General features: G+C 43.0%; 2 protein-coding genes across 7 annotated transcripts; one reads left to right on the top strand and one right to left on the bottom strand.

The window, feature by feature from the left end:
• Positions 1 to 26745: 26745 nt before the first annotated feature.
• Positions 26746 to 98830, top strand: secisbp2l (SECIS binding protein 2-like). 6 transcript variants are annotated; one of them, XM_070858383.1, is made up of 20 exons: positions 26746 to 26891; positions 51194 to 51287; positions 53488 to 53588; positions 62001 to 62173; positions 65560 to 65878; positions 69094 to 69211; positions 71724 to 71953; positions 74006 to 74030; positions 75827 to 75942; positions 77412 to 77570; positions 78148 to 78270; positions 78531 to 78698; positions 79274 to 79415; positions 80621 to 80790; positions 81517 to 81655; positions 87558 to 87720; positions 90184 to 90404; positions 90494 to 90648; positions 93563 to 93779; positions 94634 to 98830. In XM_070858383.1, exons 4-20 carry the CDS (start codon positions 62070 to 62072, stop codon positions 95260 to 95262), a joined length of 3198 nt encoding a protein of 1065 aa, XP_070714484.1. In that variant the 5' UTR covers positions 26746 to 26891; positions 51194 to 51287; positions 53488 to 53588; positions 62001 to 62069; the 3' UTR covers positions 95263 to 98830. The 6 variants fall into 6 exon arrangements, with proteins under 6 accessions (XP_070714484.1, XP_070714483.1, XP_070714482.1 ...); XM_070858382.1 differs by lacking the exon at positions 53488 to 53588; XM_070858381.1 differs by lacking the exons at positions 51194 to 51287; positions 53488 to 53588 and having other exon boundaries at positions 79277 to 79415.
• A 4706-nt stretch (positions 98831 to 103536) lies between these two features.
• LOC139228123 (regulator of G-protein signaling 7-binding protein-like) lies at positions 103537 to 128263 on the bottom strand. The gene is made up of 6 exons (XM_070859313.1): positions 128079 to 128263; positions 127632 to 127798; positions 121522 to 121652; positions 111085 to 111244; positions 109038 to 109108; positions 103537 to 103634 (listed from the first exon to the last, which is right to left on the bottom strand). The coding sequence occupies exons 1-6, from the start codon at positions 128109 to 128111 to the stop codon at positions 103549 to 103551; spliced, it is 648 nt and encodes a 215-aa protein (XP_070715414.1). The 5' UTR covers positions 128112 to 128263; the 3' UTR covers positions 103537 to 103548.
• Between the last annotated feature and the right edge of the window lie 15916 nt (positions 128264 to 144179).

Below are 144179 nucleotides of genomic sequence, written 5' to 3'. Positions count from 1 at the left end.
CACACTGATCTACATTGGCTCCCGGTTAAGCAATGCCTTGATTTCATAATTCTCGTCCTTGTTTTCAAATCCCTCCATGGCCTCACCCCTCCCTATCTCTGTGATCACCTCCAGCCCCACAACCCCCCCCCCCCCCCCAAGATATCTGTGTTCCTCTAATTTTGCCCTCTTGAGCATTCCTGATTATAATTGGTGGCCGTGCCTTCTGTTGCCTGTGCCCTAAGCTCTGGAATTCCCTGCCTAAACCTCTCCACCTCTCTACCTCTCTTTCATTCTTTAAGATGCTCCTTAAAACCTACCTCTTTGACCAAGCTTTTGGTCATCTGCTCTAATTTCTTCTTATGTGGCTCGGTGTCAAATTTATTTGTCTTATAATATTCCTGTGAAGTGCCTTGGCACGTTTTACTACGTTAAAGGCACTATATAAATATATATATATATCTATATACACACAAGTTGTTGCTGTTGAAATCGGAACTAACAGGAAAAGCATTAATTGCACAGTTCATCTGTCAGCAGCTGAAAACAGGGTATAAGGTTAACATTTTGATGTATAATAACATTTGCACAACAAAAAATATAGTTTGTTTTTAGTTCTTACACTATTAATGATTGAAAGGAGATTGGGAGTGCTACTCAGATATTTACAGTTGAGTATTCTCTTGCGGGTATCCAAAAAACACTGCAGCTATTTTTGAAGTACCATTCATTTTGTAAATGCATCTATTGTGAACAATTGTATGTGTGCTCCCATTTAAATGCATCTTCGGTGAACAATTGGGCGTGTGCTCTCATTTGCAACAAAGCTTCTTATGTCTTCTAGAATAAAGCATTCGCACAGGCTCTGCTATGGTTTAATCTGATGTTTGGACAAATATGCCTATTGTATTTTAGTTTTGCTTCTTTGGAAGCAGCGCTATTAATATTTAAGGGAAAAAACACTGTTGCCAAAGTTCTCTTCTGTCCCCTTCATTCCCACTGAAGTACAGATCCACAGGCATCAGAATACTCAACTGTAAATATCTGAGTAGCACTCCCAATCTCCTTTCAATCATTAATAGTGTAAGAACTAAAAACAAACTGTATTTCTTGTTGTGCAAATGTTATTATACATCAAAATGTTAACCTTATACCCTGTTTTCAGCTGCTGCCAGATGAACTGTGCAATTAATGCTTTTCCTGTTAGTTCCGATTTCAACAGCAACAACTTGTTTGTATATATATATATATATATATATTTATATAGTGCCTTTAACGTAGTTCTTACCCAAGAAAGAAAGACTTGGATTTATATCATCATCATAGGCAGTCCCTCGAAATTGAGTGAGACTTGCTTCCACTCTAAAAGTGAGTTCTCAGGTGACTCTTCAGTCCAATATGGGAATTACAGTTTCTGTCACAGGTGGGACAAACAATCATTGATGGAAAGGGTGGGTGGGACTGGTTTGCCGCACGCTTGATTTCTGCATGCTCTCGGTGACGAGACTCGAGGTGCTCAGCGCCCTTCTGGATGCTCTTCCTCCACTTAGAGCGGTCTTTGGCCAGGGGCTCCCAGGTGTCGGTGGGGATGTTGTACTTTATCGAGGAGGCTTTGAGAGTGTCCCTGTAACGTTTCCTCTGCCCACCTGGGGATCGCCTGCCGTGTAGAAGTTCCGAGTAGAGTATTTGCTTTGAGAGTCTTGTGTCGGGCATGCGGACAACCCTTTCACAACCACTGGATGTTTAAAGTACTTTACAGCCAATGAAGTACTTTTGGAGCATTATCACTGTTGTAATTTGGGAAACACGGCAGCCAATTTGCTCACAAGCCCACAAACAGTAATGCGATAATGACCAGATAATCTGTTTTTTTTTAAAGGTTGATTGAGGGATAAATATTGCCCAAGACACCAGGAATAACTCCCCTGCTCTTCTTCGAAATAGTGCCATGGGATCTTTTACGTCCACTTGAGAGAGCAGCCGGGGCCTCAGTTTAACATCTTATCTGAAAGACGGCACCTCCAACAATGCAGCACTCCCTCAGCACTGCAGTGTCAGTCTAGATTTTTGTGCTCAACTCCCTGGCGTGGGATTTGAACCCACAACCTCTGACTCAGAAGTGAGCGTGCTAACTACTGAGCCACAGCTGACAAGTGGATATTCTTCCAATGTGAGTCTGGATGTTTATGGCTGGCAATCCCAGTTGAGTAAGGGCAAGGGAGGTATCACCGTCAAACTCGATCGTGACCTCACCTGGCATCCATGGCATTTAGCAGTGATAACCACGGCTGATAATCACGAAAATATAGCACCCTGACTGCCACTCCGGTCGAGATCAGTTTACACAGCACAGAATCAAGTGCAGGCTAGGATTCATGCAGTGGACTTGTGAATTTTATGTAGGGTGGGGCTCCGAAGGCCAGCAAGAAGGTTATTGGAGAAATTGAGCATGATGGTCACAAAGGTATGGATGAGAGTTTCAGCAGTAATGGGGATGAGATAAGGCCAGAGGCAGACATATTATAGTGTTGGAAATAGGCAGTAATTAATATTTTGTCTATTAACTAAAAGGTAGTGGAAGCAGATTCAATAATAACATTCAAAAGAGAATTGGATAAATACTTGAAGGGAAAAAAATGACAGGGCTATGGAGAAAGAGCAGTGAATGGGATTAATTGATAGCTCTACCAAAGAGCTGGCACAGGCAAGATGGGCCGATTGGCCTCCTTCGGTACTAAGTCATTCTATGATTCTATGAAATATCTTCAAAAGAGATGAACGAATCAAAAAGTTATGGTTGCTCCTAATTTCTAATTGCAGAAGGCTGGAATTGCCTGAGATGAAGCCATGGGATGTGTAATAGCATTCTCTAAATGTCTTAATATCTCTAGAGCAGAGTATCTCCCAAACTGAGGGTCAAAAGAGGGCCACTGATGCAACCTCGCATAACCAGAGAAGGCGCATCAAAAGTCTGATTTTCTGTACATTTTAAAGAAACTTGAGCAGATTTAAGTTTACATTCAAAGAAAAAGTATACACCAATGCAGTCCCGCATCGTGCGATCTGTTTGAATTATCGCAGATTTCTACAAGCGGAAGTTAGACCAATCAAAGCTGATTCTGGTGCACAGTTAATGGATTATTCTGCTGAGATTTATTTTTGTTAATTGTTCACGGGATGTGGGAGTTGCTAGCAAGGTCAACGTTTATTGGCCATCCCTAATTACCCTTGCTCAGCCATTTCAGAGGGCAGTTAAGAATCAACAACATTGCTGTAGGTCTGGAGTCACATATCGGCCAAACTATCAGATTTCCTTCACCTAAAAGACATTAGTGAACCAGTTGGGTTTTTATGACTAAATGGTGGTAGTATCATGATCACCATTATGGATACTATCTTTTCACTCCAGATTTATTTAATTCACTGAACTTAAATTCCACAGCTGCCATGGTGGGATTATGATGATGATGATGAATAGCCTGGACCTCTGCTTTACTAGTCCAGTAACACAACCACTACACTACCTTTCCCAGTAGATTGCTGTATGTGAGGCTACATAGGTGGATATACTTTTTCAATCATAGTCTACCATAGTAAAGCAGGAAGGTGGAGCGAGCTTGCAGGTAGCCACCAGGCAAGCAGCATCTTTTCACAATATTATAGGTTGCTCCCTGTCCAGACAATCCTTGCCTGAATTGATATCTGCACTGATCTGCCTTTTCAAATTAAAATGTCCTGAAAACCCCAACGTCCCTTAGCTCCCACAAGCTATATAGCTGATGTGACTGTAATGTTTGATGTTGGCTAATTGTGAAGGAATGGAACATTTTTTGAAGTGTAAAGTTGAGCATGTTGACCCTGTGTAAGAAACAAGTAGAGGCAGGCAAAAGAAAACTAGGAAATACGATCCCCGATACTTGGACTTGGGGTTCACATTTACTGGTTCTGGCAAAACTCGTCGACCATAAAGTGTTTGTGCAGAAATTCTTGCTCAGGGTAGCATGAAACCAAACAAACTAAAACGCCACTTGAAGATCAAACATTCTGCCCTCAAAGATAAACCACAAGATTTTTTTCAAACAAGAGCTCTTTCAACTGAAAGGACAGGTGAAGTTAATCAAAGAAGTTCGACGGCTGTCTTGTGATAAGGTTTCGGCAATAATCTGCAGACTCAGGGAGCACTGTAGTGCAATAAAAACAGAAAATGCTGGAAATCTCAGCGGGTCGGGCAGCATCTGCGGAGAGAGAAACAGAGTTAACGTTTCGGGTCGATGACCCTTCGTCAGAACTGAACGAATTCTTAAGGAGCACTGAAAGGGGGCGGGGAGGAAAGAACAAAAGGGAAGGTCTGTGATAGGGTGGAAGACAGGAGAGATTTGGGACAAAAGGGATGATGGGCCGAATTGAGATGGTAATGGCAGAAGTTAGAAAAAGATCAGTCTAGATTGGGTGTGAATGGTGGAATAATTACCAGCTGCCATGGGAACAGAGAGAAAAAATACATAAGATCAGGGGGTTTAAAAAAAGAGGAAAGGGATCAAAATATGGGCAGAAGTTATGGTCTGAAATTGTTGAACTCGATGTTGAGTCCAGAAGGCTGTAAAGTGTCTAAATGAAAGATGAGGTGCTGTAGTATGTTTTTGATTGATTTTCAATCACCACTTCAGTATAATTTCCTCAAACTTCAGGTTCGACCGCGCTATTTGACCGGCATATTTGGCTGGCTCAACGTTTTAACCTTTCTTTGCAAGTTAAGAGATGTAACATTTTTATCATGCACAAAATACAGAGCTTTGCCAAAAGTCTCTGCTGTAGAGTAGCTATGTGCTGCAAGACAATGGTAACTGCATTCCTGACTTTATTCGTGAACTGTGGCATGTCGGTCCTCGAAGTTAGAGATGCAATTCTGAAGCATTTGTTTTAGACTTGCACAACATTCAGTGAATATTTTCCTGAAACAGAGGCAAATGAATTGCAAGATTTTGCCTGGGTTTGAAATCCGTTTTCAGAGGCTGTCGTAGCAAAGGCTAACATTACCATCAGTCTAAAGGAAAATTTGATCAACGGAGCTGGTGAATCTATTTTGAGAGACAATTTTAACGTTGTGCCTTTTGTTCAGTTGTGACTCTCAATCCAAAACTGTCCCAAAAAGCTGCTGAAATACTTGGCCACTTTGCCTCAACATATCTGTGTGAAGTGGGATTTTCTTCACTTATTTACACCAGAAACAAATATAGAAGCAGCTTGAATGCAGAGCCTGATTTGCATTTGAAGCTCTTCTAAACCAAACCGAGATTCTACAAATTGTGCGGTTGCAAGCAGGCTCATCCTACTCACTGAGATTAGGGTTATCGAGTGTTTTCTTATGTTCAAGTTTGTTCAGTTCTTTAGTACTGGCACTGTGCTATTAATGTTGCTTTCTGTCTTAAGCAATATGTTACGTTAGCCAAGAAAATGAAATCGTCTTTTTCTATGCAAAAATCCAGAGGATTAAATTATCTTCACCAGTAGTGTGCAATGTGCTCATAGTGAATTGTCAGCCCAATTTACACCACACTCAATTTTCTTTTCCATTGACTTCAATGGACAAGAAAATTATACACAGTGTAAAACTTATATTAAAAATTATACACACTGAATATGGAATTCATCCTAGAAGTTCACTTATTTGTGGTTCGCTTCATGTGTTAGACAGGGTGGGGCCTTGGGTGCTTGGGTCATAGGTGGACTTAACTGCGGTGAAGAATCCTCGCATGTCATGCTGGATCTCCTGTGTTTTCTCCACCCATCATCTATTCTTTAGGTCATGGGTTTTTTGTTGGACCTTGGCCTTCAGCCGTCTGTAGAGCTGCTCCCGACTTGGGTTGCTGCTTTAAGTTCAGAAATGCCCTGCGCTTGCGGTTTATTAGCTCCTGGATCTCCTAGTCATTCTCGTCAAACCAGTCTTGCTGTTTCCTGGTTGAGTGACCGAGCGTCTCTTCGCAAGCGCTGGTTACGGTGGCCTTGAGAGCAGACCAGACGCTGTGTGCACCTTGCGTCTCAGGATCATCGAGGGTCACCAGGTTGTCAGCAAGGAGTTGGCTGTATAGGGCTCTCTTAACTGGGTCTTTGAGTGCCGCGACGTTGATTTTTCTGCAGCATTGTTTCTGTTGCTGTCGCCGCTTTGGGGCTATGTTAATGTTGATGACGGAACGGATTAGGCCGTGGTCCGTCCAGCAGTCGTCGGCCCGGGTGATGCGCACGTCCTTGCGGTCCTTCGCTCGGACGATGACGTAGACGAGCAGGTGCCAGTGCTTGCAGCGAGGGTGTTGCCACGATGCCTTGTACTTGTCCCTCTGGCGCAACAAGGTGTTGGTGATGACAAGGTTGTGTTCTAGGCATTATGTCAGCAGCAGGGTACCGCTGGTTTTCCCTACCCCCTCTCTGCCAATCACGCCTCCCTAGAGGTCCGTGTCCTTACCGACTCTGGTGTTGAAATCGCCGAGGAGGATCAGTTTGTCGTCCGTAGGGACTCAGGACAGAGATGGTTCGAGGCTGGAGTAGAATTCCTCTTTGACTTCATCTGTTGCGTCAAGTGTTGGGGCATACGTGCTGATAACTGTGGTGCACTGGTTCCGGGATAGGGTGAGTCGGAGAGTCATGAGGCGTTCGCTAATCCTGCAGGGGGAGTCTCTGAGGCGGCCAACCAGCTTGTTATTGATAGCGAAGTCAACTCCATGGAAGCGGCGTTCTTCTGGTTTGATTTTCCAGAAGAAGGTGTAACCACCACTTTGTTCTTTGAGCTGGCCTTCCCCTGCCCGCCGGGTCTCGCTTAGGGCGGCGATGTCGTCGTCGAAGCATCTGAGTTCCCGGGCAACGATGGCGGTGTGGCATCCCATTGTGTCGTTGTTGGGGGTTGTCCATGAGGGTCCTGAAGCTCCAGGCCCCGAACTTCATTTTGAAGGGGTGGAAGATGCCTGTGCGTGAGTTCTTTTAACGTGGGGTAGTCGTTGCACACCGGCTACCAGATGGCTTAGTAGAGTGAAGTCTTGGTCCAGTGGCAAGGGAGTCCAAGACAACTGGCGACCAGACTCTACTGTATGGGCCTCGTTGCCTACAGTGGGATGCAAGCCATAAGCTCGGCACTGAGCAGCGCCCTTCGGTGAGATGGTGAGAGTTCCGAGGCGTGGAAGGTGAGGTGAGGGATTTGAGGTGATGCTTCCCTCTCCCAAGCATTGGGATGGCCAGAGGTCCACTTCGTGGAAGGAGGAGAGGTCAAAGTGGCCGCAACCATTGTGCACATCACGTGCTCACCAGGGGCTCTGCAGTTGAGTGAGACCAGCAGCCGGAGGAAGGCCCGAACATCGGCGGAGGGATGGAGGTCTGAACGTCGCTGGAGGGATGGAGGCCTGAACGTCGCTGGAGGAGTGGAGGCCCGAACGTGAGGGTGAAGAGAAAAGCTAGGGCCCAAACCTGTGGTCGGAGGCTCACCGCCGTCGGGGATTGAGTGCAGCAGCTCAGTCGGCCACGTCCAGTGGGGAGCGAAAAGCGAAGGTCTAGTTGGAAGGTTGGGCAGCAGGGAGGTCGATCTGGAAGGTAAGTCTTGATTGGGGCATGGGCAGTGGGCCCAGGTCGCTGACCTTGCAGCACAGGTTTTAGGGGTAAGGGATATACTTTAGGGGTGGGAAATGCACCCACTATTATGGTCAGGGTGGGGTTAAACAATGAGGGAGGAGATTGGGGGAGAGAAGAGTGAAGGATGGCAGCAGATGGCCTGGGGGAAGTTTGGTCGGGGAGAGCTCCCGAGGGAACTGCCATCCCATCCGCCATCTTGTCATGTTACAATCTACATCATCTCATTCAATATCCTTTTATATACATATACTTGTGTGGCTCTCCTGTAACATTGCTCGTGGTTAGTCTGGTGTTTGGAGCTTGACTATAATTTGCTGTCAACAGAAAAGTGAAGGCATTCGCAGCTGGCCCCAAAATACATAAGAACATAAGAATTAGGAGCAGAGTAGGCCATACAGCCCCTCGAGCCTGCTCCGCAATTCAATAAGACCATGGCTGATCATCGACCTCAACTCCACTTTCCTGCCCATTCTCTATATCCCTTGATTCCCCTAGACTCCAAAATTCTATCTATCTCAGTCTTGAATATATTCAGATACTCAGCATCCACAGCCCTCTGGGGCAGAGAATTCCAAAGATTCACAACTCTCTGAGTGAAGAAATTCCTCCTCAACTCTGTCTTAAATAGCCTTCCCCATATCCTGAGACTGCACCCCCCAGTTCGAGACACTCCAGCCAGGGGAAACAACCTCTCAGTATCTACCCTGTCAACCTCCTTCAGATTCTTATAAGTTTCAATGAGATCACCTCTCATTCTTCTAAACCCCAGAGAGTATAGGCCCATTCTACACAATTTCTCATCATAAGACAGCCCTCTCATCCCAGGAATCAATCTAGTGAACCTCCGTTGCACTGCCTCCAAGGCAAGTACAGGACGCTCTGGTCCGGAAACATCCGTGGTTTGGAATTAGTTTGCAGAACTGCCGCTTTCCTGGGCCTGGGCGTAGAGCTCACTGTTAAGCGCTCCCGTGACGCTCAACATCTCACTCTGCTTCCTCATTGTGAAGTTGTGGGACTTGACGGTGCAGTGAAGGGGCGTCAGACCCGAGACAGACAGAGAAATGACCAATTGCCAACATTCCCTGCCTCTCCTCCCTCACCCTGCTATCACCAGCACTGACCTCCCATGGTTCTGAAAATTCTCTGTTTCGGCAAAGGTCAGGTCCCGAGGGTGGCGGACCAGAGAGGTTCAACCTGTGTATCCTTCCTTAGATAAGGAGACCAAAACTGTGCACAGTACTCCAAGTGTGGTTTCACCAAGGCCCTGTACACTTGTAGCAAGACTTCCTTACTCTTATACTCCAACCCCCTTGCAATAAAGGACAACATGCCATTTGCCTTCTTTATTGCTTGCTGTACCTGCATGTTAGCTTTCTGTGTTTCTTGCACAATGATCTCGTGATCCCTCTGTCGAGAACTGTGGGTTTTCCGATCTACAATTCAATTTAATGGAATTTAATGCGGATCCCCTTGTTCGAACTGCTGTGGCGTTAACAGGCTATCTAAGTAGCCAATCAAAAGGCAGAATTCTCACAAACAGTGAACAATAAAGTGAGTAAGCCTTTAAAATTCTAACTTTTTAAAATAATTAGAGAGAGGTAAAGAAAGATTGAGGCTCTCACATGGGAAAAATGCAAACCTGAAATAAAGATGCACAAACTTAAAAAATATATTTTTTGAAAACTTTCTCAAAATTAAAATTACTTTTTCAAACCCTTAACATTTGTTTATCAGTCAATACGCTGTTAAACACCAGTTACACCTAATCACCTTTGGGTCTAACTTTTAGTGGGAACTGTTGTGGAATATTTCAAAATACTCTACACAAGTTTGACATCGAGAGTTCAAACAGTCTTTAATCGCACGCGTGGGGAGGCAACTTGCTTTCTGTCCTCAGCCAGGTCTCTCCAAATTGATGCAGAAATTTACAGATATTTATACTCATAAATGACACATTGTACAATGTCCCCGCTTACTTTCTAGATTACATCATTTGTCTTAATTCCTGTTTACTACCAGATGTTCACCTTAGTTTCGATAACAGTTAGACAGTAGGCAGTTGCAGTCAGCATTATGTAACGCTTACAGTCACTTTATAAACAGTTGTGGTCAGCGGTTAGTCTGACCTATGACATGCATTGTTGCAACTGATTTGCTACTGGCAGTTGCGGTCAGCAGATTTAGCTTAATTACATTTCGCTTTATCTTGTTTAGCCTCGTCTATTGTTTTACCACTCAAGCTGTTGTCCAATATACCCTTGGTTTTCCTGCCACACAAGCTATTCCCAGGTTCCCCTTTTAGTCCCCCCTTTTGGCCCTTGGCTATTATCGGCCCAAGGTAGCCACTAAGGGTCGCATCACTAATAAGTCTTGATAGTCTGGGCCATTGTGCATCTGTCTGTAAATGTTCTCGTACATGGGTGTCTGTAGGTCAGGCTTTGCAGCCTCTGCCAACCCTTTGGTTCTTAGTCGCCTGCATTTATGATAGCAGCTTGCTATCAGGTATAGAGTGATTAATACCTGTAGGGACACCAAGGTGTGGGACACTATTCTTATCCAGGGATGTATCTGGACATTCATGCCCCAGTCCCATATCATGGAGTATCACAGGAGAATGCCCAACGTTTCAATTTCTTCACCAGTTTTCCTGATTTCTTCTTGTAACTGGAGCTATTGCTTCACCATTTTCTCCAGTTTTTCTGCTAACTGGGTTAGGTGTTCAGGGAGTTTTGGGATTTCTAGTGCCTTGGAAATTAGATATTCCCACGGGTCCCCTTGTATCCTCCCCGTGGCATTGAGAACCACCTGTTGTATTTTATATATTGCTATCAGATGTTGATGTCCGATACTTGTTGGTGTTTATGAGTGGAAACAGGTGGTCAGGCCAGTGATATATGTCTAATAGTTCTTTCTGGATGCAGTCAGGGGCTACTATTTGGGTATTATTTCTCCATATCCCGTCTGCTTCTTGTTTCGCCTCCTTTCTCTCCCATCCTTCTTTTTCGTTAATGCCTGTGTCCTCCTGTAGTTTCTTTATATTAATTTATTTTGGCCCAAAGGCTGCTGCAGCTATTTGAGTCACAGCTTCCGTTTCTTCAGCCTTACGGGCGGCTTTGTCGGCTACCTCGTTCCCCCTTTGGGACGCATTTCTCACCTTTGCTCTTCTTTTACGTTCATTACCGCTGCCTCTGTGGGACCCTTTGGGGTTTCTATAAGATTCTTAATGTCTGATGTGCCCTCTCCCGGAGGTAACGTATCCTCTCCGATTCCATGCAGTCATGTAATCATGTACCACGCTGAAAGCGTATCTATTGTCCGTATAGATATTTACTCGTTTTTCTTTTGCTAATTTTGGGGCTCGAGTTAGGGCGACTAGTTCGGCTATTTGCGCTGACATAGATCCTTCTAGCCTCCCTTTTGCTATTACCTTTATTGTGTCTGTAAGCACTCTAGTAATGACTCCACGAGGCAAGATATTGTACTTGAACTGTGGTGACCTTAGTCCATTTATTACAGCTCCTGAGTGAGGGCACAGTATGGTGAGCTCCCTTTTATATCTGGTCACCTGTTGTGTACAGGTGACCCCTAGGTCTCCACCAGTTGCACCCTCTGGTGGTACAAGCATACAGTGTGAAGATACATTCAGTAGCCTTAGGTAACTGTACATTGAGTGTACAGGGAGTATACTTATATTATACATACACAACATCACTCTCCCCTAAGTCTTGTGCCACTGGCCTTTGCACTGTGTGCTCTGGCCCCAAACTTGAGTGCACCGTGGCATCCCAGAGACATGGCTCCAGGGTGACCAAGTCTGGGAACTCAACATCCAAGGGTATTCAACATTTAGGAAGGATAGACAGAAAGGAAAAGGAGGTGGGGTGGCGTTACTAGTTAAAGAGGAAATTAATGCAATAGTAAGGAAGGACATTAACTTGGATGATGTGGAATCAGTATGGGTGGAGCTACGGAATACCAAAGGGCAGAAAACGCTAGTGGGAGTTGTGTACAGACCACCAAACAGTAGTAGTGAGGTCGGGGACAGCATCAAACAAGAAATTAGGGATGCGTGCAATAAAGGTACAGCAGTTATCATGGGCGACTTTAGATCACATATTGATTGGGCTAACCAAACTGTTCGCGATGCAGTGGAGGAGGATTTCCTGGAGTGTATTAGGGATGATTTTCTCGACAAATATGTCGAGGAGCCAACTAGAGGACTAGCCATCCTAGACTGGGTGATGTATAATGAGAAAGGACTAATTCGCAATCTTGTTCTGCGAGACCCCTTGGGGAAGAGTGACCATAATATGGTCGATTTCTTTATTAAGATGGAGAGTGACACAGTTAATTCAGAGACTAGGGTCCTGAACTTAAGGAAAGGTAACTTCGATGGTATGAGATGTGAATTGGCTAGAATAGATTGGCGAGTAACACTTAAAGGGTTGACGGTGGATAGGCAATGCAAATATTTAAAGATCACATAGATGAACTTCAACAATTGTACATCCCTGTCTGGAGTAAAAATAAAACGGGGAAGGTGGCTCAACCGTGGCTAACAAGGGAAATTAAGGATAGTGTTAAATCCAAGGAAAATGCATATTAAATTGGCCAGAAAAAACAGCAAACCTGAGGACTGGGAGAATTTTATAACACAGCAGAGGAGGACAAAGGGTTTAATTAGGAGGGAGAAAATAGAGTATGAGAGGAAGCTTGCAGGGAACATAAAAACTGACTGCAAAAGCTTCTATAGATATGTGAAGAGAAATAGATTAGTGAAGACAAATGTAGGTCCCTTGCAGTCAGATTCAGGTGAATTTATAATGGGGAACAAAGAAATGGCGGACCAGTTAAATACTTTGGTTCTGTCTTCTTGAAGGAAGACACAAATAACCTTCCGGAAATACTAAGGGACCGAGAGTCTAGTGAGAAGGAAGAACTGAAGGAAATCCTTATTAGGCAGGAAATTGTGTTAGGGAAATTGATGGGATTGAAGGCCGATAAATCCCTGGGGCTTGATAGTCTGCATCCCAGAGTACTTAAGGAAGTAGCCCTAGAAATAGTGGATGCACTGGTGATCATTTTCCAACTGTCTATCGATTCTGGATCAGTTCCTATGGACTGGAGGGTAGCTAATGTATACACCACTTTTTAAGAAGGGAGGGAGAGAGAAGGCAGGTAATTATATACCAGTTAGCCTGACATCAGTAGTGGGGAAAATGTTGAAATCAATTATTAAAGATGAAATAGCAGCACATTTGGAAAGCAGTGACAGGAATGGTCTAAGTCAGCATGGATTTATGAAAGGGAAATCCTGCTTGACAAATCTTCTATAATTTTTTGAGGATGTAACTGGTGGAGTGGACAAGGGAGAACCAGAGGACGTGGTGTATTTGGACTTTCAAAAGGCTTTTGACAAGGTCCCACACAAGAGATTGGTGTGCAAAATTAAAGCACATGGTATTGGGGGTAATGTACTGATGTGGATAGAGAACTGGTTGGCAGACAGGAAGCAGAGAGTCGGGATAAACGAGTCCTTTTCAGAATGGCAGGCAGTGACTAGTGGGGTGCCGCAGGGCTCAGTGCTGGGACCCCAGCTATTTACAATATACATTAATGATTTGGATGAGGGAATTGAGTGTAATATCTCCAAGTTTGCGGATGACACTAAGCTGGGTGGCGATGTGAGCTGTGAGGAGGACGCTAAAAGACTGCAGGGTGACTTGGACAGATTAGGTGAGTGGGCAAATGCATGGCAGATGCAGTATAATGTGGATAAATGTGAGGTTACCCACTTTGGGGGTAAAAATGCGAAGGCAGAATATTATCTGAATGGCGGCAGATTAGGAAAAGGGGAGGTGCAACGAGACCTGGGTGTCATGGTATATCAGTCATTGAAAGTTGGCATGCAGGTACTGCAGGCGGTGAAGAAGGCAAATGGTATGTTGGCCTTCATAGCTAGGGGATTTGAGTATAGGAGCAGGGAGGTCTTACTGCAGTTGTACAGGGCCTTAGTGAGGCCTCACCTGGAATATTATGTTCAGTTTTGGTCTCCTAATCTGAGGAAGGTTCTTGCTATTGAGGGAGTGCAGCGAAGGTTCACCAGACTGATTCCCGGGATGGCAGGACTGACATATGAGGAGAGACTGGATCGACTGGGTCTGTATTCACTGGAGTTTATAAGGATGAGAGGGGGTCTCATAGAAACATATAAAATTCTGACGGGACTGGACAGGTTAGATGCAGGAAGAATGTTCCCGATGTTGGGGAAGTCCAGAACCAGGAGTCACAGTCTAAGGATAAGGGGTAAGCCATTGAGGACTGAGATGAGGAGAAACTTCTTCACTCAGGGAGTTGTTAACCTGTGGAATTCCCTACCGCAGAAAGTTGTTAATGCCAGTTCATTGGATATATTCAAGAGGGAATTAGATATGGCCCTTATGGCTAAAGGGATCAAGGGGTATGGAGAGAAAGCAGGAAAGGGGTACTGAGGTGAATGATCAGCCATGATCTTATTGAATGGTGGTGCAGGCTCGAAGGGTTGAATGGCCTATTGCTGCACCTATTTTCTATGTTTCTATGTCTATGCTTTGGCTTGGCTTTCTCCCTGTTGACCCCCAAGTCCTTATTGCCACAACATTGGGAAGTGGTCAACTGTGGACGGTTGGAGGTTGCAGTGGGCGTTGAGTGGGTTCTGGGTGTGATCCATGTGTGTCCATGGCTACATACATCCTTTTTTCCCCTCTATACACCTGGGTGCTTCCGACGGGAGGTTGCCCTTGGTTTTGGCGGCATACATGTAAAACCCGGCATTGCACATCATCACTTCATTTACTGTCATAATACATTGGCTCTGACCACAATCGCCCAAATCAACATGGTTGGTTACATGTACATACTGGCATTTTTAATTGCATCGCTTACATGTGTATTACCGGCATCACTGTGCAAAGAGTGGAACTGTCCCTTTAATTGCCGGTCTCCTTTAAGAGGGCCTTGCAATCTTTACCCCAATCCGGTTCGCTGCTCGGCATCACGTGTTGCTCCATCAAAACTGCCCGTCATGGTCTGGCCGCCGCCATCTTTACTTCAGGCGCTTCACCTCGTGGTGCAGGCGCCATCTTCTTTCTCTGCACGAGGTAGGCTGCAGTGATCCTTTTTTCCCCAGGTTCTGCCAAGGAAGCAGGGAAGTTGCCTTCTGTGCTGATTTTCTTCCTCCGGAGTCCTGCCACTGGAGCCTGGAAGATGAGGTCGGGTCGTTTCAGCTGGATCATCTCGCCATTGGGTTGAGCGGTCTGTGTCACCTCCACGTAATCAAGTTGAGTGGCTGGTTTCTCAGGCGTGGTGCTGGATCCAAATTCGGGGCCGCATAGGACGTCAATCGCCGGAGGTTGGAGATTTTCCCAGCTCATACAGATCTGCTTCATCCATCTTCCTCCTAGCAGCGTTGGAGCATCACCAGCAACGATTCACAAAGATAACTTGTGCATCGCGCCGCCATGGGACACCTGGATATCCACGCTGCCAACGACTGGGATGGTGTCGTTTGTGTAGATAAGCAGCTTCACTTGGATCGGGATCATTTTTGGTCATTCGACTGGATTGTCCCACGGTTTCCCAAAGGCCACCTGATTCATCAGTGACTGGCTCGCCCCTGTGTCCACCTCCATTGTGACTGGAACACCGTTGATTTCAACTTCCATTTTCAACGGAGAACTCTCGGTGGAGCAGGTAAACACTCTGTACACCTCTTCGTGGGGCTGAGCTGCCTCATGGACTCTCTCTTCATCGTCGCTGGAGTCCGGATGATTGGCCAACTCTTCATCGACTCAGTGAGTACAATAGATGGTGGGCCCACAACTGCTGAGCAGGATCGCTCTGCGCTTATCAGCCAGCGAGGTCGGGGTGTCTCCCACCAGGTTGTTCGCAATAAAGAAGTGCTCAAGCCTTTCCACATAGGCCTCCCAATTTTCCCCATAGGCGAATTGTTGAAAGGTGCCAAGGTTAGCCATTTTCGCGTGGAAATTCGTAATCTCGTCGCCAGTTATTATATCTGTAAGCACTCTAGTAATGACTCCACGAGGCAAGGTATTGTACTTGAACTGTGGTGACCTTAGTCCATTTATTACAGCTCCTGAGTGAGGGTACGGCATGGTGAGTTCCCTTTTATACCTGGTTACCTGTCGTGTACAGGTGACTCCTAGGTCTCCACCAGTCGCATTCTCTGGTGGTACAAGCATAATGTATACAGTGTGAAGATACATTCAGTAATTTTATGTAACTGTACATTGAGTGTACAGGGAGTATACTTATATTATACATACACAACAGCCTTCTCATCCTGATCAACCACTGCCCACCCTGTAAGTGGTTCCCCATCTATATATTTCCTAGATCCGTCCACATACAGTGTGGTCTGGATTTTCAATGGCTTCGTCCAATATCCCACTGAGATTTTCCAACTCTATTGCTATCTTACAGAGGTGTTCTTCTCCCTCGGACAGTATTCCGTCAGCGGGGTTAGGACGGGAATCCTTAATTATCTGTGCCGATCGGTCCTTGGAGATCAGGACTGCCTCCCAAGCGGCCCTCCCTCCGCGGGCCGCTGCTACCTATTTCTTAGTCAACGACTGTACTAACAGCAGCAGTTGCTCCTTATTCAAGGTTTCTATGGCTGCATACCTGCCCTGTGGCCCTCGCCCTTCACTGCCTCCTCACCGTGCCCAGCAGTCCTTTGCCTCATGTCCCATTTTATTGCAGTTTCTGCACCACACTCTTCTATCTTTCCGTGGTGCTCCACAGTCTTGGCGGCGGTGTCCTGGCTTATTGCAGTTAAAACATAACGCTGGTCTGTTTACAGCTCCCACATATTCTTTTCCTTCCATGATGGCCACCTTTACATAGAACCATCGAAAATAGGTGCAAGAGTAGGCCATTCGGCCCGTCGAACCTGCACCACCATTCAATATGATCATGGCTGATCATGCAACTTCAGTGCCTCATTCCTGCTTTCTCTCCATACCCCTTGATTCCTTTAGCCATAAGGGCCACATCTAACTCCCTTTGCCCTCTGTTGGTTGTCTACTTCAGAGGCATTAGTTTGTCATAACCTTGCAGGGCGACTAACCCGGTTTTAAGAATAACTTGGTGCGTGCTGCTAAGCCCAGCTTTAAACATTTTTAGAAAGGCTGCATTATCTCAGGTGGGCCCGCCACTGTACCCGAGTGTGCCTGAAAGCTGCTGTATTTCCTTTCACCATAGTCGTGTGCGGATTCACCTCTATTTTGGATAACTCCCATTATCAGTCCCCAATTTATAGGGACTACTCCCATTACATGTGTTACTTCAGCTCTGAATAGCGTGTATTCGGCCTCGCATTTTGCTGCCATGGGTGCTATATCCACACTCCAGGTTCTGACCCGGAACCATTGGCCCAACTGTTCCCACGTACTCTGCTGCATTTTTGCCCGTACCAGCCCCTCCACATCTTGGTTATGTCGAGAGTGGCAAATACACATTTCTCTTATCTTTTGCCAAAATTTGGCGTTACTCTGTCTAGCTTTTATTTCTGAGAGTAATTGCAGCAACTTCAACTTGTTGCCGGGGGAGAATGGTACATATGTAGTCCGGATTACGTGCCACTGGTGCGACAGCATTTGATTAGACAGGTGCACTTGGGATGAATTCCGATTTAATAGGAGCTAGTGAGAATGGTTTGCCATAGAGGGGGTGGTACATCCCACCCATGATCCCTGTTATAATCTGCTGCCTCTTTTCCTAAATCTCCCCAGTCTATGGATCCGTCATCGTCATTGTCATTGTCTGTCTGGTGCTGTCGGCACTGTTGGTGACTGTGATACAGCCACGCTTGCACATTGTTTCTTAACATTTGCTTGCGTTCTTTTTGCGACCGCCTCGATAACTTTTTTGCTTAATTCATAATATGCTCGAGTTACTATTAAGCATGTCTTTTCTTCCTTATGTTTCTTCTCGTCTTCCCACCACTTCTTTTGCTCAGCGGGAATTACACTGGGATCCCTTTTATTTTTCAACATAAGAACATAAGAAATAGGAGCAGGAGTGGGCCATATGGCCTCTCGAGCCTGCTCCGCCATTCAATAAGATCATGGCTGATCCGATCATGGACTCAGCTCCACTTCCCTGCCCGCTCCCCATAACCCCTTAATCCCTTATCGCTCAAGAAACTGTCTATTTATGTCTTAAATTTATTCAATGTCCCAGCTTCCACAGCTCTCCGAGGCAGCGAATTCCACAGATTTACAACCTCTGAGAGAAGAAATTCCTCCTCACCTCTGTTTTAAATGGGCGGCCCCTTATTCTAAGATCACGTTGTCATGTATTCAACTGTCATTGTAATCCATGTATAAACTGACCTAAGTTGTACACCGTGAGAACACTGACCACTAGGTGGTGAACTTGTGGGAGACACTCCTAACCTGGACTTTCAGGTATAAAAGGGGAAGCTCCACCCACCTTCATCACTTCAGTGGCTGGCTAATAAAAGGACTGGTCACAGAGTGACCTTCTATCTAGTATGGGCCTTGTGTGCATTTGTACTGTATAGTAAGGACATATTATTGGCGACGAGAAACTGGGATTTAAACCACGCGAGCATGGCCACTAGCAGCACAGACGAGAGGTACTGTGTTGGTGGTGATTGGGATGATTTTATTGAGAGACTACAGCAAAGTTTCGTCACTAAGGAATGGCTGGGACAGGATTCGGCCGACAAACGCAGGGCTCATCTCCTGACAGTTTGTGGATCCAGAACGTACTCCCTGATGAAGGACCTTCTAGCGCCAGAGAAGCCAGTGGACAAGACTTTTGAAGAGCTCAGTAAGTTGATCGGGGAACACTTTAAACCGGTGAGCAGCATGCACATGGCGAGACACCGGTTTTACACGCGCCGGCGGCGAGAAGGGCAAAGCGTTCCAGACTTCGTGGCAGACTTCCGGCAACTGGCGAGCCTATGTAAGTTCCCAGATGTATGCAGAGCGGAGATGCTGCGAGACTTCTTTATTGAGGGCATCGGGCATGCTGGGATTTTCAGGAAACTGATTGAGACCAAAAACTTGACCCTGGAAACGGCAGCTTTGATGGGCCAGACATTTTTCTCAGGGGAGGAAGAGACCAGAATGATGTTTGACAAAAATCTTGGTTTAAATGCAGCAAATGGACAAGGAGTCAACATTGTTAACGTGGCACACAGTTCTCCAGGCAAGTAGTTGAACCCAAAGGGGGAATTCAGCAGAGACAATGGCTAGCTGAATGGCGAATCATGCCATCGCAAGGGACAATGCGGCCAGTAATGGGGCCATCAACACCTGTTAATGGTGCACTTAAGGACAGTTACAGAGACAGTCAGAGACGGATCGACTGATAATGGACCTTTTGTTTCCAACAACGGCTCATGTTGGAGGTGTGGAGGCAAACACACTGCCAGAGCTTGCAGGTATCTGCAGAAATTGCAACGTCAGCGGTCACCTGGTGCCTTTGTGCAGGAAGCCTGCAGCCAGGTTGATGTACGAGGAGGACGAGCCCAATGTAAGCCCTACGAGGCCTGGGGGAAATCGCTGGAAGCTGAAGTTCAGCGAGTTGATGTGGAGCACATATACAGTTCATACACGAGGATGCCACCGATAATGATGAAAGTGCTCCTCAATGGTATCCCAGTATCTGTGGAGCTAGACACGGGGGCCAGCCAGTCCCTGATGAGTATCAAACAGTTCGACAAGTTGTGGGCATCCAAGGCCAGGAGGCCAAAATTATTGCCGATTGACGCACAGCTACGGACATATGGAAAGGAGATCATTCCGGTGCCAGGCAGCGCCACGGTAGTCGTGACCCACAAAGATTCGGAGAACAGGTTGCCACTCTGGAGTGCCCCGGGGGAACGGTCTCGCACTGCTGGGGAGGAGTTGGCTTGCTGTCATGAACTGGAAATGGGGCGATATCAATGCAATTTCTTCTGTGGAGCGAATATCATGCTCACAGCTCCTCGACAAATTTGACTCACTATTTTAACCCGGCATTGGAACTTTCATGGGGACCAAGGTAGTGATTCAGATAAACCCGGACGCCAGGCCAGTACACCACAAGGCTAGAGCGGTGCTGTACATGATGCGGGAAAAGATAAGAAGGCGAATTGGACCGCCTGCTGAGGGAAGGCATCATCTCGCCAGTCGAATTCAGTGACTGGGCGAGCCTGATTGTGCCGGTGCTCAAGGCGGATGGGTCGGTCAGGATATGTGGTGGTTACAAGGCCACCATCAATCAGGTGTCACTCCAAGGCCAATACCCGCTACCGAGAGCGGAAGACCTCTTTGCGACACTATCCGGTGGCAAACTTTTTTCAAAATTGGACCTGACCTCAGCTTACATGACCCAGGAATTGATGAGTGACTCGAAGAAACTGACCACCATCACGACACACAAGGGGTTGTTTGAGTACAACAGATGTCCGTTCGGGATTCGCTCGGCCGCCTCGATCTTTCAACGAAACATGGAAAGTCTCCTCAAGTCGATTCCAAGGACGGTAGTTTTTCAAGACGACATCCTCATCACGGGTTGCAATGCTGGAGAACACCTCCACAACCTGGAGGAGGTGCTACGCAGACTGGACCGGGTAGGGCTGCGACTGAAAAAGGCGAAGTGCATCTTCCTAGCTCCAGAGGTAGAATTCCTAGGGATGAGGGTAGCAGCAGACGGGATCAGATCTATTGCGTCCAAAACGGAAGCGATCCAGAGAGCGCCCAGAGCCCATAGCACGATGGAGCTGCGTTCGTTCCTGGGACTCCTGAACTATTTTGGTATCTTTCTTCCCAAATTGAGCACGCTGTTAGAGCCGCTACACGTGCTCCTACGCAAAGGTCGTGAATGGGTCTGGGGGGGACAGCCAAGAAAGGGCTTTTGATGGAGCACGCAATTTGTTATGCTCCAACAATCTGTTAACGCTATATGACCCATGTAAGAAACTTGTGTTAACGTGCAATGCATCGTCCTATGGGGTCGGGTGTGTGTTGCAGCATGTCAATGCCAAGGGTCAGTTACAGCTAGTAGCTTATGCCTCCAGAAGTCTGTCTCAGGCAGAAAGGGGCTACGGGATGGTAGAAAATGAAGCGCTTGCATTTGTATATGCAGTAAAAAAAATGCACCAGTATCTGTTTGGCAGGAAATTTGAGCTGGAGACAGATCACAAACCCCTAATGTCCCTTTTAGCCGACAACAAGGCCATAAATGCAAATGCATCGGCCCGCATACAGAGGTGGGCACTCACGTTAACCGCCTATGACTATACAATTCGGCACAGACCTGGCACTGAAAACTGCGCCGATGCACTCAGCAGGCTCCCACTAGCCACCACTGAGGGGGCAACCGAGCATGCTGCTGAGATGGTCATGGCTGTTGAAGCTTTTGAAAGTGAAGGCTCACCCGTGACAGCCCGTCAGATCAAAGTCTGGACAAATAGAGACCCGCTACTGTCTTTAGTCAAGAAATGTGTCCTGAATGGGGACTGGGCATCCACGTACGGGGCATGCCCTGAGGAATTTAAACCATTTCACAGGAGCAAGGATGAACTCTCGATTCAGGCCGATTGCCTACTATGGGGAAACCGAGTAGTCATGCCCCAGATGGGCAGAGAGGCATTCATCCGAGAACTCCACAATGAGCACCCGGGCATTGTCATGATGAAGGCAATTGCCAGGTCACACGTTTGGTGGCCAGGGATAGAGGCAGACCTGGAACTTTGTGTTCGCAGGTGCAACACGTGTGCCCAGCTGGGCAATGCGCCCAGGGAAGCCCCCCTTAGTCCCTGGTCCTGGCCCGCCTAGCCATGGTCACGCATCCATGTGGACTATGCAGGTCCTTGCATGGGAAAAATGTTAGATGCCTACTCCAAGTGGATCGAGTGTGACATTCTCAATTCAAGCACATCCTCTGCCACGGTAGAAAGTCTACGGGCAATGTTCGCCGCCCATGGTCTACCGGACGTCTTGGTCAGCGACAATGGCCCATGCTTTACAAGCATTGAGTTCCAGGACTTCATGGCAGGAAATGGTATCAACCATGTCAGAACGGCACCGTTCAAGCCGGCCTCAAACGGCCAGGCGGAACGAGCAGTGCAAATAATCAAACAGGGGATGCTCAGAATCCAAGGGGGTTCCTTACAAAGACGCTTATCACGCCTCCTGTTGGCCAATAGATCCCGACCACACTCGCTCACAGGGGTTCCACCCGCAGAGCTGCTAATGAAAAGGACGCTCAAAACCAGGTTATCCCTCATACATCCCACCATGAAAGAAATTGTTGAGAGCAGGCACCGGTCACAATGTGACTATCATGACGGGAATGCGAGGGCGCGATGTATTGATGTCAATGACCCTGTCTTTGTCCTCAACTACGCTGCAGGGCCCAAATGGCTCGCAGGCACTGTGTTTGCTAAAGAGGGGAATAGGATTCTGGTAGTTAAACCTACCAATGGACAAATCTGCCGCAAACACGTGGATCAAACAAAAAGGAGGTTCAGCAACCCCATAGAAGAAGCAGAGGAAGAACACGATGTAGAGTTCACTCCACCACAGGTGACCGAACACTGGAACCAAGTGGAGGAGAGCCCAGTCCGGACAGGCCTGAGGCACCGCAAACAGCAGACACTCAGGCCAGCGCCCAACAACCGGAGCCCTAACTCAGGCGCTCTACAAGGGAGCGTAAACCACCAGAGGGACTTAACCTGTGATCCCAATAAGACTCTGGGGGGGAGGTGATGTCATGCATTCAACTGTCATTGTAATCGATGTATAAACTGACCTAAGTTGTACACCGTGAGAACACTGACCACTAGGTGTTGAACTTGTGGGAGACACTCCTAACCTGGACTTTAAGAACATAAGAATTAGGAACAGGAGTAGGTCATCTAGCCCCTCGAGCCTGCTCCGCCATTCAAAAAGATCATGGCTGATCAGGTATAAAAGGGGAAGCTCCACCCACCTTCATCACTTCAGCGCTGGCTAATAAAAGGACTGGTCACAGAGTGATCTTCTCTCTAGTATGGGCCTCGTGTGCATTTGTACTGTATAGTAAGGACATATTACATGTCCTCTAGTTCAAGTCTCCACCATCAGTGGAAACATCCTCTCTGCATCCACCCTGTCAAGCCCCCTCATAATCTTATATGTTTCGATAAGATCTTCTGAATTCCAATGAGTAGAGACCCAACCTACTCAACCTTTCCTCATAAGTCAACCCTCTCATCCCCGGAATCAACCTGGTGAACCTTCTCTGAACTGCCTCCAAAGCAAGTATATCCTTTCGTAAATATGGAAACCAAAACTGCATGCTGTATTCGATGTGTGGCCTCACCAATACCCTGTATAGCTGTAGCAAGACTTCCCTGCTTTTATACGCCATCCCCCTTTGCAATAAAGGCCAAGATTCCATTGGCCTTCCTGATCATTTGCTGTACCTGCATACTATCCTTTTGTGTTTCATGCACAAGTACCCCCAGGTCCCGCTGTACTGTGGCACTTTGCAATCTTTCTCCATTTAAATAATAACTTGCTCTTTGATTTTTTTCTGCCAAAGTGCATGACCTCACACTTTCCGACATTATACTCCATCTGCCAAATTTTTGCCCACTCACTTAGCCTCTCTATGTCCTTTTGCATATTTTTTGTGTCCTCCTCACACATTGCTTTTCCTCCCATCTTTGTATCATCAGCAAACTTGGCTATGTTACACTCAGTCCCTTCTTCCAAGTCGTTAATATAGATTGTAAATAGTTGGGGTCCCAGCACTGATCCCTACGGCACCCCACTAGTTACTGGGAATGAACCACTTATCCTGACTCTCGTTAGTTTGCCAATCCTCTATCCATGTTAATATATTACCCCCAACTCCGTGAACTTTTATCTTGTGCAGTAACCTTTTATGTGGCACCTTGTCAAATGCCTTCTGGAAGTCCAAATACACCACATCCACTGGTTGCCCTTTATTCACCCTGTTCGTTACATCCTCAAAGAATTCCAGCAAATTTGTCAAACATGATTTCCCCTTCATAAATCCATGCCGACTCTGCCTGACCGAATTTTGCTTTTCCAAATGTCCTGCCACTGCTTCTTTAATAATGGACTCCAACATTTTCCCAACCACAGATGTTAGGCTAATTGGTCTATAGTTTCCTGCTTTTTTGTCTGCCTCCTTTTTTGAATAGGGGCGTTACATTTGCAATTTTCCAATCTGCTGGGACCTCCCCAGAATCCAGGGAATTTTGGTAAATTACAACCAATGCATCCACAATCCCTGCCGCTACTTCTCTTAACTACACTAGTTGTAAGACTTTTTACATATACAAACAAACTGCCCATGGCACTGCTCAGTTACTCAGAGTATGCACTGTTTTATAAGGATAAGAATATTATACCCTGCAAAACACAATGGGCCATAATTTGCTGTCAAAATAACGGTGAGGCGAATGACACTTGCTGTTATTTATGTGCAAATGTTACAACTTCAGGCGAGGGCAGATGCACGGTTAAACACAGAAATCCAAAAATTTGTGTTCAAGATGCGGCACTCTGCCGTTAGCTTCATGAAAACAGCATCTCACTGTCTGCCTCACCATTTGAAATGCATTGAACGACATGAAGTTGCTGTACATGTGCGATAGATACGATACGAACTCAACTCGCCGCAGAAAGTTAAGTCTTGTCCATTTCAATCTAAGCATCCTTTTAATAACTGAAGGTCACAAGGTTGTAGTTGTTCTGAATTCTTGAGAGGGATCCTCTGGTCAGGTATAGGGAATTCGGATTTTCCTTTTTAAGCATTTAAGCATTTAAGCAAGTGTCAGCTGTGGTTCAGTGGTAGCACTCTCACCTCTGAGTCAGAAGTTATTGCGTTCACAGTCCCACCGTCGGGACTTGAGCACAAAAATCTAGGCTGACACTCCAATGCAGTGCTGAGGGAGTGCTGCACTGTCGTAGAAACATAGAAAACATAGAAAATAGGTGCAGGAGTAGGCCATTCAGCCCTTTGAGCCTGCACCACCATTCAATGAGTTCATGGCTGAACATGCAACTTCAGTACCCCATTCCCGTTTTCTCGCCATACCCCTTGATCCCCGTCGTAGTAAGAACGACATCTAACTCCTTTTTGAATATATTTAGTGAATTGGCCTCAACAACTTTCTGTGGTAGAGAATTCCACAGATTCACCACTCTCTGGGTGAAGAAGTTTCTCCTCATCTCGGTCCTAAATGGCTTACCCCTTATCCTTAGACTGTGACCCCTGGTTCTGGACTTCCCCAACATTGAGAACATTCTTCCTGCATCTAACCTGTCTAAACCCGTCAGAATTTTAAACGTTTCTATGAGATCCCCTCTCATTCTTCTGAACTCCAGTGAATACAAGCCCAGTTGATCCAATTTTTCTTGATATGTCAGTCCCGCCATCCCGGAAATCAGTCTGGTGAACCTTCGCTGCACTCCCTCAATAGCAAGAATGTCCTTCCTCAAGTTAGGAGACCAAAACTGTACACAATACTCCAGGTGTGGCCTCACGAAGGCCTGTACAACTGTAGTAACACCTCCCTGTCCCTGTACTCAAATCCCCTCGCTATGAAGGCCAACATGCCATTTGCTTTCTTAACCGCCTGCTGTACCTGCATGCCAACCTTCAATGGCTGATGTACCATGACACCCAGGTCTCGTTGCACCTCCCCGTTTCCTAATCTGTCACCATTCAGATAATAGTCTGTCTCTCTGTTTTTACCACCAAAGTAGATAACCTCACATTTATCCACATTATACTTCATCTGCCATGCATTTGCCCACTCACCTAACCTATCCAAGTCACTCTGCAGCCTCATAGCATCCTCCTCGCAGCTCACACTGCCACCCAACTTAGTGTCTTTTGGATGAGATGTTAAACCGAGGCCCAGTCTGCCCTCTCAGGTGGATGTAAAAAATTCCATGACGTTATTTTGAAGAGCAGTTATCCCCAGTGTTCTGCCAATATTTATACTGTACCTAAAAAAAGATTATCTGGTCATTATCATATTGCTGTTTGTGGGAGCTTGTTGTGATCAAATGCCTTCGCTACATTACAACAGTGACTCCATTTCATAGGCTGTAAAGCACTTTGGGATGTCTGATGGTCATGAAAGGCGCCAGAAAAAGTATTTATTTTTAATTGTTAAGAAAGCTCAGAACTCATATTATTCAAAGTAGCATTCTGGCACCACTGCCTTTAGTTACACCTTTTAAGCGTGAAGCACAAATTTAAGTGTGACAGGAAGTGTGACAGGCAAGGAATGTATGCTAGCCATCTTTATAATATAGATTAATGAATGTATATCTGTGCAAAATAACAAAAAAATAATGTACCACAGGTTACTCAATTAGAATGTTTGGTGATGTACCTGCTGAAGGTATAAATAATGCACCAGATGTGTATGTGTATAGAAATATTTTTTGTGAAATGCACATTTAAGACCACAAAGAGGTTAGGAGAATTATTTTAGGACAAGATTGTTAAGGACAGGGAGTGCCCTACCAGAAATAGTGACGGGAACAGAATGCAGTAGCTTTTAAAAGGGAAGTGGATACTGTATTTGACAAGAAAAGGGGCATGAGGAAATGGCAGAGGAGCTGTACATTTCCACATGAGTCTATGCCATGAATCGTCTGGCCTGTTAAATCACATTCTTTAGGAGAGACTCGGTTTAATATGTCTTAACACCTAAAAACATGGAGTCAGTTGTTTAAATGCTGATGCAATATGTGTGTTTATCAACTCGCCAACCGCGCGACGCCCGGGCAGATAAACAATTAAAAAAAAAACACACTTCCTGGATCCAGCCCCTGTTTTACGTGTGTCACGACGCGCTGCCCACTGTCAGCGACGGATTCGGTTTCGAGGTGGAGGGGACGGTCGCGTTGGGTGCGTATTGATCGGCGGGGCTCGCCGTCTGCTGGTGAACGCGCGGGAGGAGGTTGAGCCCATGGCGGCGGCGGCGGCGGTTGGTGCGAGCGGAGGGGGCGGGGCCGGGGCCCGAGCCCGAGCCCGAGCGGAGGGGGCGGAGTTTGCGCGCGCGCGGCGGCGGCGGGGGGGGGCGGAGTTTGCGCGAGGCGGAGCGCAGCGCAGCCCAACCCAACCCTGCCCGACAACATGAAGCCCGCACTTGGCCTGCCAGCGGCACGGTCTGACAGCGCCTGACACTCGCGGCGAGGGCAGCCTCTGGCGGCGGAGCGGGGATGGAGAGGAGCGAGGCGGCGAAGGTAAAGCGATTAATCGGTGTGTGTGTGTGTGTACCGGGCCGTGCTCCCAGGCGGGAGAGGACGGGGGGGATAAAAAGAGACGACGTTGGCTTGTGATCGGGCCGACTTGTTTTGTTTGTGTTGGGGAGGAGGCCGGGCCTTGTAGCGGCCCTGAGTGGAAAATTTCACCCCGATCTGAGGTTGCACAGCAACCGGCCCCCAACCCTTCTCCCTCCCGCAGGCGGCTGGATTGACAAGCCTCCTGCGAACAGCTTCAGGCGCCTGACTGATGCCTTGTTTGTACTTTGTGGCGGACTGTACTAAGAAGTTTGCTCATCTGTCACTTTGATTCTTCCAATGCTGTTTTTACTTAAACAATCGCCCTTTTGTTTCTCATTAAGAAATGTTAATGGAATTTTTGCAAAACGCAACGTATCAAAGGACATTTAAAAATATCACTCCATTTGTACCCTATTGGGCTTTAATCACTGTACAGTATGCTACAGTTCTTTTTTAAAAAAAAAACTAGGGCACGTACAATTTAGATACTTAAGGATTGCAATAATTGAGACAAGAAATCAGGAAAGTCACTTGTCTGATATATTTTCAGATTCAGATTAAACAAAAATAGAACTGTTGTAAATTCTCTGGCCACTGTCCAGGTGGGTTAAAGTAAGTATTCCCCTTGCACCATCTAGTCCTATGTACCTGTCACATGATAAACTTGTTATTTTATGGCATCTTATCAGTAGCACTCTTGTTAGGAATGTGGCATAACTGGTGCTGCAGGAGTTTGATCATAAGGAAATGGGTGAGTAAATAAAGAATGAAAACTATTTTGTACTGCAATGTGGTGGATCCTGATTAAAGTTCTGGATATAATGAAGCTATTGTAGTGAAACATATTTCACTTTGTAACCTAAATTGTAAAAATTGAAACTCTTGCCTGTTTTCTAACAAAAATCTGAATAATTTTCAATTGTTTAACCTGAGAACGTTAAAAAGCACACTTGAGATTCAATTTTAAAAATTGGTACCTCTAGTCGAGTCACCTAATTTCTGTGTTGGCATTCAGCCACTTTATTACTCAGTATCGCAGTACTATAGAAGAGCTACTTAGACAATCGATTGTTTAAAATGTTAAAACAACCTCTGTAGTGTATCTTGTTAGAATTGGGAGAGTTTAACTCCTTACTTTATCTTTCAGTTTAGGTTTTTTTTGGAAAAATAAATATGGAGTTAATTAGCTAAAGTTGAAGTTATTCTTGAGTAACTGCTAGGTTTGTATCCAAGTTAATGCAGCAGAGACATTGGATTCACATACTAATTCTACTGAATAATGTGATGTTTGTTTGAAGAAGTAAATGCTTTGAATTCAGCATTTCTGCTCGGACTCTTATGTTGGCTGAGATAGGAACCAGCTTGAGTCCTGATGTACTAATTAAGCACTGGGCTGCACCCTAGACCTCAAAACATGTTGCCACTATTCTCCACTATATTTTTTGCTTTAAAATTTTGTGTAGCAGCCATTATGGTTACATAGTATATCTATATTCCTTATTTATAGATTGGAACTTTGATTGTACTTGTTTCATTTTTATTAATAGCCTACCATTTTCATTACTCTATCTTTACTTTACATTCTGTATATTTTATCAAACTACTTGTGTGTGGTGACCAGAGACAAATCTGGTCATAAATCAAATAAAATACCATGCATTTTTTAACTGAATAATAAAATAAGTAGAATATTGTACAGTGATTTTACATTTGTACAAAAAGCAGTACTTTGACAAACGAAATTGAAATGGCCCATAGTTATAGATATACTTTATTAAAGCAGCAAAGAATGTTAAATGGAGAATGGGACATGATTGTAGATAGTGACATGGCAAATTGTAATGCTAAATATAGTTTTCATATGTATTCCAAGCTACATATAGTATGGGTGTTTCCTATGGTTTCTGGATGAATTTTTATGTTGTAAATATGAATGTTGCAACAAAGGCTAAGAGAGAGTATTGACCTTTTAGAGTATTGCAGAGGAATGATCATATCTGGATGCAATTGGACTGCTGGTGCCACAGATAAGGTAACTTGTCCAGTGGCTGCATTTCTGGTTGATTGTGTTGATGACTGACACTGCTCACAGCACCAGCAACTGCCCTGGTCAAAGTCATAAATGATATTCTTCATAACTGCACAAGTTCTTCCATGTCCTACTCCATCTGTCTGTGGTGTTTGCTATGCTCCTGCACAACCTCTTCTCCATAGTCGACGTTGCCCTTACACGATTCCACTCCTGCTGATCCCCATGCAGTCAGTGCATCTCCAGCAGCAGCTGCTCCTACAAAGTTACCCTTTGGCGTGCACAAGGATCCATTCTTAGTCCCTTTGACTTCCTTGTCTATATACTGATCTTTGATTATATTTCTCGTAGGCTTGGGGGTCACCTTCTATTACGCTGTAAACAACACCTAGCTGTATCTCGCTGTAGTTCCATAGACCATCTCTATGGTCAATGAAACAGAATTTCCTCCAACTGAATACTGGGAAGACCAAAGCCATTGCTTTTGGCACCTGTTCTCCTTGCCGTGGATCCTATCTACTTCCCTGGCTGTTCACTTAGGCTGAACCAGACTACGAAACCTTCAGCTTATTGTTTGATCCAGAGCGGAGTTTGAAATGCTATATCCTAACTATCATCAAAACAACTTGCTTCCAGCTTCATACCCCACAAAACTCTTATTGATTCTCTTCCTCCAAATTCCTAATTGTGAGTTCAATCTCTACTAATGCGAACTTATTTAAAAACTGCCACATGCAACCAGTCTTGCTTGACCTTCAGCCCATTATTTACTGATCAACATTTGCAACCTATCAGAGTAAGAGAGAACACGGGTAAGGGAAAGTAATCAGTGGAGACTCTGGTTAGAATTGAGGAATAAGAGAGGACTCAAAAGTGTCGACAAGCCTCCTGACAGCAGCAATTATGTATCCATTCAGAGATTAGGCTTGTAGCAAAAGCAGAGTTTTAAGGGGAGACTACTTTTCATATAGATTTGGAAGAGTAGAGTAGCCCAAGTCAGAAAGGTAGTGAATTTCTTGAGTGCATTCAAGATAGTTTTCTGGAGCAGTATGCTCTCGAACCAACAAGAGGGCAGGCCACATTAGATTTAGTAATGAGCCAGACTTGGTAAATAATCTAACAGTAAGGAAATGGTTATCTAACGGTGATCATAATATGCTCAAATTCAATGTTGGGTTTGAAAAGGAGAGACAGTTACTTAAATTCTAGACTATGAAAATACACCAGCATACTGACTGCAAATTCTACCTCATTGGATCAAAGACTGGAACTCACTAAAGCTAACCTAAGCAAGTAAACCGTATTAGGCAAAATAATGGCACTAAAGACTGACAAATCCCCAGGATCCAATGGTTTCCACCCCAGGGTTTTAAAGGAAATTGCAAATGGTTTAGCCATAATATTTCAAGGCACTCGATTTCGCGAGTTGTCCCTTTTTTAGATGTAAAATTGCAATTGTAACACCATTAAGGTTCCACATAAAAGACTGTTAGCTTAAAATAGCAGCTCATGGAATTGAGGTAAATTGTTGACTGAGTTAGGAGATTGGTTAGGTGGTAGATGACAGAGTATGGATATGTACTCAAATCGGAAGGAAGTGGATAGTGCTGTCTCACAAGAATCTATGCTGGAGCCTCAACTATTTACCATATTTATGAATGACTTGGATAAAGCAATAGAGAGCTATACATCCACGTTTGCCAATGGCACAAAGATTGGTGGCACAATAAGTAGTGTAGGCGGGGGCATAAAATTACAAAGAGACATTGATGGATTAAGTAAGTGGGGAAAACTGGCAGATGAATTTCAACACAGGTAAGTGTGAGGCAATGTTCCCTGTAATTTTGTGGGGCCATGTGGCCCTTTCAAAATTCCGCACATGTGCAGTTTCTTCAAGTTAAAAGCCAGCTCATTGGCCCCCTGGAGGGGGTGTTGAACCCCTGGAGCACTGCACAACCATGCAGCTTAAAGGGCACATCGGTGTGAGGTCATTTATTTTGGACCAACAAGGTCAAATTGGAATATTTTTTTAAATGGTGAAAAGCTAGGAGCAATGGAGGACCAATGGGCTAGAATTTCCAGTGGTTCACCACCGGTTTCTCGGCAGTAGGCCGCATTAGAGGGAGCAGCGTGCGGCGGCCGGCCCGTAAATCGGCGCGGTCCCGGCCTGCGAGACCATCAGCAGGCTGGGGCCATCAGAGGGAGCAGCGTGCGGCGGCATGCCACTGCAGGAGGGCAACGGCTGCGAAGTCAGGTCACTCATTTGAAGTACGAGCAGGCACAGCAGGAGGGGCGAAGAAGTGGCAAGAGTTTGTAGAAGGAAGTGACCGGGGCCCAGGAGAGGCGTGAGTGTGGGGCCCAGAAAAGGCGAGGGCCCAGGGGGCAGCACGGGTCAGCCCATACTGCGACATGTGTGCGCGCTCGGTCCGTGCAGCAGAGCTGGTCTCCAGTCGTCTTGGTTAATCCTTGCCAGTGGACCAAGACCTAGCTCTGTCAAGCCCGTGTGGTGGCTGGTGTACAACGGCCACCACACATTTAAAAAAAATCCAAGCACAGGCATCTTCCACCCTCCAAGATGTAGTAGTTGGGGATCTGGAATATTAGATCCTTCATTGAAACACCTGTGAACTCATTCCTTTTTGGCGTGGAAGCAAGTCATCCTCGCTTCAAGGGACTGCCTATGGTGATGATGATGATCTCGGCGGTATTTGCTGTTTTGGGCGAGAACCAGGTTGGCGCAAAATTCCCCAGCTGAGTTACACCGGTGGTTTCGAAGTACCACTGGGGAGCGGACCGCCGGCGTGCACCATCCACAGATTACCATGGCACGATTTTTGATTCAGCGGTGACCCGTAGGTAAGTATTAAAAAAGAACGCCTACGAGAATCAGCGGAACTGGGCGGTAGGTGAGTAGCCCTGCAAGAAAAAGGTAAGTAATTGTTTTTTTGCTAATTATTTTAAAATTCTCTTGTAGTAATTTTAAGTGAAAAGAGTCCTGAGAATGTTTTTATGATTTTATGTTTTTAAAAAAAAAAAAATTGTGTTTTCTCCTAGGCCCCACCCTTGGTGTAAATATTTAGCAAATTAATTATCGGTCATTTTCTTTAAGAACCGCTCAATCGGCCCATTTTTTCGCTGAGAATTGGGGTGCAACGCCCATTTTATTTCGCTGGGCGGATTTTTTTCTTTTTTGGGGGGAATATTTCGCCGGCGATAATCTTGGAAATCTTAGCGGTCTTTTGGGCGGCAATCGGGCGCTGGAAGATTGGGCTAGAATTTCCAAACAATGAGATTTAGGGGTCCATGTACACAGATCACTAAAATGTAGTAGTCGGGTACAAAAAAAAATCAAAAAGGCTAATGCAATGTTCTGATTTATAACTAGAGGGCTACAATTTAAAGGGGAGGAAGATTTGCTACAGCTATACAAAGCCCTGGTTAGACCACACCTTGAGTATTGTGCACCTTAGGATAGATTGGCCTTGGAAAGAGTGCAGTGCAGATTCACCAGACTGTTATCAGGGCTCCAAGGATTAGATTATGAGAGATTACATAAACTAGGCTTGTATTCCTGAAATATAGAATGTTAAAGTGTGATTTGATTGAGGTTTTCTAGTATTTTGAAAGGAATTGATTGATAGTGTAGATAGAGACATTTTTTCTGCCAGTCGGGGTCTAGGACAAGGGGCATAACCTTAAAATCAGAGACTGGCCATTCAGGAGAGAAGTTAGGAAAAGCTTATTTAGGCAAAGATAGGTAGAAGTTTGGAACACTCTCCCACAAAAAGCAGTCGATGTTGGTTCAATAAATAATTTTAACTCTTGAGATAAATAGCTTTTTGCGAGCCAAGCTGGGTGGGTGGAGTTGGAAAACAGATCAGCCATGATCTCATTTGAATGGTGGAACAGGCTCGAGGCGGTAAATGCCCTGCAGCTTTGCATTCCTTTTGTGCTTTGGAAGATTAGCTGTGGAAGATAGGGCAAGGAAATTACAGATGCATTGGTCATTGTTTTCCAAAGCTCTCTGGATTCAGGAACTGAGCATTTGGATTGGAAAATTGCAAATGTTATTCCATTATTTACATAGGGAAGGAAGGAGAAACCAACTAACTATAGATAAAGCCTCCCTGATAAAGTGCAACATTCCCACTGACACCTGGGAGTCCCTGGCCAAAGACCGCCCTAAGTGGAGAAAGTGCATCCGGGAAGGCGCTGAGCACCTCGAGTCTCATCGCCGAGAACATGCAGAACTCAAGCGCAGGCAGCGGAAGGAGCGTGCGGCAAACCAGTCCCACCCGCCCCTTCCTTCAACGACTATCTGTCCCACCTGAGACAGGGACTGTGGTTCTCGTATCAGACTGTTCAGCCACCTAAGAACTCATTTTAAGAGTGGAAGCAAGTCTTCCTCGATTCCGAGGGACTGCCTATGATGATGACAGATCTGTCAGTTTAACATTGATTGTGGGGAAGGTACTGGAATCTCTCATAGACAGAGTGACTGAGCACTTGGATTAGTATCAGCTGATCAGAGAGTCAGCATGGATTTGAGAGGGGTCGATGGTCTGACTAATCTAGTTGAATTTTAGTCACGAGCATGGTAGACAGGAGAGCGTCTATAGATGTATATATTGGACTTGTAGAAGGCATTTGATAATGTTCCGCGCAAGTGATTAGAAAAAATAAGTGCACACAGAATGGGAGGTAACCTTGTGACATGGATTGGGAGGTAGGAGACAAAGTAGGGATAAAGGGAATGTTTGATTGGGATGTGACAAGTGGTCTTCCTGAGGGATCTATACCGGGGCTGATCTTTTCATTGTCTCCAGGGACTTGAGCACATAAATCTAGGCTGACACTCCAGTGCAGTGCTGAGGGAGTGCTGCACTGTCGGAGGTGCTGTCTTTCGGATGAGATGTTAAACCCACGCCCCGTCTGCTCTCTCAAGAGGACAAAAGGATCCCTTGCCACTATTCAGAAGAAGAGCAGGGGAGTTATCCCCAGTGTCCTGGCCAATATTTATCCCTCAATCAACATAACAAAAAGCAGTTTGTATCTGGTCGTCATCACATTGCTGTTTGTGGGAGTTGCTGTGCGCAATTTAGCTGCCGTGTTTGCCACATTACAACAGTGACTACACTCCAAAAGTACTTAATTGGCTGTAAAGTGCTTTGTGACGTCCGATGGTCGATAAAGGCGCTATATAAATGTAAGTCTTTCTCTCATTCTTTGTATATGTTAATGACTTTGAAGAAGTGGAGAATTGAATAAAAGTTTGCAGATGACACTAAGTTAACAGGTACAATAAGATGTGTAGACGGGAGCAGGAAATTACAAAAGGAACATGCAGTGAGTACACAAAACTATAGCAGATGGAGTTTATGTGGGGAAGTGTGAGGTCATCCATTTGGCTCCGAGAACAGGGACACATTGGAATATTTTCTTATTCGCGAGAGATTGGGAACTGTGGCGAGCAAAGGGATTTCGGTGTCTACAAACACAAACTCTAAGCTAGGTGCAAAAAGTAATCAAAAAGGCTAATGGAATGTTGGTCTTTTTCTCGAGGGGGCTGGAATACAAAGGAGAGGAAGTGATGTTTCAGTTGTACAGAGCCTTGGTCAGACCCCATCTGGTGTACTGTGTTCAGTTCTGGGCAGCGAATTTCAGGTTGCTCATGGAGGGGATGCAGTGTAGATTCACCAGAATGATACCCGGACTTAAAAGGTTAAATTATGAGGACAGATTGCATAAATATGTCTTGAGTTTAAAAGGTTGAAGGGTGATCTGATCGAGGTGATAAAGGAATTCAATAAGCTAGATGCACAGAAAAACTAGAATGTCAATGTAACTCAAATTTAGAATTGGAAGCCACACATTCTTTGTTGGATGGAGACTCAGGATATATTTGTAAAATGTGGAAATAGTTGTCAGATCCCCACACATGGGCCCCAAGTTTCCACACGATAAACGGGCGCCCCTCTGAGCTGGGCGCCCGTTTTTCGCGCCGAAAACGGCGCCGGAAAAAAAACGTGCGATTCTGGAGTGCCCTGCAGCTCTATGTCTGCTTGGCGTGGCGCCCAGGGAGCGGAAGCTACCACTCGCGCCGATTTTGTAAGTGGGAGGGGGCGGGTACCATTTAAATTAGTTTTTTTCCTGCCGGCAACCCTGCGCGTGCGCGTTGGAGCGTTCGCACACGCGCAGTGTGACGGAAACATTGGCACTCGGCCATTTTTGTAGTTCTTTATAGCTGTTTAATTTTTGAATATTTTTTAATAAAAGCACATTGCCATCAGCACTGAGGCTTCTTGCAGCAGTGAGAAGGCTGCAGGAAGCCTCAGAAAGTTGGGGCAGTCGTTTCCCGACGGCCTCCCCCTCCCCCCACTGCCGTCGGGAATGGCTGCTCAACTTGTGAGGCTTCCTGCAGCCTTCTCACTGTCTCCTTCCCCCCCCCCCCCACCCGCCCGCCGTCGGGAACGGCTTCTTCCCCCACCCCCCCCAGCGGGAACGAACGGCTGCCTCAACTTGTGAGGCTTCCTGCAGCATTCTCCCTGGCTGAAGCACTTTCACACAGGTAGGAACATGGTTTATTTCATCTTTTCTTTGCTTATAAATTTTTATTCAGGTTGGATTTATTTGTATAAGTATAACTAAGGATTGATTGTAGAATTTAATGACTTCCCTTCCCCCCCCCCCCCCCTCACCTCGTTCTGGACACCTAATTTGTAACCTGCGCCTGATTTTTTAATGTGTAGACAAGGTTTTTTCAGTTCTACAAAAATCTTCACTTGCTCCATTCTAAGTTAGTTTGGAGTACGTTTTCACTGTGGAAGCTTTCAAATCAGGCGTCAGTGGCCGGACACGCCCCCTTTTGAAGAAAAAATTCAGTTCCAAAGTGAAACTGTTCCAACTGACTAGAACTGCAGAAAAAAAAATGTGGAGAATTGCGATTTCTAAGATAGTCCGTTCTCCACCAGTTGCTCCTAAAAATCAGGCGCAAATCATGTGGAAACTTGGGCCCATGGTGTGCAGAGATGAGACTCAATGCTAAATTCTCGTATATGATACTGTATTGTTTGGGACAGTAGAAGGAGCTTTAGTCTTGATGCTTGTATTTTCAGTGTTAACTATTTTCTATTCGCTCACCTTGCTCCTTAATCCTAATTAGTTTTGCGAGAGGTTTCCAATCTAGAATTCACAGAAACCTTCAGATTGTTATGATTCTTGCAAGATTTGGGGTTCTTTTCAGCTGCACGTGAGGTTGGGTCTGGTGCGGTTTTGTCCCCCTACCCGATTTTTCTCTTCTCACTGGACATTTTGCTCATGCAAGTGATAATTCTGTATTAATTTACATCGGCGAGATGGTCAGCCACTATGGACTCCCATCCTGCTCCACTGGAATTTCACATTTCCAGACAGCACAACGCTTCAACATGGCAAAGAGAAATGTGATCCTTGCATTTGTGTAAGCTGGTAGCTTTAACAGCTGAAGACTATTGCAGACCTGCTTAGCGAGTAGAGTTAGGTTGCCACGATAATCCAGAAGCAAGGCTTCATCCACCACTTGAAAATATATCACTGAGAACCTGTTGCTCTTGTGAACAGAAATCACATCGTATCATGTAATGTTCTTGTCTACAGAAGAGAAAATAAGATTCTTGTGTGATTCCCATCTGATCATAAAAGGGTGGGCTTGAGCCAGATTGATTTAATTTCTCTGTACTAGTCATGAAAGCTGGTTATATAGGCCCCAAGTTTCCACACGCGGCGAAAAAGGCGCCCCTCAGAGCTGGGCGCCTGTTTTTCGCGCCGAAAACGGCGCCTGAAAAAAAAAAACGCGATATTCTCGAGCTCCTTGCAGCTTGATGTCTGCTTGGCGCGGCGCACAGGGGGCGGAGCCTACTACTCGCGCCGATTTTGTAAGTAGGAGGAGGCGGGTACAATTTAAATGAGTTTTTTTGGTGCCGGCAACCCTGCGCGTGCGCGTTGGAGCGTTCGCGCACGCGCAGTCTGAAGTAAACATTGGCACTCGACCATTTTTAAAAGTGCTGCAGAAAAAGTGAAAATTTGTTTCATGAACCCTTGCAAAGGCTTGCATTTTAATTTTCTTGATATTTCTGTGTGTGAGGGAGTGCTTTTAGCAGTCAGTCCTCCTCACAGCTAGAAGGCTGCTGCTGCTCCCGACCAGCCACTGACGCCGCTGCAATCCCATGGCCGAATGGCCTCAAGTCCGTCCGGGTGCTGCATCTTCGCGAAGAATGAAGGCCTGCCTCAAGCACCAAGGCTGCTTGCTGTCTGCCCCTGCCCCCGAGACCGACGCCACACCGCTGCCTGAAGCGCTGCTTGCTGCCTGGCCCGGAGACCGACGCCACACCGCTGCCTGAAGCGCTGCTTGCTGCCTGCCCCGAGACCGACGCCACACCGCTGCCTGAAGCGCTGCTTGCTGCCTGCCCCCGAGACCGACGCCACACCGCTGCCTGAAGCGCTGCTTGCTGCCTGCCCCCGAGACCAACGCCACACCGCTGCCTGAAGCGCTGCTTGCTGCCTGGCCCCGAGACCGATGCCACACCGCTGCCTGAAGCGCTGCTTGCTGCCTGGCCCCGAGACCGACGCCACACTGCTGCCTGAAGCGCTGCTTGCTGCCTGCCCCCGAGACCAACGCCACACCGCTGCCTGAAGCGCTGCTTGCTGCCTGCCCCCGAGACCAACGCCACACCGCTGCCTGAAGCGCTGCTTGCTGCCTGGCCCCGAGACCGATGCCACACCGCTGCCTGAAGCGCTGCTTGCTGCCTGGCCCCGAGACCGACGCCACACTGCTGCCTGAAGCGCTGCTTGCTGCCTGGCCCCGAGACCGACGCCACACCGATGCCTGAAGCGCTGCTTGCTGCCTGCCCCCGAGACCAACGCCACACCGCTGCCTGAAGCGCTGCTTGCTGCCTGCCCCTGAGACTGACGCCACACCGCTGCCTGAAGCGCTGCTTGCTGCCTGCCCCGAGACCGACGTCAACCCGCTGCCTGAAGCGCTGCTTGCTGCCTGCCCTGAGACTGACGCCACACCGCTGCCTGAAGCGCTGCTTGCTGCCTGCCCCGAGACCGACGACACACCACTGCCTGAAGCGCTGCTTGCTGCCTGGCCCCGAGACCGACTACACACCACTGCCTGAAGCGCTGCTTGCTGCCTGCCCCGAGACCGACGCCACACCGCTGCCTGAAAGGCCTGCCTGAAGCACTTTCACACAGGTAGGAACATGGTTTGGTTTATTCTTTTCTTTGCTTATAAATTTTTATTCAGGTTGGATTTATTTGTATAAGTATAACTAAGGATTGATTGTAGAATTTAATGACTTCCCTTCTCCCCGCCCCCCTCCCCCCCCCCACCTCGTTCCCGACGCCTAATTTGTAACCTGCGCCTGATTTTCTAAAGTGTAGACAAGGTTTTTTCAAGCGTACAAAAATCTTCACTTGCTCCATTCTAAGTTAGTTTGGAGTACGTTTTCACTGTGGAAACTTTCAAATCAGGCGTCAGTGGCCGGACACGCCCCCTTTTGAAAAAAAAATTCAGTTCCAAAGTGAAACTGTTCTACCTGACTAGAACTGCAGAAAACTAAATGTGGAGAATTCCGATTTCTAAGATACTCTGTTCTACACCAGTTGCTCCTAAAAATCTGGAGCAAATCATGTGGAAACTTGGGGCCATAATACTGTACCTAGCTTTAAGAGGTAACAACATTTTTCTTCAGTAAAATCTATTGTTGAGCACCAGTTTAAAACTTGTTGCTTTTAAAAAAAAATGTTTCCTGATTAAACCCTCAGTCCATTCTGCCTTTTTTTTTTGGAGATTGGCAAATCCCCAGCAGACATCCTCTCATGCTATTTATTGCCATTCCATGGATGATAGATGTTATGTATGCATGCCTACAATGTTATGATGTAATGTTATGATGTACTGTAATACTGAATGTACCTTCATCCTGTACACACCTTGCCTGTACACCAGAGGGTGCTGCTGCTGGAGACCTAAGGGTCACCTGCACACTGCAGGTAACCCAGTATAAAAGGGAGCTCACCTCTTAGTGTCCTCACTCCTAAGAGCTGCAATAAAGGACTACAGTCTTCACAGTTTAAGTACCATACTCTTGCCTTGTAGAGTCATTAACAAGGTGCCTACATACACAATAATAGAGAACCATGCAGGGAGGAATCCCCATCTGTCAACCTGACCACATTGTACAAACTCTCATGCAAGGGAAAAAATGTGAATCACTCCAGCCCTGGCAACTAAGCTTCAGTCTCTCACATTGAGAATTTTCCTGTCAGTCTACTGTTGTAGCTACCAAACAGCCTCCAAGTTTTTTCTTATTCATTCACAGGATGTGGGTGATGCTGGCAAAGCCAGCATTTATTGCCCAACCCCAATTACCCTTGAGAAGGAGATGGTGAGCTGCCATCTTGACAACTGAGTGGCTTGCTTGGCATTTCACTGGGCAGTTAAGAGTCACCCACATTGCTGTGGGTCTGGTGTCACACATAGGCAAGACCGGGTAAGGACGGCAGTTTTTTTTCCCCTAAAGGACATTAGTGAACCAGATGGGTTTTTATGATCCGCTAGTTTCATGGTCACCATTACTAATACTAGCTTTTTATTCCAGAATTATTTAATTAAATGAATTTAAATTCCACAGCTGCCATGGTGGGATTTGAACTTGTCTCCGGGTCATTAGAACAGGCCTCCATAACACAGGTGTGGCTACGATGACCGTTTTAGTCGCATGCACTAATTTTAGTAAAATACACCTTGCATACACTCGCAATACACGTAAATGTATTTCATGTGTACATTTACTTAAACATCTAATGTCATTTGATAACCAAGGAAGTGAAGCACTCTCAACAATCAAGAAACACACTCCAATTTTTGTATTGTCATTTTACCAATGATTGCACACAAAAAGCTTAAATTACTCATGCATACAGAATCCAAATAGGAGTATGGAGATCTCATGCCTAATGGCCGTCTTGTTTTAAATTTACTGATCAGAAATACAATTACCCACATCTAGATTTTCAATTGGCCACGTGGATGCTAGCTTAACATAGGATAACATTGTTTTAAATGACTCCATTCTTGATTCAAATTGCGAGAATGGTACAGCGGCACTTTTACCAACGCTGAAAGGAGTGATTTGTTTGTAAATACTTCAGTTTTGTTTGTGAAAAATGCATCATGATATTTGAATATACATACATTGCTTCTCCTCCTGTGGAGTTGCCTTCAAGATTGTGTTGCTGCCCAAACTGCTTTATCTTATTTGCAGAAATTTAGAGTTCACGGTCACTTGCTCAACCAGGGCTGCTGGGGTATGCCTGATGAGACTACATTAAGTTTGTCATTGCTTGTTCATGCCCTCCTAGTGCAATTTTTGCAAGTCCTCCAGTAATAACCAGACTAGTCCTTGTTACACTTCTGGCAGTGTCTGTTATACCATTTGATAGCCGTATAAAATACTTCCTTTTCTGGGAAATTGAACAAACAAGATGAATTTAGCAGTGTACATCTGGAGGGATTAAAATGAACTATTAGATGTAAAAGAGCTTTCCTACAATACTTGACTTCAAAACAACTGTGCATATGTGTGTTTTTAAAGAAAATGAATTATCCTGGGTAGGGACTGCCCTGTGGCACTCTGTTGTAGTCTATTGAGGAGCGTGATGCACTCGATAAATTTATTTCAGTAATATATGAAGGCATAGAGGTGTTCTATGCCCTGTAATTTTAGAAGGCTCTATTTCAGTTGGCAAAACATACCTGCTTGTAAATGCATGAATGTGCATGTACAGTACATTATAAGTGACGGTGCAGCTGGAAAGTTCAGTAAACAGTCTCCAAGCCATTTTTGGCATTTGACTGCTTTATGGCCCGAGTACTATAATTTCTGAAGAAAAATTTCTGCACAATCTATGATTTAAAAAAAAACTTGCCTGCAAATGCTCCTTGCCTCAGTAAAACCTCAGAGAAGGCGGTCCTCAACCAACATCACTAAAACAGACTCTCTGGTCATTTATCTTATAGCTGTTGGACCTTACTGTGTGCAGATTGGCTGCTGCGTTTCCCTAATTTACAACAATAACCACAATTTCAAAAGCACTTAGTTGATTGTGAAGTGCTTTGGTATGTTCTAAAATCATAAGAGGTGTTAAATAAATGCAAGTTCTTTTTATTTCTGTTCTTCGGAAGAACCCTTTCTAAAAGCCATTTTAAAAAAAAAAAACTCCATAGTAGAAGGTATCTGAAGCTAATTGTAGTGCCATTTGCTGTCCTCATTGAGCTAACTCAGCATAGTGCTGGGATCAAATTGGCCTCTCTGGCTCTACTTCACACTAGGCAGTGCATTTATCCATCGAGGCAGCCATCTTAATAGTTGGTTATGGATAACATTTGTATGAAAAATTAATGGTGCAAGAATTTAACATTTGCAACTTGTGCATATATGGTTGGGGCGGTAAGTACTTAACTGCAGGACAGACTTGCTTTTGAAGCCAATAAGGGATCCTCCAGAATATTTGGACTCTAATATTTTTGGTGTACATTTTGTAATTACATTTTTGATCATGAATGTCAGTGTTTGTTGTTGAGGGGATATACCATCTAATGAATAGCATACATCCTTAGTTACCTCCCTGTCTATTGTTAGGTCCCACACCTCTGCTGCCAAGAGGGAGTGCAATCTTATTGATCTATCCAGACCGTTGCCAGTGCCCTCTTTGCAGGCTGCTGATCATTTTTCCCAACCTCCATAGACTGTAGGAAGATGCTATGGCTTCTTCCTTTGCAGCACAGATCGAGTACTGGGAAATCAAACCTGCATTCTTGAGATTTTGCAAGTTACTGTGGTGACACTGCATCACCTCATATTCCATGTTTCTGTTGTGTACATCAATGTAAAGGTCTCTATCAACTTACTACTGTGGGTCTTGAGCAAAGATGTTTTGTTTTCTGTTAAAGATTAAGGTTACACTTGGACTGTAACACACGATCTGACTTGCTTATGAAAGAATTATATGTGGTGACATTTTTGCAACCATGTGTAATGACACCACCGGCAGTGTCTCAATGTACAAATATTAGAAATCTCTGTTTCCTTGCCAAGTTCAAGGTTAACACAACCTTTATCATAAAGTATGGATGTAAGTGAAATCTATAGCGTTTTAATCTAATGTAATTTGTATGCCTGCAGATAGATCATGCCACATGGCTGTGCTAATTTTAAAATTGTGTACAGCTGACTTTAATGTATATCACATCTATACAATATACTTAATTTTGAGCTCTATGTTTAAGCTACAAATGTAAATAATATAACAACTTTCATTTCTGTGGCGCTCATATCATACAGAAAGATGTCTGAGTGCTTTACAGGGCGGAGGACAATAATGGACACTCGAGCAGGAGGAAGAAGAACTTAAAGTTTGGGCAGGGTAGTTGCATTGTGTCAGCAGGTTGAAAGAATTCAGGTCTGTGGTCAAGGCATTTTGTCAGCACATCTGTAAAGTTAACTATTTCTTTTTTGCATGTCTCACTTCTGAGCATCTTCATAATTTATTTGGAACTTTTATTTACAGCCATAAAGTTTGTTCATGTGTTACAGCTGTTTAAGGTTAGAAAAACTGAAAGTTTCACAGGGCAAATATCTTTATTAATATTAAGGACCTTTCTCAGTTAGACAACACACTGATTCTGCTCTCTTGGGTCCTGCATGACTCATTTAAGCATGTTCATTATTTATTCTGAACTTTTATTTAAAGCTGGAAAGTAATTAATTTATTTACAGCAAAGCTTTTGGAAAATGTGAAAGTTTCACAGTTCAAACAGTAATATCTTTTATGTGTGACCTAAATTTAATAGTGAAATGGTTTTGATAGGTGCACATTCTTATTGGATGGCTGGATGATGGAGAGAGCATACAGCTAGTGTGTAGAATTATGAGGGGCCTAGATAGCGAGAATAGGAAGGACCTATTTCCCTTAGCAGAGAGGTCAATAACCAGGGGTCATGGATATAAAGCAATTGGTAGAAGGATGAGAAGGTAGTTGAGAACTTTTTTCACCCACAGGGTGGTGGGAGTCTGGAACTCACTACCTGAAAGGGTAGTAGAGACAGAAACCCTCATCACATTTTAAAAAGTACAGGTACTTGGATATGTACTGGAAATGGTGTAACCTACAAGGCTGTGGACCAAGAGATCAAAAGTGGGATTAGATTGGATAGCTCTTTTTCGTCCGGCACAGACACGATGGGCCGAATGGCCTCCTTCTGTGACGTAAATTTCTAATATTCTACAGATCATATTCATGTTGCCATGCATAAGCAGTGAGAGTTCAACTACATGCTTTGTTATGAACAGAGTTGTTGTTCCTTGGCAACAGACCAATTTGACCACCTACATCTTGAGTAAATTCCTTTACATTATGTTAAGTAAGCAAGGTTCAACAGTGTGTCAGCCTCCCTCGGCTGGTTTAGCATTTCTTCCTGCTTTGTTCTCGCAATTACTGAGAACCAAACGCACTGTTGTTTCATGATGGTGCTTGGTCCATCATTGCACTCTTCTGCCCCTGTATCTGATTTGTCCCGCCATCCCCATAGGTCCTACAATGACCATTTCAGTGTGGCACAAGCATGCCTTTCTTTAACAATGTGCCCATTAATAAACATTACTTAAACGAATTTCCATGGAATGAACAGGCCTGTCTTCACCAATTGTGTTCTTTTTCTTATATATTTTTTGTTGTTCTGTGCATCTGCTAATGACTTCAGTGTTTTAAAATCTTCCAGTACAATGGTTTCTTTTAAGTTTGTCTTTTGGCATCAAAACCGGTGCTGTAAAACGAATGCTTAAGAATCTTGTATAAAGTTCAGCATATACAGGTAATAGTGTGACTCCTGCTGAAATGGTTTCAACAGTTGGTATATAAGGTTGCACTATTTAATGTATTAGAATTTGTTGTTTTGTACATGAATTTTGATGACTGAACAGAATTAAAGAATCATAGAAATTTACAGCACGGGAGGAGGCCATTTCGGCGCATCGTGTCTGCGCCGCCCGACAAAGCTATCCAGCCTACTCCTACTTTCCAGCTCTTGGTCCGTAGCACTGTAGCTTTCGGCATTTCAAGTTCACATCCAAGTACTTTTTAAATGTGGTGAGGGTTTCTGCCTCTACCAGCCTTTCAGGCAGTGAGTTCCAGACCCCAACCATCCTCTGGGTGAAAACATTTCCCCTCAAATACCCTCTAAACCTCCGACCAGTGACTTTAAATTTATGCTCCCTGATTGTTGACCCCTCTGCTAAGGGAAATAGATCCTGCCTATCCACTCTATCCAGGCCCCTCCTAATTTTATCCACCTCAAAAAGGTCTCCCCTCAGCCTCTTCTGTTCCAAAGAAAACAAACCCAGCCTATCCAATCTTTCCTCCAAGCTAAAATTCTCCAGTCCAGGCAACATCCTTGTAAATCTCCTCTGTACCCTCCCTAGTGCAATCACATCATTCCTGTAATTTGGTGACCAGAACTGCATGCAGTACTCGAGTTGTGGCCTAACTAGTGTATTATACAGTTCAAGCATAACTTCCCTGCTCTTATATTCTATGCCTCAGCCAGTAAAGGCAAGTATTCCGTATGCCTTCTGAACCACCTTATCTGGCCTGCTACCTTCAGGGATCTGTGGACATGCACTCCAAGGTCCCTTTGTTCCTCGATACTTCTCTGCCCTACTATTTAATGTGTATTCCCTTGCCTTGTTAGCCCTCCCCAAATGTATTATATCTCACTTCCCACATGTCCGTGTGTTTTCATTCAAGTAAGTTGTATCTGTACATAGAAGCATAGAAAATAGGTGCAGGAGTAGGCCATTTGGTCCTTCAAGCTTGCACCACCATTCAATATGATCATGGATTGTCACCTATTTCTCTAGTTTTAAAACTAGATCTTTAATTAGACAATAATTGAAATTTAAGTTCTTTCCTTCTAAAGATGAAAAACCTATTTTAAATGTCTTCCACCATTCTTGGTTCAGTCTCTTGTGGGGTCACATTTGAACCATAAACTTTGATGGAAATTAATTTATTCCAAAGAATCCAAATGTCTGAAATGTTCTGAAGTTGCAGCATGTGGGAGGCGCGTGGTATCCATTAAACATGGCATTTATTCCATGGTGGGGAATGTAGCAAAGTAACACATGGCCAATAGAGTTGTGTAGGTCCTACTCACTAGTGGGCTGAATGCTGCATTCATTAGATTGCAGGAGAACATTCATTCTATATTGCAAATATGGTAGAGAATATTAAAGTTAAATATTTTGATGTTGCGTTTTAATTTTTCTACGTGTGAAAGACACTTCAAATACCTTCTGGTGAAAAGGTTTTCACGAGTGAAAGTATCAATCTTTGTCTGCTATTGTATATCATCTGATATGCTTGGCATAAACCTGTGGAAAAGTTGCTTTCCTTCTCTCTCGAACTTGTTTGAGCAAGATACATTTGTTGGCTCATGTTAATTTTAAAGTAAAAGATGCTGAACATTACCGACACATCTCAAGCAATTAGCTCCAAGAGGTGCATAAAACAGGCAATGAGCACTAATATGCAGGAACATTTTAAACAGGTTAAGCTGTGCTCACAGTTTCCTTCTAATTGTTCAAGTATCTGTTGTTTTTGTGACCATAAAAATCTACAAAGAAGCATTGAATAGGACTTTTCCACAAATTTGCTTTGTTACAAAACTAAAAATGTTTTTTTCTTTCACCAGTAGCTTACAAAAGCTGACTCCAAAATGTGTTTTAAAATTCGCATTGTTAAATTGAGACATTTCATAGCAGTTTTCTTTTAATTTGACTCTAATAATTTAAAGCGTTCCTCACTTGATATTTCACCTTTCAATCCTGATACTATCTTTGCTACAAGAGGCAGCTTGGCTCAGTTGGTTGCACACTTGCTTCATGAGTCAGCATGAATCTCTGTAAGCTTCTCTTAGTGATGCTCTTTAAATTCCTGTGCATGCATGCTGATTGCAAGTTATCAGGGTGTTAATAGGGTTCTTAATAGTTTTAATTATTGCTGAAAAATTGTGAGGTTTCTGTTGTTGACCTTAAACTGTGTTATGCAAAGTTTTTTAAAGTTAGAACATTGATTGTTGGATAGTAGATTTAAGCAGGTTCTCTGCCCTTCCTTATTCTCTCTCCCATCTTTCAAAACAGGAATAACGATTACAAATTTTGCAAGTTCTACATGGTATTAAGGCCATTAAAAGAAGGAACTTTCATTTATATAGTGCCTTATTAAGCCACTTTGAAATGCCCTAAAATGTTTCACACACTGGCCTAGAATTTTCTGTCCTGATAGTGAACTGCCAGCGTTCGCCGTCATTTCGCCTTTGAAACTGACCGCAACCTCGGGGTTTAGCGCATGCGCAGCCTAATGCGGAAATCCTGAAGTTGCGGTCTGTCATTCACGGCTCCTCCACAGACTGCGCTGTGTCGCCCCACCACCACAGAATCGGCAATCGGAGAAATCTCTCAAATTGTGGAAACTGATAAACTTCGGCTCTTCCGCAGAAGTTACGTGGTTGACTACCCCAATAAAAGTTAGACCCAGAGGGATTAGGTGTAACTGGGGTTTTAACAGCGTATTGACTGCTAAACAAAAGGTTATGGCCCAGAAAAACTAATTTTAATTTTGTACAATGTGAAATTTATCCATTTTAATCAAAAATAAAAAATGTTAAGAAACTGGAGCCCCAATCTTGTTTTGCTCGCTCTAACATTTTTTTAAAGTTGAAAATTTTAAAGAGCTTGCCCACTTCCTGGTTCGCTGTCTGAGAATTGTGTGTTTTGATTGGTTGCTTCGAGAGCTTGTTGACATCACAGCAGCTCGCACTATGGAATTCTCACTATACTCCATTGATTTGAATTACCTGTCAGAAAGCCCGAACACAGGTCACGAAATGTTGGTGTAAAGCTTATTTCGAGGCCTTTGCTTCGCCGCTGACCATAAATACTGGACCATGTCCTTTTGAAGTACTAGACCAGGCTGACAGGACCGCCATTTAGTGCCTCATTTGAAGAGCAGAACATTTGAGAATGCAACAGTCCCAGTGTACAAAGGTTTCAGCTCTGTACTGAAGTTTCAACCCAGATTGTGAGCTCGAGGTCTGGAATAGGGGCAGGAACCCCTAACCTAACTGGGAGGTGCGAGGTCTACTAGGCTGCATCAGTGTAATAGCTGTTGGCATGGCTCAATTTTTGACCCCTAACTGTTGCTGTTCCTCCCTTTTTGTATTGGCCTGTCCTTTGTGGTTTTCCCACTCTCGCCGTGCTATTTCCTGAAACATTAACTTGTATTTGAATTTATATACAGACTAATCTGTGCAATTATACCATTTTCTGTTTTTATTTCATATTGATCTTTTGCGTCATGATATAAAAGGTGACTAAAATAATCTTATCCATGATATAATGGATTAGTTGAAGTTGTGAATGGGATCTCTAGTGTTTACCATTGTTTATTTACTACAATATGCTTATACGAATAAAATAAAAACAAAGCTGGATATCTAAAATAAAAACAGAAAATATTGAACATACAATGATCAGTCAGCATTTATAAAGAGAATAGACCAGTTATGATGGGTTGGCTATGTACTCTTTATCAAGACTGAGTGCTCAGAGATAAACTGGTATTTTAATGAGGTTGGAAAAAGGGGGTGAGAAGCAGTAGCAGATACAGTATAAATGATCTGCAAACTGCTGAAGAGAAACCGGTTATATAAAATAAAATATAATGCAGACCTGTAGAATGCACAAAGTTTACAGGGTGGGTGAAAAGACGAGGGGCTAAAAATGCGGCCACCACCTTGCGCCCGTTTTTTGGGCGATATTTTGCTGTTTGGGGTAAAAATGGCGAACCGGTAAATTCGGAGAAGTTTTGCACCGACAGTTTTTAAGTACCGCTGGGGAGAGGACTGCCGGCGTGCAAGATTCGAAATAGCGCTCCCACCAAAAATTTGGCTCGCAGCGCACCTGTAGTTAGGACGAAAGAAAACGCCTGGGAAAAATCTGTGTTGCAGCCCCTGCAAAAGAGGAAAGTTAAAGTTTTTATTTTTTTAATTCTTTTGCAGCAATTCAATAGTTGTGTCTTGTGAATGTTTTGTGATTTTTTTTTTAAATGTGTTTTTTGCAATTTTTTTGTTGAGGATTTTCCCACCCTCCCAAAGCGCGCCTCGCAGGGGTATCGGCCTCGGAGAACAGTTGCAGAAAATTCGTGGTTTGCGCCACGAATCCTCGTGCAGCGCCTATTTGTACCGCTGGGCGAACTGAAGCATGAATTTTAGGCCTCATAGCGGTAGCGGAGTGAAAGCGGTATTTTTGGCGCAAAAATATGCTATCACCAAAAATGGAATTTCTAGTCCATGAGGTCCATGTACACAAAAGCATGAGAAATAGAGGGAGAAAAGCGGCAATTAAAATAGAACAATACAAGCAGAACATGGATTGTCAATCATTGAATGAAGAATGAAAAGAACTTGAATTTGTATAACTCCTTTTGTGACATCAAGATGTCCCAAAGCGGTTTATAGCCATTGAAGTGTAGTCACTGTTATAATGCGACAACTAATATGCGCATAGCAAGGCAGCACAAACAGCAATGAGAAAAATGACCAGAATATCTGTTTTAGTTGTGTTGGTTATTTGAGAGATACATATTGACCAAGATACCAGGCAAACTCACTTGCTCCTCTTCGAATAGTGCGATGGGATCTTTTACATCCATCTGAGAGAGCCGATGGGGTCTCGGTTTAATGTCTCATCCAAATTAAGGCACCTCTGAGTGTAGCACTCTCAGCATTGCACTGGAGTGTCGATGTAGATTATGGGCTCAAATCTATGGCCCCAAGTTTCCATGTGATTTGCTCCTGATTTTTAGGAGCAACTGGTGGAGAACGGAGTATCTTAGAAATCGCAATTCTCCACATTTAAGTTTTCTGCAGTTCTAGTCATGTAGAACAGTTTCACTTTTGAACAGAATTTTTTTTTCAAAAGGGGGCGTGTCCGGCCACTGACGCCTGATTTGAAAGTTTCCACAGTGAAAACGTACTCCAAACTAACTTAGAATGGAGCAAGTGAAGATTTTTGTAGGCCTGAAAAAACCTTGTCTACACAGTAAAAAAACCAGGCGCAGGTTACAAATTAGGCGTCCGGAACGAGGTGGGGGTGGGGGGGTGGGGGGGGGGGGGGGGGGTGGGGAAGGGGAAGGGAAGTCATTACATTCTACAATAAATCCTTAGTTATACTTATACAAATATTATACAAATAATTCCAACCTGAATAAAAATTTATAAGCAAAGAAAAGATTAAATAAACCATGTTCCTACCTATGTGAAAGTGTTTCAGGCAGGGAGAAGGCTGCAGGAAGCCTCAAGTTGAGGCAGCCATTCCTGACGGCAGGGGTGGGGGAGGCGGTGAGGGCCCGACCGACGGCAGCAGCCGTTCCCGACGGCAGGGCAGGGGAGGGGAGGCAGTGAGGGCCCGACCGACGGCAGCAACCGTTCCCGACGGCAGGGCAGGGGAGGGGAGGGGAGGCAGTGAGGGCCCGACCGACGGCAGCAACCGTTCCCGACGGCAGGGCAGGGGAGGCAGTGAGGGCCCGACCGACGGCAGCAACCGTTCCCGACGGCAGGGCAGGGGAGGGGAGGGGAGGCAGTGAGGGCCCGACCGACGGCAGCAACCGTTCCCGACGGCAGCGGGGGGGAGGCAGGGAGAAGGCTGCAGGAAGCCTCAGAAGTTGAGGCAGCCATTCCCGACGGCATGGGGGAGGGAGGCCCCCCTGCCGTCGGTCGGGCCCATCGGGAAACGGCTGCCTCAACTTCTGAGGCTTCCTGCAGCCTTCTCACCGCTGCAAGAAGCCTCAGTGCTGATCATGGAAGGGCAATGTGGTTTTATTAAAAAATTTTAAAAATTGAACAGCTACAAAGAACTACAAAAATGGCCGAGTGCCAATGTTTCCTTCACACTGCGCGTGCGCGAACGCTCCAACGCGCACGCGCAGGGTTGCCGGCACGGAAAAAAACTTATTTAAATGGTACCCGCCCCCTCCTACTTACAAAATCGGCGCGAGTGGTAGGCTCCACCCCCTGGGTGCCGCGCCAAGCTGACATCGAGCTGCAAAGCGCTCGAGAATAGCGCGTTTTTTTTCGGGCGCCATTTTCGGCGCGAGAAACGGGTGCGCAGCTCGGAGGGGCGCCTGTTTTGCCGCGTGTGGAAACTTGGGGCCTATGTGTTGAGGCTTGAAACCTTGTGACTCAGCGGTGAGAGTGTTAGCACTGAGCCAAGGCTGATGCAGGAAGAGAAAAAGAATGGGTCCACGCTATTTACCAGACCCTCACCTTGGTAAGGCAGATAGGGCAGCAAATTTACATACAGCATGGTCTCACGAACATCAATGAAATAAATGATCAGTTAATTTGTTTTTAATGATGTTGGCTGAGGCCTAAATGTTGACCTGGACCAGGAAAGCTCCTCTGTTCTTATTCTGAAGTTAATAAAGTTAGTATGAATACCAGAGGGCTACAAAGTGTCCAGCATTCTGTTCTTCATTGTTTAAGCCAGTGACTTTGAAACTTTTCTTTGTGGAAGACTCCCTGCAATTATTGCTTCACTCCCAGCACCTCTATCCTAATTTCTAATACAGTGTCAGCTACTCAATGGAAAACTATACCAGATTTGCAGAAAATGTTTATTAGGATACAGTAATATAAATAACATTCTACAAAAAAAAATGCTCAATTCTCCAGACAGAAATCTGACGGGCTTGGGAATCACCTGGGATTCCACCATTGATTCTCTTGAGTTTGTGATTCCCGTTTGAAAATCTATGGTTTATAGAATACAATGTACAGTAATTTGAGATAGCATTGCTAACTTCAAATTGGAAACTAATGTGTAGATTTTGGTGCAGTTTTACATTGCCCCATTCTTGCATGTGACATCTCCATGAAATGTAAACCATTTTTCAAGAGATGATATGTGTGATTTGAATCTTCATAATTGACAGGATTACAAAGCAAAGTTATTGGGGTATCAGGGAAGCCAGTACTAAACACAATGAGTGCAGTTTTGAAGACATTTTTAATTACAGATTACTTTATAACAGTATCAGAAAACACTAATGTTTTGTTTTGTTTTATTTACAGAAACTAGTAATCCAGTGTGCCAACATGTGCTAATATATAGTGAATTAGCCAACTTGATAATAGGAAGCTGGAAGGATTGTTTTGTAAATTACAGGTAAAGGATGATTTAGTTCCCGTAGACTATACCATTGATCTTTTTCCTTGTATTCGGTTTGCTACTAAGCAATAGACATGTGTGGAACAAATACAGTAAGAAATTTGGTTGCATTTGTAGCTAATGAAAGATTACATTTGCATATTTCACAATGGCTGGGACATATATAATTCGTTCGTAGCATGTGCTGTCATATTAATTGCCCTGATGTATTCAGTTGTATTTTTGTTGCATTGTAAAATAAAAACTGTGATGCATGATCGCTTGACTGCAGGAAATCATTTTTATTTAAAACTTATTTTTTTGTTCTATGCGTAATATTGTAATGTAACTTGTCAATTTGTAGTTTTTGCTGTAACAATCTGTACTTGATGGATGTTCATTGTAAAATTTTGCTGCAAAACCTCTGGGTCTAATTTTGTAGCTTCGACTGTAGGATTCTTCCACTTAAAATGTACTAAGTTACCTATGTACTAAACATCCATATTTTATGACATTGTAAGTTTTTGCTGTAGTGGTGGTGGCAAACATTTTACAGTGCAATTCCATTCTGCATTGTGCAGCAGTAGTAGAACGATTATGCTGCAGACTTGTAACTTTTCTACATTTACTGTTCTCAAGATTGAAGTGTTATTGGTGTAATGGTTCCTATAGAACTGTACACCAGTTGCCAATCACCAACTTTTGCCGCTTCTATAAAACTTTAAACTATAATAGTAATGGCCCAGATTTTGCGGTGGTAATGACGGTGAAACTGTCAGTGTTTGGCATCATTACCCCTCTGAAACTGACCGCAATTTCAGGATTTAGCACATGCGCACATAAACGTGGGAATCCTGAAGTTGCAATCATTCGTTCCCTACTCTGCTACAGGTGGAACTCCCCAGAGTCGGAAATCAGTTGAAATCACATAAGGACAAAACCTTTATGATGGAATATTGCTGGTTTTTTAAAAAAAAATAAAACTTTAAGCCCTGTTGAAAGAGGTGTAACTGGGTTTTTGAAGGTGTATTGATTGCTGAACAACCATTCTAGCCCTGAAAAACTTAATTTTATATTTGTGGACTATTAAATTCTTCCATTAAAATGATTAATAATTACAAGTTTTGAATATATTTTTAAACATTTGTTTGATATTTCAGCTTCTAAATCATATATGTATGTCCTAATCTTTATTTAGTTCTGTAAAATTTATAAAAAATTAATTAGAATCTGTGCATTTTACTCCTGATTTGCTGTCTGAGAATTCTTCAGCTATTTAGCCAGCTTGATGCAATCACTAATACAAAAGCAAAATACTGCAGAGGTTGGAATCTGGAATTAAAAACAAAATGCTGGAAATCTCAGCAGGTCAGCCAACATCTGTGAAGTGAAAGCAGAGTTACCCTTTGTCAGAACTGGAGAGTGTTCAGAAAGAATAGATTCTTAACAAGGGGGAGGGGAAGAAAGAACAAAAGGGAAGGTCTGTGATAGGGTGGGACAGGAGAGACAAAAAAGGGATGATGGGCCAAATTGAACTGGTAATGCTAGGAGTTAGAAAAACATTAGTCAAGATAGGGTGTGGATGGCAGGATAATGACATTAGAGACATGGAGAAAAAAAGAAACAGGCTCAGGGGATGGGGAGAAGGGAGCCAAAGATTGGCAGCAGTTATGCTCTGGAAATTATTGAACTCTATGTCTGAGAGGGAGTCCACCCTTTCCACTCCCTCTCAGAACCATGACAGGGTTCCCCTTGTCCTCGCCTTTCACCCCACCAGCCTCAACGTTGAACGGATCATCTTCCGCCATTTCCACCACCTCCAACCTGATTCCACCACCAATCACATCCCCCCCCCCCCCCCAAACCCTCAGCATTCCGAAGGGACCACTTCCTCCATGACACCATGGTCCATTCTGCAGCCACCCCCCAGAGCACTCCCTCCCCTTACCACAGCATATTTCCATGCCCTTTTACCTCCTCCCTTCCTGCTATCCAGGGCCCCAAATACTCCTTCCAGGTGAAACAACAATTTACTTGTACTTTCAATTTAGTGTACTGTATTCGCTGCTCATGATGTGGTCTCCTCTACATTGGGGAGACCAAGCATAGATTGGGTGACTGCTTTCAGTGCTTGTTAAGAATCTGTTCTTTTCGAACACTCTCCAGTTCTGACGAAGGGTCATCGACCCGAAATGTTAACTCTGCTTCCTCTCCACAGATGCTGCCTGACCCGCTGAGATTTCCAGCATTTTCTATTGATGACATCCCTGTGACTAGACGCTTAAGATTGGCTTGATTTGGCGCCAGATTCAAACAAAGGTTGGGACAACTGAAATTGATGCCACAGAGATTGCTAGATTGTGCGCAGCTTTTTTTAAGAGGTCAGTGGCAAGTGCCATCGCTTCACCGCAGATGCAAATTTCGGGCCAATATCTTTTTACAATCACAGATTGGTAAGGTTTGGTCAGGAACACAAAATATTTTTCAAATGCAAACCTATTACTTCTTGAATTAAAAAGAGAATTCAAAATTGAAGAAAAATAATTACATTTATGAAAATGTAATATTCATTAGCAATTGTTATGCATTGGTGTTCTTCACTGAGTTGTCAATTTATGGAGTAGATTGCTATTTAATGTAGTATATACCTACATGAAATATATTCAGAAGGGAATTTGATCAATTCCAGTTCTACAGGGAGTAGGTAAGATTAAAAATGGACAGGATTCGGGTGATGGCCCAAGTTGAACGGCTGATGGACTACACTATTAAATTGTCTTGGGTTCCATTTTACATAGTGCATGGCTAACCCATATGGAAGCTACACATTTCTACAAAATAATTTTGCTCAATTTCAGTTTGGTGTTCAATATCCCAGCCGGTAGGATCCCAGTGTCAAAGTTGTTAATGCGTATGTTAATTCAATAATAAAGTAAACTTTCTGTTTATTTGGAGAGATGTACTGAAAATGTAACCTCCACAGTCTGCAATGTGCTTATTGACTGGGATCTTATCTTTATTTGTCTGTTTAAAAACAATAACAGTTTCATTATTTTAGTCAGTCTTGATGAAGTTTTGCCTCCTTGCTTGCAAATATAGCCACTTATAGCAGATAAAAAAGGAGGGAGAGAGAAAACAGGGAATTATAGACCGGTCAGCCTGACATCAGTAGTGGGTAAAATGATGGAATCAATTATTAAGGATGTCATAGCAGCGCATTTGGAAAGAGGTGACATGATAGGTCCAAGTCAGCATGCATTTGTGAAAGGGAAATCATGCTTGACAAATCTTCTGGAATTTTTTGAGGATGTTTCCAGTAGAGTGGACAAGGGAGAACCAGTTGATGTGGTATATTTGGACTTTCAGAACGCTTTCGACAAGGTCCCACACAAGAGATTAATGTGCAAAGTTAAAGCACATGGGATTGGGGGTAGTGTGCTGACATCGATTGAGAACTGGTTGGCAGACAGGAAGCAAAGAGTAGGAGTAAATCGGAACTTTTCAGAATGGGAGGCAGTGACTAGTGGGGTACCGCAAGGTTCTGTGCTGGGGCCCCAGCTGTTTACATTGTACATTAATGATTTGGACGAGGGGATTATAAATGTAGTATCTCCAAATTTGCAGATGACACTAAGTTGGGTGGCAGTGTGAGCTGCGAGGAGGATGCTATGAGGCTGCAGAGTGACTTGGATAGGTTAGGTGAGTGGGCAAATGCATGGCAGATGAAATATAATGTGGATAAATGTGAGGTTATCTACTTTGGTGGTAAAAACAGAGACAGACTATTATCTGAATGGTGACAGATTAGGAAAAGGGGAGGTGCAATAAGACCTAGGTGTCATGGTACATCAGTCATTGAAGGTTGACATGCAGGTACGGCAGGCAGTTAAGAAAGCAAATGGCATGTTGGCCTTCATAGCGAGGGGATTTGAGTACAGGGGCAGGGAGGTGTTGCTATAGTTGTACAGGGCCTTGATGAGGCCACACCTGGAGTATTGTGTACAGTTTTGGTCTCCTAACTTGAGGAAGGACATTCTTGCTATTGAGGGAGTGCAGCGAAGGTTCACCAGACTGATTCCCGGGATGGCGGGACTGACATATCAAGAAAGACTGGATCAACTGGGCTTGTATTCACTGGAGTTCAGAAGAATGAGAGGGGATCTCATAGAAACGTTTAAAATTCTGACGGGTTTGGACAGATTAGATGCAGGAAAAATGTTCCCGATGTTGGGGAAGTCCAGAACCAGGGGTCACAGTCTAAGGATAAGGGGTAAGCCATTTAGGACCGAGATGAGGAGAAACTTCTTCACCCAGAGAGTGGTGAACCTGTGGAACTCTCTACCACAGAAAGTTGTTGAGGCCAATTCACTAAATATATTCAAAAAGGAGTTAGATGAAGTCCTTACTACTAGGGGGATCAAGGGGTATGGCGAGAAAGCAGGAATGGGGTACTGAAGTTGCATGTTCAGCCATGAACTCCTTGAATGGCGGTGCAGGCTCGAAGGGCCGAATGGCCTACTCCTGCACCTATTTTCTATGTTTCTATAATTGCATTTCTTACTCTTTGACTGTTTCTAGAAACACATTTTTTTGAGTAATACACAGTTTAATATTAGGAATGAAAAACTATAGTTATGCAGAGAGGCTTTGTGTACTGTGACTATTTACACAAACTGAGAAGGCCAAGAGTAACATAAATAGGAGCTTTTAAAATTAGAAAAGGATTTGATAAATTGAAAAGGAAATTACTGTTTTGTCTGGTTGGGAAGTCAGTGGTGCAGGTTTTTTTTTTAAAAGGTTGCTAGCAGAGTGAGGGGGGAAGGGTTAGGATAAATGTATTTTATGCATTTTATGTACTTTATGCCACAGGGAACAGTTGAGGCATAGATGAATGCATCTTTTAAGGGAAAAGTAGATAAGCATTTGAAGCAGAGGAAGATACAGGGCTATGGGGAGGGGGATTAACTTTGGATTGCTGTAGCAAAGACTCAACACAGAATGGGCCAAATTGATGCCTCCTTTGCTGTACATTATTATGGTGTAGTGTCATGTTTGCCTTGGCAGTCATAACTTGAAGCCTTTTTAAGAGCACTGGCTGCTTGGGCAGACTTGTAAAATTGAATGTTTGGCCAAGTATATATTTTTTAAAGCTGAATAAGTAACCAGATTCAGACTATGCATAACTCAGTATTGGAACTATAAATATTAAATTACAGTTAATATAGTTCTAATTATTTTATGGAAACCCATCTTAAATTGGAACCTGAGCCCACTTGTACTCGAATTCTCAACATCAAATTTATATTACCACACAGAAATAGTCCATTCATTATTCTTCTCCCAAGTTGGGAACTAGCTACATCTCAATTTGTACTTTTGTAGAATCAGTTTTATTAGCATCCATATTTTATTCGATAAGCCATCAATCTAATTGTGACATAACTGACATAAGGCAGAGATTTTTGTCCCATCAGTCCAGATTTGAACACAAGACTCTGGTAAAAGCCCGTTGTCATATCCACTGTGCCACTCGGTTCCCCCTCCACATAGAAGATTTCATTGAGCAGCTCCTCCGTGTTTTCCACAGCTTGTGCAAATATTGAACAACATTTCTGATGGGTACTAGAAAGTAAATAAATGCCGAAATGGGTTTAATTTGTTTCTTCATTTAGGATTGGGCAGTTAAGCAATTCTAGATAGAAAGAAATTGAACTTGATGATGGCAGAATTTCAGTGCAAGAAAACTATAAATAGACACCCTGATGGAAGAAAATTACTGTTGCATAAATTGGAGTTGATAACTATCTCTTTTGGATGAGCCGTGTGGGGAGCTGCATGGCCACATGCACCTGGCTTGAAATGTTCCGTGTCCAGTGCTGTACTTTAGTTGTAATTGTTGCAATCTTGTTCATTTAAAAAATAATGATCTATGTAGACTGCTGAATTTATCCCATTATTTCCTTTTGTTCCTACACAGCATTGCCATTTTGCAGGTTTTTTTTGTGTACATTCATAAATCAAAAAAACACGAAAATGGAAAGATTACAATTGTGGTTCTGTTTTACTGTCGAGTAAATAGTGTGTGTTTTGAAACTAGGTATTTAACCTTTGTTTTGTATATTGAAATTAAATGGCAATGCAGTGTGTGGGTTGACAAGATTGTGCATGATGTTATGGTTGGAAGTTTAATCAGGCGGGATTTCGTTTTGCGCTTTAAGAGCATGCAAGACTTTTGAAAATTTGTTAGTTACTCGAGCTGTTTTTCAAATGTTAGTATTTTGATACTTAACATGAATTTATATTATTGATTAGTTGATTTTAGAAATATATTTGGATAACTACTGAAAACAGTGGTGTATATTTTGAGTTTAGCAGATTGTTTGGGCACTGGGTGCTTAATGAACGTTAGTATGATAAACAGGACAGAAATATACATCTTTTGAGTTCATTTTTTCATCATGCTTGGATTTAGTTAGTTACCAATAACACCTAGTACCCAAGGGGTCTCAAAACCACAAAAAACTATGTTGTGAAGTACAATAGGTTTCAATTTATAAGACTCTATCTATATATTACATCTTACACCTAGCATATACTTCGTTTGTCACAGTTCCTGTTTCACTATTTGGTCGTACTTGGGCATTTTAACTATAAAGTATGTACACTTACCATTATATTAACCTTTCAGTCCTTCAAGTGCAATGTGCTGCTGCTCCTCCAATCCCATTGTTCTCAGTAGCATTGCAGAGTTTTTTCTTTCAAATTTATTAAACTTTTTATGATTTTCCACTAGGTTAGGTTTATTTATATTGCAACTTTTTAAAAGTTTATTTATATTTTACTTTCAGCCCCTTTCACTGTCCATTCCTGTCACAAAGCTTGGGACTCGGGCTGCTTGCCCTGATCGTTGGGCTTGGTGCCAGCTTCCTGCCCACCCATCCATCAGGCATGGTGCCACCTGGCTTCCTCTTTGTAGCTGCTGACCCACCTGTCAATTGGGCTGCTATAGCTGTTCCACATGCAGTCCCATCAGACTGCCCCTCATTCTTGTTTGATTCAACAGTCTTATCGTCTGTTTCCCAACAGCAGCTTGGAAACTGGCAACTTTTTTAAGGCACTCGTTAACGCTATGTTCTACTTACAGGACTATAATTTTAATGTTTTAAATTGCTTTTGCATTCAGCCTAATGGAGGGGAGGGGATAGTGGTGATGCAAAGGTCAGGTCAAAGGGGAGACATAGGGCACCAGCCTGATGGTGGTATAGGGGATCTGGCTGACAGGAGTTTGACGGTCAGGCAGAGGGGCAAATACAAGGTTAGAAAGAAAGACATTTATATGGCACATTTCATGATCTCAGGACATCCCAAAATGCTATACAGCCAATGAAGTACTTTTGAAGTGTAGTCACTATTGTAATGTAGGAAATGTGGCAGCCAATTTGCGCACTGCAAGCTCCCACAAACAATGTGATAATGATCAGATGAATTTTTTTTAGTGATGTTGATTGAGTGATAAATATTGGCCAGAACACCAGAGATAACTGCCCCGCTCTTTGAAATAGTGTAATGGGCAGACGATGCCTCTGTTTAATGTCTCATCCAAAAGACCGCAGAGAGAGGGGTGATGAGGGTGTTGGCCTGATTTGGAGGAGAATAGAGGCCTCAATCAAAAGAGGAAATAGAATTGAGGCCAATGGGAGTGGGAGCAGGGGACAGTGGAGGGGAGGTGATTGAGGCTGAGAAGGTGGAGATAGAGGGGAGGATTCAGAAGGCAGAGATTGTGCAAGGGTAAAGTGTAGGAAGGCAATAGGGTGGAAAGAGAAAGGGCTGAATGGGAGGTGGGTGAGAGGAGAGAATGTGGCAGCCACACCATGCTACCCATTTTCTGCCGCCTGAAAGGAAAGAGGGAGAAGTTCAAAAAGAGAGGAGGAAAGAAGCACCAACAGAGGGTGACCAGACAGTTAAGACACCATATGCTCTGACTTACCAAGTCAGAATTGTCTCTGGCACTTCAAGCATCTTTTTCGTCCCCTCCACCTGCCTTGCCATACTGAACAACTGAAATTGAAATCTCCCCTGTGGAGGAAAGTTAATTGTTGTAAGTCATAATTTTTCAGCTGAACTGGAACATCTGGTGACATAATGGGGACCAAATTATGTTGGAACTAAAATTTCTATAATGTCAGTTTTACCACAAAGGAGCTGTGGTCTCAGAATAGACTTGCACTGGAGTAGCTACAGACTTTAAAAAATAGAACTATTTTAAGTACTGTATAATTACACAAGTGTATAAAACCTATTCAGTTGGTAAGTTCAATATCAAATGTTTTCTATTGATGCTGTTGCATACTGCTCAAAAATTAAACTTTGAATTCAAAGATGTAAAAGATAATGGCCTTGAAATTTTGTTTTGGCCTTCCGTGGGCATTTTTGAGAAAAAATACGCACCTACCTTAAGCTGCTGCTCACGTTCGACTTTCCGATGCTGTGGCCTGAGCTGACTGCGCGTCGCAGTGCATGCACGTCAGGACGTGCGCAGGCCTGGAGCTGGAGTCACGTGGCTCTGGGTAGCCAATCAGGTAAATTATCATAGTAATAGGAGTTCCGAAAGGTCCTAAACTCCTATTACATTGATTTGAGAAACAGCCCCAAACACCCAAAACACTAATAAAAAGAAATAGAAAATATACACTACGTTCATTTAAAGTTTTTAATGTCTTTAAAAAAATATATTTTCCCAATTTTTACAAAAGTTTCTTTTAAATAAACTTACCATTGTAGGGAGGGTTTTTAATAAAATATGTTTTCATAACGATATTTTTATATGTTGGTGTTTTTTAAAACACCCGCCTGTAAAAGTAGGCTATGCGCTTGCTTTTTCAGACGCAAGATTTTTGAGGACATTTGTATGCGTAAATATCGGAAATTTGCACTAACAAATGTCCTTGCTCCCAATCTGCGGAAGATCTGTCAAGCCAGAAACTTGACAGATCGGAAAAGCCGGTTTTCAGCGCATGCGCATTGTGCGCCGAAAACGGGCTTTTCCGATGCCTTCCCGGGTCTGTACAAACTTCGTACGGACCCGGGGAGGCCAGAATTTCAGGGCCATTATCTATCTTACATTTGGAAGTGAAAAGTGACTGCTGTTTTAGCTAATGTCTAGGCAATGCTATGCTAGGAGAGGAGCAGCAGCTCCATTTAGGCTGCGTTGGAGCCCATGTCTTTACAGAAATTGGACACATCATTCTTTTACTTCCTTGTAAAGTGAGCTTCTGATCTCAATAGGACCATTTGGGAGAGGAACTGAACGTGAGGTCTAAACCCAATTTGTGAGGTGGATTTGTAGCAACAGGGGAAGCACTGCAGGGTGGAAGGGCTCTGGCTTATCACTACCTTGGAGGGGAATTCAGCCTCACGAACCTGGATTAAGCAGTTGGTGGTATGCACTATCGGACTTCGACATTTAGCACATCCAGGTGATTGGTACAGCACAAAGTCGCTTACCTAGCTCCTTCCACCATGCTTGGAATGACTACTGCTGGAAGATGTTACCAGATTAGAACATGTACTCATGTATTCAGTACTCAACACCTACCATGAGAAGTTTCAGAACGGCAAGTATGCTCTGCATCTCCATATGATGGTACCATTACACGAAGCATGATTGTGTTCCTGCTGTGGTCAGGAAGATGATGGCATTACACTCATACTTTCTGGTCAGTTTTGCTGCTTGCTATATCACTTGAGGTACTTGCTGTTCATATAGTGATGCTTCAAGCCATGCTTTTCAGTTGTCTTAACAACCAACTAGTAACCATCATTCTGGGGGAGCAGAAGGGGGGTGAAATGAGATGGAAATTCAGAATTGAGTCATACTTCTATGGCAGGCTTGGTAATGTGGTAAGTGAACCACGCAAGTATTGAGTACTCCAAGGCACTGTTGATAATTGACCAGTCAATCTGGCTTGCTTATGGAACTTTGAAGGATGGACCTGTCATTGGAGGGCAGTGCTTTGTACGTGGTGGCACTCCTGCACACACACTTGGAGCCCTGAAGCTCTCTGGAGTTGGTTAGGTTTGTGTGTTCCTATGAAGAGAATGTGTGTCTTTATTGAGCAAATAGTAATTCTGTATGTGTAGATATCTTGGCTTATTTCAGAGATTTGTCAGTGTGGTGATGGATTTCTGTACTTGTAAGATACCCATCTGATTATTTAACAAATCAAATGGAATAATGAATGGGAGTTTATATGACCTAAGGTTTATTTCTACTCTTAAGCTGCAAGTGTGCTAGGATGATTTATTGCTTGCATGTTCACTTATGGGAATGGAAATCGGATCAGAGACAGCAATGAAATAACTTTGATTATTTGGTGTACAAAACTTTTCCTTTTTGCACAACTGTATTCTAATGTTGCATTTTCCTTGAGCAGTATTAAGTGCAACCTTTAATTATACTAACCATAAATGAATACTCAATGTGCAAAAGTTTTTATAAACCATACTAATCTTGTGGATTGCTGTAACTAACAGGCGTATATAGAATATAGCTGGAATACTACCTATTGTGTTTTCTTCCCAATGTTGATCTTGACACAAAGGTTGCTGTGAGAGTATGGAATCTTCAACCCTGCATTTTTGTGGAATAAACTCAATTATGTGCATGTATGATTGTGAAATTTTTGCTGCTGATTTATTTTAAGAATAATGGGTTTCCTCACTTTTATTCAGGATATCCAGCTTTCAGCAGAGGTAGAGCCATTTATACCCCAGAAGAAGGGTACAGAGACACTTGTTCCTATGGCTCTTCCTAATGATGGAAATGGTGGTGGTGTCGAAGCTCTTCCTATTCCTAGCTACTTGATTACCTGTTACCCCTTTGTACAAGAAAATCAAGCTAATAGGTGAGTAGAAGTACAAGAACCAACATGTCTACCTGTGCATAATTTTAGGAAGAGCTGTTAACCATATGGTCAAGTTTTAAAGTCCATTTCTCAGCAATATACCTATTGCTATAAACCTTGGATAGCTGCAGGAATGCATAGATTCCAGTAATTGACTGTTAGGGGCGCGAAATTGCCCACCGCTGGAAACGGGGCGCACCAACCCTGTTTCTGTTGTTTTTACCGGCGCGGTGGATTCGAGTGAAATTCCCCTCTTTGGCGTTTTTGGGGGGTGTGGCGGTAAGCAGAAATTCGCAGTTTAGAGGGGCAGAAGTTGGGGCGGGTGTAGTATCCGCCGCTGTCTGTCATCAGCGTAGTGCATACCCTTCGCTTAAAGGGGATATCGGTGCGATTCTTCGCACTGGGCCACCAGGGAGGGTTTTGGCTAGCAGCCTGGCCGAACCCGGGGGCATAATTGTCAGCCCAACAAGACAGTCGGCCAATAAAAAAAAACATGGCGGCGACAGCAGTAGGTCCCCCCTTTTAGTGGGAGCCACACCGCCATTTTAGAAGGACTCCAGGACTCCAAGCAACGGCAGAAAAAGCTGCTTGTGGCACCGTGCGGCAGGAGCAAGATTTCTTTTCGGTGGAATTTCATCATTGGTGAGGGTGGGGGAGGAAACGTCGACAGTGCGTGCTCTGATGATGCACTTGGGACGCATCGGCAGCAATGGAGGGATGGGGAGGGGAGCGGGTCTCCGTCGGGATACCGCAGGAGCGGAATTTTCAAAATGGCGGCCATTACACGAAAAATTGGAGGTCATTGCACACCGCAGCATGACCAGCGGTAAACGGCCTTAATGGAAGGGGCAATTTCGGCCCCTTATAATATAAGCTAGCTGAAAGGATCTGTTTGCATGAATCTTAGTACAAAATCACACTCTGATCACTTTTTTCCCCACTGACCTTCCCAAAAGGTAAAACAGGACAACAAACATCAGAAAATATTAGTACCTGCCCTCTTTGTTTTTGTGGGAAAAAGAGAAGGGAGACGAAGAGCACCAGTCTGTTGAAGCTAAGGCAGTGTTGAGAAGAGATGTACACCTGCAAAGATTCCAGAAACAGGATGTTCACAGGCTCCCAGGAGAATAGTTTCTTTGGCGCACACTAGGCTGAAGCTTACCAGTAGTCTTTAAGACAATATTAGTTACTGTTTTTCAATGCCACAACAGAATCAGTGATCTCATGTATAAAATATATGTACATTGCGCACTATATGCACTTTCTTCTTGCTCATTGATTTTTTTTTCCTACTTTCTAATTGGTATTTCGAACAGTATTTCATTATTCCCTAATTTAAATGTTCTGCCTGATCATACTCCACTACAAAAATTTATGCAATCTACAAAAAGAAATCTCAACAACACTGCCTCCCCTACCCTCTATTTACCCCATACAAATAAAGTTTATCACAGAACAAACAAAAATTCTTGCCCAAAAATCCTGCAGTATGTGAACCTCTGGACATCCTGAATGCCGAGTAGACTCTCATCCCATTCTTCACATTCTCCACTTGGTGCGCTGACTTCCTGCATTCTGCGACTGCCTGACGTGTGTGGCCCAGTGAAGCAGTTCCCAGCAATTGTCACAAGGCCGTGGGTGCAATACATGCGCAGTCCATGATTTGACTCTTGACATTCGTAGACCTGACAGCAGCTCACAGACCCAGCAGATGCAATGTTCTGATGGGCATTCCCCAATGAGGCTACAATTCCCACGAGCCACCGTGCAGCTGCGGTTCCATTGGATACGTAAAATAACTCATTATAATAGGGTAATATAAGTGGTGACTTGTTGGCCTGTACGTTCATGACCAACATTATCGTCCTTAAATGTGTCCCACCCTTATCTTTTGTTTATAGTTTGCTTTTAAACTGTTTTAAATGTACACTTTAAAAAGGAAATTGGCAAATGATTTGATATTTGAAATACAACCATTGGATATACATAAATATTTAATGGTGGTACTCACTGTACCAGCTTTGCGCCAACGGGTAGGCAGAGCGCTACTTGCTCTTCGCAATAGACTCCTAACAAACAATACTGTACCCCAGAGTATTCGTTCATTATTTTTAAACCTTGACTGCACCTGTACTCATGATTTTGCCATATTGTATCAGCAGCCTTGACGCCTTTATTATGTTTTTATGGAAACCGATTCATCTTTACTTCAACCCGTTAGTCACTTTTATTTTCAGAGATTATTTTTGTTGTACCTTCATTTAAGTGGCATCTTTGGCGTGAAAATAATATTGGTGGGAAAGTGGTCATTTCTAACATTCCTGCCTGATGCACAGATACAAATGTGACCAACCAGGACGAGCGACGCTTGGCAGCAGAAGAGGCTGTGGCCAGGGAGCAGCAGTGTAGTATCAATTGCTTGGAGCCTTATCAACAATCCATGTCTCACACTGGCTGGGCTAATGTAGTCACCAAGTAATTGTGGTTCACCACTGCCAAATACTGTCCAAATATATGCATGTTGCTGTGGAGGAAGGAGGGATTTGGATGGAGCATTTGTTACTGAATAAAGGGAAATGGGCTATAGATTACTGGTAGGATAATTAATCTTGTGGGGGTTCCTGCAGTGCTGATCAGGCTGCAACTGCTGAAAATAGCTATCAAGTCCGGCTATCACGGTAATAAGTGTGAGTTGATCCTAGAAGAACAGCAACAACTGATGGAGCAGTTAGAGTAGCAAAAAGATGAGCAAAGTTGGAGTCGCTCAAATATTTGACGGGCATTACCAACATGCGCAACAATGCATTCAGTTCATGCAGCATGTGGGCCTGACCGATGAGGTGCAGCAGGTTATTGACCATGGTGTTTTTATAGGGAGTGGAAAGAAAACATGTAGACAAGCTGAAAGTGAAGGCATCCTGTTTTTGGGCATGTTCAGAATAAATCCACAGGACTATATCACAAGCTCAAACTGTTGTGACCTTGGTCTCTTTATTCAGACCCCAGAGTGCGGAAGCAGCATGGTGAATTATCTTTTATACCTGCTTGCCCCAGGGTGCACAGGTGACCCTTAGGTCTCCCACAGGTGTGCCCCCTAGTGGCAAGTTTTGCATTTTGGTAAGGTTTACATTCATGCATAACAGGGCAGAGGAGAGAAATCTTGTAAGAATGAATCTCGGGTTCTGTTGGAGCCAGGACGTTTGATTGATGTCTTGGCCTAATGGCCTTGTTGGAAAACTGCATACCTTCCAACTCACTGCAACAATGCCATGGAAAATTGAGCAGAATTTTTAAAAGTCTGACCAGATATTCTGTAGCTTACATATAGCTGTACATAGTTTTTAAGTTCTAAATATTTATTATTTGTTCTTTGTGTCTTATTACAGGCAGTTACCTGTATATAATGGTGATATTCGGTGGCAGCAAGCAAATCCAAACTCAACAGGACCCTACCTTGCCTATCCCATATTACCAACCCCACAGCCTCCTGTTTCTACAGATTATGCTTACTACCAGCTTATGCCAGCACCATGCACACCGATGGTGGGCTTTTATTCTCCTTTTCCGACACCATACACTGCACCCTTCCAGCCAGCCAATGTGGTGAATGCAGTGTCTGAATGTAGTGAAAGACCTGTTCCTGCCGGACAAGTCTGCCAAGCTGCAGCTCAGAGAAGCAGAGTCAACCGAGGTCCAGTGCAAAAAGTAAGGATTTGAAGCTCTGGTTGCTTTTGATACTTGTGTGCTGAAGTTTAACAGCTCTCCTCTCCCTCTCTCCAATTAAAAATAAGTACTAAAGTCTGTGGGTCCCTTTGCCAAAAGAATTATATCCGGGTGATGGGTTGAACAGTTTGTTACTAATGGCACCTTTATAGCAGTACAGCTATATCTGGAATAAACCCACTTTGTTCTGTATACCATATGTTTCTATGTTTCTATACATGACCCAGCATAAAGATCTTTGAGCCCGAATTTGATCAAAGCTAAGTTCCGCCCATTTACTGTCGAAAAGATTCTGACGGTACTTTGGGCAGAAGTTTGGTGAAAAAATAGGAGGGAAAGCGCCTGGCGGGGAAAAATGGACGTTGCACGTGGATTCTCGACAGTCCTGGTCAAATTAAGTCTGACGCTAGAGCCGGCCTAGGGAGGGGGGAAAAACACGAAAAATATTTAAAAAAAAAAAATAAAACACTGGAAAACATTCCGAGGACTCTTTTCCACTGAATCGCAGCAAACGAATTAGAAAAAAAACATTCACTTACCTTTTTTTGCAGGGTTTCACACCTACTGTCCATCGAAAGGCTGGTCCGACTGGGTGTTTTTTTTCTCCCAAGAAGTACGGAGCACCTCTGGCCCCAAACTAGGGTGGGAGCGGTTTTCCCAGCGTTGCACGTCGGCGGTCCACTCCCCAGCGGTATTTTGAAACCGCTGCCGTAAGGCCTGATGAAACTCCCAACGAATGGATGACCGCCCAAAACAAGGAAATACCACCGAAAAACCTGGCAGTACCCGGCAGCAGGGTCATCAATTTTGGGCCCTTAGTTTTTTTTCTAAAAAATTCTCTCTTTCCCGTACTTCCTTTCTGAAAAATGTTGACTTTGTGGCAGCGTTGAGCACCAGCACTCGGCACTACATACCATCCGATACCTTGGCCAAGTGACCATTATTTGTGTATAAGCCCAGATGATGGTCAGCAGGCTACTAAATCATACATGGAAGTCACCAAATGTCCTCACCAGCAAGGACCACTGGATAATAATCAGGAGCAGGAGAACTGGGCTTTTTTGTTTTCTCTTCCCTAACCCAGAAGGCTGGTGCCAAATCTAATGTTTCTGATAAAATCAATTATGTCAAATTTATAGGGCTAGAACATTGATTCAACAAATAGGCAGTCATGACCGACACATGCATCTGGTATTCCTGTCGCATTAGATGAGCAGTAATGCCAGCTATCTTCATTCAGCAGATATCTCAAAATTGCTTCATTTTGGTGGAGTAGTTTCCTTCTGACACAAACCAGTCCGAATCATGTAAATATCTTGGTATCTGCTGATGCCACTTGTTTCTCTATCACTGCTGGAATCTTGGTTGAGTAATTTTAGCTTTGATTGAGCGGGAAACTCGTGTGCAGCTAGTTTCTCATGATGGATTGATCGAGCAGTGATACTCATAGCTTCTATAATTACATGTATAGAATATGGAAGAGGTGACCATAAAACAATACCAGCAAAAAAAAGTGTCCTGCATATTAATTTGAGCTGGTTGCCAACTAACTTTGCAGCATGCTAAAGCGGCAGAGATTCTCGTGATCTTCATAGAATCATAGAAATTTACGGTCTAGAAGAAGGCCATTCAGACCATCGTGTCTCTGCCTGCTGAAAAAGAGCTATCCAGCCTAATCCCATTTTTCAGCCCTTGGTCTGTAGCCTTGCAGGTTATGGCACTTCAAGTGTATACCCAAGTCGTTTTTAAATGTGATAAGGGTTTTTGCCTCTACCACCCTTTCGGACAGTGAAAAACATTCTCCTCCACTCCCTTCTAGTCCTTCTCTCAATTTCTTTAAATCTATGCCCACTGGTTATTAACCTCTCTGCTAAGGGAAATGTGTCCTTCCTATCCACCCTATCTCGGCCCCTCATAATTTTATACACTTCAATTAAATCTCTCCTCAGTCTCCTCTATTCCAAAGAAAACAACCCCAGCCTATCCAATCTTTCCTCATAGCTAAAATTCTCCAGTCCTGGCAATATCCTCGTAAATCTCCTCTACCCTCTCTAGTGCAACCACATCTTACCTGTAATATGGTGACCAGAACTCTGCAGTATTCTAGCTATGGCTTAACTAGTGTTTTATACAGTTCTGGCATAACCTCTCTGCTCTTGTATTCTATGCCTCGGTTAATAAAGGAAAATATCCCCTATGCTGCCTTAACCACCTTATCTACCTGTGCTGCGACCTACAGGGATCTACGGACATGCATTCCAAGGTCCCTCTGTTCCTCTACACTTCTCAGTATCCTACCATTTATTGTGTAGTCCCTTGCCTCATTAGCCCTCCCCATACGCATTACCCCTCACTTTTCCAGATTGAATTCTATTTGCCATTTTTCTGCCTACTTGACCAGTCCATTGATGATCTTCCTGCAGTCTACAGCTTTCTTCCTCGCTTTCAACCACACGGCCAACTTTTGTATCATCTGCAAACTTCGAAATCATACCCCCTACATTGGAGTCTAAATCATTGATATTGGCCACAAAAAGCAAGGGACCTAGTACTGAGCTCTGCAGAACCCCGTTAGAAACTGTCTTCCAGTCACACAAGCCTTTAACAGAACATTAACCTTTGATTCCTGCCACTGAGCCAATTTTGGATCCAACTTGTCGCATTCCCTTGGATCCCATGAGCACTTTTTTTTAAAAAACTACCAATTTTCTCTCCTTCCATTCCTTCTGAAGGTATAGACCGCTTGTTGCAGTATGATTTCACTAGTGATGAGCATCCTCCAGTACCTGCCCAAATACCTTTTAATCATGAGCAACCTTCTGTGGTGACTGTTTAGTCAACTATAGGGGCATCATCGGCAAGTCTGAACCTATCCTCACCAGATGTTCCACATATTTACACATTGAGCAAGAATGGCTGGATAAGAATTGTGGTTTGGACCCCCAGCCAATTTTTTTTCCCTTCCTAACTGAGAAGCACTAAAATCTCTTGTAGCATCCTACTGGTGACCCAGCAGAGATCACCGAACCCTGCATGGATTTAGGATTGAACCCAGGGCCTTTCTAATGTGTATAATTCAACTTGATGGGTAAACTTACTGAGACATTGGGATAGCTAATGGTTCACTACCTATTTACACAAATACCAATTGCTATATTTGATTTGCACAATGTGTCACATTTCTTGTATTTGTGCAGATTTTGAGAACCAGCAGGCCTCCAGTGAGAAGTGTGGCTGTTCAGAAGGAAAGCAGTGCCTCAGGTCCTGAAAATAGATCAAAGATTGTATTGTTAGTGGATGCCAGTCAGCAAACAGGTGAGACATTTGACAGTGTTATTCATTCAAAAGTTTAATTTAGCAAAATCTTTCATTTCTAAAATACCAGATTCTGATCAAATTTTGCCAAGTAAAGAAATGTTCTTCAGATTTGGTTGTCCTGAACCCTAATAACAAATATGCTAAATGTTTTACTTGGAAGTAAAAATTACTTTGTATTTCCTCGTTTATCTTGCCAGTATTGAAACATCTTTGTCTCAATGGCAGTGAGCTTTTGGCACTGAAAAATCTCAAACTAGCATTTACACTGACTGATTGATTTAAAACTGATCAGGATTTAGACCAACTATAAAGTTCAGTTGTATTTTTCAGTTGCTTGCGGTACAGGAACATGTGGTTCTTTATGTAGCAGAACAAGGAAGACAGAGAAGAGAAAGGACATAAATTGTTGTACTGTTGAGTTCTTTAGTTTGGAAGGGCTACAAAAATGTTACCAGTTAAGTGGTGCTTGAGTACCTTGCAGAGTGGCAGGAAGTGGATTTGTCTCCTGGATTGTCCGTGTTGAGTGCTCCAATACAAGCGGTGCTGTTGGGGATGGAACCGGAGCAAAGGTTAGCAACTTCCCCCAGAAAAAGACAAACCTGAGGCAGTCATCCATGCTCCTTATTGTTCAGATACAGATGCGATGGTGAATGGGGTTGGAGGATCAAACATTGTATTTTTTTTTCAATAACTAAAGATCTTTAGTATTTAAATATGTCTAATGTAGTTTTTGAAATGGCTAAATTATACTTGCTGCAAATTACATTCCCAAATTCATCAGCAAAACTTGCCACACTTGTTCTTTTGCCTTGGGTGCATCCTGGTAGGAATTGTTACACTCTATGGGCCCAAGTTTCCACATGATTTGCGCCTGATTTTTAGGAGCAACTGGTGGAGAACGGACTATCTTAGAAATCGCAATTCTCCACATTTTTTTTTCTGCAGTTCTAGTCAGGTAAAACAGTTCTACTTTGGAACTGAATTTTTTCTTCAAAAGGGGGCGTGTCCGGCCACTGACTCCTGATTTGAAAGTTTCCACAGTGAAAACGTACTCCAAACTAAAGTAGAATGGAGCAAGTGAAGATTTTTGTAGAACTGAAAAAACCTGTTCTACACATTAAAAAATCAGGCGCAGGTTACAAATTAGGCGTCCAGAACGAGGTGGGGGGGGGGGGGGAAGGGAACTCATTAAATTCTACAATAAATCCTTATTTATACTTCTACAAATATTATACAAATAAATCCAACCTGAATAAACATTTATAAGCAAAGAAAAGATTAAATAAACCATCTTCCTACCTGTGTGAAAGTGCTTCAGGCACGGAGAATGCTGCAGTCAGCCTGAGGCGCCCATTCTTTCCCGAGGGAGGCGGGGGGGGGGGGGGCAGGGAGGCAAGGAGGCGCCCGTTCTGCCCGCGGGAGGAGGGGAGGCGCCCGTTCTCCCCACGGGGGGGGGGGGGGTAGGAGGCGCCCGTTCTCCCCGCGCAGGGAGTAGGAGGCGCCCGTTCTTCCCGCGGGGGGGGGGGGAGGGGGTGGAGGCGCCCGTTCTTCCCGCGGGGGGGAGGGGGGAGAGGAAGCACCCGTTCTTCCCGCGGGGTGGGGAGGAGGCGCCCGTTCTTCCCGCGGGGGGGGGGGGGGAGGCGCCCGTTCTTCCCGAGGGGTGGGTGGGGGGAAGGAGACAGTGAGAAGGCTGCAAGTGCTGATGGCAATGTGCTTTTATTAAAAAAATGTTCAAAAATTAAACAGCTACAAAGAACTACAAAAATGGCCGAGTGCCAATGTTTTTTTCACACTGAGCATGCGCGAACGCTCCAACGCGCACGCGCAACGTTGCCAGCAGGAAAAAAACTAATTTAAATAGTACCTGCCCCCTCCCACTTACAAAATCGGCGCGAGTGTAGGCTCCGCCCCCCTGGGCGCCGCGCGGGCAGACATGGAGCTGCAGAACGCTCCAGAATCGCGAGGTTTTTTTTAGGCGTGAAAAACGGGCGCCCAGCTCGGAGGGGCGACCGTTTTTTATCGTGTGGAAACTTGGGCCCTAAGAATTTATACATGTATATAGTTATATAACATTCAGTTACATTATCATCCTGATTTTCAGATATAATGCCATAAATTCATCCCGTTACCCTAATGTCAACTCATGAGATTTTTATGTCATTAAATAAATGAAGTACCGTTTGCAGTTTTGCAATTCAACTTCCTAATTATGAAAAACTGATCATCATCTTCAATTGCTCTAGATAGTTCAGTGAGGAAGTATTTTAACACTTTACAGTGGAAGTCTCAACAGATGTATTTTATTTTTTGAACAGACCTGGTTATTGATACCACGTCATGACTAATGCAGTTATCTTTCCCAAAGCGTAGTTTTGTTTTTGTAATCTGAAGTTGTAGTTTGTATAGAATAAATGGATGGTACTAAAATATATAAGATGTGAAGCTGTTTGAAAGCTTTGCTATAATTTGCACCTTTTAATAGTAAATATAATTGTCTTGATATTTAAAGACTTTCCTGGAGATTTAGCTAATAGATCACTCTCCGAGAGGACCAGCCCCTTGCTGTGGAAATCGAAAGTCAAGAGAAGAAGAGCCTCTCATCCTGCTGCTGAATCTTCAAGTGAACAAGGAGCCAGTGAAGCTGACATTGACAGTGATAGTGGCTACTGCAGTCCCAAGCACAGTCACAGTCAGACCACACCAGCTACCACAAGGAGTACAGAATCCAGTCATGCTAAAGTATGTAAATTTAAATAGTTAATGTAATCAAAGTAAACTGTGATATTGAGAAGTGCCAGAATAGAAAGTGCTGATAATAGATTTAACCATAGTCTTTATGGTTTAAAACATGAGATTTAAATATTATGGGAATTCCCATTATGATGTGGCTTGAGCTTGTTTCTATCTGGTTAGGCCACAGCTGGAGTACTGCGTGCAGTTCTGGTCACTGTATTATAGGAAGGACAGGATTGCACTAGAGAGGGCGCAGAGGAGATTTACTAGGATACTGCCTGGAATAGAGAATCTTATTAATGAGGACAGATTGGATAGGCTGGGTTTGTTCTCATTGAAGCAGAGGAGGTTGAGGGGAGACCTCATTGAGGTGTACAAAATATTGAGGGGCCTAGACATAGTGGATAGTGAGGGCCTATTTCCATTGGTGGAGGGGTCTGTTATGAGGGAGCATAGTTTTAAGGTGGTTGATGGAAGGTTTAGATGGGATTTGACGGGGGGCTTCTTTACGCAGAGGGTTGTGAGGATCTGGAACTCACTGCCTGGAAGAGTGGTGGATGCAGAAACCCTCACCACTTTTAAGAGATGGTTGAATGGGCACTTAAAGTACCGTAACCTGCAGAGCTGATAATTGGGATTAGACTGGATAACCTTCGTTGGCCGGTGCAGATATAATGGTAAGTACTGCAGGAAATCGAATACAGCCAGGGTGATTTCCTGGACTTGTTTCGATCACCTGGATGAGTCGGAGATGAATTTTCGCAGATTTTTTTTCTCCTTAAATTGACCTGGGTTTTTATCTGGTTTTTACCTCTCCCAGGAGATCACATGGCTCCAGTTGGGGTGGAGTGTAGAAGGTTTCAGTATAAAGAGTGTCACAGTTGTGAGGCGGAGTGGTTAGGCTGGGTGCTCTTTGCCTTTCCGCCATTGTTCGTAGGTTTATATGTAACCTTTAGGGCTGCTGACCGAGGGCCGTGCGTCTCTTTGTCGGCTGGCGTGGACACGATGGGGCGAAATGGCCTCCTTCTGCGCTGTAAATTTCTACGTAATATATAACCCAGCGTGACTAGCAGCTATAATTTTATTATGGATTTACAATAAAATAAATGCTTAAAACGAAGAGTGGATGGTTTTATTGGTAGAAGCTTTGAGTGGAACTGTCTTGTCCGATAAACTTAATCTGAAAGGCTGTCAAAAGTTTCTTGAATCCAAAATTGAGAAAAAATAATCAATCAACTCATAGCACATTCTTAGTTTTATAATTGAGTTCAAAAGTGTTAGCTTGTTTGAGTTGGTAACACACTCCCTCTTGGTCAAAAAGTTGTGCTTTTGCATCCAGTGAGGGAATGTACATTATTAGAGGCGCTGTCCTTCAAATGACATTAAGCTGAGGTCCTGCTTGTTCACATGAGCTTTAAAGCTGTAATGCCATGATCAGGTTGATTTCCAGAAAGGATGAGATTGATGTACCAAAGAGCTGACTTCCATCTGAACCAATCATGGGGAAGTCTTCCATTGTGCATTATGTGTAATGAAATCAAAGATCAGTTCACAAAGAACTAATTTATAAATTTGTTGCACGTAGACTTGATGTTGAGTAGACTTTATGGGCCAAATGGCTTCCTTCTGTGCTGTGCTATTCTGATTGTATAGCACACAAGACATTTTCCCTTTTATTGTGAGTAGCATAAAAAACATAAAACTGAAACCCATCTCAGAGCTATTTGGTGCATTAATCAAAGTTTACATTTTCAAACTGTAAAAAAGCACCTTTTCTTTCACATTGTAAAATAAATTCATGATGCAAATATTAGTACTTCCATCCAGCCATTGAAAACTAGACTTGTATTTCACTGCATTCAGAAAAAAATCTCTTGTAGTTAAATAATTTGAACTGACAAAATCTAGATAGCAAGACCTGGCTTGTGTTCCGTTCTAGAATAAATATTCTGTGGTAATTGTTAATTTATGCTCATTTTAAAATTATAGTTCCTTTCTGATGGAATATTGTGACTAAAGATATATAGAGCTTGGTTAATTTTTTTTTTTAAATTTCAGGTAGAAGATTTAACCGGGATCACAGGTAATTAACAATAATAGAAGCACTAGATATTTGTGCAATAAAATGTTCACAGCAGCGGTGAGGATCTGGAAGTCACTGCCTCATGGGAGTGGTTGAAGCACAAAGCATTGATGCATTTAAGGGGAGGATTGATGCATATATATGGGAGAAGGAAATACTGGACATGGGGGCAGGATGGGAAGAGCTAATTAGCGTGGGAGGAGGTTTGTGTGGAGTATAAACATTGGCATAGACCTGTTGAGCCAAATGGCCTGTTTCTGTGCTGTGCATTCTATGTAATTCAAGTTTTATAAGGAAGATTACAAATTTCTTCAGCCTAAAGGTATGTATTATCTCTTGCTGTTGTATGAACGTCAAGGCTGTGAAATGTTTTTTTTAATTAGTCACACAAATAAACAGAATATTCCTCAAAATACAGGACCATCCATTTTAAAACTTGATTGACACCTTATCGTCACACCCTGCCTGTGCCATACATATTTCATTCTCAGTTTGCTCCTTTATTTCTTTGCCTTCCATTGGCAGCAATCCACTCCACATTGCTCTACATTGTTTTGCAGTCTGCAGTTGAGATATTTTAAAGTTTAAGGCTTTGATTTCTTTTCGTTTGAATCTGTCCCACAGAGCTTAGTGTCGATTCTCTGGTTTCAATGTGCATTTTGTTTTTTGTGATTCAAATTCTTTGGGCTGAGACACAATTTGGTCAGGTCAGTCAGCATCAATCAAGATCATGCTAGTCACCTCTGTTGGTTTATTGTCAGATGTTACACTGGTCCCTTGCTCACATCAGCGATATGTCCTCGCATCTCACAACTTTCTGTAACAGGTGGCATGTTCAAGTATTCAAGAGGGCTTAATGGAAAAGTTGGAAATGATGAAACATGATCTTGCAACAAAGGATAACATTGTTCAGTTCTCCATGTTATCAGTAGGACCTTGAAATAGTAGCTTCAAACACAAGCATTCCAAGAGAAGGGGGGAATTAAGTGAAGCCACTGTAACTACAAAAAAATATTGTCAAAAGTTCATCCAGAGTTCAGCAAAGACTCTTGAGGAAATATGGGCACTGGTGTTCAGTTCTAGTACTCCTGTACCTGGAACTCCATTCCGTGTTGATCACGGTCAGTAAGAATAACTTACTGACATCAGACAAGATTTGCCTTTATCTAGTTTTAATTTTATACCACCTTGTTATATTCTTGTAATTTAGTTTTATTTAATTCTCCGATTTACCTTATCAATACTATTTACTACCTTGTGTGTCTCTTATAAGATCATCTGTCACTTATCTTTTGATACTGAAATGCCCATATTTCTTACATCTTTTCTCATTGGGGGGGAAAAAGGAAGAACTTGTATTTATATAATGGGTTTCATGACCTCGGGATGTTCCAAAACCTTGCAGCGAATGAAGTACATTTGAAATGTAGTTGTTATGTTAGGCAAATGCGCACAGCAAGGTCCCACAAACATTAATAGAATCAATGGACAGGTATTCTATTTTTGGTGATATTGGTTGAGGGATAAATATTGACCAGGACACCAGGAGAACCTAAAATTTATTTTCTTTTTTCTGTGAGCGCACCTGTAATTGTAAATTCATAATTATTAATGTAATAAAGTTATAATCATGCAGGTAGATGGATGACCTGACTTCTGATAATTAAGAAAGATTGCATCAGGTGGCTCTACACTTTTAGTATGTTTTTAATATGCAAATTTTGTTAGAAGCTCATCCTTTATTTGTAAAGTGTTAGCTGTAGTTATTAATAGAGGTGGAATGGTCTTTTTGTCAGGAGGACCTAGCTGGGCAAATATAGCTTCCCAAGCACCACAGAGATTTGGGATGGACAGAATCCAGACATTTTCTTGTGGTCGAGGTGGCAGGCCAGCAGATCTACGAAGCACACAGGTATATATAAACTTTCTACGATAGTTTTGAATTTGGACTGTCCGAGGTTAAATTGTTTTAAGATCTAGAAAGTTGCTTGCCTTCCAGTTAATATGCTAAATCCATTCCTGTACTCTCATTGGTGCTACTGCGAACAACCCAAGATCCTCCAGCACTATGTCACAAGAAGAAAATTGTTTCAAGTGACTCGATCAAGAATTTTGCTCTGTTAATGTAAATTGAGATTTGCGTTCACTTATCTTTCTGCATTTTTCTGATTTAATGGGTAAGATGAATGTAAAAACTTTTCAAGTGAAAGAAGTGCAAATGCTGGAAATATGAACTATAAACCGAAAATGCGGAAGGCGCACAGCAGGTTTATAAGAACATAAGAAATAGGGGCAGGAGTAGGCCATTTGACCCCTCAAGGCAGCTCCGCTATTTAATAAGATCATGGCTGATCTGATCATGGACTCAGCTCCACTTCCCTGCCCGCTCCCCATAACCATTTACTCCCTTATCGTTCAAAAATCTGTCTATCTCCACCTTAAATATATTCAATGACCCAGCCTCCACAGCTCTCTGGGTCAGAGTCCACAGATTTCCTCTTCGTCTCAGTTTTAAACGGATGGCCCCTTATTCTGAGACTATTCCCCCTAGTTTTAGTTTCCCCTATGAGTGGAAATATCCTCTCTGCATCCACCTTGTCAAACCCCCTCATGTTTCGATAAGATCACCTCTCATTCTTCTGGACTCCAATGAGTATAGGCCCAACCTACTCAACCTATCTTCATAAGTCAACCCCCTCATCTCCGGAATCAACCAAGTGAACCTTCTCTGAACAGCCTCCAATGCAAGTATATCCTTCCTTAAATACGGAGACCAAAACTGTACACAGTGCTCTAGGTGTGGCTGCACCGATGCCCTGTATAGTTGTAGCAGGACTTCTCTGCTTTTATACTCTGTCCCCCTTGCAATAAAGGCCAACATTGCATTTGCCTTCCTGATTACTTGCTGTACCTGCACACTAACTTTTCCCATCAATTTTCTAACTTGATCCAATCAGAAACTAGGCTATTGTGTATTTCCAGCATTTACTGTTGCTATTTAAAAACTTTGCATTTGAAACCGAGAATATCAAATTTCTCGAGGTATTGTAATTTTTGCATTACTTGGTAATGGTTTCAGTCACTGGTTTCACTTTCTGTAAACCAAATGTTGATCTGTCGTAATAATCTAGTTAAACGGAATGCCATTTATCTATTATTAAAATATCAGTACTCCACGCTCACCTTTTAGCCTCTCTTTGTAAGATGTACAATTTTCTAACTGAGAAGTCTGGCAAGCCGACATGCTGTTTGGCTGTATAACTTATACAAAGGCTGGTGCAACTTCCTTTCTCATCCCCTGCCCCTTCGTCTCCCCTCTCCCTCTTGGGGACAATCTGGGCCATTTACAAACTGATCTGGGTTTTTTTTCACAACCTGCAGGATAGCTTCAGAGGGAGGATGCAGAGTTCATCTTCAGAGAGAATGCTAAGCCAGCAGAAGAATCGTGATTGGACTGCTGGACAGTCTGCTGAAACAGTACACTTTGTCAGTGGGCGGATGACTGGAGCTGATCAAACGCCTGATTCCTTATATTTTGAGGTATTCAAGGTTTCATATAATCACATTATAACATGTTAAGTTGCACCTTAGGTTGTTGCTGCTACTCTGATACCTCAATCAATGCACCATGTGGTATGGCTCTATGCCATGCAAACCAGGAAGGTCTTGTGATCAATCCCTAGCTTGTGCCAAGTTGGCTGATTTAAGCCAGGGAGGTGTTGAATGAAATATATCAATTACTATTGGTTGCACTGGCGTAAAGAAAGGGACTAATTCCTACTTCTGTTATCTTTTGAAGAATACTTTCTATTTTCATGCAAAGTTGAAATCAAAGAAATGTTATTGCACTATTGAATTAAATTCACATCTTCAAAATCCTGGGTCTGTTCTGTCATTTGATTTGATGTGAAGTTTTTATATTCTATAGTGCCACATCAGATGAGCCTATCATTGTCAAAACAATGTCTAGTTCACTAACCTTGTGTAAATACCAGGTATCTGTCAGCTGATTACTATTGTCGTTCACTGACTACCTCCAGTAACCTGTAAATATAAACATTTGGAAGTGTCTTATGTTCTTGCATTTCAACAGTGTATAAATCTCTGTTATATGCAGGATGACAGTGAGTTTCCAGAATTGATTATTGGAGCTGGGGTTTCTAAGAGCAAAGCTGTAAACCATGATAATGCTCAAAATAAAAATTCTTCCTTTTGTCAACTCACTAAAAAACAACTGGTGGTGAGTGTTGTATTGGGCCTCATTTATGCATGTATGTTTAGCAAACTGTTAAAGATTTGTGTGTTTTCACTAAAATAAAATTTGGGACAGAAATGTGCATCATTTTGTAGAAGCTAACTAAAAATATAATCTGGTTTTATCTTCAAATGTGTTGTATTTTAAGAAATTGCTTTTTATTTTATAAACTAGATTAATAAGGAAAGGGAATCTTGTAGTGTTAATTATTTTCACCAGTAGCTTTTCTTTATGTCTATCTTTAGCTGGGTGATCTGCCAGAAACTTCTCCAATCAATATAGTGCAAACACCTATTCCAATAACCACAGCTATTCCAAAACGTGCTAAAAGTCAAAGGAAAAAAGCATTGGCTGCAGCTCTTGCTACTGCCCAGGAGTATTCAGAGATTAGCATGGAGCAGAAAAAACTCCAGGTCAGTTTCTTTTGAGAAATTCCTTTTGTGATTTAAAAAAAAAAGGAATATTTTCTTCTTTGTTTTGGATATTGTTAGAAATTATGCAACAGGCAAACCAGATGATGAGTTAAAGTTATTAGCATGGTATGTAGTTTCTAATTCGTTTGGGTGAATTTTGGTATCTGTAAGCTTCTTATAATTTAATGCTCGGGTTGTTATTCAGCAGGACAAGGGCAGATATGGCTACTATATACTTAAATTTTGACTACTATATACTTAAATTTTGTTGAAAATTTAATGGCTCTTACTTTTCATGGTAGTACCCCAGATGCTCGCCTGTGTTCCTTCTTCCTACCACGGAGATCAATGTACTCTGGCCCTAAATAATTTGCTGCTCCACATAACACAGCTTTGGCTATAAACTATTGATATACTGTTCAGGTTGTATAAAATCTTGTGCCGTATCATAAAAGACAACCTATTATCTGCTGCAGAATGTCAAGCAATGTATTAAGAAACAGTTGTTTAGAGTGTACTGTACAATGCCTCTGGCTCTTGATGCCTGGTCTCGTTATGTTTTGTATTTTCCCAAGGAGGCTTTGAATAAGGCAGCAGGGAGAAAGAGTAAAGCCCCTGTGCAACTGGATCTTGGTGACATGTTAGCTGCACTAGAGAAACAGCAACAAGCCATGAAAGCAAGGCAACTGACTAACACAAAACCGCTCTCATACTCTGGTATGATAAATTCCACTGTTGTATTTGGAGTTTAATTTTGTTTTCTTAGGCAATGTTATCCCAATAATGTTTCTGTAATTAAAATTGGAACGTATTTACAAACCATGTTAATGGATTCATCAAAGTGACAAAGAGGGAAATATGGGTCTGGTCCTTTTGTTTGAAATTTGAAATTATTGTTATACTTGCTGATTTCTTCACTTCTGTTTTCTCTACCACATTCCATTCTTTTGTTTGGTTTCCCTTTCCTCCCCGCCCCTCCCCTACCTGCCATACAATAAAATGCAGGGCACCGTTCCTCGCATGCTTTTGTACTTCTTACACACCTCCGAACAGTTGGCATTAGGAATGAGTGTGTACAATGTGTCTATTCCTCCCTGTAGAGGAACACATTGCCTCGGACGTCTGCTTTACAGTCCCGATTTTCCTATTCTGATTGAATACGTCTCTTGTACATAAACTATTTCTGCTGATTGACAGAATGACATACCTGTATTACTGAACCAGCCAGTATGGGGCTTCATTATTCTTGACTAATCTGAATTACCCAATATATTTTTTAATTACATGTTACAGTACTGTTGATGCATTCTTTTGAGCTGTGCAATGGTTATTTTGGAAATTCATATAGAAAAGCCTGACACATTTGAAATTCTATAATACTATATAATTTTATCTGTTTTAAAAGATAAGTGGGACAAGTTGTCTTTCTGCAATATTTAGTATTTGTGTACTAATCAATGTGAGCTGCCAGTTAGGGAATGGAACATTTTCTCACTTTTGGCAGGTGTTGTTGACGTGACGCACACCCAGGTCTGGTCTGCAGAATAAACCCCCAGCAATGTTCCTTAGCCTCTGCCACAGTAAAGCACCTGCATTGAACCAGTGTCAATCAGTTTGTGCGGAATTGTGTGCTTTCTTTGTGTTATGGAACTGGGTTGACCCCTCAAAATGATTTGATGGAGGACCATTGCAACTAGCAGAAAGATGAGTCTTTCTATCAATCTGGACTGGATTCAAGCCCAGGTCGCAAGACAAAGGTCCATATGCTAACCGATCACATCACCTAAGTATCCCAAGTTCCAGTTTCAAATTTGTTTTTTTGTATTTTTGCAGAAATTGTTCTTTTGATTAAATCTCTGAAGCCACTTTTGCAGCATGATTTAAGTATTTTACTAACTGAGATTTTCTTGCTCCTTTTCCAGTTGGTACAACCACTCTTTTTTCCATCAAAGACTGCGGGAGCATGAAAACTTTACATAAAAGTCAGCAGTTTATTGGATTTCATAATTCATTGGATTCTAGTGCCCCAAGGATGAAGAGAGGAAAGGAAAGGGAGATTCCAAAAGCAAAACGTCCAACTGCACTTAAAAAGGTGAGTAGCTGCTGCACGTTGAGAAAATTATCATTCTATGTATGTGTGTGTGTATATCTGGTCTAAGAAAATACTCTGTTTTTAGTAGAATAGAGGATAACCACACTCTTGAGATTTTCAGTCTTCTCCTGGTATGTCATGAGCTTGAGAATGAAAAATTAGTTTATAAACTTCTATCAACAGCTTTAGTTCCACCTAAGAATGTTTACTTTTAATGGAATTCGGCTGTAGTAATTGAAAGACAAATGTTGATGAACGGTTGTATTGGAGTGGAAATTAGTTGAATCTATTTATATACAGGCCAACTGTATACTTTTCTTCAGTGACATTTGAACATGGATATTTCTGATTCATGAATTCTGTTGGGATGCCTTATAGTAACTCAGTGACCCATCTTCATGGGGAGGTGGAGTCGAGGAAAAAATTGACACAAACTCCATTCTTCAGCTGTAAGCTGTAGTTTCTAACAAAACATTGGCCATCCTTTGTCCCTCTAACTCAATGCGAAGTGTTGAGGCAGGAAATCAGCAGAGAAGACTGCAAATGATATGGGAGGGATTTGAAAGATGAATAAGCGTTAAGATCATTGCACATGTGATGTCAATTTTGATTTAGCCCGTCCTATAAAATGCAGTGAATTGGTATACTGAGATGGGGAAATTATGATACTCTACCCCAGTTACTGTTCAATCGGTAGATTAAAATGTTTTTCCCCCTTGCGAACAGATTATCCTGAAGGAAAGAGAAGAAAAGAAAAATAGATTTTCAATAGAACCAACAATTGTGGGATCAGAAGAACAAGGTGATATGCAACTGAGTTTCCCGGAGGAACAGACTGTAACCCAAGAAGTGGTTTCTCAGGAAGGCAAGTCCTCTGGAGGGGGGAATTAATATTTTCTTTACACCTGCATTTGGACTCTCTTTGCATTTTTATAATTCTAGCTTATGAATTGGCATGTTACTATGTACGAATGGCATTTTGACTGCTGTTTGAATGCCTTTCGCAATTTTTTTGTTTATGATGGAGACTGTTTGACTAGTCTTTTGAAAATATACGGGTGGAACACAATGGATTGTGAGCTGTTTAATAGCTGCTTTCACAGAGGCTTCATACTAGCCAATAGGAAGTTAAATAGTTGAGTAATCTCGCTTTTTCTCTTGCAAAAACCCTCAAAGTAAAACACCTCACATAGTAAAGTGTTCTGTCCAGCAGCCCAGCTGACAACTGAGAAACCTATTTACAAGTAATGCTGGACTTGCCTAAATGCTGCATAACTGTGATGGCCTTCAACTAGATCTAGATATGAGGCATGTTTTGTTTTAGCTGCTGTCACACCATTTAAATTTTACTCTTTCCCTTTTAAAGTTTTGGGAGTTAGTGTTGGGTTTTAGTATTTTAAATGAGCACAAACTGTAAATTTTTTAAAAAGTCAGTTATCTGTCTAGGCTTTAAAGACCTACTATTTTATGATTTTCATAGGGACAACAATGTGTGCAGCTTCTTCACTCCATTAATAAAATAAGCATAATTCACATTATTCTTCACAAACAGCTGATTGCCAGAATATGCAACCATTTTCGTACTGTGATCTTTCCCCACTGTAATGCAGATATATATATATTTTCTCATTCCCCCCCGCAAATCCAAGAATATCCCAGGTTCAGTCCCTGGGCTATGCTGAGTTAATTAATATCAAATGGGGCAACAATAGGGACACCAGTTGGCTTCAGCTTCCAAGTTAGAGAGGAAAACGCTGAACAGTGTTCCCGCTCAATTACTATCCAGCTGAAACTGTTTGTCTATGGACATCAGCTAAGGATCAGGTTCAGCTGTGATGCCCATCACTGTTAAATAGTGCACACTTGTTAAATGACCACGAGGGCAAGGTAGCAGAGGGTGCCCAGAATTCTTGGAAACATCCCTCAGCAAGAAATCAATCAGTTTCGGAATGGAGCAGAACGAAATTGGGGGAAAAAAAACAAGAAATATGCTTTCCACTATCTCAAGAAATAATGGTCAGCTGGCTTTGAGGTGGTGGTCTGAATAAACAAATGTACTGACCAGATTGTAGTTGCAGTCTCAGTACCCTCTTAATGACTTTTATTTATAGGGCGAGGACATAACTAACCACACATTAATGAGCTTAAGCTGCAAGTAGCATATATAGTCCTATTTCCTCAAAGAGCAAATCAGTAAGGGTCTAGGTAGACTGCATAATTCTCGAGGGACCGAAACAAGGAAACAAGGATGGATTTTACATCTCGGCACCAAGTAGACCTGATATTAGTGTCATCAAAACCTCAGTCGTGTCTATCACCTGAGAGAAAATATTGCTTATTTTATCACTTGAGTCATCTGCTGACTTCTGTGGTCAACTAACTGAGGGTATAATCCAGAATGAAACAGAGTAGAATGAAGTGGGGAAGATGACTGCATAAGTGCTCTCAAGGGAATGTTTCTCTAATTTATTTTGTTGCACCACCTTGCATGCCCCCAGGCAGATGCAAATGGAGGTTGAACATCAAAGTTTGAAGACCATGCTCACAGTAGTTAATTTTAACATATCAGCAGATGTTATTGCTGAAATGAACAGATGTTCATGATGCAAAAGCAAAATGCAGTGGATGCTGGAATCTGGAATAAAGAGAGAAAATGCTGGAAATCTCAGCAGGTCTGGCAGCATCTATGGAGAGGAAACATAGAAAATAGGTGCAGCAGTAGGCCATTCGGCCCCTCGAGCCTGCACCACCATTCAATATGATCATGACTGATCATTCCCTCAGTACCCCTTTCCCACTTTCTCTCCATACCTCTTGATCCCTTCAGCTGTAAGGGCCACATCTAACTCCCTCTTGAATATATCCAATGAACTGGCATCAACGACTCTCTGCAGCAGGGAATTCCACAGGTTACAACTCGGAGTGAAGAAGTTTCTCCTCATCTCAGTCCTAAATAGCCTACTCCTCATCCTAAGACTGTGTCTCCTGGTTCTGGGCTTCCCCAACATTCGGAACATTCTTCCCGCATCTAACCTGTCCCGTCCCGTCAGAATCTTATACGTTTCTACGAGATCCCCTCTCATCCTTCTAAACTCCAGTGAGTAAAGGCCCAGTTGATCCAGTCTCTCCTCATATGTCAGTCCAGCCATCCCTGGAATCAGTCTCATGAACCTTCGCTGCACTTCCTCAATAGCAAGAACGTCCTTCCTCAGTTTAGGAGACCAAAACTGAACACAATATTCCAGGTGAGGCCTCACCAAGGCCCTGTACAACTGCAGTAAGATCTCCCTGCTCCTATACTCAAATCCCCTAGCTATGAAGGCCAACATGTCATTTGCCGCCTTCACCGCCTGCTGTACCTGCATGCCAACTTTCAATGACTGATGAACCATGACACCCAGGTCTCGTTGCACCTCCCCTTTTCCTAATCTGCCGCCATTCAGATACTATTCTGCCTTCGTATTTTTGCCACCAAAGTGGATAACCTCACATTTATCCACATTATACTGCATCTGCCATGCATTTGCTCACTCTCCAAATCTGTCCAAATCACCCTGCAGCCTCTTAGCATCCTCCTCACAGCTCACACCGCCACCTAGTTTAGTGCCATCTGCAAACTTGGAGATATTATCCTCAATTCCGTCATCCAAATCATGAATGTATATTGTGAAGAGCTGGGGTCCCAGCACTGAGCCCTGCGGTACACCACTAGTTACTGCCTCCCATTCCGAAAAGGACCCATTTATCCCGACTCTCTGCTTCTTGCCTGCCAACCAATTCTCTATCCACGTCAGTATATTACCCCCAATACCATGTGCCTTGATCTTGTACACCAATCTCTTATGTGGTACCTTGTCAAAGGCCTTTTAAACGTCCAAATACACCACATCCACTGCTTCTCCCTTGTCCACTCTACTAGTTACATCCTCAAAAAATTCCAGAAGATTTGTCAAGCATGATTTCCCTTTCATAAATCCATGCTGACTTGTCCGATCCTGTCACCGCTTTCCAAATGCGCTGCTATTTCATCCTTAATAATAGATTCCAACATTTTCCCGACTACTGATGTCAGGCTAACCAGTCTATAATAATCTCCCTCCTTTTTTAAAAAGTGGTGTTACATTAGCTACCCTCCAGTCCATAGGAACTGATCCAGAGTCGATAGACTGTTGGAAAATGATTACCAATGCGTCCACTATTTCTAGGGCCACCTCCTTAAGTACTCTGGGATGCAGACAATCAGGCCCTGGGGATTTATCGGCCTTCAATCCCATCAATTTCCCCAACACAATTTCCCACCTAATAAGGATATCCTTCAGTTCCTCCTCACTAGACCCTTGGTCCCCTAGTACATCCGGAAGGTCATTTGTGTCTTCCTTCGTGAAGACAGAACCAAAGTATTTGTTCAATTGGTCTGCCATTTCTTTGTTCCCCATTATTAATTCACCTGAGTCTGACTGCAAAGGACCTATGTTTGTTTTCACCAATCTTTTTCTCTTCACATATCTATAGAAGCTTTTGCAGTCAGTTTTTATGTTCCTGGCAAGCTTCCTCTCATACTCTATTTCCCCCCTCCTAATTAAACCCTTTGTCCTCCTCTGCTGAATTCTAAATTTCTCTCAGTCCTCAGGTTTGCTACTTTTTCTGGCCAATTTATATGCCTCTTCCTTGGATCTAACACTATCCTTAATTTCCCTTGTTAGCCACAGTTGAGCCACCTTCCCTGTTTTATTTTTACTCCAGACAGGGATGTACAACTGTTGAAGTTTATCCATGTGATCTATAAATGTTTGCCATTGCCTATCCACCGTCAACCCCTTAAGTGTCATTTGCCAGTCTATTCTAGCCAATTCATGCCTCATGCCATCCTTAAACTTTCCTTAAGTTTAGGAACCTAGTTTCTGAATTAACTGTGTCACTCTCAATCTTAATAAAGAATTCTACCATATTATGGTCACTCTTCCCCATGGGGCCTCGCACAACAAGATTGCTAATTAGTCCCTTCTCATTACACATCACCCAGTCTAGGATGGCCAGCTCTCTAGTCGGTTCCTCCACATATTGGTCTAGAAAATCATCCCTAATACACTCCAGGAAATCCTCCTCTACCGCATTGCTACCAGTTTGGTTAACCCAATCTATATGTAAATTAAAGTCGCCCATGATAACTGCTGTACCTTTATTGCACACATCCCTTATTTCTTGTTTTATGCTTTTCCCAACTTCACTACTACTATTTTGTGGCCTGTACACAACTCCCACCACTGTTTTTTGCCCTTTGGTATTCCACAGCTCCATCCAAGCCAATGTCCTTCCTTATTATTGCATTAATTTCTTCTCTGACCAGCAACGCCACCCCGCCTCCTTTTCCTCTCTGTCTATCCTTCCTAAATGCTGAATACCCATGGATGTTGAGTTCCCAGCCTTGGTCACCCTGGAGCCATGTCTCTGTGATGCCAATTACATCATATCCATTAACTGCTATCTGCGCAGTTAATTCGTCCACCTTATTCCGAATACACCTCTCATTGAGGCACAGAGCCTTCAGGCTTGCTTTTTAACACACCTTGCCCCTTCAGAATTTTGCTGTAATGTGGCCCTTTTTGTTTTTTGCTTTGGGATTCTCTGCCCTCCACTTTTACTATTCTCTTTTCTATCTTTTGCCTCGGTCTCCCTTTTATTTCCCTCTACCTCCCTGCATAGGTTCCCATCCCCCTGCCATATTAGTTTAACTCCTCCCCGACAGCACTGGTAAACACTCCCCCATGGACATTGGTTCCGGTCCTGCCCAGGTGTAGACCGTCCGGCATGTACTGGTCCCACCTCCCCGAGAACCGGTTCCAATGCCCCAGGAATTTGAATCGCTCTCTTCTGCACCACTCCTCCAAGCCACGTATTCATCTGAGCTATCCTGCGATTCCTACTCTGACTAGCACGTGGCACTGGTAGCAATCCTGAGATTACTACTTTTGAGGTCCTACTTTTTAATTCAGCTCCTAGCTCCCTACAAGCGGGCTGTGCGTGGATGGGGAACGGAGGTTGGTGGCTGTAGAGGGAAGATCTCTCGAGATGAGACCAGTGATGGTCTGGGCAATTATGGCTTGATGTTCAGTAGTGGGGTCACAGTCCAGGGGGAGGTAGGAGGAGGTGTCTGAGTTGCCGATCAACTTCTGCAAGGTAGAGATCGGTTAGCCAAACAACAACAGCGCCACAGGTTTGATGACAAGGTTAGGATTGGATCTGAGCGAACGGAGTGCTGCAAGTTCAGAGGGAGGTAGGTTGGACTGAGTGAGGGGAGCAGAGAAATTGAGATGGCCAATATCCCATTGGTAGTTTGCAATGAAGAGGTCTAGAGAGGGTAAGAGGCCAGAGGGAGGGGCCTAGGTAGAGCGAGAATTCTGAAAATGGGAGAAAGGGTCAGCTGTGCGGGGGAGGGGAGGGGAGGAGGAGGAGGAGAGAGAGGGGGAGGGGGGAGAGAGAAAGAAGTGGGCACGAAGGCGAAGGCAGCGGAAAAAGAGCTCAGCATCATGCCGAGCTCGAAATTCATTGAGGTGGGGGGCATAAGGGGTTGAAGCTCAGGCCTTTGCTGAGGGCTGATTGTTCGAGGTCAGAGAGGGGAAGGTCAGAGGGGATAGTGAAAACACAGCGGGACGAGATTGGAAGAAGGGATGGGATTAGATGGAAGTGTGGGGGAAGAATGTTCATGATGAATTAAGTAGTTCTAATTAAAAATATGGAACAAAGTAACTCAGTTTTCTTATTTTCAGACATTGGATTGAGCGTTCCCAGTGACACGTCTCTGTCTCCTGCAAGCCAGAATTCTCCATACAGTATGACGCCAGTTTCACAAGGGTCACCAGTCAGCTCGGGAGTTGGCAGCCCAATGGCTTCTTCGACCATCACAAAAATCCATAGCAGGCGCTTCAGAGAGTAAGCTTTTTAGGAGAATTTATAAAAGCTGTCTCTTTCTCAGTTGACAACTTTGCTTTTTTAGTAATGAGGGAAAGTAAAAATCTTAAGTTGGGATATAAAGCTTTATTGAAAATCTGCTGTTTTAATTCTTTCAGTTTCATCTTAAGGGCTGGATTTTCGGTTTTGTCATTTTCAAGGCAAACGGAGGCCAGGAAACATCTGCGCGCTCGAGTGAAATTTTTGCCATCTGAGCCCTGTGCCAGGGGCGCAGCAAGAAGGGAGACGTTATGCAACTTTCACAGCGCAAAAATGGGAACCTTGCCAACTGAGGTGTGGGGCCAGGAGCGCTCCGAGAGGCGCCTTGGGCAGGGAACCCCCCCCCCCTCCCCAAAAGAAAAATCACAAACATTGCCCACGCCACCATAACACAAATTGTTTTTTTTTTAAAAAAAGAATAAACATGTACTTTCCTTTTCTGCACTTTATCTACCTCATCCATCGCTGGCATGGCTGGACCACTCTGGTTTCCCTGGCGATCATCACGGGGCACGCTTCGGGTCGGGTGCGAGTCAAAACACGCATCGGTGTTGTAGCGAGAGGCGTTGCACACCCAGCGCGGCTCTTCCCGGCAGTGCTTCTAAGCGCCGCCGCAAAACCCCACCGGAGGAGCGCGCCCGGACGCAGAAGACCTCGCCGCCCCATTGTGAGACCCGGAGCACAAAGGGCCCGGAAATCCAGTCCATGCATGTGTCTGGTATTGGCAGTTTACATATTTTGAAGTTGACTTAATAGCTCAGAATTTAGCTAAAATGGAGACTTGTTCTTTTGAATTGCCTTGCAATCTTAATTGTTATATTGGGTGTTATCTGTGTTGCTGATGTTTTCCAGTTGCTTTTTGCATTAAAACGTCTGGCTAAAAGCAGTCCGTTAGCAGGCGTTGTGAATAGTACTGCTCCTAGCCAAGTAAAATTGCATTGTGAATAGAAGCACTGGGCTGAGAACAATGTTCACAACTTGTAATACTGTATAAGGTGGGATGAATTCTATATAAAATGTCTGCTTCCAGACTGCCTCTATAGATGTATAGGTAATTCTGTTTGATATTGAGGGATTATGGAACAATTCAGTAGCATATACGAATACTATCCATCTGAAAACTGGTCTTTTATTTAAGCTGTGAAATGCAATTGCATGAAGATGGAGAATTAAATGTAAATTGAAGATTGACAAACTCCTACATTTTCAATGCAAAGTAGCTGACCAAATTGACCTAATAGGAAAGAGTTAAAATGGTGCTACAATCACATTTATGAAAATAATCTTAGTACATTCCATTTTGTACTTTTAAGTATTCTACTGGCAAGCTATTGCTATTTCTAAGACTGAATTGTTCTACATTTAAGCAGTAGGTTAAAGAGATTTTAAACTCCCCGCCCCCTTTCATAACTTGAATGCCTAGCTTCTTTATGATAGATACATGGTCATTTAGCAATTGCAAAGAATGACATTCTAAGAACTTTATATATTGATGATATGCAAAATTTTAGCACTAGTGTGTGTGCGTGTGTGTGTGGGTATGTATATTTACAAAAGACTTTTGTTTCAGTAGCCTAAAGATTCTGTATAAATCTGACTTGCTGTTAAAAACTAAAATATGTTGCTGTGCCATGTACGTGTACGTGTACATGTACATTGCAATCCTGCACAACGTGAATCAGTATCTTCAATTTTTTCCATTTGATCCATAGTCATTGCAGATAGTTGATCCCAGCTTAGATTGTGGTTTTGAGAGATTGTGGTGCCTGTACCTCTTGATGGTGCTCTAACAAGTGACAGTACTTAAATCTATGGGGGCTTAATCTATTGGAAAAAAATCAAAATGAATAAGTCTGCTTTTGTGACTTGTTTTCCTTTTCCATCAGTAACAGTTTTCTCAGTGCTACAAGTACTCTTATCCTAGTTATACTGGACATTTGACATTGGTATGGTGCAATCATTTGCACCCTACAGGTGTGAAGCATAATATAAAATGCTTCCAATTTCTTAGAAATAGGCAGTTTAGCATCAATTGTGAGATTGCCATGAAGAGATATCCACTTAAGCTTCAGTATAACTTAAAGCAGCATGCTGCCAAATTTTCAAACTTTCAAATGAGCCACCTTTAAATTTCTAATGTAGTACAGGGCTACTAATGGCCATTAAAACATCAAAAGACTTCTCTCACACAATTAAATTAAATAACCAATTCCAAAGAACGTGTGCTGATACAGATTCCTAAAAGTTCAATTGTTTGTGAATGCCCCACAAATTGAAATACAGAATGAAATTTAACATTGCGGAATGAACAATTGTAAGTCATTAGAACAATCTCGCAATTGTTTTTTTCCCATTTGTTACCAGCATCGCAGTTGCTAACACTTAAAATTATTTCTAAAAAGTTTTTATCCTTTGTGTCCTTTTAAATGTTTTTCTCCCGACCAGATACTGTAACCAAGTACTCAGTAAAGATATTGATGAATGTGTGACACTGTTGTTGCAAGAACTTGTTCGCTTTCAAGAACGAATTTACCAGAAAGATCCAATCAAAGCCAAACTGAAGAGGAGACTTGTCATGGGTCTGCGTGAAGTGACCAAGCATATGAAATTAAAAAAGATTAAATGTGTGATCATCTCTCCAAACTGTGAGAAAATTCAGTCAAAAGGTACAGTAGGCAGTATTTTCTTCAAGTATTGTAGGCATGCAATGCTGAAATAGTATTTTTATCTCATTCATCCTTATCTCTTCCCTCAGGTGGACTAGATGAAGCTTTGTACAATGTAATTGCCATGGCTCGGGAGCAAGAAATTCCTTTTGTTTTTGCTCTTGGGCGTAAAGCTCTTGGTCGTTGTGTGAATAAACTTGTTCCTGTAAGTGTTGTAGGAATCTTCAACTACAGTGGTGCTGAGGTATGTTTGGATTTTCAGCTATGCTGCTGCCATCTTAGTGTTGCCGCAAAAAAACTGTACAGTGGAATTCAGTTCTAATGATGGGCTTCGGCAGCCCTTTGCTTAGTAGATACATCCAGTTGATTACCACATGTGGATCCATGTAGCAGGGCACTTTTGCTCATAGGACAGTCAAATGGAACAGATTTTATTTATCAGGCAACAGCAATAGAATGCTACAAAAAACTAAATACAAGATAAACACATTAGGCATGAAATAAAAACATTTTTCTAAAGCATTCATGTCTAACGTAATGAGCTGTGTCCAACAAGCATTGTGTACCAAACATCTGACTCTTTACCATCACGTCTGGGTTTGAATTGATCAGCCAGTTATGCAAGATTTTATCTTTCTTTAAATTATATATCGGGTTAAACCGAATGGACTCTGGGATTATCAAGTTTTTGACATCTCAATACCCTCAAAATGTCATCTTTTACCTGTTGAAGCGTAAAGCGAGTAGCACCAGACGTTTTAAATCCATAAGGAATACTTTGCAAAGCATCAGAAATGAGAGAAAAAAAAACTACACTCAAATCGGAAGCGATAACCTTATTGGCAAGACAAGTCAATACAGTTCTATTTGACATTCCCACACGTTGTTGAATTCTTTAACCTCAACTGAATTGTACTCCACTAGCTGCAAGATTATTTTCTGCCTGTGAAATATCAAAGAAGCTCACCTGATTTGATCCTGCAGCCTAAGGCCTAAGGCCTATGGATCATTATAAACAAGTGAAGAAAGCCCAGCACAAATGGGAAAAGATTTTGGAAAGTAAGATTTGATCTATATAGCCTAATGAACACTACAAGCATTAAAACGGAATTCCACTGCATTCAGCTATTGAATTGTTAATGTAATTGAAAGGGATTTAACTCAATAGTTTTAACTTAAATATCAACAAAATCATTTCTTGAATTTTTGTGCAAACTAAAGCTCTTCCTATTATGTCAATATAAAAAAAGATTGGTGCCTAATTTGGCTAAAAGCCAGTTCCAGAGGTTGACTTCATCATTAGTTAGGAGACACGATATTAAAGATTGACCTGCCCATATCATTGGACTCACCTAGTTGAGCTTTGACATCTCTTGCAGGGCGATATTTAGAGGCATGAAAAGGCTGATGATCTAAATTATCTGCAGTATTGAGCGAGTGCCACAGGAACAAATTTCCATTGGAGTGTTGGAAGGGTTAATAACGTAGCATATAAATCATTGTGAACAGCAGAGGTTATAGAACTGACTCCTAACTTATTCCACTGGACGCAGTTGTCCAATTTGAGTTCCTAACATTTATTGCTATACTTTGTTATTATTTAGCCCATTTGTTATTCAGTTTATTACTTCCTTTAAACCAAGAGCTTTGACTTCAGCTTCAAGAAAGTTGAGACACCTTATTGGATATTTTCTTCATATATACCATATTACTTTCATCCAACAATATTCTGAAATCTTTAAAATAATTCACATTTGTTTGAATTACCAATCTGTTATAAACCTCTTGGCTCAGAATGATTGCCTTTATTTTTAAATAATTTTTAATATAGTAATGTTTTTCATAGTATAACTTCAAGCTGATAGATCAATAATTATTAGGACGATGTTTCTGACCTTTATTAAAATTGGAAAATGGCTAATATTCTGGTACTGTCATGAATTGCAGAAATCATCACCCACAACAACTTGACCTGCCCTAATTTCCTACCTCTGATGTCAGGCTGCTTGGCCAGCAAACAGTTTTGAATGAGCCACAATTTTCCCCAGTTTAAGATTGGAAAGGCCAAATCCATTACCATAACATCACCTGCCTCCATTCCTGTTTTTCAGAAACACTCATCCATACCCTTGTCACCTGGACTCAACTATTCCAATGCTCTCCTAGCCAGCCTTCCATTCCCCATGCTATCTAAACTTCACTTCATCAATAACTCTGGTGCCTGTATCCTATCCTGCACCAAGACCCATTCATCCATCACTACCATCTTTGCTGACCTACATGACTCTTGGTCTTCCAATGCCCCTAATTTAAAATTCTCATTATCGTGTTTAATTCGCTTCATGCCTTTGTCCTTCCCTAGCTCTGTAACCTCTTCTAGCCCTTAACCCCTCTTTCCCCCACATTCCTAAAGCTCTCCATTCTTCCCAATTGCCTTCTTGTGCATCCCTCCTTCCCTTGTCAGACTATGGGCTATTATGTCTTCAGACAGCCAAGCCCCATGCTCTGCAATTCCCTTACTACACCACCAGCCTCTCCCAAATCAGCCCAGGAAAGTTAGCTTTATCTGTTGTGGAAAGGAAGGATCATCTGCTGTCAGAGTATCTTAAATGAACTATGTTCTTCATGATTTTCCCTTTATCAACCTGGCTTACTGCAGTATGTGCAGGCTCCTTTTTGAAGAATATACTCTCTGGAGTTTAGAAGAATGAGAGGTAATCTCATTGAAACATACAAGATTCTGAGGGGGATTGACAGGGTAGATGCTGAGAGGTTGTTTCCCCTGACTGGAGTGTCTAGAACTAGGGAGCATAGTCTGAGGATAAGGGGCCGGCCTTTTAAGACTGCAATGAGGAGGAATTTCTTCACTCGGAGGGTTGTGAATCTTTGTAATTCCCTGCCCCAAAGTGCTGTGGATGCTCATTCGTTGAGTATATTCACGGCTGAGATAGATTTTTGGACTCCAGAAAAATTGAGGGATATGGGGATAGGGCAGGAAAATGGAGTTGAGGTCAAAGATCAGCCATGATCTTATTGAGTGGCAGAGCAGGCTCGAGGGGCCGGATGGCCTACGCCTAATTCTGAAGTTCTTGTGTTCAAGACTTTTCCAGATAGGTAATGTAACTTCAAATAAAGAATTGTTGTATTTCCATATTTAGAGCTTGTTTAATAAGCTGGTCGCATTAACTGAGGAGGCTCGGAAGGCATACCGTGACATGGTGACAGCTTTGGAGCAAGAGCAAGCTGAGGAGGCCTTGAAGCACACCAGAAAGGTACCGCATATGGGCCATTCTCGCAACCCTTCTGCAGCAAGTGCAATTTCATTCTGCAGTGTGATATCCGAACCCATTTCCGAAGTGAATGAAAAGGAATATGGTAAGCAACCAATCTTCAGATCATTTTTGCCACAAAAGTATAAATACTTTTTTTTTAAAAGCTTGTGTAATGCACTTTACTTCTGATCATATTTAACAATAATTGATTTATGTAATGTGCAGACACAACTGATTAAATGTTAAGGATCCCAAGTTTGAAAACAGCATTAAATAACTGCTGAAAATGCCAAGTGCCTTTGTTAGCAAGTGTGACTTTTTTTTAAAGTCTTATTGTTGTACATGTTTGAGAGTTTTATTTTATCTTTTTAAAAAAATTACAAATTCTTTATGCTTGAATTTTCTTGGAACAAATCTTATATTGTAGCTTGTTTTCCCAAATGTAACGGGGAAAAATAATGATTGTAATGTATGGTTGAATTTGGATAATGGTAAAAATTTGTGCAGATTCATTCACAAGCACATCCATGTATTTGTTTGATTGCACTTCTTTACATGGTGTTGTAGGGAAAACATTGATGTAATGGATATCTTCTGGGAATATTTACCAGGCTTCTGATTTATCTCCATCTTTATGATTAGTGCCATGGGATCTTTATTGGCCACAAGGACTGGTAATTTGGATTCACTAAGATTTTTGCCCTGAGAATTGGGCTTCCTTGTATTGTGTGGTGTTTAATATTTATAAGAAATTTCTGTATAGTGAAAATACCTCATTAATTGTCTTGGTATCCATTTCTGAGATATATCATGTAAAGATCCACAGTCTTGTGAGAATTGAACTGAAACTAGTTCAAGAATGCTACTGTTTTCAAGAATTTAGAGTCTGTCTTGCAATTTTCCACTTTTTTCTCTAACTCATATCAATTCATAATCTTAAAATGCCTTTTTATTTAGAAACAAACTGGCGAAATATGGTAGAGGCCACTGATGCACCTGAATATTGTGAGAGTGAGAAACCCACACCAAGTGCGACCACTGTTCTGGAGAAGACTACTGGTTTACCAGCAGTCACAGGCAGTGCCAACAAACCTATTTTGGGAATAACCACTAGCTCTTCCGTGGGCCAGACAATCCATGCAGCAAAATCCTCTGGTTCAGACAAGGAAGAAGGAAAAACTGACGATATGTTAGAATGGGCCTCTCAGCAGAGCACCGAGACAGGATCACTTGACGGTAGCTGCAGGGATGTTCTCAATTCCTCCATGATAAGCACCACCAGCACTCTTGTACCAGACATGCTTGAGGAGGAGGAGGAGGATGATGATGATGATGAAGAGGAGGAGGAGGAAGAGGAAGATTATGTCCCTGAGCCTGTTGCCATAGTGGTAACATTTAGCAGCAGAATTGATGATTGGGTATCAGAAGCACAAAAGACACTGGAAACGTTACAGCTTGGCAAAAATATTGATAGTACAGAGGAAGATCACGATGGGCAAAGTGACTTAGAAGAACTGGATACAGTGGAACAGATAGATGCGACTACTGAGAGTGAAGGCTCTCAACCTACAGAATCAGAGAGCTAAACCTGCTAATAATTCTTGCCCCCGGACCAGCAGCTCTTTTACAGAGCACAATTTATTTTTAGGTGGACTCGTGGGATTGCAAAAATCGTTTTGTCAGTTTTTGCATTGAAACACAGGCAACTGTTAAAAGCATCTGTGACCCCATTTAAGATTACTATTTGAAACGGGTTAAATATCTGGTTTATTAACTGTTTTTCCAAGTTCGCAGCAAAACCATAGATGTGCAGACTTGAATGCCAGAGGTACAAGCCACAAAATAATTGGAACTTTTTTCTTTAATGAATTTGGTGACCTTTGTTGGATTTGTTTCTCCTCTTGCACAGTCTGAATTTATTTTGGTCTTTGAAAATACATTTCTCCTATTAACTTACCATTCTATTAACATTTAATTTCAAATTGTGTTTGTAAAGATAAGTGATTCAGAAAACCTCAGTGGCTGTTTTTAATCAAATTTCATAGCGTATAATATACAGCTAACTATACAAAACTTTTTTGTGAGCAATCATTCGAGTCTACCAAGAGGGTTACTGTAAACAAAACAATAAATACATCAACGACCTCAGGAACATTAAAACACGTATAGGAACAATTAATTTAAGAACCTGCTGTTTATAACCTTGTCATCTCAATCTTTCACTGATTTATGATCCAAATTAGTAGTTGTAGAGGTAAAGTCACATGTTAGCAAGTTTTGTGTCCTCAAAATCTGTCCTCCATTGACCCAAATTTTTGATGTATTTGTGAATCATAAAATAAATGTTTTTCTAGATGGTTTATGGAAGTCCATTCTGAATCTTTGGAGAAAATGTAAAAATTGTTGATGGGGGGGAAAAAAGCCAGCAGTTTTGTTTACAAGAAATTCAGTCTCTAAGTGACAGTAGTTTTATAGCAGAATTTAATTTGACTGATTTAAAAAGTTCTGTCTGTGCGAAATTTAAACAGCAATGATGGTGTTTTTAAAGAGATCTAATCCTTGTACAAACTACTTCTTTTCATCTTCAAAATCCAGTGGTATCCAGTTCTGTGCAATAGATTGAAACTGTTTAAGATGCATGTAACCAGACTTGTATATAATAAAACTATCTATCATTACTGGCTGTAAAAAGAGCATTACTGGGACCTGATGGACATTATCTGGAATTTGCTTAGGGTTAAGCAAGTGTAGATGTGACTTGTATTTAGAAAGTAGATCAAATGGGCAAATGGATGTTACTCCGCTCTTTATTCTCAAGTTCTATATTCCTATTTTCTTCCTTTCATCCACCCCAAAAAAATAATTTGGGGATTTAACCTGAAACAATGTGAAACATTTATATATTTATTAAATATATAAGTATATCCTTGTGCGTGCATGGGACAATACTAGAAAATATAAATTTTAACTGCGATGAACAAGCAAATTTTTAAAATATCTTCCTCAACAGCAGTGTGCTATACAGGTTTACAGAAACATGAAGTGTGACAATAGTGATTATTTAGTTAATCAACTAATGGTTCCTTTTTATCTGATCAGGCTTGCAATTCCCAAAGATGCAAGTTAGGTGTTTTTTGGAACTCTTCACTTGTATAGTTATACACTGTACCTGTGGTGCTGTCACTTAAGGGTAGCTATGACGGCAGTAAATAAGTAATATACTCAATGGAACGAACATCTTTGTGAAACTAGCAATTGAGGTAATAAGATACTTTTGTGTCTTAATAGCATTTGAAAATTGACCTTGCATTCAAAGTTAAAAATGAGTAGGCTAAATCCATTTAAGCTAAAATTTATTGAACAGAATTCATATACACTTGATTGGGCGAATCATACCTGTGACCTTTTTAATTGCATCATGATCATTGTGCAAATTTATTTTACATTGAATTGATTGCAGCAGTTTCAATAAATCCACAGGGTGTATTATACTATCTTAAAATATACATGAAAGGAAGGGGCAGCATAGTTTTAATATGTCACTAAAATTTTAAGATCCAATCTTCAGCTCTGTTTGAATATTTACCAAGTAAAAATTTTGCTAGTTGCAGTACTGAGGGTAAAGAAAATATGCTTACATTTATTACTATTAGTTTGATGTTTCAGGGCTTTAGTTAAATGTATATTAACCAGCTGTAGGATTTCTTTATTGACCTTTCAAATGTGGGTTTCTCGTCTAATGTAAGCTGATCCCTACAAGTGTTCTGCTAAAAATAGGCACGTCTGTTTGAGCTCACTTTTACGAAGGCTTATGATGGAAACCAAATTGGATTGAATGATGCATCTCATTCAAAATGGCATGGAACCCTTGATTGGTGATTGTTTCAACCATTCACTTATGCAAAGAAGAAAACACTTTCACTATGAAAACTTTGTTGCTTCATGGAAATGATGGGAGAAAACTACTGGTGTATGGCGAAGTTTTTACAGATGGTGGTTTGCTGATTCCACAGTAATGCATTATTTGGTTGTGCTTGGAAATCGGCATTTCCTAGTAGCACCAGTAGGTGGTGTAGAACTTGATCTATAGCAACATCTGGTGCTATTAAGACTTTTAAGAAAATATTTTTAACCTTTGTAGAGGAGACTTCCTTTATCAATTTTTTTTTGTTTGGAATAGTTAATTGCATTTGTAAATTTATACTGAAAATGAGAACTATTGGTATACAAAATGGTGGAGGCTTTTGAACAATCTCCAGTATTTAATTCTTACTGATAAAGAACTAATATATTATGCAAAACAACTTTCAAAATTATTGTTACCGTAGTTCTTAATTTGACTCCTTTCTAATATAAGCAGATGTCCTGAACAAGTTTTAATCCTACATTGTATTAATACACTGTTCAAAAAGGAAGAAAATATATTCCATCAAGGTGGTGGTGGTTATAAAGCTAACTTAACAAAATAACATCCAAGTTAAATTTCAGGCAGTTATCATCTGCAGCTTATACAGTACTAATCGTGTGTGGATAACCTGGTGGATCATCCTCATATCCCAGTTAATAGGAACTGGGTTTTTTTCCATGTACATTGATGCTCTTGTTTTGAATAGCAAAGGATTGTGAGACAAACATTTCTGTTTGGACACATTCCCAGGAGGGTTTGCATCCCGGTGAGTACAGGATTTGTTAGGCTTCTAATGATTGGTGCTAAAGGAATTGCAAACTTGTGCAACTGAGCGAAGTGACCTGAACATGAATTGTATTGTATGGAAATGTTAACCATACTTGCCTAATCAATCTTGTAAGCTAAGTCCTGCGATTCTGTTTCCTTCTAAGGGGCAGAGAAAACTGAGGTGGTTACCATTCAGTAATGTGCCTCTTGCTATAAGAATAAATACATTTAATACCTTTGTATTTTATTGTCTCATAATTTCTTTTAAAATCTGATTCATAACAGAAAAGCGGATGCAAAGTGAGAATTTGAAAATTAGTTATATGAAGGGTGATGTGTTTTGTGCTTGAAATGACGAGCATATTTCATCGCATTGTAATGTATATAATTCAGTAATTAAAAAGGCATACTTTGCACTATGTAAATATCAGTAAACTTTCCCTTCTGTAACTAATAAATTGTGCAGATTATTTAAAAAACATGTTTTTCTTGCATTGTGTAATTCATTAATAGTTTTATTTGTGCTCTCAGCATTGAAAGAGGGGTTCCATTGTCTAAAATTAACTCTGAACTACTTTGGTTCCACAACTTTTACTTGGCTGTTCAAATCCTTTATATAACTTTAGTAGGTAAACAAGTTTGGAGTAATGCTGAAACATTGCACTGTAATACTGAAGAATCATGGTAAATAAGTACAGTTCTGCAGTTCTTGGGAGTACAAGAGTAAAGAAGTCATACTGCAGTTCTATGGAGCCTTGGTGAGACCACACCTGAAGTACCGTGTACAGTCTTGGGGGTCAAAATTCAGTTTATACTGCTACCCGGTAACGCGCGCAGGTGACAAACAATATGTGGCGTCCACGCCCCGGCTGAAATTAAGTTGACTCTTTGGCAGAGGCGTCAAGAGGCGATGCCGCACCAGCTAATGCCACCCGCGTGGTGATGTCCTCCAGCATGCAACGCCTCCTTGGCGCCTCTATCGCGATATTTCGTTGGCAGGCGGCCATACAACCAGGAAAAAGTGGTGGTTAAACAGTAGAACTTGGGTGGAATCGGCCAGAGAGCAAGGTAAGTTTTTTTTTCTTCATTTTTTTTAATTAGTTTTAACAGTGGGGAAGTTCGTGTGTGCGTTGGAGAAGTGTGAGGTTTTTTTCTTCTTTCCCGTTTTCCAGCTAGCATGGCGGCAGCCTCTCGATGCGAAATTCAGTAGGCCTCCTGAGCTCCCACCCAAGGATGAGTGTGCAACACCGCTTTTTAAGCGCTGCCCACATCTTTGGGCGTAAAAACTGAATTCGGCAGTTGGAGCCTGCACCTAAGGCCTGCCGGTAAAATCAGCACTCTGGTGGTGACATCGCTTCAAAAACGGCAGTACCGAATTTCGATACCTTCGTCTCCTTACCTTGGAGGGAGTGCAACAGAGGCTCACCAGAGGTTCCTGGGATGGTGGGGGGGATTGTCCTATGAGGAAACTAGGCCTATATTCCCTAGAATTTAGAAGACTGGAAACATATAAATTGCTTTCGGGCTTGACAGAGTAGACGCTGGGAGGATGTTTTTCCTGGCTGGGGAGTCTACAGCTAGGGGTCACCATCTCAGAATAAGGACTCGGCCATTTAAGATCTCTTCCCCACTCTCTTTTCTTCCCCCCCCCCCCCTGCCTCCCCACTGCAAACAACTAACAGTGTGGAGAGACAGTTTGACAACTTAAAGGATAATGACAAAAATATAACTTAATAAAATTATGTATCGCTATTATATGAAGTTCATGGCTTATATGTGACTCTCTTTCCATAGGTCACTGCATACCCATGGAATTCTATTTGCATGCTCAAGAAGAATTAACATTCTTGGACTGCCTATGCTTACTCCAGTAATGTAGGAGCAATAGCATAAACGGAAATGTAAATTTGCAGTTCTTCCACCAAATCTCATGTATTTTGCATACCCTAGTTAGATTAGGATTCAGGACTCATTTACTGACGCACAAAATTCTAATAGTCTAGATGCATCTTTTTATGCCTACTAAATAAAAGTGATGCTGTTGTGAATATTTAATTCAGCAATTTGATGAAATACAGTACAGAACAAGCACAACTCTGCAAATGGACATCAAAGAATCTAAGCAATTATCTCCTAGATGCAATAAAAGAAAGGCAAAATAACAAATTTATAAGATTGCATTGAAGAAAAGAACTGTTAATACAAATGTAACTGCGAAGACAAAGAACAAATTTCAATTAACTAAATGACAAACCATTTCTTCTTCACTCCTTAATCCAAAAAAAACAGTTGAAATGGCCAAATTGTAGTTGAGCATCATAAATCAGTAGTCGATTGCAGTTTCTGTTTCAGCAGCTCTGCATTTACTGCAGTTCAACAGCTTACCCCTAGTTTTTGTCGCTTCGAAATGCACTACTTGCAAAAGCGGTGAAATGTCACGTTTTAGCATTTATTTCTAGTTTCCTCAAATCTGTAACCAATTCTGTTCAACTTTCTGATGTCTCACATGATCATCTCTGCTCAGAAGATTTACAATGACGAAATTAAATATAAATTAGATGGTGCGTCCATAAAATGTGATAGTTTGCCCCTTGTATCTTGGTTTCATCAGGTTGTACGTGTAGAGTTTCAGCAGTATGTAATTGTGAGTTGAATTGTGTGACTCATCATTACTCGGAAGGATTGCATAATATCTGTTGTCAAGTGGGCGGATACACTAAAAAACTTTTCACGTTCAAGTTACAACACCAAGGGGAAGAGACTTGTTCTATGATGTCTGGTGATTGCTTTACAACCATAACTTGGTATTCCAACAGTTTTGCTTTATCTGCACAAGTTGTTGTCCAAGCCTTGAACAAAGCCCCAGCAATGTTTAAGCAAGCTTTCACTGTCAGTGAGCCAGGAAGTATACACATTTTGTCTGATTCCTAACACTATCGTGGATTCTTAATTTTGTTTTGATAAATGTTTCAGTCTATTATTATATTATGACCTATATTAATGCTTTGACAGTCACACTCCTGGCCTTTTGATATGTGGAGTCATAAGAGCTTGAGGTGCTCAGTGGATTGGCTATTTCAACACTACTATGTCGAAATTATATCAAAATTCTTTCCACCATTGTAGTCCTCAAAATGTTAACAGATTTTGCTGCATAGGTGCATTTTATCAGATAAACTCAATAGCATAAGATTTTTTTTTAGAAAATTCATTCATGGGATATGTGCATTGCTGCCAAGGCCAGCATTTATTGTCCATCTCTAATTGCCCTTAAGGTGTTGGTGGTGCGCCACCTTCTTGAACTGCTGCAGTCCATGTGGTGAAGGTACTCCCACAGTGTAGTTGGGGTGAGCGTTCCAGGATTTTGACCCAGCGGCGCTGAAGAAACGGTGATATTTTTTTAAGTCAGGATGGTGTGTGACATGGAGGGGAACTGGGAGGTGGTTGGTGTTCCTATGCACCTGCTACCCTTGTCCTTCTAGGTGGTAGAAGTCACTGGTTTGGGAGCTGCCATCAGCCTTGGCGAGTTGCCGCTGTGCATCTTGTAAATGGTACACAATGCAGTTACGGTGCGCTCGTGGCGGAGGGAGCGCCGATCAAGCGGAGCTGATTTGTCTTGGATGGTATCGTTAATGAGTGTAGTTGGAGCTGCACTCATCCAGGCAACTGGAGAGTATTCCATCACCCTCCTGACTCAAGCCTTGTAGGCGGTGTAAAGGCTTTGAGGAATCAGAAGGTGAGTCACTCGCTGCAGAATACCCGAACCTCTGATTTGCTCTTGTAGCCACAATATTCATTCATGTGACTCGTCCAGTTAAGTTTCTGGTCAATGGTGACCACAGGATGTTGATGGTGGAGGATGAATATAAGCTAATGTAGCCATATCATCACTGTATTTCTAAATGGGTTAGTATCTGTATTTTTGTTACAAGGTGGTAAAGGGAAAGCTCAAACCGTAGGTTAGTTTATTATTCATTTTTGGGACATGGATTTGAATCCAGCCCAGTCTGATTGAAAAAAAAAAGTCTTCTCATTATATAAAGTGAGTTTGGGCACTCAATATACCTTCTAATGGAAACAGGCCCTTGACCCAAAGTTTTCTCTCTTTTTAGCCCAAATATGATTTGCCACTTAGACTAGACATGAGGATAGCTTGTGCGTGAAATCAAAAAATTGTATTTGTGCAGTAGAGGTATTTTAATTTTGCCTTGTTGTAGTGTTTTAAATAGTGTTGTGCACCAATGCTTAAGGCACCTCTTAATATTAAACCAGGATCGTCCACTCCCATCTTTGTCACTGCGGTAACAAGGTATGTGATGAATAAAGAAAGATGAGAGAAGGTTATTATCTTTGCTATTTTCTCACTTGTAATTTATCTCACCCTCTTTACCTTTTATTTCTGTGTGATTTGAAGTCTTTGGACATGGTTTAATTTTAACTTTTATTTTGCTTTGCTGTGCACTCATTACACCAATTACAAATTGTCTCCATCGAAGAGAGTTGGAAACTGGTCTAGAGCTTTTCCGAGATTGGAAGAAAGTCATTGTGAGCCCTGACATTTCTGAATGAGTGCTCAATAACAAATTGAAGAGTAAAGTATTTGCTCGGTTCTTCACATGCTTCCTTAAAACGTAATCTTTTACATGTTTTAGAATGTATGCTATCCATTCACCCAAAAAATCTCTCAAAGGAATTATTGACGCGTGCAATTTATTTTTCCATGCTGGGTTTTGTAGCTTCCTGCAGTTTCTTCGCACAAAATAAACTTTATTTCACTACACCCCACCAACCATGTGGTTCTGCTGTATTGCAGGTTTGTTATTCAGGATTAGTCCTCACTCAGTAAGAAAATGAATGCTTTTACATTTAACTATCTCAACACTCGGGAGAGGGTTTTTTGTAAAAACAGCAAGCCACAAAAGGAGCTAGCTCAGCATTAAACAGCAATATTATAGCATTTTAATGAACTGAAATAAATGCCCGAGTGCTGTTGCAATATAACACATTTCTGTACTGTTGGTAACTTTTCTACACTACCCTACCTATCAAAGTTGCTAAAGAAGCTTCTTAGATATTGCACTTGGTTCACTTAAAGTTGCATAATGAAATATATTCAAATTTAAACATCATCTAGATGATTCCAATTCTTCTCTACTATGATTTTATTCGTAAGAATTGATGGGCACAACAAATTGTTTCATTTCTTTATACAACACAGTCCACACTTCCTCCTCTTCCGAATTTTTGGATGTGTGGGAGATGGGGTTAACAAACCGGTTTCATCTGTGAAAAAAGAATATACAATTGGGAATAAATCTTGGGTTTTACTAAGAATTTACAAAAATGATTAAGTACCAGTAACAAGCATTTTTAGTGAGCCATTTAAGGGGCTTTCAGATAATCTAGCCAGGTGTATAGCTGAGTGGATTTGTGCATATGTCGGTTTCAAAAACATGTCAGCTTGCAGGTTTAAGAGAGCAAAAACCAAGGGTAAAACCCCTCAGATATTAGTTCTTAATTTACACTTGGATAATATAAGGATTCTGGAATACTTCACTATTGGACACTATTCCTGCTATGGAGAAATCCATTTGATGCTTCAGTGCATTGTGCCATTAGGTGATAGGATCTCAGGAACTGATCTTGGGGCACACTTGTCCATTCCTAATGATTGCATTGCAGCAGGCAGCATTGCAGAGTCATGGGATCATGTCACCTGCCTGATGGAGGCTGCAAAAGGCAAAGGGATGTACAGAAATTGAACTAATGTGGTGCCTAGTTGCCCAGAGTCTGATCATAAAAATTTACAGCACAGAAGGAGGCCGACAAAGCTATCCAGCCTAATCCCACTTTCCAGCACTTTGTCTGTAGCCTTGTAGGTTACGGCACTTCAAGTACATATCCAAGTATTTTTTAATTGTGGTGCAGGTTTCTGCCTCCATCACCCTTTCAGGCAGTGAGTTCCAGACACCCACCACCCTCTTGGTGAAAAAAATTCCCCTCAAATCTCCTCTAAACCTTCTGCCACTTACTTTAAATCTATGCCCCCTGGTTGTTGACCACCTGCTAAAGGAAATAGTTCCTATCCATTCAATTTAGGCCCCAATAAGGTCTCCCCTCAGCCTCCTGTGTTCCAAAGAAAATAACCCCAGCCTATCCAATCTTTCCTCATAGCTAAAATTCTCCAGTCCAGGCAATATTCTCTTAAATCTCCTCCATACTCTCTCTAGTATAATCACATTTTTCCTGTAATGTGACCAGAACTGCACACAGTACTCTAGCTGTGGCTTACCTACCTAGGATAACTTCCTTACCTACCTAGCCTGCTAGCTTCAGGAATCTGTGGACATGCACGGCAAGGTTCCTTTGTTCCTCTACACTTCAGTGTCCTACCATTTATTGTGTATTCCCTTCCCTTGCCCTCCCCAAATGCATTACCTCACACTTCTCCAGATTGAATTCCATTTGCCATTGTTCTGCCCACCTGACCAGTTCATTGATATCTTCCTGCAGTCTGCAGCTTTCTTCTTCATTATCAACCACATGGCCAATGTTGGTTAATTTAAATTCTTTCCATGCCTCTTTATTTCCACTGTGGTGACTGCAGTATTGCTACATATTAAAAATAATTACTTATTTTGTTACCTTCCATTATTTGCAGAAAAACATGACACTAATGAGTAATTAGCAGTAATACCTACCTGTTTAAACAGGATAAAATAGGTACTATGCTGTGTTTTTTTTCCCTCTCCTCCTTATCACCCACCCATTGGGAATATTCATATGGACTGTCTCTCTCTTAACAGGCACAAAGGAATCGGTCAAGATAGTCATCAGAAATGTGCCCACCCATTTGAGGACTGTAATTAGCTTGGCTAACCTGCATAATGTATAAATCACAGAGACATTGACATTCCAAGCACTTTCCAGATTGATAGCTTAAGGCATATTAAGAAACAGTTATTTATGGAACTACAAAACTCAGCCAATACAATACTGCCACCTAGAAGTGCTGTGCAGGAACCCGTGACCATTTGCAGGAACCCGTGACCATTTGCTTTGTTGGCACTGCCTTCTTGCCCTTGGCACCAATGCTTCAGACAACCATCTTAAACATTCACTTTAGTACTCTCCATCTGGCCGCATGGTTTAGTTGTACTGCAGCATAAGACAACCAAGTCTGGTGAACAGCATAATATCATGATTGGACAACACTGCCTGCTGTGTCAAATCTCAGTTCAAAAATTTTCAGCAATGCAGCTTTTTAGATCTATGGTGGTGTAGGTTTTGTGTTCATAGAATCATAGCACAGAAGGAAGCCATTCGGCTTATTGTCTCTGCCGAGTCTTTGAAAGAGCTATCCAATTAGTCCCACTCCCCTGCTCTTTCCTCATAGCCCTGCAAATTTCCCCTTTTCAAGTATATATTCAATTCCCTTTTGAAAGTTACTATTGCATCTGTTTCCACCACCTTTTCAGGGAGTGCATACCAGATCATCAGAACTCACCCTATCAAATCTCCCCTTAATCTTCCCTACTCTAAGGAGAACAATCCCAGTTTCTCTAGTCTCACCATATAACTGAAGCCCTTCATCCCGAGTATTCTCATATGTCTCCTCTGCTACCCTACTGTAGTTCTTGAATTTATATCATTGAAAAATACAAAAACCTGCAGCCTTTTTTTAATGGAAGTGATGCAAAAAAACGTGAAATCACCTCTAAACTACAAGTATTGTGTGATGTAATGTGCTTACAGTTACACATAATTATGCCTGTGTTGTATATCCGATCTTACATATTTAACAGGAATAGAGACAGTGTAGGAAATAGATATCATAATTTTGCTCCATGTACTCAATATAGAAAAATAATATATTCTGTCTAATCAATGATGGTAATTAGCACTTCATTGTTTGCATTAAAAATTTTCATGTGAAAGTGATTATTTAAAAACACAAACAAAAGAATTAAGTTCTAAACATCAGAATGATGATTTTTATACAATTGTTACATTGTCCAGCATACTTTCCCTCCTCGCTTTATCACTCAAAATATGTAGTTGAGTCTTTTGGTGCTATAATATTGTATTGCTGAGTCCTGACATATCGTCGAGCTACAGTACGCGGACGATGTCTGCGTCTGCGCACATAGAGGTTGAACTCCAAGTCATAGTCAACGTAATTACTGAGGCATACGAAAGCATATGCCTTATGCTAAACATCTGTAAGACAAAGGTCCTCTACCAGCCTGTCCTCGCCGCACAGCACAGCCCTCCAGTCATCATGATCCACGGCCCGGCCCTGGACAACGTGGACCATTTCCCATACCTCAGGAGCCTCTTATTAACAACTACAGACATTGACGACGAGATTCAACACTGCCTCCAGTGCACCAATGCTGCCTGAGGAAAAGTGTTTGAAGACCAGGCCCTCAAATCTGCCACTAAGCTCATGGTCTACAGGACTGTAGTAATACCTGCCCTCCTGTATGGCTCAGAGACATGGACCATGTACAGTAAACACCTGAAGTTGCTGGAGAAATACCACCAACGATGTCTCCGCAAGATCCTACAAATCCCCTGGGTGACAGATGCACCAACGTTTAGCATCCTCGACTAGGCCAACATCTCCAGCATTGAAGCACTGACCACACTTGATTAGCTCCGCTGGGCAGGCCACATTGTCTGCATGCCAGACACGAAACTCCCAAAGCAAGCGCTCTACACTGAACTCCTTCACGGCAAACGAGCCAAAGGTGGGCAGAGGAAACGTTACAAAGAAACCCTTCCTGATAAAGTGCAACATTCCCACTGACATCTGGGAGACCCTGGCCAAAGACCGCCCTAAGTGGAGGAAGTGCATTCGGGAGGGCGCTGAGCACCTCGAGTCTCATCGCCGAGGACATGCAGAAACCAAGTGCAGGCACCGGAAAGAGCATGCGGCAAATCTGTCCCACCTGTGACAGAGACTATGGTTCTTGTATTAGACTCATTTGTAGAGTGGACGCAAGTCTTCCTCGATTCCGAGGGATTACCTATGATGATGATGATGACTGTTTGGATTCAAAAATATAACTATGTTCTGCAAATGATACACCTAAGTGATAGCCATTAAATAGAGTGAGTATGTTGCTTTCTATCCCACTTATGCAAATTCCTTTTAACATTAGTCATTTTAAGCAGATATAATTATGCAGATCATTTTATATCAATGGAAACATTGTAAAATTTGCATTTTAATTGAGCTTGCATTTAATTTCATTGGGGAGATAGTTTTGTGCTTGTCAAGGTGAGATGTATTGCTGCTGAGAAATGGAACACTTCTATATTGTTTTCACCCAGAGTTAGCATCATGCATTCCCAAAAGACTTATAGAACAGCCAGACACAGTAAAGGTCCTTATCCTCAGTGAAACATTGGCATATCCAGGGTGGTCAGTAAAATCCTGATTACATCTAGCAGAAGCTGCCTTGTCAATTGTTATTTTGGCAGCCCATTCTCCAGGCTCCTTTAAAGTCCTGCTCCCTGGATCTTTGATGTCCCACTCCCCAGCTCTATCATCCTCCTCATGGTGCTTTCAGCAGTCTCCACACATTGCAGCTCCAATGCCGTCAGAAGTAAGCGTGGGGGGTGGGGTGGGGGTGGGGCGGGGAACTGTTGGGGAGGCAAAGATGGGAAAGTGAAAAGAGAGAGAACAGTGAAGAAGAGAAAAAAAGTGGAGGAGAAATGTAAGTGAGGTTTAAAAAAAAAGTGGAGGAAAGCATCACAAGTAGAGGAGGAGTGTGAGAGAAACCAGGAATGAAAAGCAAAGTAGAAGAGTAAATCAATTAATCAAAATTTTGGTTACATTTATTTTGAAACGTTCTTGTGTGGAGGAGCCCCTGCAAATATTGACACAATTCTGAGGATCTGTGAATCAGAATTCCTGATTTACATTCAGGTAAAATGTTGATGCACTCCTCAAGATATGTTCTCCCACACTTCTCTCGCTCTCTCTCTCATTTACTTGTACTATTTCTCCTCCATTTCTGTTTCTCCTACTCTTAGATCCACTCCCAGAACCACACTGGCCTAACTTCCAAAATAGTGTGTCAGATGCCCTGCACTTACATTGTGGAAAACATGCTTTATTAGCCATATCGCAGCAAAAATAGGTTAAGTTAACTAATGACCTCTGGATTCTCCAGGATTCTTTCCTGGACCCTCTGGGTGTCAAGGAGCCCAGTTTGAACATCTATATCCTATTGCACTATTGTGGTTTTCCTATTTCCCTCCACCAGTCATCCTTATGGCCAAATAGTGACAAATTATCTTTTGTTGTACTGTGAACTTGCAACCCCTATGAACCAGGGTGAGATTCCCAAATAACATTTCACTTTAGACCACTATAATGAGAGTTGTAACTTTATTCTCGTTATCATCCACTATGCCACCTAATTCATGGATCCTGTCTTCCTAAAGCTGCTGTTATAGCCTGATCACTATCACTAAGAATTGTGCTTTTATTGGGAATGTAAGCATTTCAAGGTTAGATACATTTTATCCTTTGCCTCTGTATAGATCTGAACACCTTTTAGATGCCATGCAAATATAAATTGAGCATATTGCTCCAAAGGAACTTTTCAAACATGCAGTAGTTTATTTTTCATGTTTACACTTATAAAAATCACTTGTATATTACATACATACCCTGTGTTTTCAGATATTGTGGGATTGATTCCCTGACATTTCTCAGAAGGTACCTCATTTCCTGAATGTCACTGAAATAAGCAGCAAGTACAAGAAAGTGCGTAAATGTTATTTAAAGTGATTTTTTTAATAATACAGTGCTCACAAGTAAATGGGCTGTTTACACAACAACTTATAAATTGTGTTTGGGTGTCTGATAATTCATAATTAATTTCATAGTTTATTAGTAAACAGTTAAATGACTTGGACATGTGAATTAGAATTCCTGTTTTTCACTGAGGTAGTTTGAGCCTCTAGATCCATTCATAGAATAAAGCGTGATATTTCCAAACTGAATTACTATGATAGAACAACAAAGGTAAAACCAGTGCCCTGATTAAATGTTGCTGATATCTGCCTTCACAGACCCTATGCTTTTATATCAACTTTTAATGCACACACTATTAAATCCAAAAGAGCTATTTGTTATACACTCTACATTGGGGAAGCCTTACATAGATTGGCTGAATACAGGACCACATATCTAAGCATGCTCCAGACCAACGTTCCCGCTAAGCTGTGAGGTCGTACAGTGGTCTGAAGGTCCCGTGCAGGCTGCTCGCTGGCTTTAGCATTGAAGAAAGCACGTATGTGCGAAAATTTGAATAAGCCGTGCAAGCAGTTAAAGGGACTGTGCACATAAAAAGAATTAGAGGGAACATTGTTCTTGATCACCCTGCAACTCTTCAATTCAATCCTCCTGCCCACCTCAGTTTGACATTTCTGTATTTACTCTTAAATACTCCCAACAAGTTCAACAAAAACAAAGCAAATGCCTCATTTTCCTCCTACCTATCTGACTTCAATATTGACTTCAACTTCAGTCCTTAGCTGTTCCCACAGCTATTTCCTGTGAGATTCTCCCATTCCCAACCCAATTACACTGCTTTCCCTTCAGTTGGGAGCCATTTGACTCGCCTGTTGCCTTTTGAATGGCTTTTCACAGGCCTGACTGAGATGAATTCTATATAATGCCCTGTCTGGCATTTTTTAAATCTTGTTCCTGCATTTAAAAAAAAAATTATTCAGTGGCAGTCTATTATAATAATTAGTCAGTTTTTGTCTGTCCTGCAGTTGCAGCTGCTGTACTGCACAAGCCGTGCTTTCCTCCACTCCGTGGGAGAAGGCCCTGGAGAAGATTGGATCAAGAGGAGGGAGAGAAAGAGAGGTCGGAGAAATTGGGGGGATAGGGAGAGAGGAGGTTCGAAGGGACAGAGAGTGGGGGCGGGGGGGGATCGGAGGTAGGGAAGGGGAATCGGAGGGGGTCAGGAACATGGTGCGGGGAAGAACGTGATCCAGGTCTAAAGGTAGGGGTGGGGGTTGTTGAGAGCAAGAATGTGATCCAGGTGGAAAGACTGGACAAAATCCGGAAGTCACAACACTGTCACTATTCACTTGATAACCCAATAAACCTGTTAACAATCCGTGACCCACACATAATGCCCCATTTGGCGGTGGGGGGAGTAGGTCAGGAACTTGGGTTGGAGGGTGAGTAGGTCAGGAAAGGGGGGGGGGGGGAATTTGTATATATATTCCTAGGCCTGTTTTTACACATGGATACCTTTCTGTAGCTTTTTTCCAGTGAGAAGTTTTGATTCTGTTAAAGTCTTTGGTGAAAGAATAACGAGAAATCCTGTATTTAAATAAGGTACTGTTGCAGGTCTCTTCTAGTTTAAACTTCTTTGCTTACTCTTTGTCCTCAGCAAATCTGTCCCCACGATCTCCAACTGTTATGGTTTCACCCTCTCTTTGTTTTATTTAGCCCAGAAAGGGACTCTAGTCCTTACCAAGACAGTCTTGATGATGGGTTTGACCCTAAAAGGTAACCTGGTGATATTTCCAGCTTTTCAGCATTTTCAATGTGTGATTTTAATCTCTCCCGTTGGGTAGGGTTAAAGTTGCATTTTATTTCAGTGTCCTCATCTGTTCCTGTATGAAAAATAATTAATATTGCTACATATATAAATTATTGTAACATCCTTGCAGAACTAAAGTCCAAAGAGTTTACCTTCCTGTAGATTCAATTTCCATTGCTGCGTCTAAGTGACACCCCAACAAGTCCAGCTCTTGTGACGATGATGAACAGGTAACATCTTCCAGGAATGGGGCCTGTGAATGTTCTTCGTCTCTTTCATCTGAGATTGCAGGAACAGGACAAGTGATTTGTTCTGAAGCAGAAAAATACTTTTAAGAATTACAGGTTTCAAAAAAATGTTATTTTGCATTCTTGTTATTTATGAATATATTTGAGATGATTTTAAATTATTTTCCAATTCATTTCTTCACTTACTCGTTTTGGTTTCCATATGTCATATCTATTATATATATATATAGATAGAGATATCTATCTATCTATCTATCTATCTATCTATCTATCTATCTATCTATCTATCTATCTATCTATCTATCTATCTATCTATCTATCTATCTATCTATCTATCTATCTATCTATCTATCTATCTATCTATCTATCTATCTATCTATCTATCTATCTATCATAGTCAACGTATTTACTGAGGCGTACGAAAGCATGGGCCTTACGCTAAACATCCGTAAGACAAAGGTCCTTCATCAACCTATCCTCGCCCCGCCGCCCCCCCCCCCCCGGCCAGTACACCACCTCCAGAGCGCCAGCGCCGCCTGAGGAAAAGAGTGTTTAAAGACCAGGCCCCCCTCAAATCCACAACCAAGCTCATGGTCTACAGGGCTGTAGTAATACCCACCCTCCTGTATGGCTCAGAGACATGGACCATGTACAGTAGACACCCCAAGTCGCTGGAGAAATACCACAAACAATGTCTCCGCAAGATCCTGCAAATCCCCTGGAAGGACAGACGCACCAACTTTCGTGTCCTGGACCAGGCCAACACCCCCAGCATTGAAGCACTGACCACACTTGATCAGCTCCGCTGGGCAGACCACATCATTCGCCTGCTAGACACAAGACTCCCAAAGCAAGCGCTCGACTCTGAACTCCTTCACGGCAAGTGGGCAGAGGAAACGTTACAAGGACACCCTCAAAGCCTCCCTGATAAAGTGCAACATCCCCACTGACACCTGGGAGTCCCTGGCCAAAGACCACTCTAAGTGGAGGAAGTGCATCGGGGAGGATGCTGAGCATCTCAAGTCTCCTCGCCGAGAGCAAGCGCAGACTGCGGAAAGAGCGTGCGGCAAACCAGTCCCACCCACCCTTTCCCTCAACGACTATCATTTCCACCTGTGACAAGGACTGTGGTTCTCGTATCGAACTGTTCAGCCACCTAAGGACTCATTTTTAAAGTGGAAGCATGTCTTCCTCGATTCCGAGGGACTGCCTGTGATGATATATGGATATGTAGATCTCGAGATATAGTGTATATATATCTGCGTGCGCATCCGTGTCCACACTTTATCCCAATATCTTATTGTAGGGCTGTTTCCGTTTTCCAAACTGATGTGCTTCACCAACTTAAAATAATTCCTTGCAGTTCTGGCCATTTTCACACATGTCCTACTTTATTCCCTCCATTCTGTTGTGGTTCAGTAATTCAGGACCCAGTAGGGACTAACAACTGCTCCAATCAGTGGTAACTAGGAAATATGAGTTTTGTCAAAAATAAAACCGATTATTTTTTTTCAACATATATATGAGATTTCTGTTCTAATTATATCATAACGCTCCTGTCTAGCTGTCTGTTTCTATTCTTTCTTGACTTTTTGGTTATGAAACCAAAGATTAAGTAGATTAGGCCTATATTCCTTGGAGTTTAGAAGAATGAGAGATGATCTCATTGAAACATACAAAATTCTTACAGGGCTTGACAGGGTAGATGTTGGGAGGATGTTTCCTCTGGCTAGAGAGTCTAGAACGAGGGGTCACAGTCTCAGAATAAGGGGTCGACCATTTAGGACTGAGATGAGATGTGATATGTCCTAACTATACAGTATAAATGCACACGAGCCCATACTTGAGAGAAGGTCACTCTGTGACCAGTTACTTTTATTACCAAGACCTCAAGTGATGAAGGTGGGTGGAGCTTCCCCGTTTATACCTGAAAGTCCAGGTTAGGAGTGTCTCCCACAAGTTCACCCCCTTGTGATCAATGTTCTCAAGGTGTACAACTTAGGTCAGCTTATACATGGGTTACAATGATAGTTGAATACATGATATCACCTTCCCCCACAAAGTCTTATTGGGACCACAGGTTAAGTCTCTCTGGTGGTTTACGCTCCCTTGTAGAGCGCCTGAGTTGGGGCTCCGGTTGTTGGGCGCTGGCCCGAGTGTCTGCTGTTTGCGGTGCCTCAGGCCTGTCCGGACTGCCCACAGTGACTGGGCTCTCCTCCACTTGGTTCCGGTGTTCGGTCACCTGTGGTGGAGTAAACTCTACATCGTGTTCTTCCTCTGCTTCTTCTATGGGGTTGCTGAACCTCCTTTTAGTTTGATCCACGTGTTTGCGGCAGATTTGTCCATTGGTAAGTTTAACTACCAGAATCCTATTCCCCTCTTTGGCAATCACAGTGCCTGCAAGCCATTTGGGCCCTGCAGCATAATTAAGGACAAAAACAGGATCATTGACATCAATACATCGCGTCCTCGCATTTTTGTCATGGTAGTCACATTGTGACTGACGCCTGCTCTCAACAGTTTCTTTCATAGTAGGGTGTATAAGGGATAACTTGGTTTTGAGCATCTTTTTCATTTGCAGCTCTGTGGGTGGAACCCCTGTGAGCAAGTGTAGTTGGGATCTATTGGCCAACAGGAGGCGTGATAAGTGGCTTTGTAGGGAACCCCCTTGGATTCTGAACATCCCCTGTTTGATTATCTGCACTGCTCGTTCCGCCTGGCCATTAGAGGCCGGCTTGAACGGTGCCGTTCTGACATGGTTGATTCCATTGCCTGCCATGAAGTCCTGGAATTCAGTGCTTGTGAAGCACGGGCTATTGTTGCTGACCAAGACATCCAGTAGACCATGGGCGGCGAACATTGTCTGTAGACTTTCTACCGTGGCAGAGGATGTGCTTGAATTTAAAATGGCACACACAATCCATTTGGAGTAGGCTTCTACTACAACCAAAAACATTTTTCCCATGAAAGGACCTGCGTAGTCCACATGGATGCGTGACCATGGCTTGGCGGGCCAGGACCAGGGCCTAAGGGGGGCTTCCCTGGGTGCATTGCCCAGCTGAGCATACGAGTTGCACCTGCGAACACAAAGTTCCAGGTCTGCATCTATCCCTGGCCACCAAACGTGTGACCTGGCAATTGCCTTCATCATGACAATGCCTGGGTGCTCATTGTGAAGTTCTCTGATAAACACCTCTCTGCCCATCTGGGGCATGACTATTCGGTTTCCCCACAGTAGGCAATCGGCCTGAATCGAGAGTTCATCCTTGCGTCTATGAAACGGTTTAAATTCCTCAGGGCATGCCCCATACGTGGCTGCCCAGTCCCCATTCAGGACACATTTCTTAACTAAAGACAGTAGTGGGTCTTTATTTGTCCAGACTTTAATCTGACGGGCTGTCACGGGTGAGCCTTCGCTTTCGAAAGCTTCAACAGGCATCTCAGCATCATGCTCAGTTGCCCCCTCAGTGGTGGCTAGTGGGAGCCTGCTGAGTGCATCGGCACAGTTTTCAGTGCCCGGTCTGTGCCGAATTGTGTAGTCATAGGCGGCTAACGTGAGTGCCCACCTCTGTATGGGGACTGATGCATTTGCATTTATGGCCTGTTGCCGGCCAAAAGGGACGTTAGAGGTTTGTGATCTGTCTCCAGCTCAAATTTCCTGCCAAGCAGGTACTGGTGCATTTTTTTTACTGCATTTACACATGCAAGCGCCTCCTTTTCTACCATCCCATAGCCCCTTTCTGCCTGGGACAGACTTCTAGAGGCATAAGCCACCAACTGTAACTGACCATTGGCATTCACATGCTGCAACACACACCCGACCCCATAGGATGATGCATCGCCTACGTTAAAACAAGTTTCTTACACGGGTCATACAATGTTAATAGTTTATTAGAGCATGCAATTTGTTATGCTCCATCAAAAGCCCTTTCTTGGCTGTCCCCCCAGACCCAATTGCGACCTGTGTGTAGGAGCACGTGTAATGGCTCTAACAGCGTGCTCAATTTGGGAAGAAAGTTACCAAAATAGTTCAGGAGCCCCTGGAACGAACGCAGCTCCATCGTGTTACAGGGTCTGGGTGCTCTCTGGATCACTTCCGTTTTGGACGCAGTGGGTCTGATCCCGTCTGCTACTACCCTCCTCCCCAGGAATTCTACCTCTGAAGCTAAGAAGACTGACTTCGCCTTTTTCAGTCGCAGCTCTATCCGGTCCAGTCTGCGTAGCACCTCCTACAGGTTGTGGAGGTGCTCTTCAGTATTGCGACCTGTGATGAGGATGTCGTCCTGAAAAACCACTGTCCTTGGAATCGACTTGAGGAGACTTTCCATGTTTCGTTGAAAGATCGCAGCGGCCGAGCGAATCCCGAACGGACACGTGTTATACTCAAACAACCCCTTGTGTGTCGTGATGGTGGTCAGCTTCTTCGACTCACTCACCAGCTCCTGGGTCATGTAAGCTGAGGTCAGGTCCAATTTTGAAAAAAGTTTGCCACCGGATAGCATCGCAAAGAGGTCCTCCGCTCGTGGTAGCGGATACTGGTCTTGGAGTGACACCCGCTTGATGGTGGCCTTGTAATCACCACATATCCTGACTGACCCATCCGCCTTGAGCACCGGCACAATCGGGCTCGCCCAGTCACTGAATTCGACTGGCGAGGTGATGCCTTCCCTCAGCAGACGGTCCAATTCTCATTCTATCTTTTCCCGCATCACGTACGGCACCGCTCTGGCCTTGTGGTGTACTGGCCTGGCGTCCGGGTTTATGTAGATCACTACCTTGGCCCCCATGAAAGTGTCGATGCCGGATTGAAATAATGAGTCAAATTTGTCCAGGACCTGTGAGCATGATACTCACTCCACAGAAGAAATTGCATTACCATCACCCCATTTCCAGTTCATGACAGCAAGCCAACTCCTCCCCAGTAGTGCGGGACCATCCCCCGGGACAATCCAGAGTGACGACCTGTTCTCCGAGTCTTTGTGGGTCACGACTACCATGGCGCTGCCTAGCACTGGAATGATCTCCTTTGTATATGTCCATAGTGTGCATCTATCGGCAATAATTATGACCTCCACAACCTTTCGAACTATTTGATACTCGTCAGGGACTGGCTGGCCCCTGTGTCTAGCTCCATTAATACTGGAATGCCATTGAGGAGCACTTTCATCATTAAGCGCTCCATTAACAGGTGCTGATGGCCCCATTACTGGCCACATTGTCCATTGCGATGGCATGAATCGCCATTCAGCTAGCCATTGTCTCTGTTGAATTCCCCCTTTGGGTTCGACTACATGCTGGGGCATGTTCCATTGCCCTTTTCTGCCTCGAGAACTGTGTACCGTGTTAACAATGTTGACTCCCTGGTCGTTTGCCGCATTTGAGCCAAGATTTTTGTCATACATCATTCTGGTCTCTTCCTCCCCTGAGATAAATGGCTGGGCTATTAGAGCCGCCGCTTCCAAGGTCAAGTCTTTGGTCTCGATCAGTTTCCTGAAAACCCCAGATGCCCGATGCCCTCAATAAAAAAAAGTCTCGCAGCATCTCCGCTCTGCATGCATCTGGGAACTTACATAGGCTCGCCAATCGCCGGAGATCTGCTACGAAGTCTGGAACGTTTTGCCCTTCTCGCCGCCGGTGCGTGTAAAACCGGTGTCTCGCCATGTGCATGCTGCTCGCCAGTTTAAGATGTTCCCCGATCAACTTACTGAGCTCTTCGAACATCTTGTCCGCCGGCTTCTCTGGCACTAGAAGGCCCTTCATCAGGGAGTACAGTCTGGATCCACAAACCGTCAGGAGATGAGCCCTGCGTTTGTCGGCCGAATCCTGTCCCAACCATTCCTTAGTGACAAAACTTTGCTGTAGTCTCTCAATAAAGTCATCCCAATCATCACCAACACAGTACCTCTCTTCTGTGCTGCTAGTGGCCATGCTCGCATGGTTTAAATCCCAGTTTCTCGTCGCCAATGATATGTCCTTACTATACAATATAAATGCACACGAGGCCCATACTTAAGAGAAGGTCACTCTGTGACCAGTTACCTTTATTACCAAGACCTCAAGTGATGAAGGTGGGTGGAGCTTCCCCTTTTATACCTGCAAGTCCAGGTTAGGAGTGTCTCTCACAAGTTCACCCTCTTGTGGTCAATGTTCTAAAGGTGTACAACCTAGGTCAGCTTATACATGGGTTACAATGATAGTTGAATACATGACGAGATGAGAAGTTTCTTCACTGAGGGTGGTGAATCTTTGGAATTCTCTACCCCAGAGAGCTGTGGATGCTCAGTCGTTGAATATATTCAAGACAGAGATTGATAGATTTTTGGATAGTAAGGGAATCCAGAGATATGGGAATGGGGTGGGTAAGTGAGTTGAGGTAGAAGATCAGCAATGATCTTACTGAATGGCGGAGCAAGTTCGAAGGGGTGAATAGCCTATTTCTTATGTTCTTATGAAACCTGAAACTTTCCATCCCATTTAATTCCAATTTCCATCATTCAGTGGTCATGTCTCAATTTGAGCTGTTGCCTTCCTGTGAGATGTTTGCTCCAAGCCTGCATTTTTGGGTTGCGCTTTCTTCCCTCGATGTCACTGCATCCACTAATATTATCAGCTTCTCAATGACTGTTAAATAATAACTTGCGCATGGTTGGGTATGGCTCATTTATGAATTTGGACCACTATTGCAGACTGCAGACTTTTTACTCATTTTATACACTTGTGAATGTCAGGTGAATACCTGTTCCTGTGGAGCAGTGCTAAAATTCAGGGATGCCCAACTTTTGCAGCTGAGTTCAAAACATGTGTCCATAACTGAGAGTGGGCTATGTATGATTATAGCATTCTCCATACCCAGAAAATCCAAATAGCCCCACACACAAAAAAACAAACTCCCTATATAATTTTTAAAAAGCAAGCCCTTACACACACAATGTCCGAAGCCCACATACACTATATAAATAAATCCTTGGAAACCTCAGCTCTTTAAAGTACCCAGACCTGGACTCTTGACTGATTCCTGATTGATGCAAAAAGGCTGCTCCCTCATTGATTTAAATTTACCAGTCAGAGCAGCCTATTCCAGTTCTCCAAACCTGGAAAGTTTAAAGAGCTGAAATCTGAATCAACTTTGTACAAAAGTGGGCTGTCTGTAACCGGGTCATTAGATGCCCTTTCCTATTCAGATAGAGAAATGGAATTGAAACAGGTAGACTGAAGCATGCTCAAAAGGTTAACTTTAACCCTGGGCAATAAGACCAATTCTAATAATTACACTAAGAAATACATTGCAGTGCTTTCTCCTTTGCAAGTTAATATTCTTCTTCAATACATATTGAATGAATTTGATGTATTTTTCATTTCACTGCAATGAGCTTCATGTGCATCATATTACTTTCCTGTTGCCAACTATTTTGTGAATGAATTTGTCGTCTCGAAGTGCCGGATACCACAAAAAAATACTTTGCAGTTGGACAGATGATATGATCTTGGGCCGCTTGCCAATAACACCCCTTGAGGTAATTGCGAGCATCATATAATCTATCAGATAACCTCCAATAACAAAGAAACTAAATGGTGGTGTACAAATGTTTAAACTGATCAACAAAATAAAATAAACCCTTGGTGATATCTCCTTTGATGACCTCTCCACTGGTCTCATCCAGGTGATTTTGCCCAGTAACCTCTTTCATTAACTAGATTACCAATCACCTGAAGGAACTCAACAAAACAACAACTGGAAAGCACATACACCAACTTTTCTGCATTGAAACAGCCTATGATTTGTATCTGGAAAGGAATATCAAGCATAAGGTTTGGTTGTTTGGCAGAACTAATCCTGATACTTAATGAGGTTATTACCTGGAATTTATATCCCTAGTAGCAGTTAAGTGAAATGCTTTTGGTTGAGACCATAAAAATCACGTTCAGTGCTGCAAAGTGCAACACCTCAACTAACCAGCTGTGCACTGGAATTGGCTTTAACCATCTGAGTGAAAGAAGCTGTACAAATAATTGAAGTAGTTGTTAGATGGGGAAGCATAACTCCCTATGTGAAAAGATTGTGGTCACCAGATACAAGCAATCAAATAAATGGATATTTGTGATCTTATCACAGCACTTGTCATAGTCCATCAGGCCTTGTTCTATTTCTCCTCAATGACCTTGTGATTGGCATTGGAAATAATATTTGTTGTTGACACCATCCTCCGCAGATTGGTTGATTCACCATCTTAAAGGTGAGCTGTGATTAAATCATTCTAAGTAAATATAAACAAATTTGGAGGGTAGATCTACAATTGATGTGCTACCGTCAATAGTGAGAACAAGATCAAGTCAATAGTTGGGCAAGATGCTGGAGTGTGAACCATTGGCCAAATCTGGGTGTCTTCAGTCACAAAGACACAGTTACTTGGTTTTCTAATCTGAATAAAATCAAAACTAACAATTAGTGAAAATGTTTGGAAAAGCTAGTAGAAGGATAGGTTCAAATCAACTTGCCAACACTGGCAGTATTAGAATTCAGGAAAGTTTATATCCATCCAGTGATGAATAGTATAATCACATTTAGCATGTTGCAGAGAAACCCCAGCTTCTACATGATATAATCCGAAGCCATGTGGACCATGGATTTTACAAAGATGGCCTTGCAACTCCATATCAAAACTCAACCTATGGAACATCAGTGAGATGTGGCTGTATTGACGGTCATCTGTAAGGTTGTGACCAAAGCAGCACTACAAGTCTTTGCACAAGAAGCACAGCAGCTTCTGCAGCTCATCATTCTGTATAAATCTAAAAGGTTGGCATGATAGAGGTCGTGAGGCTTTACTCTGTACATTCCCTGCCTCTGCAAGTCTTTCCTATACCATGTCATTATTGGAATTGATCATTGCACATAGATATGTCATTGATGTTTAATATCACCAGTGAAGCAGTGCTATTGGAGCAAACTGAAAATCTCTGGCCTGTCCATTTGCATCTCAGTAGAACTTGTTTTGAGCTCCCACCAACCGCCAGCGTCAAATTCATTAAATATCTTTGCAGCCATCAAACCGCACCCCCTGCCTTCCTGTTTCCTGTTACGCCACTTCATGTACGCAAAATAAATAAATTCAACTCATGAACCAAATTTTGCTCAAAATTACAAAGTTCTAGGTGTAAAATTTCCACTTTATTGTCAAAGTATCAGTGATGGTAACCTTTCCCAGATCAAATATTGCTTAATGCTTTGGTTCAGTATTTTAATTGGTAGTAATTCAAAATTAAATTTCTTTCCACGTTGCAATAACTTGTTAAATCAAATGAGAATAGTTTTCATGAATGTAAATAAATTATTTGATAAAGTGAATTGATAATAATGGTGCAGTAACCCTATCTGCTACTTATAAAGAAGCTCTATTCTATACACCATGTGCAACACTTTACACATTGAACTAGCAGCATCTAATGGCAGATGCTGCACCAACTTTTTTATCAAGTCTACTGCAATCTGATTAGATCCAATTCCGGTTTAAATTAATTCTTTCCTTGGATCTGAGTCGGGTTCTGGAGTCCAAAGCTTCTGTAATATCTTCAATAGTCATTCTCTTAATGAACACGGCCACCCGTGTCCTAACTCGCACCAATCCCATTCACCCCTGTGCTCGCTGATCTACATTGGCTCCCGGTTAAGCAATGCCCCTCAATTTTAAAATTCATTCTTGTAATCCAATCCCTCCATGGCCTCGCCCCTCCCTATCTCTGTAATCTCTTCCAGCCCCACAACCCCCCGAGATATCTATGCTCCTCTAATTCTGACCTCTTGAGCATCCCTGATTATAATCGCTCAACCATTGGTGGCCGTGCCTCCAGCTGTCTGGGCCCTAAGCTCTGGAATTCTGGCCCTAAATCTCTCTGCCTCTCTACCTCTCTTTCCTTTTTTACGATGCTCCTTAAAACCTACCTCTTTGACCAAGCGTTTGGTCATCTGACCTAATTTCTCCTTGTGTGGCTCGGTGCGGTGTCAAATTTTTGTCTTATAACACTCCTGTGAAGCGCCTTAGGATGTTTTACTATGTTAAAGGCGCTTTATAAATACAAGTTGTTGTAAGTTGTGGCGTGATACCTTTGGTCTGCATGCTGGTACGAATAACAGAATATAAACAGATAGTCAGTTGCTCTCCTTATCCTAAGGCAATGATGTAGTTAGTAGTGTACCTTTGCTAAGACATTCATGTTTTTTTAGCGTATGAAAGACTCTGGTTTCCAAACAAGCAGTTCTTCACAATCAATTCCCTAATTGTTAAAAAAAAAGCATTACGGCAGATCTTGTATTTGTAAGAATGTCAATAAATTCAAAAATACCTGATTTTTCAAGTTGAAAAGATTCCATTAAGTATGCTGATTTAAGCATTTCAGTTATAAACATCTCCAAACAGCCATAAACCAGTATATGAAGTCTGCAGATACCAGGCTGCAAATCTTCATCTTCAAGGCTGTAGAAATTCCAGCACAAAAGAAAATCAGGAACCATTACATCAAAAATGCATTTTTTTGTTACGTTTTTCCCCTCTCAAAAGTGTTTTTCATTGTACATAAATACATTAGTGATAATTGCTAAAAATAGAAATGCAGAAACTTGATTTTCTACATATACAGGGCTTAAACATGTAGTCGCTATTAGCACAGGCCCCAACTGCTGCCTTCTGCTCTGCAGCATAAAATGTGGGGGGAGATTTTCAACCTGCACCCACAAGGAATGCAAGTGGAGCGTAGAGTGCGTGGCACTTGTTCAAAGCCACAGTCAGGAAGCTTGTTAGGTTCGGGACTTGGTGAAATCAAGCGGGTGCTTCACTGCAGTGTGCTGACTTTGGAAGGGTGAAAATTGTTGGACTTCTGCACAGAACAGGTCAGGTCAGGTCTGGTGGGAGGGGCCAGGGGGTGGTGGGGTTGTGGAGGGTGCAGGAATAGGCCAGCAGAAGGCTGGAAGATTTTTGTGAGGCCGGGAGGGGCATGAACGCGTTGCCCATTTGTACATGAAAATGCAATTTGGCTACCAGCGTAGGACTCTGATTAACGTACGTAAACAGCCTCCTGCCTGTTTTGGGTGGGATTGTTTGCTGCCCATTTAAAGGCTGGCCTACAAATTGAATCAGATGGGCCTAAGGCATCAATTCTTCTTGGCCATTGTCTGATTTTCAGGCAAGAATCAGATGATCAGCAGTTGAAAATTGTCCCTGTATATATTTTTTTTGCGTGTATCACTTCAATGTATGAGTGCAGTTACTGGGTTACCTAAAAGACAATGGCATTTTTAATGCTTTTCATACTGGAGAAAACGGGTGAAAAGCTATTGCCGCTGATATTTTCTGCATGGTTTAAATGTGAAAAAACACAAGACCATTGTGGACATGGGTCAGGATAAGAGTCTTTACATAGCCTCAATATTTAAAAGAAATGAAATTGAAACTCGGTAGGATAGTGTGCTCAGTGTGCCACCAGATCTGTGGTGTGATATACACCTTTGTGAAAGCTCATTGGTGATGGCAACAGAAATATACAATTGAGACAGTCAGCGATAAATGGAATCAATGAGGTCCTCAGCAATTGCTTCCTTTATTTCAGGGTGAAATTAGGCCAAGGTTGTAAGAAAGATTGTATCTTGCAATTATAAAAGAAGACTTTGGCAGTGTAAAAACTAATATGGGCTTTCATCCATAAGTGCACTCGTTTAAAAATGTATTTTTTTGTGGAATTGGCTGGCTCCACAATACCTATCTCATTGACCATAAATTCGGTCTCTGCACCTCAACACCTATTGCTTCACTTCCTGCTCAGTGCCCATAGTAACATCCTTCGGGCAAGAGCTGACCTTCATGTCTCAGTGACATTCATTGCTTGCCCTTGTTTCCTATTCTAACATATTAGGTAATTAGCAAGTTGACACCGCCTAATTTCCCTTTGTTATTGCACACCTTTCTAAAATTGGCTATTCAGCAAATCTAACTGGCTAACCAATTGCCATTGTGCAGTATGGGCAATTCACAGTTTTTTCAAGCCTAATAGCTCCTTCCAGCAAAAACTGAATCTTCTTTAAGTTCTAGTGCCTTTCTATGGATCAATATGAGGCTTATTTTAAAGTCATCATTTAACCTTGCTGGCAGTAAATAAAAAGTGTTTTATAATTAATATTGGCTATATTTGTATTATTTTATATGCTCAAAATATTTATTGCTTTTTGGTATCTTATTAAAATAAGCTGTCCAGATTTTTAAAAAGATAATTTCCAAATTTAAAATCACTCATTTATTTTGTCCACTTCTTGAACTACTTTTTACTTTCTTTACTGAAGGTCTTTCTTCAGAATTAGCAGCATGTTGATTGCATTGTTTCCACCAGCAGTGTGTTTTTAGGCTGTGTTTGGCTTTGAAGGTACATGGAATGCATTTTCAAAAAGCTGCTTAAAGCTAAATAGAAGCACACAGTGGGAAGGGGAGCAACCAGTTGGGAAGGACATCAGGGACAATTCCAGGGCTTAGATCGGAAGAAAAGAGGATAAATAACTTGTGCTCCAAAGATTGAAGGGACACCCATCTACACCGCCCCCCTCCCCCCCCCCCCTTATTATGACTATGCATGTGGGTACAATACCACACAGGACCTGGAAGTGGAGAAAGGACATTTGATTTTTTAACCCAAACCATTACAGAGGAATTATTACTTCTGAAAGCACCAATCCACTGCTTCTCCAGCCCACACACCCACACAAAGTACTACTCCCTTTTGGAATAAGATTTGGAAGCAATATATAGATAGTCGTCTTCTTAGGCAGTCCCCCGGAGTCGAGGATGACTTGCTTCCACACAACAATGAATTCTAGAAAAGTAACCACTCTGTTTCAGGCCTTGTTCGTAGTACTGAGTGATAGTGAAATTATGCAGTAACCTAATGTTTATCGATGGATGTTTCAGCTAAGGTCTGTGGTTTATAGGGATTAACATTGTTTCAGTGATAGAGGACAGTAGTTTGCCTGTCATAACTGCAGAACTCAGTAGCCGGATAGGAAAAATTTGTAGCAAATGCTTTTTTAAGCAGAATTTCAGTTTGAAAGGTCATTGACCAGAAATTATAACTCTGTTTCTCTTTCCACAGACGCTGCCTGACCTGCTGAGCATTTTCTGTTTTTATTTCAGATTTCCAGCATCCACAGTATTTTGCTTTTGTGCAGCTATTATCCAGATTGGTCTAAATTTGGTTAGGCAACGCCTCGATTTCAAAATTATTATCCTTATTTTCAAGTCCCTCCACGGTCTCGCCCCTCCCTATCTCTGTAATCTCCTCCAGCCCCACAACCCCCTCGAGATGTCTGCGCTCCTCTAATTCTGCCCTCCTGAGCATCCCTGATTATAATCGCTCAACCATCGGTGGCCGTGCCTTCTGCTGCCTAGGCTCCAAGCTCTGGAGCTCCCTGCCTAAACCTCTCTGCCTCGCTACCTCTCTTTTCTCCTTCATGACGCTCCTTAAAGCATACCTCTTTCACCTGCGCTAATTTCTACTTATGCGACTCGGTGTCACATTTTTATCGCATAATACTCCTTGGGATGTTTCACGTTAAAGGCGCAATATAAATACGTTGTTGTCGGCACTTCAAGGCCATGTGCTGTGACAGAGAATCCAGTGTTAAAGTGATTCTGTTCCAATGCATTGTTTTGTGGTGGCTGGATTTGACAATGCTAATAAATGGAAGGATTGGTTGTATAACTGAACCTTAAGGTTGCTGGAATCATGATTTTTTTTTTACTATGCTGATTTGTCCTATTGATTCTGTTGCTCCTCTGTTTTTCCTTCCAGCATTTTATTGAGCTGCTGTCAGGAATTATACCTATATTAATTTGCTTAAAGAGTCCCCTTTGTAGAAGTCTAGACATTCACCTCAAGTGAATTCATTTCTATCTCAATAAACTGAGAATCTGGGCTATTTCCCCATTTCAATGACCCAATGCCAACAAAACAGACTAACTGGTCATTCATTGACCTTGACAAACAACAGTGACTACACTTTGAAAGTAATTCATTGGTTGTGAAGCACTTTGCCATGTCTCAGGGATATGACAAGCGCTATATAAATGCAAGTTCATTCTTTTAATATACCAAAAATACATATCAGTCACCCTTTCTTAATCTCTTTTGGAGGCACTGTCGCCCAGTTGATCAAAAAGCACGTGTGTGTACTCAAAGACCTTGGTAAAACATTAGAAATAAAGTCCATTAGCCTTTGGATATCGCTTCTGATATGATTGGTAGTGAGATGTACACAGGAATGCTGCCTGCAATAACTGGAGGCTACTAGGCATTTCACGTCAACAATTATTATTGAAGAATTTATGCTAAAATCGCTAACACTATGCGAGTGAATGAGGGCATGGATACTTTTGGCAGTAAATACAATATAATTACATTTAAACAAATTACACAGCAATTATCTCTGCATTCAAAAGAGTCAAAATCACCTCCAGCTCATCCAATGTATGATTCGTGTATGTGACGGTACAGCACTCGGTATAGGGAAGCCTTCGACCTGGTGTGTGTGACTTAGAACTTTTCCTTGGCTGGGAGAAAAGAGCTTTGAAGGACACTGAGTGACGCACTTCACTGGCAAATCATGGTTTGTGGCTGGAAGACAGAAGTCTGACTGGCCGTTTGAACACAATGACCAATTTGGCAAAATATGTTTTCACACCAAGTAAAACTTCAGATAACGAGAACCTCTTGCCCCATTCAAACCCAACCCCCTAATTAAAATAACATAAGCCTGCATGCCCATCTCATGGAGCTATGCTGCATGCTTCTCTATTGACCAACTCAGAAATCTAGCGACCTTTCTACACAACCAATTTATCCTGCCCGAGTGATGTGCGTCAAGCACTGATTCGATAAACCAGTCACCACAAACGTGTTATATTGGACCTTACACTCTCAGAATGATCAAATCTAACCAAGGAAGGGGAAGTTACAATTTCTTGTAAATTGCAATTTCTTGTAAATTACAACAAGGAAATGATTCGGGATGTGGAGTGTTGGCCATACAAAGGAAGTGGAGCTGACACACCACCTCTGGTTCTGCTAAAGGTCTCGGGGTAAGACTTCAGTCACTCTATAGGATAGGCTTGCAGTGTGCTCACTGCCTCTATAGGATAGGCTCGCACTGTGCTCACTCACTATAGGATAGGCTCGCACTGTGCTCACTCACTATAGGATAGGCTCACACTGTGTTCACTCACTGTATAGGATATTCTTGCACTGTGCTCACTCACTGTATAGGATATTCTTGCACTGTGCTCACTCTATATGACAGGTTGGGACTGAGCTCACTCACTCTATAGGATAGGCTCACACTGTGCTCACACTCTATAGGATAGACTCACACTGTGTTCACTCACTGTATAGGATAGGCTCGCACTGTGCTCACTCTATAGGATAGACTGGCAGTGTGCTCATTCTATAGGATAGGCTCGCACTGTGCTCACTCTATCGGACAGGCTGGGAGTGAGCTCGCACTCTATAGGATAGGCTGGGACTGAGCTCACTCTATAGGATTGGCTGGCAGTGTGCTCACATGCTATAGGATAGGCTCACACTGTGCTCACTCACTCTATAGGATAGGCTGGGGCTGTGCTCACTCGTATAGGATAGGCTGTGACTGAGCTCTCACTCTATAGGATAGGCTGGCAGTGTGCTCACACTATAGGGTAGGCTGGGACTGCGCTCACTCATTGTATAGGATAGGCTGTGACTGAGCTCTCACTCTATAGGATGGGCTGGGACTGAGCTCATTCTATAGGATTGGCTGGGACTGAGCTCTCACTCTATAGGATAGGCTGGGACTGAGCTCACTCACTGTAGGATAGGCTGGGACTGTGCTCACTCTATACGATAGGCTGGGACTGAGCTCTCACTCTATAGGATCGGCTGGGACTGAGCTCACTCTATAGGATAGGCTGGGACTGAGCTCTCGCTCTATAGGATAGGCTGGGACTGAGCTCATTTACTCTGTAGGATAGGCTGGGACTGAGCTCTCACTCTATAGGATCGGCTGGGACTGAGCTCTCACTCTATAGGATCGGCTGGGACTGAGCTCACTATAGGATAGGCTGGGACTGAGCTCTCGCTCTATAGGATAAGCTGGGACTGAGCTCACTCACTCTGTAGGATAGGCTGGGACTGTGCTCACTCTATACGATAGGCTGGGACTGAGCTCACTCTATAGGATCGGCTGGGACTCTGCTCACTCTATAGGATAAGTTCACACTGTGCTCACTCACTCTATAAGCTAGGCTGGCACTGTGCTCACTTTATAGGATAGGCTGGGACTGAGCTCTTACTCTATAGGATAGGCTCGCACACTGCTCACTCACTCTATAGGATAGGCTGGCAGTGCGCTCACACTCTATAGGATAGGCTGGGACTGTACTTACCTGTACAGAGGCGAACAGACCTGCTCGGATTTTTTAGCCAGAGCTTTGCAGCTGGTCCTGACGGCTCTGATCTCCTTGCGGACGGCCGGGGAGTCGCAGGAGCTGTTCCCGATGGAGATGACCAGTTCTCTGAAGAGAGCCACCTGGATATTGAACTCCTGCACTGTCTGCGGGGGAGGGAAGAGGATGCGAGGGTCAGCCCAAAGCGGCAGTGCACGGAACAATGCAAAAGGACATCGCTGGTCGCTTTCCCATCCCAAACTCCGGAGTTAGGGAACGGGGGCGGTTATTTTAGAAAACCCATTGAATTGTTTAAACACTTGACGCTTGTTTTATTTGATATGGGGAGGGGCTGGAGCTATTCCAGCTAGATGGTTCCACTGAATGAGCAGCAATGATACAGTTCGACCAGAAGGTTAAATAAAAGCAGTGATGAGATCAACCTACCAGGTTAGATTCTTCGAGCTGTCCTTTGCTCATGTCACCCCGCTTCTCCCCGCCGCTGCTCTCTCATTCCACTGCTTGGAGCCAGAAACCAGAGCCGGCACTCCCGCTGCTCTCTCCGCATCCACTCGGCAAGTCAGGGCATTGCAGCCGGCCACCGGATCGCCACACAACCTCAACACTTTCGTCTGTGATGGAAATCCGACTTGGTGCCCGGCGCCTGCCCGGTCGAATGAGGCGAGCAGGGGGAGTGCATCGTCTGCACCTTGACTACAGTGTGCTGATCACGTTGCGTCTGATCCTGTGGAACATGGACTCAGTCCCAGGGAATTACCTGTGGATGGGATCACTCTCACTGCCAATCCCGACACTGCAAACAGCCAGCGTTTGGCACCGACGGTGCAACTCCAATGGAACGTGCTCCTGTAGTGAGAAAACAATCCATTCCCCCAAATCTCCTCACATTCCTGCTACCCACCAAATCCTGTGCAGAAAGCATCTGGAAAGCTCCTCGATCCTGTTGCACAATGTCAGTTGATAATGTATTTTATAATATAACGCTATTGGGGAGACTTCATTAAGAGTCTAGGATAGAGGTTCTATGTTGAGAGATTATATAATAAAAGACAATTCATTCTGAGTATCCCCCCCCCCCCAATTCTCACCCAGACAAAGTCCCCCCTCCCCTCCTCCATCACCCTGTCCTTCCCAAGCTCCACCGACTCTATATGTCTGCAAGGGGGTGAAAAGCACACTTGAGTAAGAAGCATAAGGGAATTCAGAGGTGCTGAGGAATCGGGAGTTCCTCTGTCTTACTGTATGGATTGTAATATTGACCGAATATGTAAAACTCGCTTATGTATGTAAAGCACACTTATACACTCGCTTACAGTGGGTTAAGAAGAGGGAGGCAACAATGCCTGATGGTTAATGAACCATCGTAAATAGCCAACACTGCATTGACCCTCAGCACAGAAAATAGACGATGAAAACATACACAGTACTGAATAACAAGGGCAATAGAGAATCAACAGCCTAGAAAGATAACATACTCTGAGAAACAAGGTCAGTCAACATGTCATGAGAAACTGAGGCAAAGTTGAGCACATTCCAGAAGGGTGACACCATGTGAGATGGACAGGTGGGGGAGAGCCACGCGGAGCCAGTCTGAGCAGTAGGCCAATCGGTGGTTTTGTAGGAGGGTCGCACAAATCAAAAAATCGTATAACTGTGCTTGTAGAACTCTTGTATTCTGAAGTGTTCATCGGAACATTTCCCGAGCATGTTCGAATAAAACCGGTTAACCGAGATTTCTTCTGCGTGATTCCGTGGTCGCTATACAATACGGGCGGCTGTCGATTCCTTATATCAGGGAGTCCACCTTGAGGACGAGAAGTCTTCTTTTTACCCCAACAATGTCCCAGAGAATTGACCTTGTTCTCGATTCCCTCCATTCCCTTGCCCCTACCCTACCTCAGCAGTCTCCTCCAGCCCCACCACCCCGCACCTACCTGCTGATCCTTTGGGTTACTGCTTCCTCCACTCCAATATTGCTCTTGCAGCCCCAATACCTCTGTCCACTGCAGTTTACCTCACTAAATCCCTCCACTTTGCTGCCTTATCAAAGTCCTCTTATAAAGAAAGATTTGCATTTACATAGCGCCTTTCAAGACCGCCGGACGTCTCAAAGCGCTGTATAGCCAATTAAATACTTTTGGAGTGTAGTCACTGTTGTATTGTGGGAAATATCCAGTTGTTTGGTTTTCCTTTCCTCCCCCTCCCACTTGACATCCATTATTTTCCTGCACCCTGCAGTTTGTAAATTGTAAACTAATCTCTGTGGGCTTATTCAACTCAGAACTTGCCCAGTGGTTGATATAACTGCATGTAATAACATGAGGCTAGTCTATAAATGCATAATTGAGAGTTATCAGACTTATTTGTCATAATTAATTATATTGACTCACATCTTCAAGAGCACACAATGTACTAGTTCTCAGAATGTGAGTTTTATGTATCACATTGGACGAGTTCACTCCTCACTCCAGGAACAACACAGCTGATGATATTTCCAGATCATATAATTGATATTTATGGATATCTATATTAAATATATAATATACATAGACATTGCTCACATTACCATGGGTTTTCTTTAGATATTGACCCACATAATGTACATTCATGGCTGTAATAGACTCTGTAGTTTTGTTATTCGTTCATGGGATGTGGGCATCGCTGGCAAGGCCAGCATTTATTGCCCATCCCTAATTGCCCTTGAGAAGATGGTGGTGAGCCACCTTCTTGAACCGCTGCAGTCCGAGTGGTGAAGATACTCCCACAGTGCTGTCAGGGAGGGAGTTCCGGGATTTTGACCCAGCGACGATGAAGGAACAGCGATATATTTCCAAGTCTAGATGAGTCTGTGTGGGAACCATCTCAATCCTATTCTTTGGAACTCTCTGCCTCTCCTCCTCTCTCTGCACCTTTAACAATACTCTCAAAACCCATCTCTTCAACCACGCTTCCAATCACGCCTCCTAATTTCTCCCTTCCTGGCTTGGTGCCTGTTTTTCAAACTTATTTGTGAAAAAACTCAGGATGTTTCTTTGCTTTAAAGCTGTTGTGTAAATTCAGGTTGTTGCTTTGTTGTAGCACTCTGGGAAGTCACTTGTATAACCCCCCGCCCCACCACCACTGCCACTCCCTGCGATCCAGTTTATAGGTTTTGTTCCTATGTCCTTGAATTGCATCTTTGGACTGTTGGGCAGTAAATCTCTTTAGATGGTTATATTCCCTACCTCAGAAGAACACTCCCTATTGCACCAGTACTTCTCATTTGTCCTATTTCTGACAAAGCAGGTCCATCTGAGTAACTTTGTCATTTACTGTTGAATTGGAGATTTGTGTTGTCAGCCCCTGTTCATTGCGAACTGAACCAAGACTGTCCAGACTCATTTCGTATAGCATCTTAGACCAAGAGGATTACCATTTCATCAATCTGGGCCGGATTTGAACCTAGGTCCAAAAAATTAAATGCCAGTGTATAAATCACTGCACTGCCCAGTTCCCCAACATTTCTATGATCCGTAATCTATGTAACTTGGTATTTTTCACATTTTAGTGTAAGAACATGTACATGTCTTTGGTAACCAGAGGACATAGCTTTAAGATAATTGGCAAAAATTTCAGGTGGGGTGGGAGAGAAGGAATGAGGAGAAATATTTTACGCAGTGAGTTGTTATGATGTCTGAAAAGGTGGCGGAAACAGATTAAATAGTGACTTTCAAAAGGGAATTGGATATATCATTGAAAAGAAATGTTCAGGTCTATGGGGAAAGAGCAGGAGAGTGGGGGGAATTGAATAGCTTTTACAAAGAACTGGCACAGGAATGATGGGCCGAATGGATGCCTTCTGTGCTGTAAGCCAACACAATCCAAGTAAGATCTCCTCAAAATCTGATATGCAATACCTCAACTGAGCAGTGGCAGGAAGTCAAGAAACTGAACTAGAAGTTAGTTAAAATTATTTACATCTACCAAGTCCAGAAGTGCAAAGAGATAATTGAACTATGTTGATGGATATGACATCATATGCTGGTGACATTAAGGTCTGTAGCATGGAGACTGAAACCAAAATGCAGACAACCATGTTTTGCAGAAGCCAAACTTGTTATTTTGGTGCATCAATTAATTGGATGCAAAGATACTTTCTTTGGAACTTAATGAACTCCACCAACCACAATAAACAGTATTATCTTAGCAGTCACGCTGCATGCTAGGACTTGTCCTTGACAAACTATCTCAAAAATTACACCCAATATGTTCCTTGAATTTTGACATTCTAGTAAGTGTGAATGAACACTATCCCCAGTACAGCAGAAGTAGTCTGAAGCACTGTTGGCAATATGTTCCCCAATAAATTTGCTAATATTGGTTTGTAAAGTTTGGAATTCACATTTTTTAAATTTGTTCACGGGATGTGGGCTTTGCTGGCAAGACCAGCATTTATTTCCCATCCCTAATTGCCCCTGAGAAGGAGGTGAGCCGCCTTCTTGAACTGCAGAGGGCAGTTGAGAGTCAACCACATTGCTGTGGGTCTCATATAGGCGAGATCAGGTAAGGACGGCAGATTTCTTTCCCTAAAGGACATTAGTGAACCAGATGGGCTTTTACGACAATCCAGTAGTTTCATGGGCACCACTAGCTTTTTATTTAATTAACTGAATTTAATTTCCCCAGATGCCGTAGTGGGATTTGAACTCGTGTCTCTGGATCATTAGTCCGGGTCTCTGGATTACTCGTCCAGTAATATAACCACTATGCCAATAATGAATAAAGTCCTGTGTTCATATTCTTCTGCGGCATTCAAACTGTATGAATTATTGTGTGCCTCTCTGATGTCTGCAGCAGTCAGCTCTTGCATTTCAGGCTGAGCTATTAACCGAACTGCAATCTTCAGGTAGTCACTAATGAGTCACCTCCTGACATGGACTCCTGGTGTGCAAAGTAAACTGCGATGTAACAGACATTTCACAGAAGCACATCTTGCTATTTTCCTGTTCATTTATAATTACTACCTCAAGTTGTAAGTCAGTAATTATGGTAGAACTGGATGTTTATTTATCTGTTTTTGAAGTAAAGGAATTTATCTATTTTTTAAAGTAAAGTAATGCTGTCATTTAAATCTCCAGTGTCATCTTTTGCCCTCCATGTCAGTCTATCCATTCTGTTTCATAGGTAGAATAGAAACCATTACCATGTTGGTTGTCCATGCACTTGAGTGAAACAGCAACGGTTTCTAGAATGCTCAGTCACATGTGGCACTCTTTTATTGTGGGCAGCTACCAATCTGCTCAATCACACCCTCACCTCCACCTCTCTCACTCTCTCTCACCCTGGTCGTTCCCCTTGGTATGGCCCTCATCTCTGCTCCCTTAACTCCAAGGGACGCAGACTTGAACATCTATGGTGTACAATTGGTTTAACTGTTCATTGCCTGATCTGGCTGGACCACATGAAGCACTATTGGGTCCTGCTCTCCTCTGTCAAAAGCATTCAGTATTCCAGGATCATCCTAAAATACACAGATAATCCCCGGCTTCTCTTCTCCACTACAACCCGTCTTCTTAAGCCCCTCTCATTCCTCCTCCACCCTCAGCTCCAACAACAAGAGTGAGAAGCTCATGGACTTCTTTGACACAAAGATTGAGACCATCCGTTCAGCTGCCTCAGCCACTTCCCGCCCTTCCCCTTGCCCACTAGGCCAAACATCCCCTAAGGTTTCCCCCTGCCCTAGCCCTGAACTTGCATCTTTCTCTAGTTTCTCTTTTTTTTCCCCCCTGCCCTCTCCGAGCTCACCTTCTCCATGAGACTCACCTCCTGCCCTATTTCCACCCAACTTCCCTTCCTGGCCACTATGTTAGCTGATATTGTTAACAGTTCTCTTTCCTCCGTTACTGTCCCCCTCCCCTTCAAATCTGTCGTGGGGGCAGAAGAAAGAAAAAAAAGGGAAGACCTGTGATAGGTTGGAAGACAGGAGAGTTTAGAGAGACAAAACGGATGATGGCCCAAAATCAAATGATAATGCCAGGAGTTAGAAAAACATTAGTCAAGATAGGGTGTGAATGGCAGTCACAATTTTTGGTTATGCCTTTTATATCACCATTTAATCTTGAAAATATTTATTAATCCGTTCCAGTGGAAATTTCCTATGTAAACAACTCCCAATGATGCTGCACTTGCACACAGCCGCCACTAGTTGATGCTGTAACTCCATTGTATCCTCCACCACCGTAAGTGGAGCTGAGTCCAAGGCCAGATCAGCCATGATCTTGTTGAATGGCGGAGCAGGCTCGAGGGGCTAGGTGGCCTACTCCTGTTCCTAATTCTTATCTTCTTATGTTTATGTTCTTATGTATGTTCACCATGAGCAACACCATGGGAGATCTACTAGTTGTTTTTTTGTAGTACCTGAATCATATTGATGGTAGGCCATTGGTGAAGTATAAGGGCTGGTTTGAGTGTGACTTTTAGATTGGTACAGCACACCACATAATGATTCCGAATGTGTAAATGACAATACATCAGTTGCATTCAATTCTTCCCCCATCCATTAACAGACTCAATTTATATTTTAATCCACTGCTATAAAGTATTTAATTGGACTCTGCAAAATGTTTTTTTCTATACTCCCTGAAGTAGCTTTAATGCTCTCACCAACATTTCCAGCATTGTAAAAAGAAAAATACCTAGAAATAAAAAAAAAGAAGTTTCAGGAAATACACAGGAATTATTTGGCAAATAATCACCTAATCTGCTTTTTGGTCTCCTTGTGGTAAAGGAAACCACACCGTGACCAGCAAATACAATATACCCGATTCGGTAAACCTGTGGGCCTTGGCTCAGCAGGTAGCTCTCATATCTGAGACAGAAGGGCATAGATTAAAGCCCCACTCCAGAGACCTGAGTACATAATCTAGACTGACACTGTCTTGTAGTACTGAGGGAGCGCTGCTTTGCTGAAGGTGCCATTTTTTGGACGAGATATCAGGTGGACATAAAAGATCCCATGGCACCATTCAAAGAAAAGCAGGACAGTTCACCTCAATCAACGTCACTGAAATAGATTGCCTGACCATTTGTCTAATTGCTGTTTGTGGGACCTTACTGCATGTAAATTGACTGCTGTGTTTTGCTACATTAAATAGTGACTACACTTCAAATGTACTTAATTGGCTGTGAAACATTTTGAGATGTCCTGAGGCTGTGAAAGGTGCTATATAAATGAAAGTTATTTTAACTTCCTTTGGAGGAGGTGCACATAAATTGCTGTCTCACATGGAAGGAGTGTTTGAAGATCAGGACAGTGGTGAAAGAAAAGAGAAAGAAAGACTTGCATTTATATAGCACCTTTCACAACCTCAGGAAGTCCCAAAGCGTTTTACGGCCAATTAAATACTTTTGAAGTGTAGTCGCTGTTGTAGTGTAGGAAACACACAGCAAGCTCCCACAAACAGGAATGTGATAATGGCCAGATAATCTGTTTTAGTGATGTTGATTGAGGGATAAATATTGGTCAGGACACCAGTGATAATTCCCCTATTCTTCTTCGAAATAGTGCCATGAGATCTTTTACATCCACCTGAGGGTCTCAGTTTAATGTCTCATCTGAAAGGCAACACTTCTGACAGTGCAGGACCCTCTCAGTAATGCACTGGAGTAGCAGCCTGGATTATTGTGCTAAGGTGCGGCGAATGAGAGTACGGGACCCAGAAGAGGCGAGGGCCCAGGGGCAGCACGGGCCAGCCCACACTGCGATATGTGTGCGCACTAGGTCCGTGCAGCAGAGCAGGTCTCCAGTCATCCTAGTTCAACCCTTGCCACTGGATAAAGACCTAGCTCTGTCAAGCCCGTGTGGTGGCTGATGTGCAACGGTCACCACACGTTAAAAAAATCCACGCCCAGGCATCTTCCACCCCCTCAATTGGAGTTCAGGACTGGAACATCAGGTCCTTCATTGAAACATCTGTGAACTCTTGCGGGAAGCAAGTCATCCTCGTTTGAGGGACCGCCTATGACATGAGGTGGCTCAAATCTCACAACTTTTTGACTTGGAGGTGAGAATGCTACCAACTGAGCTACGGCTGACATGAAGTTACATGTGAAAATGCCAAGGGAAGGGCAGCTGGAAGTTAGGAAGGTGGGAAAATCAACAAGGGTATCCCAGAAGGAATGCCCCCTTCAGAAAGTAGAGAAGAGTGGGGGTGGAAAAGAGAATGCTTGGTGGTGGGATCATATTCTAGACAGCCTGAGTGTTGGAAGATGATCTGGTGAATATGGATACTGGTGAGGAAGTTGAGCAGGGACACTGTCACAGGTCATGAAAGGAGAGCAAGGGAATGAAAGCAGAAGCTTAAGAAATGGGGCAGACGCAGCCAAGGGCCCTAGCAACCACTGTCAACAGGAAACATTAGCTGAGGAACAAAGAGGACATTGTGTCTGTTATGATTGAAACTCCTATATCCTGGAGGCAAGGTGGAATTCTTGTATGCATTTCTCTAAAATCCATATATTGTCGGAGCCAGAATGTCTAATCAGTCAGCCATTTCAGAATAGCGTCCCTCATTAAAAAAAAGTCAAGGGGTGGGCAGAAGCCTTTAGCTCCTTGAATGATTGCCAAGTCTCTCCTGGATATCTGTCTCGCCAGTCATAAAATATATCTGATTCGGATTAGTTTTCAGTTCCGGATCCTGCCAGGATCTGCAAACACCCAACTTGTGTGAGTATATGATTTCAATTAGGCGACTGCCGCTGAACTATGTACACTGAATGGGTTTAATTTAATTTTTTGGGTCCTTCTTTAGTAAAATAGCCATTAAGATATTTACTGCATAGTGTCTTGGAGCTCTCAGGGGCGTGTGTTTTTCTTCGAATCCCGAATTATTAGCATCAATTTCATCAGTCACACTTCTGATTTCACATGCTCACTTTTCCCCTCGGTATTTTCTGCTCTTTAACCTTTTTGGAACTGGTGCATTATCTAGCATTAACGTTATAATCTGCAAAGGAGAAGCTTCCTGCCCCCCTCACTAGGAATGCTATGTGACAGTGTGATGTTCCTTTAATTGTGCAGTAGGGAGCAGTGGTATGAAAAGCAGCAGTTTGGGTAACCATCAGAGCCCCTATTTTGTACAGCACGGCAGAAAATCTGACACTTTGAGCTTTGAGTAAACATTGCTCTGCTGCTTGTCCAAGAAGCCCTCTTTGTTTTGGGAAAAATAAACCGCATTATTGTCTTTGCTGTTCTGATATATATTACAATGAGGAGCCACCATAAAAGCAAATCTGATTTTATAATGCCTCATTATTTTCTCTGTACACAGTGGGATCGAAGTCTCACTGTTTCCATGCCAGAATTTGCAATGAGATGCCAACATAATCACAAGATGGTTGTTGTCAAGGGTAATCTGTAGATGAATTAATTTAGACAGTGTGAGAAGGAAATGAATCACATCCTTGCTTCACACCTCTCACTGCGAACCATTCAGAGAGCATTGATGTAACTCCTAACCTGTAGCAAGAAATAACACTATTCAGCGAGCGTAATATATATCAGAACAACAAGATCAAAAACAGCTTCTGGAAATAACTTCTATTATCAAAATAATTGCTTTTTTTCACATTAGCAATGTTTTCCTGAACCATCACCAAATTTCACTTCGAACCTGAATGCATTAATATTTGACAAAAGATTAAATACCCCCTTTATTGTGCCCTGGAAAAATACTGCAACCGCTGGAATTCGAAACAAGTAGCAGCAAATACTAGAAACACTCAACAGGCCAGGCAGTGTCTGTGGAGAGAGAAACATTAACATTTCAGGTCTGAGACCCTTTATCGTGTTGTTAGTGTCTATGATTAATCCTCACATCCCAGTCGTTTTTCAGTCGTCGTCCATTGTGTAAATTAAAGACTGCACAGGTAACCATGAGATCTAACAATGTTTGACTTTGTTAAACTGTATTTTTTGTCACAATATAAAATAAGTATTTTCTGATTCATGCACTGTCTGTTATTGCCTGTGCAGTTTTAACTTTCTCAGACCACCTGTCTCACTTGAATTGACTGGGTGAATCAGATCTAAATTCACACAGAAATAATGTTTCCATGAGAGGGCATGAGAGCGTTGAGGGAGAAGGGAGGGTGAAGCCAGAAGCACAGGGCGAGGACTGTCCTGCCCTTGAAATGCCTCTATTCACCTAGTGAGACATAAGAACATAAGAAATAGGAACAGGAGTAGGCCATACGGCCTCTCGGGCCTGCTCCGCCATTCAATAAGATCATGGCTGATCTGATCATGGACTCAGCTCCACTTCCCTGCTCGCTCCCCATAACCTCTTATCACTCAAGAAACTATCTATTTCTGTCTTAAATTTATTCAATGTCCCAGCTTCCACAGCTCTCTGAGGCAGTGAATTCCAGATTTACAACCCTCTGAGAGAAGAAATTTCTCCTCATCTCTGTTTTAAATGGGCGGCCCCTTATTCTAAAATCATGCCCTCTAGTTCTAGTCTCCCCCATCAGTGGAAACATCCTCTCCACATTCACCCTGTCAAGCCCCCTCATAATTTTATACGTTTCGATAAGATCACTTCTCATTCTTTTGAACTCCAATGAATAGAGGCCCAACCTACTCAACCTTTCCTCATAAGTCAACGCCCTCATCCCCGGAATCAACCGAGTGAACCTTCTCTGAACTGCCTCCAAAGCAATAGTCACAAATGTACACTCAACCACAATAATATCACATGCACTGTTTGAAGATACTTCTTGGAGATAACATTTTGACATATGTTCTGCTTCACTATTTGTTCACGTGGGTGAAGAGAATGCCGACATCACCTGTGGCCCTGAAGCCTCAAAGCACCCTGCGTCATTCTCACCTACCTTGGCACAGTCACAGTCGCACTGTAGGATGCATGTAGTCAGCTGGAGGAGCTAGCACCAGGTGAGTCACAATGCATGGGTGAGGAGCAGCAAATGGCGGTGACAGATGATGAGATTGAACTCGGCTGCAAAGCCGAGGAATTGCGACCTCACGGGGTAACAGGAAGATTGTTGTTGAGCAGGTTCAAGGACGGAGTCACTTGCGCCCATGTGCAATATTCTGCCTGAGAGTATGGAAGAGTCCAGTAGCTGCAGTTGTGGATGAATAGCTGTCTGCACTACGATCTACCATGGAGTGCACGGCAACGCCAAGCATCTGAGCTAGAGTCTTCAGTGGCACAGGTGCTGTGTGACATGGATGCTCAGACTGCTGCTATGGAGACCTTGGGCCTCAGTCTGCAGGAGGTTGCCTTGCATAGCTTCAACAGGTGAGGGGATTGGATTGAGAGAAGCTTGAGGCAGGGATGCAGTTGGGCCATGTCTGGAAGAAGAAAAGATGAGATTACAGAGAGCCAGCATCCCTGTTCAAGTGCCAGTAGAAGTGAAAAGGGCAAGCAGCAGCAGGCAAGGCTGAATCAGGACCCAGCACAAGGAAGTACAGGGTCACCAGAACTAACACATTCCCACTGAAACTCTGAAGCCAGCCAGTCTCTGAAAAAAGGCACAGGTTTGGAGTTTGACAGTGGACAGAGCACATTATCATTAAGGAGAAGGACCGTAGTAAAACTCACTGACATCATCCATATATGACACAGAGTATCGTAATAAATTGGTCACATTTTCCAGAGAGTTGTTCCTAATTGATTCAGTAAAAGTAAGCATTTTTTTTTTGTCTTGTTGAGTTTAATTGATGGTAAAGCCATTCCACTTTGGAACTTTTTCTTCCTATATCAGGAAAAGGCACCCAATAAAGTCAAAGGTAATGGGCTAAGTTTTTTCTCCAGTGTTGTAGAATAGCAATCAATGGGCACTGATGTTAGTTGAGGAACTGCAGAGGTCAGTGCAGCAGAAGGTAATTTGAGCCACTTTATTGGTTACATGCGGACAGAAGGGTTCTTTAAAGGGCAGCTCAAGACTTGGCTAAATGTGTCTTAGACGAGCGCTTGACACATCTTTCTGGTGTTTCTGGAGAATGTCCCATGATCAGTGTGTGTTATTATTTGTTTACGGGATGCGGGTGACACTGGTAATGCTGCATTTATTGCCCATCCTCAGTTACCTTGAGAGGGTCGTGATGATCCTTCAACCACTGCCATCTTTGTGGTGATGATGCATCCACGATAGCGTTAGGTAGAGATTTGCAGGATTTTGGCCAAGCAATGATGAAGGAACAGTGAGATATTGTAAGATTTGGATCACAGGTCACAAAGAGATGCCCAAAAGATCTTAGGAGTTTTAAAGTACGTTATTGAAGAGCTACAGTTTTAAAGCATAATCAGACTACATTGCTACGTTAAGATCGGTATAGACCTACAACCTGTGATAGGTGAGAGCGGTCTACACATCACAGACACATGGCGAGGCAGAGCGGGGGGTCTTGGATTGATGGATCCCTGCAGCCTGCAGAATTGGTCAGCTCTGTTAGGTTGTTTCTCGAGTTGTAGAAGGTGTTAGGCTATTTAGCAGCATTCATTCACCCTGAGAAAGTCTCGTCCCTGACTGCCTGCTTTCCCTTCTTGGTCATCCATTTTTATACTTTATTTCAATGCTGGTGGATACTGTTGTGTATGGAGAAAGAGTCAGACTGAACACTGTGAGCTCAAAGTAAAGTGTGACCTTAGTCTTTTATTGCAGGTCTCCAGTGTGCCTCTCCAACCTGTGAAGCTTCCTTAAATACCTGTGCTCCCAAGGGATTATGGGATCCCTTGGAACTCCAGGGGATGTGCCCTTTGGTAGCTGTACAGAATACAAGTATACATTTATAACAACACTCCCCCCACCCCCCCCGCCCCCCCAAAGTCAATAGTGTAACTATTTACAATGTGAGTAGATCTGGGGCCCTTCTTGCCCTGGTTGATCATCTCGGTGTGAAAGCTGGTGTTGTTGAATCATTTGTTGGGCCCTCGCTGGGCTGCTATGCAGCTGGCCTTGCTAGGCTGCCTGGTGTGTTGGGCCCTGCAGGGCTGCTGTGGATGATGGGTTCTGCTTCGTGGTCAACCATGGTGCTGGTTGCCACTGGTGTGTATGTTGGGGGATCAAAAAAGGTAGGGTCCAAGGTGGGTTGCTCAGGATAGTCCGTGAATCTGAGTTTGATTTAGTCCAAGTGTTTCCGGTGAATGAATCCATTTGAAAGTTTGTTCCGCAACACCCTGCTCCCCTCTTTGGCCACGACAGTGCCGGGAAGCCACTTGGGACTTGTTCATAATTTAATACAAATACAGGATCATTGATTTCAATCTCGTGTGACACATTTGCGCTATCATGGTATGCACTTTGTTGAAGCCGCCTGCTCTCTACCTGTTCATGTAGATCAGGGTGAACTAATGAGAGCCTTGTCTTGTGCTCTTTTCATGAGCAGTTCAGCAGGTGGGATCCCAGTGAGTGAGTGGGGTCTCGTGCGGTAGCTGAGCAGGACTCGGGATAGGTGAGTCTGCAGTGAGCCTTCCGTTACCCTCATCAAGTCTTGCTTGATGGTTTGCACTGCTCTCTCTGCCTGACCATTGGATGCTGGTTTAAACAGGGTAGATGTGACATGTTTGATCCCGTTACGGGTCATGAATTCTTTGAACTCAGCACTGGTAAAACATGGCCCGTTGTCGCTCACCAGGACATCGGGTAGGCCGTGTGTGGCAAACATGGCCCGCAGGCTTTCAGTAGTGGCAGCAGACGTGCTAGCCGACATTATCTCACATTCATTCCACCTGGAGTATGTGCCTACAACTACAAGGAACATTTTACCCAAGAACGGGCCTGCATAGTCGACGTGTACCCGAGACCACGGTTTGGAGGGCCAAGATCATAAACTTAGCGGCGCCTCCCTGGGTACATTGTTTAACTGCGAGCATGTATTACATTTGTGAACGCAGGACTCTAAGTCTGCATTGATACCGGGCCACCACACATGGGATCTGGCTATCGCTTTCATCATTATGATGCCTGGGTTGATACTGTGGAGGTCATTGATGAAGGTGTCTCTGCCCTTCTTGGGGACCACTACTCGATTGCCCTACAGAAGGCAGTCTGCCTGTATAGACATTTCATCTTTGTGCCGCTGGAACGGCTTTATCTTTTCCTGCATTTCCACTGGGACATTGGATCAGCTCCCGTTAAGCACACAACTTTTGACTAGAGATAATAAGGGGTCTTGGCTTGTCCAGGTTTTGATCTGCCGGGCAGTGACGGGTGATTGCTCACTCTCAAATGCTTCCATAACCATGGCTAGATCTGCGGGCTGTGCCATTTCCACCCCCATGGTGGGCAATGGCAGCCTACTGAGAGCATCGGTGCAGTTTTCTGTGCCTGGCCTGTGGAGGATGGCGTAGTTGTATGTGGACAACGTGAGCACCCATCTCTGGATGCGGGCCCATGCATTAGTATTTATCCCCTTACTCTCGGAGAACAGGGATATAAGTGGCTTATGATCAGTTTCCAATTCGAATTTTAGCCCAAACAGGTATTGATGCATTTTCTTTACCCCATAGACACACACTAATGCATCTTTCTCAATCATGCTGTAGGCCCTCTCAGCCTTAGACAGACTCCTGGATGCATAAGCAACCAGTTGCAGTTTCCCGAAATCATTAGCTTGCTGCAATACACATCCGATGCCATATGATGACGCATCACATGCTACTACCAAACGCTTACATGGATCATCAACACAAGCAATTTGTTTGAGCATAACAATTTTCTCACTTTTACAAAGGCATTTTCTGGCTTTTGCCCCAAACTCATTCGTCCCCTTTTCGTAGTAAGTTCTAACAGTGTGCTGAGACCCGGTAAGAAGTTACAAAAGTAGTTCAGGAGTCCCAGAAACGACCGCAGCTCCGTCACGTTCTGTGGCCTCGGTGTGTTCTCGATTGCCTCCGTCTTCGCGTTGGTGGGCCTGATGCCGTCCGCCGCAATCCTCCTTCCCAGGAACTCCACTTCAGGCACCAGGAAAACACACTTCGAGCATTTTAATCTGAGCCCCACGCGGTTAAGTCGACTATGGACTTCCTCCAGGTGCTGCAGATGCTCGACTGTGTTCCGACCTGTGACCAAGGTGTTGTCCTGGAAGACCACGGTGTGCAGGACCGACTTCAGTAAGCTTTCCATGTTTCTCTGGACTATCGCCGCCACTGATCAGATTCCAAACGGGTATCTATTATAAACAAAAAGATGTTGATGCAGGTGAGGGCCTTCGATGATTCCTCCAGTTCCTGCGTCATGTAGGCTGAAGGCAGATCCAGCTTTGTGAACGTCTTTCCTCCCGCCAGCGTTGCAAAGAGGTCATCGGCCTTTGGTAGTGGGTATTGGTCCTGCAGGGAGAAACGATTGATAGTTGCTTTGTAATCACCACAGATTCTGATGGTGCCATCTCCCTTGAGGACTGGGACAATAAGACTGGCCCACTCGTTAAACTCGATCAGGGAAATGATGCCCTCTCTTTGCAGCTGGTCTAGCTCGATCTCTACCCTTTCTCTCATCATGTACGGTACTGCTCTCGCCTTGTGATGGATGGGTCGTGCCCCCGGAATTAGGTGGATCTGCACTTTTGCTCCTTGGAATTTCCTGATGCCTGGTTCGAACAGCAAAGGAAATTTGTTTAAGACCTGGGCACTCGAAATGTCGTCAACGGGCGATAGCACTCGGATGTCATCCCAGTTCCAGCGTATCTTTCCCAGCCAGCTCCTGCCGAGCAGTGTGGGACCATCGCCCGGTACCACCCAGAGTGGTAGCTTGTAACATTGTAGGAGACCTTTACGGTAGCACTGCCGATTACAGAAATCAGTTCTTTCGTTTAAGTTCTTAGTTCTTAGTTTCGTGCGAACTGGAGTTAAGACTGGCCTTGAGGCCTTGTTGCACCACAACCTTTCGAAAGTCTTTTTGCCCATGAAGGACTGGCTCGTGCCCGTGTTCAGCTCCATTGACCCCGGGAGTCCATTTAGTTCAACATTCAGCATTATCGGGGGAAAATTCGTGGTGAATGTGTGCACCCCATGTACCTCTACCTCCTCGATCTGAGGCTCTGGTTTGTTGTGATCCTCCATGGATCTGTCCTCCTCTGCAACATGGTGGTTTGCAGGTTTAACAGGCTTTTCAGCTTGCCTGCACACTCGTTGGAGGTGTCCCATTGTTCCACAGCCCTTGCAAACGTACTCTTTGAATCGGCATGAATGGAAACGATGATCACCCCCGCAGCGCCAACAAGGTGTTAATGGCCTTGCATTCATCACCCTTGATGGTGGACTCCGAGACATCTGCGGATGTGTAGCTGCAGGTATGTATGACCTGCTCTGTATGTTATGATTCTAAAACAACATCACTTTGTTCACAGTACTTGTAGCAGCACTTGTGTGCTGAGAGATTTGTTTCGTATTGTCACTGGTGGCAATGAACACCTGGGCTATCGCTGTGGCCTTACTCAAGGTTGGGGTCTCTACAGTCAAAAGTTTGCGAAGTATGGTTTCGTGGCCAATGCCAAGGACGAAAAAGTCTCTGAGCATGTGCTCC

The sequence above is a fragment of the Pristiophorus japonicus genome, chromosome 17 (assembly GCF_044704955.1).
Source record: "Pristiophorus japonicus isolate sPriJap1 chromosome 17, sPriJap1.hap1, whole genome shotgun sequence".
NCBI classification, from domain to species: Eukaryota; Metazoa; Chordata; class Chondrichthyes; family Pristiophoridae; genus Pristiophorus; species Pristiophorus japonicus.
Note: the sequence above shows the minus strand (reverse complement) of the source record. Positions and strands in the feature narration are given on the sequence as shown.

Excerpts from the sequence above, each read along its gene's own strand:
- secisbp2l (XM_070858380.1), top strand. The coding sequence starts at position 26,868 with ATGGAGAGGAGCGAGGCGGCGAAG. Across the intron at positions 62,174-65,559 it reads CAAGAAAATCAAGCTAATAG|GCAGTTACCTGTATATAATG; the intron begins GTGAGTAGAAGT and ends GTCTTATTACAG. Across the intron at positions 71,954-74,005 it reads CAGAATCCAGTCATGCTAAA|GTAGAAGATTTAACCGGGAT; the intron begins GTATGTAAATTT and ends TTTAAATTTCAG.
- LOC139228123 (XM_070859313.1), bottom strand. The coding sequence starts at position 128,111 with ATGAGCAAAGGACAGCTCGAAGAATCTAACCTG. Across the intron at positions 127,799-128,078 it reads AGCTCGAAGAATCTAACCTG|ACAGTGCAGGAGTTCAATAT; the intron begins GTAGGTTGATCT and ends CCTCCCCCGCAG. Across the intron at positions 109,109-111,084 it reads GAAATTGAATCTACAGGAAG|TGACATTCAGGAAATGAGGT; the intron begins GTAAACTCTTTG and ends TGCTTATTTCAG.